This window comes from Rhamphochromis sp. 'chilingali' (genome assembly GCF_963969265.1).
Source record: "Rhamphochromis sp. 'chilingali' genome assembly, chromosome: 5".
NCBI lineage: Eukaryota > Metazoa > Chordata > Actinopteri > Cichliformes > Cichlidae > Rhamphochromis > Rhamphochromis sp. 'chilingali'.
The window spans coordinates 7,389,383-7,524,983 of record NC_137932.1 but is presented as its reverse complement, the minus strand read 5'-3'; the positions used below and the strand labels follow the sequence as shown (position 1 = coordinate 7,524,983).

General features: G+C 40.2%; 5 protein-coding genes across 5 annotated transcripts; 3 read left to right on the top strand and 2 right to left on the bottom strand.

Annotated features, from left to right (window-relative positions):
- The first annotated feature begins 59,343 nt into the window (after nt 1–59,343).
- On the top strand, nt 59,344–64,763 carry mrps18a (mitochondrial ribosomal protein S18A). Its single transcript, XM_080883686.1, has 6 exons — nt 59,344–59,552; nt 60,736–60,767; nt 61,050–61,154; nt 61,246–61,369; nt 64,040–64,112; nt 64,211–64,763. The coding sequence occupies exons 1-6, from the start codon at nt 59,405–59,407 to the stop codon at nt 64,353–64,355; spliced, it is 627 nt and encodes a 208-aa protein (XP_080739812.1). The 5' UTR covers nt 59,344–59,404; the 3' UTR covers nt 64,356–64,763.
- On the bottom strand, nt 64,601–68,364 carry rsph9 (radial spoke head component 9). The gene is made up of 5 exons (XM_080883685.1): nt 68,006–68,364; nt 67,722–67,890; nt 67,382–67,511; nt 66,820–66,963; nt 64,601–65,111 (listed from the first exon to the last, which is right to left on the bottom strand). Exons 1-5 carry the CDS (start codon nt 68,230–68,232, stop codon nt 64,951–64,953), a joined length of 831 nt encoding a protein of 276 aa, XP_080739811.1. The 5' UTR covers nt 68,233–68,364; the 3' UTR covers nt 64,601–64,950.
- Nucleotides 68,365–84,043: 15,679 nt separating this feature from the next.
- Nucleotides 84,044–101,383, bottom strand: tmem63a (transmembrane protein 63A). The gene is made up of 24 exons (XM_080882463.1): nt 101,079–101,383; nt 98,051–98,138; nt 96,433–96,609; nt 96,164–96,243; nt 95,961–96,039; nt 95,389–95,426; nt 95,115–95,257; nt 94,790–94,841; nt 94,570–94,678; nt 94,327–94,397; nt 94,137–94,217; nt 93,558–93,675; nt 91,552–91,685; nt 90,863–91,006; nt 89,916–90,069; nt 89,726–89,832; nt 89,540–89,626; nt 89,113–89,178; nt 88,564–88,726; nt 88,310–88,415; nt 88,025–88,192; nt 86,344–86,459; nt 86,204–86,254; nt 84,044–85,682 (listed from the first exon to the last, which is right to left on the bottom strand). Exons 3-24 carry the CDS (start codon nt 96,583–96,585, stop codon nt 85,521–85,523), a joined length of 2,382 nt encoding a protein of 793 aa, XP_080738589.1. The 5' UTR covers nt 96,586–96,609; nt 98,051–98,138; nt 101,079–101,383; the 3' UTR covers nt 84,044–85,520.
- A 4,176-nt stretch (nt 101,384–105,559) lies between these two features.
- On the top strand, nt 105,560–114,164 carry LOC308397023 (G-protein coupled receptor family C group 6 member A-like; the record flags this gene model as incomplete). The annotated part of the gene is made up of 7 exons (XM_080882747.1): nt 105,560–105,753; nt 105,840–106,006; nt 106,269–106,378; nt 106,693–107,430; nt 111,776–111,991; nt 112,709–112,835; nt 113,008–114,164. 7 exons carry the CDS (start codon nt 105,560–105,562, stop codon nt 114,162–114,164), a joined length of 2,709 nt encoding a protein of 902 aa, XP_080738873.1.
- Nucleotides 114,165–128,038: 13,874 nt separating this feature from the next.
- On the top strand, nt 128,039–134,711 carry LOC308397066 (G-protein coupled receptor family C group 6 member A-like; the record flags this gene model as incomplete). Its single annotated transcript, XM_080882785.1, has 6 exons — nt 128,039–128,186; nt 129,546–129,667; nt 129,940–130,689; nt 132,725–132,940; nt 133,285–133,411; nt 133,579–134,711. The coding sequence occupies exons 1-6, from the start codon at nt 128,054–128,056 to the stop codon at nt 134,709–134,711; spliced, it is 2,481 nt and encodes an 826-aa protein (XP_080738911.1). The 5' UTR covers nt 128,039–128,053.
- Between the last annotated feature and the right edge of the window lie 890 nt (nt 134,712–135,601).

The following is a 135,601-nucleotide window of genomic DNA, read 5'->3' as shown; positions in this document are numbered from 1 at the left end:
CAGGGCTGTTTTATGTCTGATGGCATAGATATCATACACACTACAGAGGTTTCTTGCAACCTGGAAGTATTTATAATAATCAGTAATCTCACTGATGAAATTACCCTACAATAACTGCACATTTCCAAGCTCCAGCTCAGTTATTATCAAAGACAGTTGACATAACAAAGCTCTGCTTGAATACACTCAGTTATACTGTGCAAAATTACAGGATGTATTTAGTCTTTCTTTAACACACAGTTGCAGAAAAAGAAACTTGTAGATAAAAAGGAGGGAGAGAAGTAGGTAAAATGGAATTGCGGGAAAAGATACAATTGGTTAAGGATTCCTGTAAAATGTGTAGAGGGCTCGGCTAACTGATAGTAAAACTGATACTTTACTTGTGACTGCTTGCTTGTCTCATCATGGTAAAATGTGGTACTGGTGATACCCCAGGTAGCCAGAACTACCATAAAGGCAGTTTTAAGTACTTATAAGTCTGTGGTTAAATTTTCTTCTATGCATACAGCCATTAACCTATCCAAGTAAAAACATTAAGACGGATTCAGTGACATTAACACTGATTTTATTAGAAAAAATATACCTTGTATCACATTTAGGTACAAGGTTAGAGCTGGGCACGTACACACTATGTTAAAGAAAGTATAAAATACAAATACATTTCCAAAATACAAGTATATTAACACAAGACCATATATGCAAATTCTAAAACCATGCATTCCTGCTGCACCAACAAAACCCAAACGTGTTGTGCATTTATGGGGTGGCTGTAGCTCAGGTGGCAGAGCAGGTCAGCCACTAATCAGAAGGCCGGTGGTTCGATCCCAGGCTGCATCCTGGCTGCATGCCAAATATCCTTGGGCAAGATACTAACCCCATGTTTGCCTACTGGTGGTGGTCAGAGGGCCCGGTGGCGCCAGTGTCCGGCAGCCTCGCCTCTGTCAGTGCGCTACAATGTAGCTTGCTATCGCCTGTGTGTGAATGACTGAATGTAGTGTAAAGCGCTTTGGGGTCCTATGGACTAGAAAAGCGCTATACAAATGCAGGCCATCTATGAATACACATATGTTCATCCTTTTTAAAAACAGGGACGAATACATATGTCGAATGAATGAACGAACGAATGAACGAACATTAATTTGATTAATTTGTTTTGATTAATGTTTGGATAATGCCCCAGTCCCACATTTGTTTCCCATTTAAATTTTTTGTAACTTGTGTAAATTATTTGTAACTTCCCATATTATACTGCAGTATATATACTAAGCTTCCTGTACTGCTGGTGTGTGTGTGTGTGTGAGAGAGAGATCATTGAAAATGTTGGTAGCAGCCACATTAGCAGGTCTAAAAGAAGATTTTTGTCAACTCAAAATGCCGCCACGAAACTTCACATATGTGTATTTTGACTTTAAAAGATGGGTGTTGTCTCAGCTGATGCGACTGTGAGCCCATCATAACATGATCTCCAGACTGAATTTGCTAATGTTGTGACTTAACTTCAAATTGGCTGTAACGCCATGACCATAGCAGAAGCGGCCCATGCGTAATTTAGTACTTGTCAAGCCAGCATAAATAAACACAATTTTTTAGAAGCAAAGTTCTCAGCAACAGCCTCAAAGGCTGTCAACAGAACAATGTGATCCCTCTCTGTCTTCCCACTAGTGAACAAACACTCAGTTCAATCTTTTTGGGCAACTGGATAAACCGAAAGCAGCTGCAACTGTTTTTACATCTGTCCAACGCTGCTCCCCACCAACTCTGTCACTGAAGAGCTACTCCAATGCATACTTTAGGTTAAAATTACCACTACTTTTCAGATATATATTGAATTACTTGGAGTTAAGGGGAAGCAAACAGTGCCAGCATATTTTGGGTTAGGAGGAGGTGGAGGTGGTAGGTGTGCATGTCGTGTGCTGCTCATGGCTGCTTCAGCAGAGCAGATGCCTGCTGAGAGAGGAGACTGAAGAAACATGATCAACACTCACACCTGCTCTGATGGCCAGACCCTGAGGATGAAATATTGCCAAGGTTTCAGTTTTTCCCGAGAAGACTAAAAAAAGGGCCAAAGTGAATATTTAGTTTTCCACTGTCTGTTCTTCGGCCTCAGTTAATTTAGGATGATCACTGCCTTAGGTGTTTCTGTCCAGACGTTTCCAAATAAACAGCAAAATTCTAAAGAACTTATTTAAAATTGGCCATTAGTCTCCGAGTGCCAGTAAGCCTGAACAGGCCTCTTCTTGGGAAACTTTGTAAATATGTGACCATCATTTCTGTGACCATGCTTTCCTAATTATGATCAAATCCATGCAAGTTTACCACGAAACTTGTTTCCTCTCAAACATCGTTGATCAGACTAAGAACAGTGCCGACTTTAATCTACAGAAAACATTCCTGGAGAGAATATATATCCATACAGTTTGGACAGAGTACCTGTGATTGAAAGCAGAGGAACTTTGCAGTGTGTGCAGGCACAAATGTGTGTGTGTGTGTGTATCCCCTTTAGTTGACTAAATTGCCTTGTGTCTGTTAGTTCTGCATGCCTCACTCTGACTGGATTCACAGACTGGTAGTGAAACCCAACACTCACACAGGGGAGAAAAGCCTTTCCCAAAAGTCTGGCTTGATTTCTTTACGAGGTGCAGTGTCACACTAGGTGGGCCAGCACACAGGGGAGTCTGCAAAAACCTGACACTGAACACGCCAAAACGAGCCCGCGCCACTTAAATTTACTCGAAGAAATTAAGATGCTATGTTTTCACAGAGCAGGATGTCCTGGTTTTAATACGGGGAGGATGTAAATCAAAGAGAGAGAAAAGAGCAGAGGGGGCAAAAGTGGAGTGGATCAGAAAAGCTGACCTCTGCTCATGAGCGAAGGTTATTTATGTGAGCAAGGTGAAAGACCAGGCCAGGGTTATAGCAAGGCTGATTTCTGGTGTTGACAAGAAACTTTGACATTTTGCGTAAAACTAGATTTTGCTAATGACTCAGAGACAGAGTATTTCAGAAGGCTGTTCCTCCCCAAGTGTATCATTAGCTGCTCCATTGACGTGCTGAACCTGAGTAATGACGCAGGATATGGAACTTCACTATTGCAACAGGAGAACCACTTTAACACAGCACTTTGTGAACATGACATCTTGTTAGTGACATATTTTCCTCAAATTTTAAATCCCTTTTTCACATATCTGTAGTTCATTTTCTCATTACTCATTTCTTTCTCTCCATCATTTTCCTGCCCCGCCTAGCTTTTCAGTTTCAATTACAGTCTTTACAACCAACATCGGCGCTGTCCACACTCCGTCTACACGCCCGTGTTTTCTTTTTATATCCTTTAAAATACCTAAATGTCCTCAGTTTGTTCATCTGGCTGCCAGACATGAAACAATATATGAACTCATTTTCTCTCTCAGCCCTCCTCTGCTTTGTCCTTGTGCTCCCGAGGCAGCGGCTATAAATCTCAACGGGCCACTAAGTGTCTTATCTGCTGTGCGTATTGGCTGTCTCTGGTTTGCCCAGGCAGAGTTTTAATGAGGACACCGACACCCTTGTTGCCTTTGTGTGGTCTGCTTGGAGTCTTAACAATATGACGCTGCATTCTATAAACCAAGGGAGGCCAGTGTGATCACATGCTACCATTTGCTTTTTCTCCGCCAAAATCTCCGGCGTCTGACGTCACCTACAACATCACTTCCGTCACTTACCGTTCCCCAGCCGCAGAGCAGCAAGGAAAAAGTAATTTCCTGTATATGAAGTCACTGAGCCTGTGATGCAAACTGTCTGGAACGTGGTTTAAAGAGAGGTGAATTCAGTGGTTTAGGTCAGCTGATGTAAATACCTTTTCCCCCCCCGTCACAGCTGACAGAGGGCCAACACCAATAGACAGAAGAGACGGCTTTCAGATGTAGAAGAAGCGTGGGCTCCAAACGCGTTTATGCAGAGAGGGTGAGAATTTATGACTCAAAATGTGGTTTTGTAAAAGCATATGATTTTGAATTACATCATCAGCTTTAGAAACAAACCAGTGTGAAATGTGTTCGTTCAAGTTTAGTCCCTGTGTGTTAGTGGAAGTGGTTGAATTCATTCACGTCGAGGAAAAACAAGTCCTCGGGTATGCAGGGTGGTGCAGTAATGCAAGAGGGTACAGCGTTTTACAGCAAATTAAATGCAATTTGTAGCACAGTCATTACATTCCTTGAAACCACTGATGCCAGAAGCCTTGATCTGTTATAAACTTTGTTATATTTTTCATTTTCACACTCTATTCAAAAAACTGTTTTTCCAACAGTAGTTCTTACCTTGGTCATGGATCTGCCAATTGACTAAGATGTTTCAGAAGCATTTTTGATTGAATCCTTTTATCAAGTTATATGCAAAAGCATCCTACATGGTTCACATTTCTGGAGGCTCAGCAGAGGAAAAAAGAGGACAGCAGTTGCATTGAATTTTTTAGTTACAAGTAGTTGCAATGACCATTTTCAACATCAAGGTGATTGCACAGATCACCTGGTAGGAGGCAACCTGTCTCCAAACAATCGTGGTACTCACAGAAATCGCTTTCAATTCAATTCAATTCAATTTTATTTATATAGCGCCAAATCACAACATAAGTCGCCTCAAGGCGCTTCATAGATACAGAGAAAAACCCAACAATCATATGACCCCCTATGAGCAAGCACTTTGGCAACAGTGGGAAGGAAAAACTCCCTTTTAACAGGAAGAAACCTCCGGCAGAACCAGGCTCAGGGAGGGGCGGCCATCTGCTGCGACCGGTTGGGGTGAGAGAAGGAAGACAGGATAAAAGACATGCTGTGAAAGAGAGACAGAGAATAATAACAGATATGGTTCAATGCAGAGAGGTCTGTTAATACATAGTGAGCGAGAAAGGTGACTGGAAAGGAAAAACTCAATGCGTCATGGGAATCCCCCGGCAGCCTATGTCTATTGCAGCATAACTAAGGGAGGATTCAGGGTCACCTGGTCCAGCCCTAACTATATGCTTTCAGACAGACCTGCGAAAATGTGAAAATAACTGGCAGCTAATTTATAAAAGTAGACAGATTGCCAACATGTTGCAATCCATCTCAGTAAGTCTGCACCAATGACTGCAGTTTGTCTACGATGTGTCTCTTTGCAGTAGGGGGACTTGATTCAACTGGTTGCATTTTGGGTGCATTCCTGTTAAATGTCCATCCTGCACTAATTATTTCATAATTTCTGGAGGTGTTTCTGAATTTTTAAGTGTGAGTGTAAGTTCATGTGAATTTCTGTGCATGTAGAGGCAAAACATTTGTGAGTTTTGTTGATTTATCACAGTTAATCACCAACTTTGACCTCATCCAAACCTCATACATACTGATAGCAGACTGATTCCATCTTATTACAGTTTTATCGCTTTCTTGATGCACCAACTTTGCCAAGTGCAAGTAGTTGCAGGCCTGGTCCCTGTTGTAGAAGCAACCATCCCATTTCTTGTGCTGCTTACTTTACAACGAGGAACTGGAAACACAGATGCTGTCAGTAGTGATATCTGCTCATAGTATCTTTTGCCAGCTCCGAGCACTGCTTCAGGTGTTTGTGATGCTTGAAGACACGTCTCAGAAAGAGGACGACTGAAGCATGACTGATTGGATTTGCACTAACCCACAGCTGCCCTGGTAATTGTAGTGATGCATGAGTTTGATGATGAGTAGATGCAAAGTAAACTTCAAACTGGCAGGAATGCTATGAATTGTAGGAGCTTGTTTTGGCCTTATGGTCAATACTGTCTTCTGTTTTTATGAGGGTACCTTTGTCATATGCGGAAATCCTGCTTAATTGCCCATTGATCTAGGCTGTATCTAGTACAAATGGAATTTCGTGTTCGCAGTGTTGTGTCAATAAGGTATGTGGAAAAATAAGAATAACTAAGACTCTCCCTGTGTCGAGTTCTGCTGGCGCCACTGACTTTGTGTGTGTGTGTGTGTGTGTGTGTGTGTGTGTGTGTGTGTGTGTGTGTGTGTGTGTGTGTGTGTGTGTGTGTGTGTGTGTGTGTGCATTTAATTAATGCATGCACTATTGATTTAAGTCCTGCCACTTGCTCATGTCTGTACTGGTCAATACTTTAAAACTTTCAGTGCTTATAAGATGTCTTTCTGATCAGGAGTTAGTTGTTAGAGTTAATAGAAATTTCTTGTCAGTGGAGTGATTTGAAACAGTTTTTCAGCACAGATGAAGAAACTGAAGGTAGATGACCAACACTGGCAAAAACATGGGGAACACACTTTCCTTCTGCTCCAGTGTTGAGTAATTACCTGTTTTGTTTGCGTGTTTTGTGTTCCAGCTTACGTACTTGCAGGGTACAGCTACATCTGGAAGGTGTTTGAAACCATAACATATATGTGTTTGCAGCACTATCCTCCATTGACGTAAGAATGCATATTCAATCTTGGCCGGGAGGTAAACACAAGCGCCTTAAGCTTCTCACAAATGTGGTCATCATGTGCTAAGAGGCAATTAAAATTCTTATTTACTAGCCTGTTAAATTCATTCATACATTCGGATGATGAGAAGCTGTATGCCGAAGAACCCACAGGTTGGAATAAGTGTCTTTTACTTAAAGGCTGTGAACACTAAATAGTGGTAACCTTGAAAGAAAACATGCAGGCATGAATTCATAGTCAAAACATAAGATCAGTGTTACGTAAAACAAAATAGGAAAAAAACCCATACACATAATTTTGTCTGCGTTACAGATTAGAAATGAACAAGTATTATTTTTTTGACTGCATTAACTGTTGAGACGTTATACACCTCAGCAGTTAATGCAGTACAATTATTCAGAGGTTTTGATGTAGTTAGGCAAATTGATGGAAACACAACAAAAAAAAAAGCTAATTTTTAATAATTTGTTGACAATCCCTTCAAGGGGAATGGCTGCGTGATGTCTCGAGCCCACAGACCAAACAATTCCTTTCAAACAAACAGCACACAACAATTCCTCCTTTGTGATGCTTTGTCAGGTCTGTGCCGCAGCTTCAGTTGTTGCTTGTCTGTGGTTCTTTGTGCTTTTAGCTTTGTTGACTTGATCGCTGCACAACATTTCACTTCAGTTGCGTAATTTCACATGAACTTTGCTGCGCTTAAATGAGCAGACAGTAGGACACGGGGATCTTCAAAAAGAGCTACCTCTGTCTCCAGCCATGTCACTTTTTAACATGAGTGATCAGATGCCAATGGAAAGCATGCACGCCCATGCATCACGCCGTCTCTGCTGTCCTTTCATTCTGTTACATGTTGATTATTACTTTGACCCGTCCAAAGTGTGCTTTTCCTGAGCTGGTCTGACTTTCTTGGATGTTCTTGGATGTCTAATGTGACCTTTTTGTGCTCAAGGCTGACAAATTGTTTGCACCTTGTGGTGAATCCTCTGTGCTTGCTCCTTTGAAGTCGTCTCTTTAAAGTAAACTTGGACAATTATATCCCTACCTCCTGGAAAGTGTTCTGCACTTGGCTGGATATTGCAAAGGGCCTTGTCTTTACCATGACAAATTATCCTATGATCATTCACCGCTGCTGTCTTCAGTGGATGTCTGAGTTCACAAAGGTTCTTTTTGTTTCTCAGAATGAAACAAACTCTTGACTGGGTGCTTCCTAATGTTCTCATTATCTCCGATTGCGATTTGTTGTTGTACATTTTAAGGTTTCACTTGTATAAAGAGCATGTTGTGGGTTCACAGCCACAGCTAAATGCAAAGGGCAGAGTAGGATCTTGGAAAGATTCCACCTTTTTACTTCTTTAATTGGACAAAGAGTTGTCTAATTACATTTCATTCATTTAAATACCCTCTAACTAAAGGTGAGAGTCTGGAAATTAAGTTCAACAACTAAAATAACCCAAATTATAGTACTACATGAGTCTAACTAGCCTCTTTTTTGTGAGATACAAATCCCTGATAAAATGTTGTAGTTGTACACCAACGATCCTTTTCAGTATCAACTTCCCAAGTTATTTCCAACTGAAACTGGAGCTCACTGTACCGTGGATGCTGCCGAGGCTTTTCGTTGAAAGCTAATACTTTAGCTTCTTTGAAAGGACAAGTATTCAACACATGGCTGAGGACACAGCAGGAGAAAGGACTGCTTTCTGACCCTGCGCTACTTTGACCTCACGATGACCTCCACTGAAGTAAGGAAGAGATCCCCTTCACTGATCTCTGTCAAATAAAACACTGACCACTAATATATCAGTCAGCATTCGTCAGCCGTAATGGCGGTCCATCCTCAAATGCTCTATTAAAGACAGGTAGGGCACATATTGTTAAGCTTTTTAAATGTTTACTAATTAGGGCCAGCAGGATGATCTGGTCCTCATTCAGACACTTTGTGGCTCAGTTTTATTAAAACAAAACACCCTGTGGCTTAGCAATTTCCACCCCCATTGGATTAAAAACACTTCCCTCTGTGATTAGATCTTCCTGCCACGGAAAAAGAAAACACATTTTGCCCAGGTAAACAATGCAGACAGAAATAGAGGTAATCTTGGCCTCAGACCTCAAATATTCAATCAAACCATCCATGGTTTAGGAAGTACTCATGCACAGCCTGATCAGCTTGGCGGATGCTCGTCCCTCTCCTGAGGAAGTTCACCACAGCAGGATGTTAACTCTACCACCTACTGCACATCCACACTTAGAAAAACACATGTTTGGCACCACTGTGGTAAACATCTAAGATAAGCAACAAAAGTTTCTCTCTTCTTGACCTCAAACATAACTACGCAAGTGTGTGCGAAATGCCAGGCGATCTTTTCACTCAATAAACAGCCAACCACAGTGAGAAAACCACTGGTTTACTGGTTATCTACGAGAAAACCAAAGCCAGTACAGATGATCCGGTAATTTCTAAATATACCCGATAAGCTACTCTGTCAGGATACCTGTGCTAATATGCTATATGCATTCACAGATTTCCAGACTAATAGACAGGCGTGCCTATACGATAGTGAAAGTGATAAATATCTGTTAGTGAGAAAGATGAGTCAGAGCTTGTAGTAACTGAGCGCTTCAGTGGTATATTGCAATGGTTACTTAGAAATTCACAGTAGAAACAGGGAATGGCACAGGAGTTTCCTTATAACTGTATGTAACTGATTTCCATTGCATGGTGAAGTTCTCAGGTTTGAGACCAAGATGAAAGGCAAACCCAATCTGTGAGACAAACTAGAGTGATCCTGGTCCAAAACCTGGATAAGTGGAAGGGTTACGTCACGAAGGGCATCCGGCGTAAAATCTTTGCCAAATCAACATGTGGATCCATCCACTGTGGTGACCCATTGGGAACATGGGAGCAGGCAAAAGCACATTCTGCAACACTTATATTGTAATGTAAAGACCCAATAATAAACCCTTGTATGCAAGCGTGTGGCAAAGGGGGGGGGGGGGGGACTTGCTCTTAATGGAAAGAGACCTCTGGCAGAACCAGGTCGGGAAAGGTAGCCATGTGCTGTTTTAAATGTTAAAGGGAGGTGGATTTTCTATGAAAGCATAACTCAGGACAAGAAATCCCCTCTTAACTCGGGTATGGCGATAATAATCAAACATGCCCAACGATTAAGTTTTATAGTGAAATTCTTGTTAACTGTATAACGATTTAGGTAGCATAAAGGATAAATTACATTAAAATGAGACATTTTTAAATGTTTTTTTGGTCAGAAGAGGCAAAAAAAAAAAAAAGGAAAGGGAAGGGAAAAACTTACAAGGCTGTTAGAGAGTGTGTGTGAATGTGTGGTTTTGCTTGCCTGCACCTCTAAACAGACTTGCTGGGGCCAGGTAAGGTAGTGAAGCACAGTTGTTGACACACAAGTCTGTGCTTTTTGTCACCTGGAGAAAGGCTGCATGCTAAAACTTGTATGCGATGCAGACAGATGACAGTCTTGACAACATTGCAAGAACATGGCCTGAGAATTTTTGCTCTGTGCTGCGGTGAAGTGGGCCTCAAGAGACAGATTTCTTGATTAGTTTTCTTTCTCAGGCTCTAACTCCTGCTATTTTTTCCCAGCAGTAAGACAACAACATTTATATTTTGAATTGTACAGTCAAATTCTTGAGGTCTGTCTCTCTCCCCCCTACTTTAAATGTCCTCTTGGCAGTCTGTGCCTTTTTAAATGCGCACAGCCCTGCAGAAAGAAAGGCGATTTGAAAGAAATATAGTGCAGTTAGAGTAAATTTTACTTATCGATGTGCAGCGTACCTGCAGCCTTGTTTCTGTACACAGACAAATAGCAGCAGTAGGGTCTTCTGAAGGGAGGAAATGTCTAATTATGTTGACTTTGACAACATGCCAGTTTCACTATCATAAAGGCGAGGTGCGCTCAAACAAAAAGGCCAGCAGAAAAGCTCCGAGAACAAACTAACATTGCTCTCTCGCTCTCTCTGGCTCTTTCTCTTGCTCTCCCACCTTGCTGCTTTTCCAGAAAGTCAATATTGACCTTCAGTCATAAAGCAGGGTCTCAGATCTTATGTAATTTACTGCGTACAGTAAAATCCAGAGATGTGAGGGAGAGAGCCCCCGAGAGCAAGCAGACACACAAGGGGGTTATGTAGAAAGATTGCTCTTGGTTGTATTATGTTTCAGAAGAAAAAAGACTTACAACATGGAAAAGATGTGAGGGGAGTGAAAAGGGAAGGCAATAGACGAGGATGATGAAACAACATAGAGGGGCCTGAAGGATGTGTTTAAGGCTGGTAGGTAAGGGGATTTAGTGGTGGGGATGGACAAAAGAAAGGCAAAAATCTTGGAAGTGGTGCTGGAGGGCAGTGAAGGGGAAGAAAGAGGCCAGACAGGAGGGGTGAGAAGAGGCTCAGGGTGGCAGTGAAGGCTACTGAAGCTCTGCAGGAGTTTGGGAACCAGTGAACCTTGCTCTACCCTCCCACCTCTTCTCTTCTCAGGCCCCTCTCCATCAATGTGAGGAAAGCCTCCTGTCGTGCTGGCAATATGTTTCCCATGAGCTTTAACATGTGGCCCATTAACCCTTCTCTGGAACATCTCATGCTGTTATTCTTACGTGTTTGGTGGAAGCTTTATGGAAAATAAAATAATATTTTGCTGAAAACACGATGACATCTCAGTGACCGCAAAGATGGAGATGAACCGGCAAGGGGTGGGGGGACAGGGGGATGATGAGGCAGTTTAATGACGATAATGGTGATATGATCACGAGGAACTCCAATGTCAGCAGTCTCTTTCACAAATTGTCATAGACACCATTATGTCACTTACTGCTCTGTGAAGATATGGGTCAGCATTTTGGCCTCTACCATGTTAATACTTAAAGTTTATACTTTAAGTTTATAGTTAATCCTCATTGGACCAACATATCTGTAGCTTGAAAACGAGTCAATAGATACTGCGAATTAGAAAATGTTGTTGATAATTAATTTGGATCCTCCTGTTTATCTGGAAGGAGATTCTCTGTTAAGACGAGCAAATTCTTCTTCTTTGCTTGTCTAACACGCTTGTCTAACTTGTGGGGTTCCACAAGGTTCAGTCTTGGGTCCTTTGTTATTTTCCTTTCATCCAACATCATTCAATGTTTTTCTAGCATTTCTTGTTATTCCTATGCTACAGCTGTATATGTATTTTAAGCCTCACTTCACCCCAGTTTACTGTTCTCCAATAATTACCTTGTTTTAAACTCCAACAAGACTGAGGCCTTACAGCATCTCTATACGTTCAAGAATCAGTCAAGCAAAGACCAGTGTTAGCAATCTTGATGTAATTTTTGAGTCTTCTCTGGACTTTCACTCACATGTAAAATCTATCTCATGTTTCTTTCTTTCAAGGAACATTTCTAAATTGCAAGCCTTAGTCTCCCCTCTGAACTAGAGGAAATTGTTCAGGCATTTGTGTCATCGTGCACAGATTATTGTAACACCCTGTTTACTGGCTTAGACAAATCATGTTTGTCACGCCTCCAAGCAATACAAAATGCTCCAGCCAGATGCCTCACTCATGCTTGCAAGCAATCTGACATTATCCTTTTTATTCTCTTTACACTGGCTCCAACTGATTTTAAAATTTCTTTTACAATTTCCAAACTTACATAAAGACCATAGAATAAAAAAACTCCAGACTATTTATCTGAACTTCTTGTTAAACCCATTGCTGCTCGCCGTTTTCACTCACAAACTCAAAATCTATTAGCTGTCCCTCATACGAGACTGAAGACTGGGGCCTTCAATTTAATCAGGCCTTCTGCTGATACTCTTTTTAAAAATTTTTTTTATTCTGTCTGCGTGGATGGATCTCTTTTGATGTATAATGTTTGAATTGTTGTACCTCTCTTTGGGACTTTTATGTCGTGAAAACTGCTAAATACATGAACTTACTCACATAATTAGGACTAAGCAGTGCTGAAATAAAATACTAGAGTTTCACTCACCAAAACTTGAGCACAGGCTTTTTGGACTTGCTTTCAGTGCAGTTAACCACACAGCAAGCCATATTATTTGCCAGATAAAAATACTCCAAAAAACACAGTCACAGACATGGTCACAAGGTTCACTTCAGTCAGCCCAGCAGACCAGCTTCTTGTGTTGGCATCCACCTGGCTACACTGGTAACTGTAAACTATGACGTTTTAAAATTAGAAAAAAGTTAGTTACAGCCCTGGAAGTCGCCACTCAGTCTCATCGCTCTGTCAGTGGCACGCTATTGTCACTTTTAACTCTTAGATTTAGTGCATCGTCCATCATCCAGCACTATCAAAATTTAAATTTGCTCAGAAGTGTTTTATGAGGAAATATAGGTTAGGTTAGCTATGGACACTCGCCACCTGTCAGTGGCCAGCAGGAATCAACTGAGAAAGTGAGAACAATAGAAAAGAAACGAGAGGTTAAAGGTGACAATCTGTAATCCTGGTATTTATTCTGTTATTGTCAAAATGTATTAATCTACATGCTCTCTTTGATCTTCTGTTTTTTTTTCTTTTCAATCAAGACCCAATTGGGATTCACATTTTAATAGGACAGCGAGTTTTAGCAGGTGGATAGTCGCAAGTCTGACATTTCATATCCTTAAACGACATGTCACCATGGTCCAAACTTATTATTAAAAATTCTTGAAATGTTTAAAAATGTCACATAGTTAATCAACCTCAGGGCTTCCCCATGTGTTTGTTTAAGTGTGTTTATGTGTGAATGTGTGTGTTCAGGCATAGGCAGTGATTAGATTGAACAGAAAAGCCCCTATATCACACACAGCCAATAAAGAAGACAGACAGCTTTGAGCTAATCCTGCAGAATTTCAAAGCCTCATGAGATAGATAAAGGGAGGGACCATGGAAAGAAAAGATAGAAGGAGAGATGTTAGGAAACAGGCAGGGAGTTCAAAGATGGAGAAAAAGAAAAGGAAAAAGGCAGGGTCCAGGAGAGTTCAGTTGAAAAATTGTGAGAATAAGACCCTTTTGTAACCGCTGGTTAGTGCAGTGCTTGCCAGATCTCTGAAATTAGTTACCACCACAGGAGCTGTTTTTAAGACTTCCACAGTGTCTTTGTAATATTAAAAGTTGTCAGTGACTCAACCATTTTCCAAATAATTCATGCTGCTGGGAAAAATGAGTATCCAGCAGCAGTTACAATCATGTGCATTGCCAAATTTGCAACTGGAAATATTTTGTTATGCCAAACATTAACCGTTTATTGCAATTTCACATTGACATTTCTTAAGTATACCGAGCACTACTCTTTAAGGAAGCCAATGCAGAGTGTGTTTTGTCTGAACTGGCTGCCTTATCAGCCTCCTCTTGTCCTGTTGCCCCTGGCGACACATCCCACCTGGAGCGAGGCCAGCACCCCATTAAAGAGATCAAAGCTGGGTAAAGTGGATGAAGCGCTCTCTGTCTTTGTGTGTGTGTGTCTGTCTCCTGTATTCACGTGTTTATACCTGGCATGCCTCCCCTCCTGCTCTGCATTTCAGGAAAAAAAAAGTCTGCAAGAGCTTTTAATGGAGGGAAATACAGTATTGGGAATAATATGGGATGCAATTGACTCAGGAAAATTTGAACATTCTGTGTAGACACTTAGAGCAGTTAAGGAATCATTATCAGTGACAGATTACAGATGTGGTTGGCTACGCTGCCAGTGAGGCCTCCCACGCCGTCAGCTTAATGTTTCCAGAGAGCTTTACAAAAAAAACCCTGAACCAGGCCTATTTTTCTCTTGTTTCCTCCTGGGGGCATAGGTTAATTACTCCTAACTGTCAGCACTTGCTTAGTGGGCAAAGATAAAGTCATGTTCCTATTCCAGAGAAGCAGACACCACCAACCCTTTATATTTAGCACTGTTTGTTTACACGGACCAAAAAGAATCCTGGTGCATGTTTATGTGAGTTTTAAATATGACACAAAAAATAAAGCATTGACAAAGTCATCTACTGGAGGCGATGACTTGGTAAAACAAACAGAGTCGACAGCAGTCTCTCTCCTTTCACTGTTTGCTGTGCTTTTAGCAGTGAAAATGTGAGGCTGGCTTGACACCCTCCTCTCCTTCTCACTCTGCAAGACAGAAAAAAGGAAGCTGACTGAAAGGAGGCCAACTTTAGGAAACAAGTGTGAAAATTTGTTTGTTTTTTTTCCTCTCTGAAGTAGCTCCATTACAACAAGTGGCATAGTGTGGTAAAATGAATAAAAATAGTGTGGTAAAATGAATAAAAATAGTGTGGTAAAATGAATAAAAAGTGACTTGTAATTCCAGCATTTGTTTTCATAGCTATGGGAGGACAACAGGGAGGGAAGTTGGCCTTTTATAAATTACATCATTGCTGCTTTCCATTTTCCTTAAAAAAAGAAAAGAAAAAAGAAGCAAATTAACATCACTTAAGTACGGTGGCCCTGGAAAGTCAAACGCACGTCAACTTATAAAAACACCAGCAAATAGCAAAATGCAGCAAAAGCACATAAAAAAACGTTGAATGAAATACAATGGAAATACATAAAACTATGCAAAAGCTCACAGAAGAACTGTGCTAACATGCTAACAGCAAACGACTAATGGCAAGCATATACCTATAGCAGTGGCATTCCATCGGGACAAGCAAGGCTAGCAGTGCTTGCTTTGTCAAATCTAAACATAGAGATAAATTAAAATGTGCCGAAGTAAAGTGAGCTCTCTCCTTTCATCTCAGACTGTGCTGTCATAAAGCTCCTCGCCTGTGAATTACTAAGTGCATCCAGCCTTAATGTTACTGCCAACTTGCTGTTGGCAATTGTCGCTGATTTCTACCTCATAGCGAAGTGTAGTCACGTCTGCCACTAAGGGTGTGTCCATCTCCTGTTAACAATGACTCAAACTGGGTAAGCTGAGATGCCAGCATCTTATTTCTAGTGTGCACTGGAGATAAACCACTGGTCTGTGACACTAAAATGATGGGAGACCAGAGTACGAGGCAAGCTGCCACTGGTCTGATACAATGCTGATATTACAGTATTATATTAATCATCAGTTCACGCACACCTGCATCTTTTTCTCACTCGGATCACATGCGCTACTTTTAAGCATGTCTTTTTCAAGCATGTCTCAATGCAACCCTTTACATGTTTTGGTTTCTGTCCCTTCTGCAGCTGTTCCATCATGTTATTGTCTCACTATGCAAAATTTTCTTTAATTCACTTTCTTTTGGTTTTTGTTCTGATTTTTCAGCATTTTTCTTTTTGCTGGTGATTGTTTAGGTTGCAGTGCATTTGACCTTTCAGGGCCACCGTACGTAAAAGCAACAATGCCTTGACATTTGATTCCAGCAGGCCGCAGCAATTGATGTTTTTGTGCTTGCGTAAAGACCATGGGTAATTCCTGCATGTCTCTGACAGCTCCGTCAAATAATAAAATGCTGACATCTGACCACCTGTTGTATGTATTAAACACTCAGAGACACGACACATGTGTTACATCTATAAATATTCTTGTTTTGATTCGGGCAATCGTCCAGCTGTTGTCCTTTAGAAAGGGTAACCACTGGACATAGCATGACCTTAGGAAATGTTTTAGTCAGTGTTGTATTTGTCTGCCACTTACTTTGTGTCCTTAAGCACACACTTTGGCAGCCTCCTCCAGGAGTGGAGCATAACTGAGAGGACCCACGAAGTCAAGCTCAGCCACAATCCCATCAGATCAGCTGATCTCAATGCCAGCCAACATCTACACTGTCCATTAGCACAGTCCATAGGTCACACTATTTAACTAGCTCTAGCCTTTCTACATTTGATGCAAATCTTCAAGCTGCTTTAAGGAATCTCTGTTCTGTGTAATTCCTAGGAGGTCCCAGAACTGAGCTATTCTGCCAAATATAAATTGATACAGATTGAAATCTCTTCTTTCGACTGTAGCACTCCTGAACAGCTTCAGATGTTCCTTAGAGTTCTGACTGGACCGGGCCACAAGTGCTCAAGGTCAAACCTTTGAAAAGGCATGGGAAAGACTGGTTGTCGTTATCAAATGACGTGCGTGAAACAATTTTACAAATGTATTCCAGTAAGCTGTATCACTGCAGCAACTTTCTTCCTAAAAAGACGTATCAATGCATCTTTGGAGTAAATCGACCTGTGAAGGAAATACTGGAGCTACACAAGTCACCTAAATGACTCATGGAGTACACAACAGTACTGTAAATGTTTGCATTTGTGTATTTGGTTTTAGTCTAAACACATGTAATGGAAGTGAAACAACATTTAATGTGTTAAGGTTTTTGGCTTCTAATATATACATTTTTAAAGATTTTTTTTGTGTTTACTTTAAAGACCAAAGAGCTTTTTGGTGTTCCTACATTAGCCTCCTGTAGCAGTTAGAAAAGCCCTTTAGAGGGGAAACATGCTAAAGCCAAAAATAACATAAACATTATAAAAGTGCCAGTGCTATGTAAAGACAGAAAAAATGAACCAGAAAAACAAAATTAAATGTAAATCCAGTATTTGTTACATGACTGAAAAAGACATCTCCCCCCCCAAAAAAACAAAGTCATGCAAGAAGAACTGTGGTTGTTCGTGCATGTAGCAAGCATACAAGCAGCTGTGCTCAAGTTACTGTTTATACCCATAATTCTTACACAAAATATGTTCCAGAAAATATAAAGATTGCAGTAAATAACCCAGTGATTAAATCTTTGCAATCTTTGCGACCATACTGTGGCCATATGAGCTTGGGTCATGCATTTTACACGGTTATAAATTTTGGGATATATGCTGATAGTGCACGTATGCAAATCCCAGTGGAACTTGACAGCATAGAAAATTTACATTACCCATTACCCAGCGGCCCTCTTGTGGGTGTGTTAATATTATCTGCTAAAATATATATTTACTGTAGAAACTGAACAGCTGTGTTGCAAGGTGAGCACTGGTGTGTGCACGTTTTCTGAAATGTCACCATGATAGCAATCATTTTATCCCCTTTCCTGAATTAGAGAATTGTAGCATGCACATGTTATCAGCCACTGCACTGCAGTCATTGTGACTGTGCTGATATGTAGGTCTGAACACGACTCAGGAATTTTGACTTTTTGCTAAATTTCTCCCTCCAAGAAGGGCCTTGGATGGTTTCCCATTTAAAAAAGGATAAGAATCACCAGCCCTCATCTTCATTCCATTCAGCGAGGTTTAATTTTATGGAATTCAAGAAACTTTCTCCAACTCTATGTAGAGGAAGGTTTCAGATAAGCTGCTTGTATACTTTAACCTGGATGAGGATCTGAGGAGAATAACTTGTAAAAACAGGTCAGCGGGAATCACTACAAACAGTTCAAAGAACCCCCCACAACCCCCGTAGGAGGCAGTAGAGATAATATTTCTAAACAGCAGTGCAGGGCATCCTGAACAGCCAGTGGAGCACGTCACTGCACGTATAAACACAGGGAAATGAATGAATGTGACTGTTTATTGTGGAATCTGCCTCTTCACCTTTCCTCTCAAATTGACATGGGAACTTCCTGTGTGGCTTCCCATCACCAGTCTTTAGACGGCACCATTACATAAGCACTAAAATCAAATAATGGGAGATATCAGTTTTGGGATATTTAATCAGTTTCCATGGTAAGCGTATAAATAGTGCTCCTGTAGAGGGAATGACTCTGTTGGCTGCAGTTACTGGCAGGTCCTCGGGAAACGCTAGCAAAAGCCATTTTCCAATTACAGTAAATCTTGTCATCGCTCTTCTCAAGTACCCATGTGGCACTGGCTACAAGCCACCGTGCTACTTGGATAGGAGGCAACCACAGGGGAACGGAAATAAAATTTCGATCTCTCTGGTCAGACAAAGTTGTTACAGTTTCAGACTGTGCGCTCACATTATTAACCTAGAATAGGATTCAGCCAAGAGAATTTATTTTGGGCATGAAATATTTAGTCTGGCTCATTTAAAAATTCATACTTTCAAGCAATTATCTAATTTTAAAGTGGTGGGAAAAGGCCTGTGAAATGGGTCAGCCTGACGGGGCGACCAAAGGATTTAATGCAGAGAATATGTAACATTATTCCTGGTTTAACTGAGGACATTTGCTCAGTCTGTCTGGAAAACATCACTAAAAAAATATGTTAAAACGAAACCAGGAATACAGAGTACACAGCCACATTTCTGACATGGGTGCCACTAAGTCTTGAGCTAAATGCTACTGTCAGCATCCCAGCTTGCTAAATTTGGACTAATGTGCCCGTGGTCATCATGGAAACATCCATTAATGCCATAAGCAGCAAACACAAAGAACAGCTGCCACTATAATTTGTGTTTTTTGGTGGGAAAAAAGATTGATGTATTTCATATTGTAATATTTGTTCATCTGCAAAGTGTTAAACACGTAGACCAGATGAAATCGGTGGTACATGTGGTACAAGTATAAACTAGTACAAGTTAAGGGCGGGGAAACATAAAAATACTGCACGTGATACAGGGGCGTAATTTCCAGAGGGGTTAGGGGGGTTATGACCCCCCCAATAATCAGACCCAATCAATATAACCCTCCCAATAAAATTATGAATTATCTTGCATAAATAGGCTGTTGATTTTTTTACTCATTTCAGGTATTACCAGCAAAATAGTTGCATGTGTAATCATCTACACCGATGATGTGATAACATGATAACAGTAGCATTACAATACAGCATTTCTACAATACACGATACAGTATGTAGCAGGACAATCATTTACAATATATCATAACTGTAAAAAAAGGTGTGGTGTAAGGACCTTTATGGAGGTATTTCTAGTGTTAGGTATTACATGAAGATTTTGACTATACATTTTATGGTACTCAATACTTTCAACATCATACTGTATTATGCTGAAACACATCACATTCATCTGTCACAGGCTCTCCCTAAGTTTCCTTATGGTTGGTGTTTAGACATGCTTGAGGAATCCTTTCCCGTTATACCTGAGCCTCACTGCCAGGTCCAAGAACAACCTCACTGCTCTGTGAAGACAGTCCATTTTCCATTCTGTATTTTCCACAGGCAAGAAGCCCACAGTGTGTCTGTGAGTTCTTTCTTTCTTACCTTCATTTACACAGGGAGGCTATGCTTACGTGTCCATTAGGGGAGAGTGGTTGCAATGAATACCTATGCTGTAAAAATGACTCTTCCTTCAAGGACAACTTACTACAAGCTTTTTTCTAACAAGCCTTGCCAACAACTCAGAGGGTTTGAAATAAATCTGTAAGAATCCTACAATCTTCTGATTCCTAATTACTGCAGTGTGTCTTTCAGAATATTAATCATCCTGTGGTTAGGAGGAACATCTCTGCACCACCTGCTTTCTGTCAGAATAGTCCAAATAACAGACCTGGCAGATTGTTTAAAGTCAGCTGATATGTTTAAATTGCTGATATGATATGAGTGAGAGTTTAACTAGGAGAATGGTGGAGATTATACAAGAGAAATAAGCTGAGTATAGACATAAATTGCAAAGAGCACTTAAGCCAGAATGGCGACAGCTGATAAGTTAAATCTGTTGTGAATATTTTGTACACTGTTAGGCTCTAGTCACACAAGCCTAAAGACCGATCGGCGACCACCTGGTAAGCTCCGGTAGCAAGTGAGGTTCACTGCATAAAAACTGCCTCAAAGAGAGTGCTGCACCAAAAATTGCTGGCTGCAGCAGCCACCCATAGTTTTCACAGAAGACAAACTGTCTGCAAACTTGAAAAACTCAGACTCAAACCGAATGTTAATAATGTTAGTCTTCAAAAGTTGTGGCTGGCTGGCTGATGAAACCAACACGTTTCAAGAGGTGATCATTCACCATTTGCTGTTTGTATTGCACTTTTTTACTGTTTTAAAACCACTTGGCAAGTAGTTGTAAAGTGTTTGCTGACACGTTGACGTCTTTCGTGGAAACTATAGATAACCTTGGCAGTCAAAGCAGTAAAAGCAACCACAAGCAGAGTTTCAGTGCTGCAGTAAAAACCAATTTCATCAACCAATCAAGTGATGCTCATTTTTCCCGAGAGACCTTTAGTTGCCAGATGTTTGCAGCTGTCTATAGGCTTGTGTGACTGGGAAATAAGAAAGAAAAGAAAACCAATTTGTTATTGGTCAAGTCTCAAATTATACTGCCCAGGGATATTTGGCATGCAGACTGGAGCAGCCAGGGATCAAACCACCAACCTTCTGATTGTCCTCTATCTCCTGAGCTACAGCCCCCCCCATATAAAAACATATCCAAAAATGGTGCATCTTGTTATTATTCATAGTTTGCCTTCATAGGCTGAGAGGCACATGGATATGCCAGTTTTAAAGTAAATATGACACAAAAATATGAGTCATAAATATCCCCATTATTCAAATGATATGTAGGACTCTGATACTGATAAGCCATGACAGTCATGTCATTAAACTTGCAATGTCAGCAAATAATAAAGAATAAAATCCTTAACCTGACATGAACAGATTTTGCTTCCACTTGAGAAACCGCAGGAACAAAACTGTGTACATAAAACATCATCACCTTGTAAGATGATATTACGAACTTGTTAGCATGCAGTTTTGTTTTTATATGTCCAGCGGACTGACCGGCATTCAGTCGGTGTCATGTTACGTGTCCACTTGATGAATGCTGGTTATAATCTCCACCACCTCCTTTGGGAAATATGTGGCTCTTTACCAGCTCAGTGTTCCACCATGCTCCACCATCAGCTAGTTGCTAAGTTGTCATTTGTCGCTTGGTAAGTAGTAAACGGTAGGTTTATTGCAGCTTTTTGCACTACTGCTGCTACTACTGCTGGAAGTGATGCTGACGAGAACAGTGTGTGTAAATCAAAACTCTAAAGCTATGAGCCATGAAATCCAAGCCGTTAGGTGAAAAGCTAAACCTTAGCCTTTAGCTAGTTTCCACCTGCTAAGCGTCCAGCAGCGTCAACTGTAACTGTACCCCCCAGGCCAAAGGAAGATCTAAAAAAAAAGAAGTAAATATGACCCTTTAACTATTCCTATTCAAAATGTTAATAGATAAACAGATAACCCTGGAATCCTAGAAATCCATCTGCTAGTCTGTTGGCTAAGCCTCTGGGGGCAAAGGCCAATTTTAATGTGTTGCCAGGATATCTTGGAATGCCAAGATACGACTGATATCAGGTTCAAGATATCGTCTTCCGGCTGTCTGTCAATGTTTAAAAATGTAGATACATTTTAATGAGACGCAAATAGGCTAAAATACCATTTGATTGTCAGAAAATGCAATCCCACTTTTGCTCGTCTACAGGTGAGGAGAAGCCAAAATCAGACACAACCTAAAAACCCCAATGGGATTTGTGTCCACCCCAGATTAATCCAGTGAATCTTTGCTTTTTTAGGTGAAAATGTAAACCACTTCACTATAGAGTCACTTTTTCTTTGTCAAATGGCCAGAAAAGTGCCTAGATTTCTGTCAAATTAGGTAACAGGTGCATTGATTTTAATTTTTAGAAGAGTGATCACCCTTTACATGTTATCATCCTCTAAGACATCTATTGTCAGCTAAGGAAAACTGTGTACAATCCTCACAATGATGAAGTCGACACTAATGTCTTTGAACCTGTTTTAAAACTTTTTAATACTTGCAGCACTAACAAATGTTATGCAACTGATATGTTGCTATCTGTTTAAGTTCTAATAGTCCTAGGATGAGATGAAGCTGTTGTAATGACTGACCTTGAGTGAAAAGCCACAAAGAATGGTGTCAGGGTCAGTGCAGTTAAGGCAAAGAGACGTGGAAAGAAATGTCAAGTGTCAAACTGGAATGGTGACAACAGTCAATCCGGAGGTTGAACAAGATCTGATCCTTGATATCCATCTACTTGAAGATCAAGCTCTGTGCCAGTGAAACCTGGAACTATCAGCTAGAGGCCTGATGGTTTTCAGCTTGATACAATGATCACATGACCAGCACAGGATTCTATAAAAAATGGCTTGTGCAAACAACATCATGCAGATGACTTCAACTGGTTGACCACATCCTTTAAATGGCAATGGCATGGTTACCGCCATACACCAAGCACCAACAGGATGGCTGTTGGGGCTTTCTGTAAAAAACATCAGCTGGGATAAATACAAGACCTTGATGCTTGCATAGCAGAGTGCTTGTAACATCAGAGTATCAAAGTCTCGTTTGTGAATGTGACACATTATGCAACGTTTGAGTATTGGAGCTTATATCCTTATAACAGACACAGCCTGGTTCAGATATGGGGTTTTACATCTCTGAAGAAGATAAAAAATGTAAGATTATGTGACTGCTCATTTCAGCAATGCTGCTTTGTTTCAAGCTGGCATCAGCTACTTTAGAGAACATGATGACATCAGAAGTAATAAAAAGTTGTGGCCAAAGAATGCTTTTGTGAGTTTAAGCTAACACGACCAAGATGAAACATTTAGTTTTGTTACAATCCAGTATTTCTGGTGAAGTAATTATTTTACCCCCAGGCCTTAAAGACATCAAAACCCCTCACACTGAGCAAATGAGCAACTTGTGCTAACTCTGATTGGAGGTTAAAAAATCCAAGAGAGGAGGAGAGCAATGTCAGACGGAGAAGGGGCAGTTCGGTAGTCATGCTTACTTTACTCAGTAGGTTAATTACCACACTGACAGACTGATTACTGAGAGTGACAGAGGAGGGGGATCTAGCAGAAGCTGCACTCCTTCAAAAATGTGTGTGTGTTTGTGTCAGTGTTTGTAAGAGACAGCGAGATTCCAAAAGATAACTAGAGATTTGTATCAATGGTAACTTTATTGTGTGTATAATAAAATGATTTAAAGATTAAGGACATAAATCTATTCAGAGCTTAGTGGGTGTAAATTATTAAAGAACTGCTTTTTCTCTGTGTGTGTGTGTGTGTGTGGGCATGCGTGCACTGGACACCTGGAGTTTGAATAAAATGTTACAGATGTTTGTGTCTGTATGCGCTTTAGTTCCAGGGTCATTGCAAAGGTCCTTCATGTCACTGGAGTTGGAAAACAAACATCAACAGACACACGATAATTTCCTTGTCAGCAGGTTCTGGCATTGGTCACATGATTGCGATAGTTATCAGAGCACTCTGTGTGTGCTGTGGCAGTTACAAACAAAAGTTAAGTGACTGTAAAGACTGTGCCCAGACAAAGGCAGAGTCTAAACAGTGATAACACACTTAAATTCAAATGTGCTTTCTCTGATATTTATCACAGCAAAGACAAATTAATTAAACAAGCTGCCTGATTTCTTTCACTGAGCCCGACGGTCATATGTAAGTACTTTCAACACAGCTGTTTCTTATTTAGTCTAAAGGCTAATTTAGTACACAGACTTTGGAAACACGTTGAGTGTCGGACTACTGCAGGGGGATTCTCTTGCTTGATGTTTATGCAGACATGCGTGCGTGTTCATTATTTTTAACAGTCTTAACAAATAAGATAAGTGCGGCTGTGTCGTGAAAAGTTTGTCAGATCGGTCGTTCACATCTGCAGCGTGCTATCTGTTGGGGCCTTGCCCTGCACAACCTCAGTGACCCCCTCCTCTGACACATGTTTGGGGGTAGTGAGGCGAGGGATGAGCCAAGAGATGAAGAAGGAAGTGAAAGAACAAGGAGGCTGTCTAAGTAGCTTAAGTGTTTTTTGTCTTCATCTGCTGGGGATCAAAGCTGGCTCCTGCTATAAGAGCTCTCTCTATCTCCCTCATAAGAAGGATTAGTACGAAACAAATGCAGCCCTGGCTTGGCCTTTGCTGTCCCTCACAGAAATGAGGAGGAGGGGTAGATTCCCATGCCAGCACAGGTGGGCCGCTTACAAGCACAAGGAGGTTAAATGACACCTCATTTGGACAATATCCTGAAAAGTATTTTGGAAAGCCCTCTGTAAAGGATTATGATATCCCCACACAAGAGCTCACATACAAACCTTTCTTTTGATGCAGGGATGAGTCAGCATGTTCGAGAGAAGCCCGTGTTCACATGAGTTCAGCAGCTGACTGTCAGGCCAATAAACCAGTAGGTGTAAGATGAAGGACTGGAGAGTTGAATGAGTACACCGTGGCCTGTATGTTTGTGTGTGCTACCTATCCTATTGGGTTGCTAAATATCAAAAAGCTATTCTTCATTGTGAGTCCTTGCAGAGAAGCCCATTCAGCTGAAGTAGCAGACCCTGTTTTCATGCCTTATTAGGTTGTTCTATTTAATATCAAACTGAAATAGATCCTGGCAGCTGTCTGCTCCACCTGGCCAGGACCCTCACCACGCAGGTGACTCTGTAGTCAACACCATAACACAAACTGTAACTGAGAACGGTTTTTGTACAGTGTTTCTGTGAGTGTGTGTATGTGTGTGCACCTGTGTGCATGATGTGTTCCTGTGAGGAATGAGAGACGGAGGTGACTGGCGGATGCCACAAGTACTTTTCACGAGTAGTGCTGTTAAGGCATTGTGACATTTCAGTGGACTGTGCGACATGTGTCTGCCAAAACCAGCAGGGTCGCACAGTTCTAACCTTGTCAGACCAAGACCAACACCACTGGGCCGATAATTATCACAACAAACGTCAGGGATGTGTGATCAAAAGATGTGTCATGGGACTGGCCCCTGCAAGGTGATAGGATGGTTCTGCTGGTGCTAAATGAGCTGCGTGTTTATGTATCCATGGTGCCGTGACATGGCTGGAACAGGTTGCTGGAAATGCAGCTGAATGGTCACCCAAGGACATCCAGCCAGACTGGGTCATTTGACTTTAACAACATGGGTCCAGGAGGGTGGTGTTTATAGGACAGTGACATATATCATGTTGTTAAACACAGAAAAATACACATGCTGACTTCAAACATACAAAAACATATGAAATCTGTTCAATTTTCTTCAGTTTCACATTTTCTACAAGTAAAAAAGAGAGCTGACCATGAAGGTGAAGTTGTCTATTCAATGGTCTAACAATATACATACACTTTTCTGTATGTGATGACCAAGAGATTGCACACAAAAACACCAGAAATTAGCGCTCTATGAAGAATATCGAGGCGACTTTAGAAATAAGTTAACCTTTGTCGTTCAGGAGGGACTCACAGTAGAGCTGATGCTCCTCCACACTGAAAATAGCCCGTTGAGGTGGTTTAGGCATTTGACCTGGATGCCTCCTGGATGCCTTACTTGGGGAGGTGTTTCAGGCATGTCCAACCAGCAGGAGACACTGGGGGAGACCGTAGACTGTATATAAGACAGATATAGCTAACATCTGACATCACCTGCTAGTTAGTGAAGTTCCACAGTTAAACCTCAAGGTGGGTGACTTTGCTGTCACCATATTGCTGTCAAACTGAATATAAAGAACGAGGGGGTTTCTTTGCTTGCTTGGAACATCTCAGTATCTTTCTGGATGAGGTCTGGGGAAGCTGCAGGTTTGTTATCCAGATATATGTGTTATTGGGTGTTTGTGCTGATTTACACATTCACCTAACAACTGAAAGATTCTCAGTTTGATCCAAGGAGTGAACATAAATCCCCAATTACAAACATGCAGAGATGCCCACTATGCTAACCTCTTTGTGAATAAGGGACAGGCTGATTTATATTTAACTCTTGGCCTCTGTGGCTGTTGATATATTATCTTTGTCCAAAATGAGAATAGCAAAAATGAAACTGTTATTAAGAGGCTAACACAATGCTAATAAATGATAAAGAACTGAAGACTGGACTTAAGATTAAGAAAAGATTTAAAAAGAGTTATTAAGTTATGGTACTTTCAATAGTAATAAAATTGAAATTACACATATTTAGTTTTTTAGAAATGTGTGTATGACTTATTGAATATTGTCAATGTTTTTTTTATTAGCATCAACACTGTAGTACAAAGATATACATGGAGCAAGGCCACAATGCTCCTTTTTATATATTTACCCCACCCCAAAAACATATTGGGCACCGATCCAGAGGGGAAAAAATTAAAATAAATAAATGAATAAAGTGAATTTAAATGAGGTACAAGGAAATTCACCATATTTGAAGATGTGCACTTAAAGGGCAATAGTTTGCACAAAGTTAATCACAATCACACAGAAAAAGGATGTACGGCAGCTGTCAAGCATCTATTAGGTGGGTATCGTTCTAATTTTCTCAAAGTGTTTTAGCAATGTATCCCAAACGGCAAAAAATCTCTCCTTCGACCCCTTTATTTTTTCCAACTGTATAAATTGTGTCAGGTCACTAAATCACAAAGACGCTTTGGGTGGCTTTTTTGACTTCCAGTGCAATAATATCCTTGCTGCGTGCAAGCAGTGTAGTAAAAGTAAAAATATTGTCATTGGTTTTAATTTCCTTATTTTATCAAGTCTTAACTCACTATACAGGCAGAAACTTGTGTGTTTATTTCCTGGTTTCTTTTGATAGTTAGTGTCTTGTTTGACTTCCTTCCTGTCTGATTGTCTTGATTTTCTGCACCTGTTTCTAGTTACCCTCCTTGTGTCTAATCCCCAATGAATTCCTTGTGTATAAATAGTCCAGTCCTTCTCTTTGTCTTTGATCTGTCACATTCTTTTGTCTGCTAAGTTCAGGATATGTTCTTGTTGTGTCCTTGTGCTAATGCTCTTTGAACTTTGTTTAATTGTGTTTCAGCATTAAAGTTCACTATTTATTTGTGAACTGTACCTCCTGTATTAATCTTCCCTTTACACCTCTACAATCCACACAACAGTAAGTTGTGACATTCATTTCCCTTTTAACGGTTTTAACTGTTGTAGTACTGTTTCAATGGTTGCATTTGGCCTTCAACTTTGTGACTCTTTCACTTGTAAAACAAGAAAAAGAAAGAAATATAAAAGTGTGTGCAACACTTTATTGCTCACAACCTAATCGTGATAAGTTGGTGATAAACCGGTACATGAACTGATGAAGATAACGATAAGGAGAAAGATGAAGGGGGATTCCAGTAGCTGGTGGGCCAAAACACTAGACATGAAGATAGCTGAAGCTGGGCTTATCAAAGCTCGAAGAAAAGGCCAAGGAAAGCCTGCAGAGGGGTGTACTACAAAGCAAATTCAACATATCTGAGCTGATTAGCTGGATTTAAAAAACTAAAAGCACAGCCAGAGTTAATCTTCTGCATAAATTGAACCAACCTCTACCAGCTATAGTTGCATCAGGTTATTCATAGAATATGAATGATGAGTATAAGAAAGAAAAATATTGAAAAATGGCTTCTTTTAAAATTTATATCTTCACATTACAGCTTTTAAACTTTGTTAAAATTTGTTTTATAATTAATTTTGCTTAAAACATAAACTATATTAAGACTGTTTGATGTCACACTGTTGTCAGGTGGTAAACTACAATGCTGTGAAAAACTTACTTTTCCCCTTCCTGACTTTTACATTTTTTTCCACGTGTCACACACTTTCATCAAACAAATATTAAACAAATATTAATAAACAAAGATAATGTAAATAGGATAAAGTAAATAAAAAATAATGTTTTAAAATGGTGATTTTACTTATTAAGGCAGTAAATTATCCACAAGTACCTGGGCCCTGTGTGTAAAAGTAACTGAATTCAGTTTTACTAGCCACACCCAGTCCTGATTACTGCTAGACCTGCTGAATCAAGAAATCACTTAGACAGAACCTGTCTGACAAAATGAAGAAAGCTAAAAGCTCTCAAAAAGCAACACATAATGCCACAATCTAAAGAGACAGATGAGAAACAAAGTCATTGATATCTATCACACTGTAAAGGGTTACAAATCAATGTCTAAGGCCCTTGGGAATCCAGCGAACCACAATGAGAGTTTGAGTTGAACCTTTGAAGACTGCGAAGACTTATTCAGGAGGTCATGAAAGAATCCAAAACAGCATCTAATGAATTCCAGGCCTCACATTTGCCAAAGAAATCTTGATGATCCCCAAGGCGTTTGGGAAAATAGTCTGCAGACCGAGGAGCGATAAGTTTAACTTTTTGGAAGGTTTGAGTCCTGTGACATCTTGTGTAAAACTAACACAGTAGTTCACAAAGAGGAAATCATACCAACAGTCAAACATGGTGGTAGTAGTGTGATGGTCTGAAACTGCTTTGCTGCTTCCTGGATGACTTGTTGTAATTGACGAAACCAGAAATTCTGCTCTTTACCGGAAAGTTAAAGTTCATGCCCTGAAGTGCACTCAGCTTATGCAGCAGGACAATAATCCTAAAGTCCATCTCTGAATGGCTCAGAAGCTTTGATAGAATTATTGCCAGTTATCGCAAATGCTTGTTTGCAGTTTTTGCTGCCAAGAGTTGCACAACCAGTTATTAGGTTTAGGGAGCAATATTTTTTTTCTACACTGAACAAGGCGAGTTTGGATAGTTTGCTTTTTCTTAAAAAAATCATCATTTAAAAACTAGTTTTTGTATTTATTCCAATTAATTTGTCTTCGTTTGATTTAAGTGTGAGAAAATGAAGAAAATGAAGAAATCAGGAAGGGGGCAAATACTTTTTGATGGCAAAGTGGGTTTCCAGAGGTTCTTTTATTTACTGCTATTTAAATAAACACAATATAAATGAAGTAAGACCTGGATTTAAGTACAAAAAACTAGCAACTGGTTAAAATTTGAAAGATTGTCGGTCGCTGTTTTTCTAGTTTGTGTATGTAATTTTAGACCTGAGAGACTCCAGGATCAAATTTAATTTGGAAACTGACTCTGTTTACCTGATTTTTTGTTATTTTTATTTAAAACAATGCATTCACGCAAACAAACCTTAGTCCGAGGAGACCAAATTACGTGAACACTCAAACCTCAGCACACTAGAACAGTGTTGTTTGGCGGTACCAGGCTTGTAGTTGTCTGTGCCGGGTCAATGCACATTTCTTTCTAAGGTGACAAGCAGAGGGGCTGACAAGTTCAGAGCTGTTTCACTTTGTTTCCTTTTTATACACAAACAACGTCCCACTGTCATCACTCCATCCTTCAAATGCCAAAGGGCCCCCTTTAGTGTGGTCCCAGAGCTGGCCTCTTGTCAGGCCCCATGATTTCTCTCCTGGAAAGCACGTCCCCAGAGAGGGAGCTTTTACTGAGTGCAAGTTCAGACCTTTTCTTCTCTGCCTCACATCCACAATAATAGAAATACTGGAAGACAGACAAAGATATTTGGTGAATGGAACTGAGCACATATTGCAAATCTTCCTGCCTTTGCTACATCTCACACAGACCATTTTTTTCTTCTTTTAAGGAAAATCTCCAGAGGGTCACTGCCCACTTTCCTCTTGTACCTAGTGACATAAGGATTGCCTTACTCTGACTGACACAGCATTGCCCCCTTCCTGATAGTGTTTTACAACTGGTAGTCAATCTCTCACCTTGTAAACCTGCCGGCCTGTGTTAGTATGTGTTATTGGGAGTTTTCTCACAGGTTCTCACTCTCACAGCTGCTTTTTCTTGTACTCTAGCTGTAATTTAAGCTACTCTGCAATGATAATGGATTTAACAGGTACTTTTTTTTATCACAGCTCTCACCAGATGTGCTCGGCAGCCTCAGGTTAGATCGCTAAGCATCGTGACTTTATTTCCTCTTAGGTGGTCCCCTGTTTTTACCCAGGTAAAGCTTACCTGGAGGTCCAGGATACACCTCTTAATTACCCATAACTTTCCAGTCCTGTACCTCACCTGACATACAGCCTCTTGCCTTTCCTCACAGCTTTTCCACCCTTAAAACTTGGAACCCAAAAGCACACAGATGTGCCGATAAGGTAATTTTTTGATGACTTAGATTTCACAGTTCTTTAAAGTGTAAACTAAAATCAGTGCTTCAAACCTCAGGTATCAAGTTTAGTTGTGGCAATATCTGCAGCCAAGGATTTATATATTTCCCATGAAATTCCGGGAATATAGTTTGACAAGTGGGGAATATGTGGTTATGTACTGCCTTCCAAGATTGAGGTGGCTTTTCTTGTCTTTAAATATTAGCATGCAGCCAAGGCATGCTTAGCTTAACTTGCACCCAAAACTAAAATTGGCAAACGGCTAAACTCATTAATCATTATATTAAATCAAAAACATGAACAGGCAACATGCCTTTAGACGTTTGTCTTGGCAGATCTTTCTCTTATCTTTGACCTACCTGTCCTCCCAGCTGTGATGGTGACTTATTGGCCAGAGCTCCATATTTAAAGAACAGACATAAGAATGACACCAATCTTCTCATGTGACTCTCGGAAAGAACGCAAATAGCCACTTTTCCCAACTTGCCAAACTATTTTTTTTAAGTTTCTGCAGGCTTCAAAATAAATCCTCAGATTTTTAAACAGTGCATGTAACTTGGAGGGCCTGCCCCTGACTACACAGAGTAATACTAAAAACACTATTGTCTTCAAACAAACAGTTCTGACTCACAAACTACAATCCAGCCTGGCCAAAACTTCAAAACTTGAGGCTCTAACTATATATTCTATTACTGCAGTGTGTCTCCAACAGCTTCCTTATAGTTCCTGACCTGATGGTCACGCTTCATTAAGCCTTTAAGAACTCACAAATGTGGCCATTTTTAACTGGTTAATGGTAAGGATTACAAGACAAATTGGCTTGACTTCTCCGCAAGACTCCTGTGATAAGTTAAGTTCTGGCTCCGGTGGAGCTGAAACAGACATTTTTCTGAGGCTAATGGATCCTCCTGTGTCTAGAAAAAAATTCTGGCATTGGCTTTACAAAGCATCGCAACCTAAATGGCAGCAAACACCAACATTTCTACATGCTTAACCTTTCCTAGATGTGTGAATTAGCAGAGGGAAAAGGGTGTGGATGAAGGAGGTGCGGCAAACACATGGGGGTTGTGGTGGGTGATGAAAAGAAGAGAAGGAGAATATAGTCGGGTGAGTAAGGAGGGGAAAGAGGCTGTCCCTGTCTCTGAGGTTGAGCAGGGGGGGGGGGGTAGAGGTGAAAGAAATGGTGGTCTATGCTGTCTGGGTGGTGGGACCCCAGGGAATGGCAGAATTATTAGGAGGCGCATCTGACAGGAGATAAATACAACGTGGGTAGTATCGCCACCAGGCAGGCAGGCAGACATAGTTGAAAACTACAATAAACTTTGCTATGTATGGGTTAAGAAAACTTTTCATGGAGTGCTGCACTGGAGGATTCATGACCTCTTCTGCTCAGACTTAAAGTAAATAATTTATCTTTTCCAGAAGGCATATACAAATATTCCCATCTTGAGATATCCTCATAGGTTTCTTCATTTCATTTATTTCTGTCCATATGACAAAACCTGTTAATTAGAGACCGTTCTCTTTGTAAATAACTCAATTATATCATTCTGGTCTTGTGTGTTGAGGTTCTTGGGATGTCACTATGTGGGTTATGCTCCATCTTGTTGGGTATGCATGTGCATGTGTTGATTAACAGATGGAGCACAGAAAACCACCGGGTACCCTCAGAAGCTCCAGTGGGTTTGGGTCATCTATCCGCTGTGTCATTTGTTAAAGGACATTTGAGATGACAAAGGGAAAAAAACATAGAGGCTGCGACGAGCCAAAATAAACAGGACAGCAGTGACTTTGATGAATCTTCCTTTTATGTGTCATTGTCAGGAGTTTTCAGCTTAAGTGTCCTTGGGATCCCTAAGCAACACAAACAAACAGCTGGAACGTGTCACAGCACTGCGCCTGACACAGTCGAAACATAACACGAAAGAGCATTTTTCTCATTCTGCTGGGGACGTGATGTTGGGGCGCTTTTTTGTCCACGCAGTTTTGGCTTTCCTGCCATTCTTCTGTGTAACACGTAACAGAAAGAAGGCCAAAATACAATTACAGAAAAATGTCTAATTAGCTTCAGACAGGGAAACCGAATCATTATCTGGCTGCCTTCACAATTTTACTGGCTTAAACGTCTGGACGTGAAATCTGCAATCTCTTTGTAGCTTCGTACTGAAGACGCATTGATGTGGTTTTGTCATTCAGTGACTCTTCCATAATGAGAGCAAATGACCGTGCTAATGCTTCCTGGCCTGCGGATCAAGGCATCAGTCATACAAATTGTAATGCTTCCTGTCCTGCTTCCAAACACACAGACAGCAGAGCTGTTTGTGAAAAGGAAATCAAGATAAATGGATAAATTGAGGGAAATTGTTTCATTTAATTCACAGTATGAGTAAGTTTTACACAAATGCAGCACATTTGTGTGTCGAAATGACGATAAAGATTAAGGTTTTAAGGAACCAGAATCTTCTTGCTTGCCTCCTTCCCAGAAGGTTTCACTGCAGCTGGTTTGATGTCTGGCAAATCCAAATCACGTGGTCGTTGTTTTGATTGAAGACCTTTCACTGTTTATCTAAATGCTTGTCTGGTTCCATCCATCCAAACCTCTACCCCATGCTTTTAACTTTTTTTCTGCATTTCAAACAGATCTGGTGTATTGCTCCCTGACAGAGATATAATGACAGGGGTTACAAGAGACATTATTGTCTCTTTGTCAGAGAGTTTATCTTCTGGAGACTGTGACTAATTATGTTTAACATCGCGCCAGTTATCAATATGTCAACCGCATAGAGACCTTAAGATTGTTATCATCAGTAACACCCAATCGTCAAAACTGACATTTCAAACAAAACCGAAACAGAACAGAAAACATCATCGATAGCTATTTTTATTTCATTTTATCTTTTACCCGGCAATTAGTGGATAAGTCTTGTTAATTCACTGTCTTTCACACAGAAGTGATCTCCTGTCGGTGCCTGAGGAGGGTCAGGTAATTGACTTTCAAATTTCAAGAAAATCCTATGCACGGTACTGTGCAAAAGTCACGAGTCACCACCCATTTCTTTGTCTTACTAAAAAAATTGGAAATAGGTGCTTTGATTTATTGAAATATACAACAATAAATAGAAATAGATTTGATAAGACAAAACAGTTTGTACAATTCTAATGATCACCTTTACTTTTCAACCCAGTCTGTACTCTCTTATACAACTTTCTTGTAATTTCAGTGGTCTTCAGAAATAGTTCTCCAGGCTTCTCGAAGGACATTCAAAGCTGTTCTTTGGATGTTGGCTGCCTTTTGTTTCATTCTCTGTCAAGATGATCCCACACTCATTCGTTGATGTTGAGCCCTCCAGTGAGGCCAATCCATGACCGTGTTTCATTGTGTGTTTATCTATCCAGACATCATTTTACCGCACTGGCAGTGTGCTTGGTATCATTATCATGATGAAAAATGAAGCCTTTGGCAATCAGATGTTTTTCAGATAGTATAGGATGTCATACTTCCAAACTTTTGATAAGATTCCCAACACCAGTGGCTGATATGCAGTCCAAACCACGACAGAGCCTCCACCGTGTTTTAACAATGGTTGTAGACGTTCTCTGTTGTGCCTTTCTTCTGACCTCCTCTGTAAATATTGATGACAGTTTGAGCCAGAAATATCGATTCATCACTCCCAGTGTTGGATGCAAATTTACTTTACAAATTTACTTGAGATATGGATATTATATGTATTTTTATTGTGCAAAAGAATCGATAAAGACAAGCTGCTAACATAAAATGAGCTAAGATCCTAGAATGATGTTAAAGCTGAGTGAACGATGCCCCAGCCCAGCAGCCAGAGTGTGAACTTCTTTTTTTTTTTTTTTTTTTTTTTCTCGCCTGTCCCATTTGGTTCTTTAGCCATCAGAATTGTTGTCTGAAGACCAACAAGGATACCCAATGGATTTACTTTGCCAAATGGATCATCGTGGCATTGCCGTATTGGTCCATTTGGTCGATCTTTGTTTTTATTATTTATTATATTTTATTTTCAGATGTTACAGACGGGACAGACATGATAGGATAGGAAAGGGAGAAAGAAAGAGGAAGGAAAGGAAAAACAGAAGGGGAGAGGGACAGTGAGAAAGGGGGGGAGAAAAAAAAAATCTCCTGGATCACCTGTTGAGAGAAGAATAGAAAACAAGCAAAAAAAGACAAAAAAAAAACAAAGCAACATACTAAACACAACACCATCGCATTAATCTAGCTAAGTGTAAACAGCAGTAAATACTAAATATTCAATGTTGTTGTGCAGCACGCAGGACAGATGTGCTTCGAAGTAGCAGCCAAGAAAGGTGTAATTTGGGTCTACGAGCAGTGAACACCCGTGTGCATACCTGTGTGGATCAGCGCGCTTGTATTCCAAAGGTTTCTCCATGTAACGATCTGCTAGGGAGTGTGGGGGGGGCCACAGCCCCGTCCTCCAGGGTGTGAAGCAGGTATGGAGGAGATCAAAGCTCCAGACATCCAGAGGCCCCCAGAACACAAGAGACCATGGAAGACCAACAGAGGGGCAGCCGCGCCACTGTTCCAGTAAGAGCTGAGGAGAGTCCCAGATGAGGGTTCACTCAGCAGCCGCGGAGCAGAAGTCAGGGGGAGTTGCAGTGACGCGCCCGTGAGCTCCGCCGGCCGCCAGCTGTGCCTGAGTGACCGAGCCCCAGGCCGAGAGGCCGGGGGCACCCCACCCCCGAAGGGGCCCGAGTGAGCCCCAGGCTCCAGGCCCCGATAAGCGGCCGCCAAGGAGTGAGCCGGTGTGTACCCGGACGCCCATCCCCAGACACAAAGAACCACCAACGCACCGACACCTGAGGGAGTCCGCCACCGGCAGGGGAAGTGGTGGTAGGGGGAGATAGGCCTCCAAACCTTGGAGGGCCTGAGGTGTCCCCAGAGAGGTGGCGTCTGATACCCAGCCTGACATATAGGCACAGACATACAGGCACACACAGACACAAACATCCATTCCCCCCCTCATGCTCTCATATGCACTCACTCCACACTCAACCAACGTGGAGACAGACATAAAGAGACGCTGTACACACGATCACACTCCCCAAGCGTACTCTACAAACCGGGTCTAGGTACCCTTGCCCCTGGAGGGGGGAACTGCACCCAGACCCAGGTGGTGTTACCCTTTTCCCTGCGGTGGGGAGAGGCAGACCACCCCGACTCCGTAGCAGCAGGGAGGCCCCACACCCCACACCCCAGACCAGAGTGTGAACTTCAACGGGCAAAGTGATGAGCTGTCAGCATTGTAGACTAGCCTCCCTTTCCACCTGTATATGTTTCTATAGTAGAATCACTGTGGGTGTGTTTTATATGTATAAACTAAAAGAAAGATTGCATGGATTATGCGTGGAGCCTAACGTTCATATTTTTAATCGGTTTTTATGAGACAATGTTTTTTTTGTTGTTGTTGAAGTTTTATTTTTAGATTTTCCAGGTAGAAAATAATGTAAAAATAGTGTAACGAGTTACTTTGTCCAGGAAGTCATTAAGTAACTTATTGCATTACTTATCAGAAAGGCAATGAATAATGCGTCGTACATTACTGTTTTGAGTATCCACTCCAACAGTGATCACTCCATGAGAACTGCTACCATTGATTTTGAGTCCAGTTCTTGTGTAATTTGGTATACCTCAGCCTTTTCTCCCTGTTTTCCTTCCTTAATAATGGCTTCTTGACAGCCATCCTTTAACTGAGACCATTTCTGATGCAGCTCCAATGAACAGTAGTTGAATCAACTGATGTGTCAGGTCCTATGTCAGGTCTTTGTGGTCATTTTTTCTTCATATTTCTTAAGAACATGACTTTTTGATTCTGTTCATCTGCTGTAGTTAGTTCTTTAGGCGTGCCTCATCTTGTCTTTTGGGGGTTTTTTTGTCCGTCACATGTCCAGTACTCTCCAGTTTTGTAAGGATACACTGCACACTATTGTGGGATAGTTTTCAGCTAATAACTTTTGATTCAGCTAAATGAATGGGATAAAATCATATGCTTTACATTTAAAGTTATAATTTAAAACTGGTTCTTTGGTAAGTTGTCTATTTTATTTTGTTATGTCTGGACACACACATTTTGACAGTTAATGATTCACAGGTCATTGTTAAGTTACTTAACAAGAAAAAACAAATTCCTCTGAAAACAGTTACATACGAGTCAACTTCCAAAGAAGAACGCTGAAGTGGTCTTGCTCAAGACCACTTTATCAGATTTACAAAAAAAGAGAGAGAGGTGGCTCAAAACTTTTGCACCGTGTTGTAATCTAATTGAAGATTGATGTTGTCACCATATTTAAAGTCTCATCCACACGGAGGAAAATTGATTATATGACAGGATTCATTAGGATCCACCACAAATGTTTGAACCAAATTTCTTGACAATCCATGATTGTTTGAAGTGTTTCAGCATGATCCAGAATGGTAGACTGACGGACTGAAGCGTATTCCTACTGTAGCTCAAAACACATAAATTATATCAAAGATTTTCCCAAGCAACAAAGCAGTGTTTTGGTTTCCAAACTGCCAAAATCAGCATTGACAATGCATGTTAAGACCCACATGCTACAAACTTGACGCATGACTGCACATTTATTATACAGTACATGTGTTCAAGGAAAAGACAGACTCCTGTGATTTAAAGGGGTCAAACGGGCACCGCTATGCAACAGGCACGAACTTATAGCAATAGCCGTGAAAATCTATGTTCTCTTCCATACCATGCAGACAAAATGTCCGCGTGATATGTTTCAGTAAGCATGTAACGTGAACTACGACAGCCACAGCGAGCATGTCTATTAATCAGCATTATCGCTGGCTTTCAGAAAAGTAATATTATTCTTACAGTTTTTTTTAAAGCAACCAACATGCCCCTCTCCAAAAGAGGTAATTTAATTTCCAGCAGGGCCCCAGTCCACAGAGGCGCACTCTGCTCGGAGCGAGGATCCCCCATCTGCATGAAAAGATCACAGACCTATGCAGGGTCCATGTTTAAAGGCTAATTGTGAAGGCTGAGCCCCTAGACACAGGCCCTGTGAGGTCCCTCTAAACTTTTACTACGTCCCAAACTGATTCAATGATACTGACTTAATACAACATAAACATTCTTGCATGCATGTCTTAATAAGTCAGTAGGGATAAGGGATATTGTGAGTTTCATTATCCCTTAGTTCACTGCTGGGAATCAGCCGTGGCTTGTGGATGAGGTAAGAAAATCATAACCCTGTGTGGGCCAAAAGATAACTGAGGTTGTACTGCTGCTAACAGGCTGTTGTATGCGGGATTCAGTATAAACATATTACAAGGATTTTTGGCTATTGTAAAGCTTTAGTATGATAAAGTAAGCAGTTCTGTTTAAAGTGTGTCTCTGAAGAAAATGTATTTAAAAACACAAAAATATCTAGCAAACAGTTCTCTCAAAGGACAGACTCCCAGGTTCTTGCATTTGACTGACAGTAAAGGTGATTGCAGTCTGGCTGAAATCCCAGGGCATTGTTCAGACCCCAGTTTTATATGCTTTATATAGTCTGGAGGCTGTCTGAGGTGTCTTCAGTGAACAAAAAAACCTCACTGACTGACAGTTTTCTGTTGAATTATCTGCAAAACTATTTGGAAACATTGAATGTAGCCTGTCAGATATCATAGCGGGACTAAATGTGACCTAAAACAGAGCACCCATACCAGATGTTTTATTTCTGAGCTCATTTTCATTAACACTTCTCACTGGAGGAGGACAGGTGGGCCATTTCAAGTGTTTATTGAACTGAACTGAATTTATTGACCAGCGGTGAACTGAACTGGATTTATAGACCAATATGTCTGCTTCACAAGCCAAGTCAAAAAAGGCAAAAGGGAAAACACACAAACAGAGACACATATACAGATTTTTGATTGGAGTTTTTTTTTTTTTTTAATTTTTGAAAGATACTGAAAAGATACAGAAGAGCCTTCATTTATTTGGTTGTGGCTCCAGAGCTTGATGGTTCATTCCCAACTCCTGTCCTTGGGTAAGGTACTGAAGCCTCAGTTTGGCCCTGATGGTTGTCCAGTGTCTGTTTGTAGATAAAATGCTTTAAGCACATAGAATAAACTGCCGTATATGCGTCAATAACCATACCCAGTATAACTATAAACATATTATATATTACATGTTAGTCTATATACCTGCAACTATTTTCACCAAATAAATTTTTGATGATGCTATTATTAATGGCATGGGAGGCCTATGGTAGCACATACATTGTTGCCTCAGGCAAAGCAGATATTACATTGGGGGAAAAAAATCTCCTTCGACTAGCAGGTAATACTCTCCCAGTGTCCTCGGAGACTAATGTCTGCTGTCCGGGTTTGAACAGCAGCATTCACAGCCCAGAGCACATAAGTTAAACATGATTTTCTAGTTGATGACAACGGTATGTCTTCCTTGTAAGTTACATTAGACATATAGTAGAGCTGTTTCACATTATGCTCTGCCTCCCGAGGTTTACACTCCAACTCATTTCGGGCCAATGATGAGAGCCACATTTCTGCTGCAGGGAGGCAGCGTTTTGGGAGTTCCTTTGGACTGGGATATATATGAGGTCCATGTAGTAATCATACTGTCAAACTGCAGTGGACAAATCCAAGTACATGCAATAACAAATACGCTTGACTTATAAAAGCTCTGTAGTTGTTCCAGCAAGAACAGATTGACATTTTGAAAGAATACACGTTGGCTGTGTTGCTGGGAAATGAGTAGCTCAAAGCCTCTCTAATGTCTGTAATAAGTAGCTGGAGACAGCTGGTTAGTCTGACTTAGCATAAAGATCAGTTCCTGTTCCTAGGCTATTTCTATCCAAACCTCCAAGTCTCACTAGAAACAACCTGTAAAAGTGACAGTTTGAAGGGTAAACTCGTTTTATTCAGGGTCTGCTAACTCAGATCTTAACTAAGAATGGAAATGTCCCAGAGAATCAATATACTTATATATAGTAAGCTTTAGATGGATGGGTGTAGATCACTTTTTTCAGGACATTCTGCTAAACTATTTTAACTTGCAATTAAAAGATGCATCACATTTACTCACTCTTCTTTTTATCATTGATGTATTTTAATTTTTTCGTAGTTTTGATATGGTAGTTTTCCTTCACATTGGTAATCATCTGCTTTAGTTTACTACATGTAAACTTACCTAAGGCTCCAAAAGGATTTTACATTTTTTTTAAAAAGCAAAAAACAAAAACAAAAACAAAAAAACTATGCTTGGGGTGCATTGTTGATTGGCAGGTATCTAGGATGGAGGCTCTGACAGTCTTATCCCTATCTGCGTATGGATTTGGGGACATGGAATTTCACCTCACTCATGAAGAAATCGCCCAAGCTAGGGAGCTTGCACGAGCTTGAGAAATGCTGGCTAGATATAGTTGGTCTCGCTTCAGTGCACATCATGGGCTCTTGAACCAGTCTCCTGGATAGGGGCTGAATTTTATTCCACTCTAGAGTTGTCCTCAGTGAGAGTTGTTGACAGAGCCAAAGGATGAGGAGGAGAACTGACGCAGCTCTGTGGCTGAGGTCACTGAGGTAGTCAAAACTCTTTGGTGGTCGGGTCCTGGGGGTGGATTCTTCCCTGAGTTCCTTTGACAAGCTGGGGTCATGGTCCCTCTTTTCAAGAAAAGGGGACCAGAGGGTGTGTTCCATCTTCAAAATTAGATTTCTCTCCCCAGCCTGCCCGGGAACATCTATGCCAGGGTGTTGGAGAAAAGAGTCTGCCCATTAGTCGAAGTTATTGAGGAAGAACAATGCTGTCTTCGTCTTGGCCGTGGAATGCTGGACCAGCTCTTTTACCCTCCTGAGGATACTCAAGGGGGCGTGGGAGTTTGGCTCGTATGTGCTTTGTGGACTCGGGGAAGGTATTCGACCGTGTCCCTCACATGTCCTGTGGGGGTGTCCTCTGGGGGTGTCCTGCAAGGTTGTGTCAGGGGTGTGGGGTATCAGGTGTACAACTGCAGCAGCAGCTTAGCAGCAATAAGTCAGATTTGTTCCCTTTGGGAATTGGACTTTTATGAACAGAATTTCTAGGTGAAGAAAAAGGAGCTGAGGGTGTCACCTTTGGTCTGCGTTTTGAGGATGATGTGGTTCTGTTCATGTCATCAAGTGGTGACCTCCAGCTCACACTAGAAGTTCTGCCCTAAGTGGAGGAGTTCAAATTTTTTAGGACTAAGTGAGGGGAGATGGAGGGATGGATTGTGGCAGCATCTGCAGTGATTTATGGTGATTGGAAAGTTGAGCAGTAAGCCAAAGCTCTCCATTTGCTGGTCGACCTGGTCCTACCCCCACCCATGACAAGTATAGAATAGTGACTGAAAGAAAAATATGGTGGATACAAGTGGTGAAAATGAGTTTTCTTCATTAAAGAGGATGAGGAATGTGGACATTCAGGAGTTACTCATAGTAAAAAGGAGAAAGTTGCCTGACCATGATGGCTCCTGGATGCTTACTTGGAGTTGTTTTGGGCATGTCAAACTTGGAGAAGATCTCAGACCTAAGACACACTGGAGAATCTCTCTGCTGGTCTGGGAACACTTTGGTACCCCCACAGAGGAAGTGACTGGGCAGAGCGAGGTCTGGGTATTTGTGCTTCGACTGCTGCAACCACTAACCTGGATATGGATAAGCAGCAGAAAATGGATGGAACGGATAATTTTTCTAATTATTGTACAAATAATTATAATCACAGGCCCACTGTCAAGGAAGTCCACATGGATGTAAATTTGATATAAATTAGTGACATGTTTTTTATGTGGCTTTCATTTGAAGCTTGGCTCTGTGTGGAGTAGTTCTTCTTGGTCTTTTAAAGAGATATTCCCCTGATCAAATATCTTTCAGATTTCCTGTGGTTCCGCAGCAGACGAACTCTGACACTTAAGCCAACAGATACATTTCCTTAACATGTAACAGGTAGAGTGATTGATGCAAAACTAACTCATCATGGTAAATGTGCAGCAGATATAGATATTATCCAGTGACAAGCTTTGTTATTTAGGGACTGTTCTAAACTTTAAAGTCTAAACTTATTTGAACTAATGTGAGGAGGTTCATTAAATAGAAATAATTATTTTGGGAACATGGAGTTAACATGGAGTGATTGTAATTTTTTAATGTGGACATTCAGATCAGAAAAAGCACGATTCATCCTCACTTCATTTCTGGTATCACCCTTGTTTTCATACGGTAATTGTGTTATTATCCATGGACACTCAGAACATATTATTACTGGACAGTGAAAAAGACCCCGCCGATTATCCTCACTTTAAAAAGCCCAACAGACTGTCTCCCATCTCTCCAACAGCTGTAGGGTCAAAGACATAAAAGAGCAGATGAAACACAAATGTTTGGTACATGTGGGTTCTGGTTCTTTGATGCTTGTGTGTTATTTTCTTTCTTATGTACGAGTATATGGGGAGAACCTGACAACAGGGTGTTCATCAGATATAAAGAGACTTAAATCAGCCGAGACTACTTTGTTTGTTCTTGCACTTTACTGTTTCTCTTTAATCCTTTTCTTTCAGTCCTCCATGTAGGTCCCTTGTGCGCTCCCGGTGCTTGGGAGAATGCTTACCACAACAAAGAGACAACATCCCGCATTTGAAAATGGGTTCCTGCCAGTTGGACGGGTTTTTTAAACAAGCATTTCAGTGGGGAAAAAAAAGTCCGCTGTTGTGAATGTCAGCAACATTAATTGAGGACAAAATGTGTGATCCAGTCAAATCTAATTAGATTTACACAACTCACACCTTCTTTTAAGCTCTGTGCTTATTTACCGATGTTGAAACATGTGCAAGATTAGGAAAAGTTCTTTCATCATCGCTGTGATTTTTGTAAGCTGTGGGGGATTTATTAATCATAACATTGACTTGTTCCTGTTCCAGGATCTTCCCTCGGACAGTAACGCGTTGTCTGCCTTTCCGTTGTGGGAATTATTGTGTTATTTCTAAGTCAGGCGGATGTTTAAGCCTATTTGAAGGGCCAAATAAATTCAAAAATGACCAAAAAAAAGTATAAAGAAACAGAAAATGTGCTAACGGCATCTAGAATTATAAGAGACTATGAAATACATAGAGCAGCTCTGCACTCCAGAGGTCACTGACACATTTGCTATTAGTCAAATGGATTATAAAGGAACTGAGGTGCTGCATGTGGAGGTGTTAGGGATGAAGAGCTGGTGTCTGCAAAAGAACCCATTCCAAAACTAACCATAAATATCATGCATGTGGTTAAATGTGGAGATTCATTTCATGTATTCGAACCATCTGGAGGACGCCTCGGAAACTTGTGATCCGAACTCATCTGGAGTACCTCATGATGTGGTTGTTATGACTAAAAGAGTGGGCAATGGAAAATGAGTGAGCTAAAAGAGGATGACAGAAAGAAATGTTCACCACCTCGGTGCAGTCCAAAGGGCACTCGGTTCTTCTGAAATCCTGTCTATTAGTTTGCAATATCGTGTAAAATGAAGAGCAAACTTGCGACACGTACACACACTGCAATGCTAAAACTGTTGTGTAACTGTGTTGTGTAACTGAGACCTAATGTCTCTTTGCTGCATCTCCTGTTGGTTTGTATGATTTAGGACTGAACAGATAAATAATTCAAGGGTTGTATCACAGGATCAAGACTCCGGCACTGTTGCTACAAAACATGTCATACTACAACAGAGCCTTCAGCATATATTATCATATTTCAAGGAAAACTATTCGTCCAACACCAGACCTCTGAGTGCCAAGAACATCAGCATAATGGCTCATCTTGCTAATGATCCATCAAAAATCAACAGGTTATTGTAATGTGTGAAGAAAGGGGGAGGAAGTGAGGTCACCTTGTCAGTGGCTGAGTGCATTGCTCAAACTGATCAGAATTAAAATTCAAAGAGAAGTCAAACATGCATGTCACCACAAACATTCGGGGGGCATTATGACTGGTTGGTTGGTTGGTTGGTTGGTTGTCAGAATGATGATGGTTGCAAGTGGCACACTGGTTACGGCTTTCTTTCAACATGATAAAAGTTATAAAAGTCCTGAGTCCAGTATTCTTACTGTAAATGACAAATGCGGAAAACCACATTGTCATCAAATGTGGTCTTACATATTTCTTTCTAACACTGCAGTGGTTAGAACTGTTCGCCTATTCAGCACCGCAAATTCCTCTTGTGTGTTTCTGACTAGTTTTTCACCAAAGATTTTGAATTAATCACTAAGAGAATAACAATCATTGCCTCATTATAAAGAGTAATAATCATAGCATCAAAATAAAGACTTCACAAATTCCAACAAATTCTTGGAAAGCATTGGAATGGATGTGAGGGAATGTACAAAGAAGTGGAAAAACTAGAGGCACAAATATGTTTCCACCCCCCCAAAATAAACTGGCCACAACAAAGGGTGAGGTTCCATAAGGGAAAAAACATTGGGACATGATCATGTGTTAATAATAACACGTAATACACCCAACACAGTGTAATAGCAGTCTGGTGAGGAAGGAGCGGCTACCAGGTCCAGTGGGCATGTGATGTGGAGGTTAGCCAGATAACTCTAGGCCAGTTACTTAAATCGAAACAGACCTTTTTTTGACGTTAGCAACATAAAACCATACAAGTCAGGTCTCCACAGCTTTACTCTGTCCGTACATACATGTGCATAGATGGGTAGGCGCCGGTGCCAGCCCTTTACAATGGTGAGGTCTCTCTCGGAACAGACATGAACAGCATGTAATGGCTGCCAGACTATACTCACACACCCACTAGGAGACTCCCTCAACTACAATAATATGGCAACCCCCTCTAGTGGTGCTATAAAACAATAAGGGGTTGTTACAACAGACCAACAAAGGTCGGCGACAATTTTGGACACTATGTCATCGGCTCTACATAGGTTCCCTGCAGATGTTTAAAACAGGCCACACTGGAGACATCCAGGATGTACCCTGAATGTGGCAGCTGGAGAAAGAAAGTGACTGGATAGGTCAGTTGTCATCAGGACCTTTAAAAGCATGTAAATATATGAACACATCAGTGTGCCGTAGTATTTGCCATATTACTGATGTTGGTACAATGGTGAGCTTTTGGTATAATTTTGAGCTATCAAATTACTAGGAATTAAATGAAGTTCTTTCTTTATCATTTTCTGCATGCAAGCTGTATTAGCACTGAGAATCTTGTGTTAACGACTCTGCTAAATGAGCTGAATTAAATAGTATTCAGCTGTTGGTGAAGGTTATGCTGTGTATGGAAAAGTGCCTGTAAAATAGAAAATAAGATGCTGAGCATAGTTTGGATGAAGATTCATGTGTTTTAGTGTTAGTAAAATCAGGGAAGATGGAAAACAGATGCCATGGCATCAGCTCATTGGGCCAGATGAGCTAAAAAAAAATGAATGTAAGAATCTCATCCAGATTCGTTCAGAGTCTATCTATAGATAAAGAAGAGAGCTGGGATGATGATCTTCTCTCTTACTAAGTCGTTAAGTCAGGTTGCTTTTTGTTTATGTTTTTAAATGAGCAGACTTTGTGAATTTGGGGTTAATAAAGGGTCTTTTGGTGTGTGGTTATCCTATTAATGACCACTTGTCAGCTCAAAGTGCACAAAAGTTACATACACTAACAAAATAAAAGCCAGTCAGTGATGAGGTATCCAATTATAGATGAGAACTGAACAAAAATGTATTAGAATGATACTTCCTGTGAAAAAAATGTGACTGTGAATCATACAGGAAAACACGCACACATTCAGTGCAATTCTCTCTTTAATCTTATCATTTGATATAAATGGAAATAATTAAACATGTGAGTGTCTTTCCGCTTGACGACAAAGCGGCACTCGGAAAGAAATAGCTCTTCCTCTGTGACTTTTCATAGTCCAGTGTTTACCAGTGATGGAATTTTACTGGAGAGTTTGCCTTGTGTTGGACAGCCCAGCCCTCATACATACTTGTGAATGGCAGATGGAAGGACTTCAGATTTGCCTTCTTTTCAACGTCCAGTCTTTTGTGGCATCATGTCTCTTTGTTTGACTGAATGTGCCCTCATTAAGCCCAGTCCATAAAGACTGGAGGAACCCTTGACTCTTTGCAGTTCACTGTATGACTTCTTGTCACTGTGGCAAGACAGACTGAGCGCGCGCACACACACACACACACACACACACACACACACACACACACACACACACACACACACACACACACACACACACACACACACACACACACACAAATGGTTTTGGCGTTCTCACAGGATAACATAGATTTGGAGATGGTGTTAAAATTGCAACAAAGAAGGGTGGCAGTAAAGACAGGGAAAAAAGGAAAAAAAGAAGTCAGTCTCAAGTTGTTTTTTTTTTTTGTTTGTTTTTTTTTAAATGACCCCCAACTGGGAAAGGACAAGAAAACAAAACAGCAGCCTTGGTCCTCATCAAGGAGCCCACGTAACCTTTCTCTTTGGTAGAAATGGGCTGAAAACATATTTGAAGGTAAATCATTATGACAGTTTATACATTTATACAGTTAACATCAACAACCCATTACTGTCTTCTCTTTTAAGAAATAGTTTGTTTAAAAAAAAAATAGTAGGTTGGCGAGTAGGTTTTGAAAACTGTGTCAATACCCCCATAACAACCACCACGTCTTTCATTTATTTATTTAGCCTCTTATTTAACCCTTGTGTGGTGTTCGTATTTTTGTTACTCAGCCAGTGTTCATGGGTCTGGTGGACCCGCTAGAGTTTTGGCTTTCCAAATTAACACTATCAAACAATTTTATGTTAAATTACTCAACAGATGTTTACTTCATCCCAATTACAAGACATATGAACAGCAAACATGGTTAATTTTTTCCCTTTACCTTTGTTAGATCACATTTATGAATTAATGTGCTTCTCGTTTTTCTTTTATATAAAATGTTATAAATAAATCAGTTATAATCAAGTGGAGTGAGTGGAAAGACACAACACATTTACACGTGAAAAAAAAATTAATTGTTTAATTTTTCTTTTGAAAAAAACTGAACACGGGTCTCACAGACCCGAACACCATACAAGGGTTAATCCTCAAGGTTTCTCTTACAGCTTCTCTGTACTGCTGAACATCAGGTGAGGATGCAGTCTCAGCAGTGCAAAGCTTTACCTGACAATCACCACTGCCCCCTGCTGGGGAATGGTGATAGTCAGGTGACTCCTGTCCACAATGAAGTCTGCTTTTTTTTTCTCCTTTTTTGTTCCATAGTATTAAACACATTCACTTACAGAAACTGCGACTGACTAATGAGGGATTTAAAGGAAGGCTGCACTGACCTTGTGTCACAGTCAGTTTATTTACAAGCCAGGTGTGGCTCACATAATGGAGGGCTACAGCCGGCACAGCTCCAGTAAAATGTATGCTTTTAAATGCTGCAAATCCCATTGTATTTTGCGGTTGAGAGGGAATGCAAGCAGTGCTGGTAAGCCAATTCATGCTTTGTTGAAATAAGATGTGATGTCAGGTTATGTGTTTGCTGATAAGTGCAGAGACGTTACATCAAAATGTCTGCTTTCACAATAGAGCTTGACCCGAATTTCCCACCTTTTACAAAGAGTGAAAGAAGGACACGTGTTGAAGGCACTCTGAAGTAACAACGTCTGTGATGAAATATGCAGTTTTGACACAAGTGCAAGACTTTGCAAAGTCTAATATAGGGCTGACAAAACCTTATTCTCTGGAGACCAACCTTGTCTGAAGAAGTCAGGGTCAACATCACCCAAGAAGTTTGTTTAAGCACAGGCAACCATAGCAACACACCTTAGAAATAGCAATGGTTTACGAAGGAGAGGGAAGCTACAGAGCCAAATCTGTCACAGGCGTGCAGATGCAGCTTTTTAAAGCCCACATTCATTGTTTTGGTTTTTGCAGCTACCTTCAGTTTTGAAGCAGCAAAAATCCCTTTGGCGGTGCCAAGAACTAGCTGGTGAACACAATTTAACCTTAAAGCATTTACAAAGCCACAATAGTACACCAGAGATGGTATTGTTTCCCCCTCTTGATTCTGTTGGTCTATATGTGTATATCATCATGACGAAATTTGGTCACAGCTATGCCGACTGTGCCAGGAACTACCACAAAGGCTGTTTTGATGACTTTGTCAGGTGTTTATAGGTCTGTGGACAGAGTTTTTAAAGCCATGCAATCACTGAAAATACAATCAAGCGCTTTACAGACAGACGAGTGTTTGATATCGAAATGAAGACCAACTTCTAAGATTGGCAACGCGGTTGGTATGTTACCATCACAGGAATGTCTCTGGCTCTTCTAAGCAGTGTTTCTTAGATTGTGAGGCATGACACTCTGCAAGCGACAGAGCCACTGTCGCAAGGAGGTGAATAACCAGGGGAAATATACAGGGTAGCTACACTACAAAAAACACTATGCACTCATAAATATGAACCAATAATAATGAGTAAAATGCAACTGAAATACATAAAATATCTAAATTTTATTTGTTGAAATACGTAATCATGAAGAAAAATATCCGCGGTATAAAGTAACTTTGACCATTTGACCAGATTCCATTGAATGCAATTGTTACACTGCTGAAATGATGGGCCAACTCATCTCCGTGCAACATATTTATTTTTACAGGAAACAGGAAAGTTCTATTTGGCGCGTGGGCTGTACGATGCCTCTTCACCACTGACACTGCTTCTTCTAGTGTAGCTAATATTACTTTATACAAGTAACTTATACAGTTTCATATTCACATACACCACTTTTATAAACTGCTTAAATCACAAAAATACATTTTACTATACACATGAATAACATAGTGAACTCTCATTACAGTTTTATCTTGTTTTTACTACCGTTTTAGTCTATTTATGAACCTGTCTTATTAACTGTATTTATTAAAGTAGATTTCTTCTAAATAAAAGGCTTTTCTTAACATATTTCTATAGCATTCACTCTTCATGAACTAAACATACAGCAGTTTACATTTTTTCTTATTGTGCAAACATATTAAGTGTGGCTTTAACCCAAAAAATACCTGCAATGAACTCACAGACTTTCGGTACAGCCTAACAACTGGATGAGCACGCATGGCTTTAACCCAAAAAATAACTGGAATGAACTCACAGACTTTCGGTACAGCCTAACAACTGGATGAGCACGTGTGGCTTTAACCCAAAAAATACCTGCAATGAACTCACAGACTTTCGGTACAGCCTAACAACTGGATGAGCAAAAATACCTGCAATGAACTCACAGACTTTTGGTACAGCCTAACAACTGGATGAGCACGTGTGGCTTTAACCCAAAAAATACCTGCAATGAACTCACAGACATTCGGTACAGTCACAACTGGACGAGCACAGGCTAACAACTGGACCAATCACTGTCTATCACTTTTATAACATCTGTTTTATATTATCAACCACCCAGCTTACCTGTAAAGACAGAAAAATACCACAATCAGTTCTTTTTGGCGCGAGGCCCATATGCTGCCTCTTCACCACTGACACTACTTCTTTTAGTGTAGCGTCAGCTACGAGACTGGGCGCCCTCTTCTAGTGAAACTTATACAACAGTAAAATTAACATTACAGTGGAATGAAAGTCTTTGAGTATAAAATAAAATGGGGGGGGCTACTATTTTCATGTCTCTATCCTTAACATAGTGGCACACAATGTTTTAAACTGTACAATGTAGTACATAGATAATTTACATTTGATTACCGTATTTCCCGGACTACAAAGCGCACGTGAATATTAGCCGCACAAGCTAAAATCAGGGTTAAATCCTGTTTTGTACATACATTAGCCGCACCTGACTAAAAGCCGCAGGTGTTTCAATGTTGACTTATCATATGTAAGAGAATATGCACAAAGGGAACTGTCAGGAAAAAGATGGCTGTTTGGAGACACATCACTTTTATTAATATTTTGAAAAACAAGTTATGGGTACATATTTGCATAACTTTTTAGGTATATGTACAAGTACTGGTAATTACAAGTACGAAACATGTACTGTGCTTCATAAACGAGTAACAAATGTAGTACATAACAATAACCTACAGCACACCAGAAAAATAGATTCAGCCTACCTTTTAGGCTCAGGTGCAGTGACACGGCTTTAACAAGAAGAAAAGTCAGTCATTCACCATCTTTCTGTTCTTCCTGCGCACTAAAACCACCAAAGTCCTCTTCTCCAGTGTCGGAAACGAACAGGCTCAGGGTGGCCTCGTCATCCACTCTCAGCTTCTTTCCTTCGTTGTCACTTTCAAAACCAAAGAAATCCTCGTTGTCAGTGCCAGAGTTGAACACCCTCAGAAGGGCCGTGGCGGTGTCCTCCTTTCCATCATGCAGCAGTCCAGCCCTTCGAAATCCGTCGGTGATCGTGGTGGTATTTCACACTTTTCCACGCTGTCAGATTCCACCTGTGGAGTTGAGCATAACTTGCTTTTCGCAAGTTTATTGCCGCTCGTCATTCACGCCTTCCGCTGAACGCGTAGCGCTACTTTGAAGTTTGTTTTTCGCGCTACTTGTACGGCACTATGTTGCCTGGCGGATGGACATGTGACCAACACACCACTCTTGAACCCCGATACTGTGTGTCTGATCACATGCCCTTCCGCCAGGCAACGTAGTGCCGTACAACAGCGGCACAAACAAAACAAATCGTCTTACGATATGACAAAAATCACGGACAATCCATAGAAAAGCTGCACCTGACAGGGTTCAAAGCTTGTGCAAAAAGTAACGGCTTATAGCCCGACAATTACGGTATATTACTTAAAATATTTTTATTTCAGGAACTAGAAGGTTTTCCATTTGGGTGTTCATTCTGGTGAAAATTCTATGAAAAGGGGTGTAACTTCACCAAAGTTATCACAGGTTTGGGATAACTTTGGCCCGAGGTTTAATGAGCTGGTCTAATGAGCTGCTACAGGCTAAAACGGCGTAAAAAGAACATTGAGTTTGATCTGTGTTCACAGTGTGGACACAAACATGGCTTCAAATGCAAATGCTCTTCCCTCCAAGTCTGATTGATGTGCAAATATGTCACTAAATGTTTGCTTCAAATGCCATACCAACTTTATGACAAAAAAAAGTATATAATGAAGGCAAAGCTAAATACTCCAGCAAACTAATGAAAGGAAATTTGGCTGCACATGTAATGGTACTGCTTACCTCATTTGTTACGTGACAACGTGTGGACAACCTTCTTAGCAAAAACCTCAGACGTTGATTGGAAACCATGCGAGAATGCCGCTGCAGGTGTCATAGCAACAGACACCAGTAGGAGGAAGTTAAAGGCAGTGACAGCCATGGTGGGAATCCAATTTGGGTAGTGCTGCACAAATCAGCACAGCATGAGATGACCCCGTATCACATTAGAACATCCTTCAGAGGTTCAATAAATCACTGGTTTACTTTTTTGTTGTTGTTCTTGCTCCTACAGGTGTAAAATCCTGCTTTTATTTAAAACAAATGGTGTAACAGGGATTCCAGGGCTGGGCTCTGTTTAATGTTGGGCATCGATCCTGATGGAAAACACGTTTATTGTTTCTTTATTCTACTAATCCTTCTCCCCATTCTCTTAACTGACTTTCTTATTAATAGCCACCATGGGCGAACCCTTTAAAAAGTCAAACGCATCTCATCCAGAGGAAACTTGGCTTCAGAAGGTGCAGGACCAGTTCTAAACTAAAACAAAAACTCTGCATCCCAGCAGGAAGATGAATGCAAAGGAGGAGAGTGCCGAAACTGTTTTTAAACAGTTCAAGAGGATCCCTAAGGAGTCGAGGAGCTGGGGTAACACCGGCATTGCAAAATGCATCAAAAGCCAAGAAGACCACAGGTTTTTCATAGAGTGTGTATGCTCGAATGAGAAAGACAGATGCACACTCAAGCGTGTGATTGTGTTTGAGCGTGCATGTGTATTTATGGATAGTTTGACTATGTGTGTGTGAGAGAGAGGGGGATAGAAGCCAGCTCTTGCATTTGGCCAAGTGTCAGAATGGGAAAAAGAGCCTCTCCAACGAGCGTGGAATTTGTTGAAGAATCTTGTGCTGTTTAGCACGTACACCCGGATAGACACGGGGGGTGGGGGTGGGGGTGGGGGGTGTTTCGATTTGAAGAGGTAACATTGCTGAGAGCGGGTTGTTGCTGCTTGGATGGGCAGAGATTCGTGTAACTTGCACGAAACCTTTACATAGCATCAGAAAGAAACCAATCCAATCTTTGATCTCCGCTCCCTAGTTGATAAAGCCTATATTTCTGTTTCCAGTTGCCTGCTCTAGTTGCTTTCTTTTCTCTTTACCTTATTTTAGAGCTGCAGAGACCTTACCAAACTCATTTCCTCGAAACGGTCTGATTGTGTTCAGTTGACTTCCTTGGATGCAACAGGCCTTACAAGTTAATCATCCAGGAAAGCCTCTTAGTGACAGCTATGCCTTAATTGCATACCAGACTGAGCCCATCAATTTGGACGCAGCAAATCCAAAATCCACAAATTCCATCTGCATGGGAATGAGTTATTCTGTCAAAACCCCTTGGTTCTCACTGAGAGAAATATACACAGAGCAGTATGAAACATGAGAAAGTCTTACTGGTCAGATTTGTATTAAAGGTGCCACCTCAAATTCTACTGTTCAGATCCCACGGTATCGCTAATACGACCCTCTTTGAGGTCTCCTTTTGTTTAGACTCTTCGGCAGAAGCTATCACCAGGGGCTTTCCAGCATTAAAAGCAAAACAAACAGTCCAGTGTGACAGTAAAAGGGGAAAGCATTGGACTGGGTTGGATTTATTTTTGCGAGAAGTGACCGTACCACTCTTCCTCATTCTGGTTTCATCTCGTTTGCTTATTCCATGCTGTGTTTTAGCAGTTTATCCAGGAAAGCTGGGCTGAAAACACTAACCTTTTCCACACAGCAATAACTTCCCACCATGACATCGAACCAACATTGCTTCAGGGTCCCTAAGCGCTTGCTGTGAAAATGTCAGACAAGCTCTTTTCATGTGAGGGAAATCCTATCTGATTTACTCCCCCTTCTTCCTCAGCTAAGGCGCCTATTTGTACAGGGCCATGTTTCATTTGAATATCAAAGCCGGTGAGGAGCTGGTCAGACACTTTAAATGACATTTTTTGGGCTTCTCTTGAGGAATGTGATTGCTTAAGTGCCCTCGACGGAGGGACCTGATCACAGACACAATGCATCCTTTGTGCCGTCAGTGTGACCGTAATCTCTATTTATCTACACTCTGAGCTCTGTGGATGAGATGAGCACAGAAGTCTATTTGCATCGCAGAGTGCGGCTTTTTTAAGCCTCACAGTTTAGATGGCATTTGAGAAATTGTTCACATTTTTGTCCATGAAACGGTGGCGCCACGATGGCGTACATGCTTCCGACATGACCTACTTGTCTTCACCATGCTTCATTCACCATTGATCACAAACCCAACTGTTGAGGAAATGCACAAGAGAGGCCCTGCTGAGATCTCTATTGCACTTTAAACTTGCTTATATTCAGCGCTAGATTCTCCCAAAGTCTAACAAACATGCTAAATTCATTAGCTTCTCATAAAACATTTACAGGGCTTACGTCTTCTGTGTCTCGTTGTGTGATTTGTGCGTGTGTGTGTATGGGTGACTGCACCTGCTTTGAATATGCGAAGAAAAAGGTAGACATTTTTGAAAGCTAACCTCATAACATTCACAAACACAATACTGGTAGAGTGAAACGCCTCCATATCTACTTTAAAGTGGTCCCAATGGTCCCAAATCACAATCCTCTACAAAAAAAAAAGTTAGTTTGCTACTCAGTTTTTTTGCAAACACATTAAAAACAAGCACGTAAGCTTGTTTTTAATGTGTTTGTTCTGAAAACAAACTACTAGACTCAATTCACTTAATTTTTTTGTATTGATATATGATGGTAAATCACAACAACAGTCACTTTACAGACAGAAAGACCCCAAATTACTAGACAGAAAACCCCCCAATAATTAGATGATGCCCAATGAACAAGTGCTTGTCGACAGTGGGAATGAAAGGGAAGAAACCTCTACCAGAACCAGGGTGAGGGAGGGGCAACCATCCGCCATGAGCAGTTGGGAGTGAAGGGAGCGAGACAAAACAAAAGACAAGTTGTGATAACTAATGATTAAATACAAGGTGGTGTGTAAGCACACAGGGAGTGAGAAAAGGTGAGTGAAGAAGAAACACTTATTGAATCAATGGATGCCCCCAGCAGCCTAGGCCTAATGCAGCACAATTAAGGAATGGTTCAGGGTCACCTGATCCAGACCTAACTATATGCTTTATCAAAAAGGAAAGTTTTAAAAGTCGAGAGGATGTCTGTCTCCTGAATCCAAACTGGGAGCTGGTTCCGTAGAAGAGACCCCTTAAAGGTGAATGCTCAGCCTCCCATTCTAATTTTAATAAGAACCACAAGCACTTGCGTTTCTGCTTGTCCTGCACGTCCAATGACATTGAAAGTTATGACAAAAAGTTCTTCATCTAATATCTTAAATATAAACTTAGCTGTCTTTTGCCTGCAGTATCCGATATTTCTCAAAAACTTGAGGCAACCTTGAGTTTCCATTGAGTGTTCCTGATCAAAATGCTGCAAGTATTTAGCCCCAAAGATGACTTTTTTAACCTTTACAAATATGCAACAGTGACATCCTGTTTAATTCACATCCTGTTTAATTTCAAAATGACCCAAATGTAGGACATACTATCATACAGGCATGCTGCATTAATAAATAAGGATTTTTAAATGTCTTGAATAGCAACACTGGAATGAGGCTAGAGAAGGCAACAAGAACAAAACAACACACAAATAAAGAAAGGAAGGAAGAAAACTGATACATAAGAAGAGTGATCTTTCAAAATAAATAATAGAAAAACTCAAAACCAAGATAGTGCCCCTAAGGGAGAACTCTAAGATGTCCCATGTAAGGAGTCCAAAGTCTTGGTGGATCATATGAAGGATGGCCCGAAGGATGTTCCAAATTGGCAGTGAATCAGTGACAGTGTAGACCCTTCAGGACCAAGGCAAGTGGAGGGTGGTGGGGACAGAAAACTTCTAGAGGCTGGATAGGAATCAAAAACCCTCATAAGGCAGAGACCCTCTGAGGGCAAAGCAAGCAGTTGGAAGGAAAGTTGTCAGAGGGGAGACAACTGGAGGTCAGGGCAGAATGCTAAATAAGCAGAAGGCTGGAAACCAGCCACCCTATAGTGCCTTGCAGACAGAGCAGACCTGCTCCTCAGGATCTGTCCTTGGCATGGGGTTGATGACAACAGGCAGACTTAGGGGTGTAGAGATTGGAAAACTGATTCAGATACAGGATGCAGGGTCGACGGAGGTGGACACCTCTGGGGAATATTTGGCAGGTCAGCCAAGTCTGAGGCACAGGAACTGTAGCCCAACTCAGAATGTGAGACATTAGTCGTCTCTGACCAAGGTACATCAAAGATGACCTACTCAAGGGGCAATGAGACATTGGCTGACTTTTTTGGCTGAATTAGACAGTCACTTCTGATTCATGATAGGTCAGAATGAGGACTCAATTGTGGTGGCGAGAGGCAATTACAAACTCAGTGGGAATAGTGGCTTGGCTTACTTACTGATGCAGATTTAGTTTCGGCTGACTCAAGAATAGTTTGGTGCTGGTTAACCCAAGAACAAGAGTTACTGACCAAAACAGGATGAGGTATTGCAAGACTGTGGAAGTGCCAGGCTTGGCATTTGCTGATCATGGCAGGAGCCTGTTAATGCACTTCACATGAAGTCAGACATCAAAATTTCCAAGTTCCCAGTCAGAATGACTCGAATGCCCCCTCAGATTTCCAAGTCTGGAAGTTGGAGCAGCTTCACCAGCCTTGGCAGAAGTGACCATAAAAAGTAATGCACTGAAAAAAGAGAGCTGTTGGAACAACTTGATTATATAATGTCAAATTGTAACACCTGATTTAATTAAGTTTAGAATTGGTACCTTAAGTTCACAAATCACATCAGTCAGACAAAAGTTACACACAGTGCACAATAAAGCCAACACGCACACTTACACTCACACTTTCACTGTCACTTACACTTCCAGTCAAATGTTTGGACACACCTTCTCATTCAATGTGTTTGCTTTGTTTTCATGACTATTTACATTGTAGATTCTCAGTGAAGGAATTACGGAATACAGAATTATGTAGTATACAAAAAAGTGTGAAATAAGTCAAAACATGTTTTATATTTTAGATTCTTTAAAATAGCCATCATTGGCTTTGATTACTGCTTTGCACACTCTTAGCATTCTTTCCATGAGCTCCATGAGGTCGTCACCTGAAATGGTTTGCCAACAGTCACCATCTCGTCTGGGTGTAGGTCAGGTGACCAGTTGGCCAGGCCATCTGGCTCAGCACATCATCACTCCCCTTCTTGGTCAAATAGCCCTTACACAGCCTGGAGGTGCGTTCGGGCTCATTGTCCTATTGAAAAATAACCCATATGGTTTGCATTTAGTTGCAAACCAGATGGGTGGGATGGTGTGTCGCTGCAGTGGCTATGGTAGCCATGCTGGTTCAGTGTGCCTTCAGTTTTGAATAAATTCCCAACAGTGTCACCAGCAAAGCACCCGCACCATCACACCTCCTCCTCCATGCTTCATGGTGGGAACCATGCATGTAGAGATGATCCATTTACCTTTTCTGCAATACACAAAAACACGACAGGTGGAACCAAAGATCTCAAATTTGGACTCGTCAGGCAAAAGCATGGCTACTTTGAGGAATCTAAAATATCTAATCTAAAATCTAAAATATAAGATATATTTAGAGTTATTTAGCATTTTTTTCTTTGCTACATTATTCCATATACACTCAACAAAAATATAAACGCAACACCTTTGTTACTGCTCCCATTCCCCATGGGATGGACGTAGAGACCTAAAATTCATTCCAGATACACATTATAACCATCCCTCCCAAACAGTGGTCACAAATCAGTCCAAATGTGTGGTAGTGGGCACATCTGCTATATTGAGATAATCCATCCCACCTCACAGGTGTGCCACATCAGGATGCTGATCTGACATCATGAGTAGTGCACAGGTGTACCTCAGACTGCCCACAACAAAAGGCCACCCTGGAATGTGCAGTTTTGTCTCACAGCAAAATGCCACAGATGCCACAAGCAATGAGGGAGCGTGCAATTGGCATGCTGACAGCAGGAATGTCAACCAGATCTGTCGCCCGTGCATTGAATGTTCATTTCTCAACCATAAGCCGTCTCCACAGGCGTTTCAGAGAATATGGCAGCACATCCAACCGGCCTCACAACCGCAGACCTCGTGTAACCACACCAGCCCAGGACCTCCACATCCAGCAGGTTCACCTCCAAGATCGTCTGAGACCAGCCACCCAGACAGCTGCTGGAACAATTGGTTTGCACAACCAAACAATTTCTGCACAAACTGTCAGAAACCGTCTCAGGGACGCTCAACTGCATGCCCGTCGTCCTCATCTGGGTCTTGACCTGACTCCAGCTCGTCTTCGTAACAGACTTGTGTGGGCAAATGCTCACATTCGATGGCGTCTGGCACGTTGGAGAGGTGTGCGCTTCACGGATGAATCATGGTTCACATTGTTCAGGGCAGATGGCAGCTGAGAATGTCCCAGTTCTTGCATGGCCAGCATACTCACCGGACATGTCACCCATTGAGCATGTTCGAGATGTGCTTGACCGGCGTATACGACAGCGTGTACCAGTTCCCACGAATATCCAACAACCTCGCACAGCCATTGAAGTGGAGTGGACCAACATTCCACAGGCCACAATTGACAATCTGATAGACTCCATGCGACGATGTGTTGCACTGCATGAGGCAAATGGTGGTCACACCAGATACTGACCGGTTCTGGGTCCCCAGACCCCCAATAGCGCAAAAAACTGCACATTCCAGGTTGGCCTTTTGTTGTGGGCAGTCTGAGGTACACCTGTGCACTACTCATGATGTCAGATCAGCATCCTGATGTGGCACACCTGTGAGGTGGGATGGATTATCTCAATATAGCAGATGTGCCCACTACCACACATTTGGACTGATTTGTGACCACTGTTTGGGAGGGATGGTTATATTGTGTATCTGGAATGAATTTTAGGTCTCTACGTCCATCCCATGGGGAATGGGAGCAGTAACAAAGGTGTTGCGTTTATATTTTTGTTGAGTGTATCTTGCTTCATATATTTGATGTCTTCAGTATGTACCTATAACATAGGAAGTAGTAAAAATAATAATAATAAAAAAAAAACATTAAATGAGGTGTGTTCAAACTTTTGACTGGTAGTGTACCTTTCACCAGTTGTTCTTTGCTTTTTTTAAATTTGCACACTCAACATCGTTCTTCTGAGTTATCAGAAAGGCGACATATGCTTGAATTGTTCAACCAAGGACTTGACTTCTAGTGGTCAGAACTAATACCAAAAGTACCTCATTAGCCACTCTAGCTAGTGTAGTTTGTCATTACGGGGTGATCGTGGCTCAAGAGTTGGCAGTTCGTCTTGTAATTGGAAGGTTTGCCGGTTTGAGCCCCGGCTCGGACAGTCTCGGTCGTTGTGTCCTTGGGCAAGACACTTCACCCGTTGCCTACTGGTGGTGGTCAGAGGGCCTAGTGACGCCAGTGTCCGGCAGCCTCGCCTCTGTCAGTGCGCCCCAGGGCAGCTGTGGCTACAACTTAGTTTGCCATCGCCAGTGTGTGAATGGGTGGATGACTGAATGTAGTGTAATGTGCTTCGGGGTCCTTTGGGACTAAGCGCTATACAAATACAGGCCATTTGTTGGGTTATTTTGACCTCTCTAAAAAAAACCAATAATTAAATAATAATGATAATAAAAAAAAACAAACCATTTTATTAGAGAAAACGTGCATTTAAGCAGCAGATTTTTTTTTATGTAACACTTATTACTAGCTTGGCTTGAAAGCTAGAACTTACCCTGAGGAAAGTTTTTTTTTTAACTTATCTCATGATGTAGGAGCAGTTAAGGGTTTCATCAAGGTCAAGGTTTTTTTAAACAGATAAAGCCTAGAGCAGAGAGTCTAAATGCTTAGAAAACAGCAAAGAAAGAAAGAAAGAAAGAAAGAAAGAAAGAAAGAAAGAAAGAAAGAAAGAAAGAAAGAAAGAAAGAAAGAAAGAAAGAAAGAAAGTGGACAATGGCATAGTGTTCAGATGCTAACGTTATCAAACATCAGATACTTTATCTTCCTCTTTATCTGTCCCCAAAGAGTCTACCTGTATCTTTTGCTTTCTGCTCAAAATGTTTGGCATGTTCTGTACAATACTTGTGTTGGTGTCTCTCATACTTCTACATCTGATGAGTACGGCTTGGATAGAGATGACCCTATCTCTAAAATCTAAAAAACAACATCAAAAGGATAAAAGCATTGAGAGGATCCAAAAACACATGCTGTGGTTTAGACTAGGCGTTATTTGTCCTTCCTCTAGGACATTGAGTTTAAATCTTCCTTGAAGGCAATTGACTTGTACTGTTATACTAGATCTCTCTCTGGGTTTAAAAAAAAATCTCTGAAGCACGCTGCCCCGTTTTGCTGGTTTTCTCCTGTGTATTAGATAAATTGCATACATATCAGCGTGGCATGTCTTTATTGATTTTTCTCTTGTGTTTAATTTTGCCTGATATTCTGCTGCTGTGTTGTTTGTGGGTTAATCTATTAGTTAGATTTCAATCTCAGATTGCGTTTTGTCATCCTTTGAGGCTATAGGCTTACATTTCATGAAGGTTCATAAATCTAGGAATTAATCTCATTGGACTTGAAAATTTATTTACTTTTGGATATAAAGCTCTTTTATAAAAGTCGCTTATTAAAAAAATAACAAGGTTATCCAAAAGTAACAACATATAAAGCTTTTTTAAAGTCAGTTATTAAAACAACTAAAACAAACAAATGTCATACACGAACATGGGAACAAAAATGTACAATGATATTTCTGTAGTTGTGTAACCTGTGGGATTCCCCCCCTTTTTTTTGTCCCTCTTAGATGTAATAAGCGGTTTTCGCCATCGGTGTCGCTCTTTTATTCTCGCGAGAATAACAGACAGGAAGGAACCGCCATTAAAATGTAGGAGAAGAAGAAGAAGAAGACAGGAAGGAACGAAGGAGAAAGTCAAGAATTAAACATGGCAGCCCGCAGTGTGTTCAGGTCTCTCTGGACCTCATTTGCGGGCTTAAAACTTGAATCCAGAAGCACCAACTTGAGTTCTTTAAGGACGATAAGTGTTCCTCAGCTTACTTCTTTAACTATCCAGAAAAGGGGGATTCGTCAAGGTGAGACATGTGTGCAAACGTTACAGCTTTAGCCTGTCGGTGGGATAACTAGCATGTTTTGCTAAATACACCGCATGTTTTTCATTTCCTATCACTTATAGGACACGCTATTCTCCTGTTGTGTTTTCCAATAAAGAGACAATACATTAGTTAAATGATGACGACCACATCTGCGTGAAACGTCAGTCGGCAGCGTCTGAAGGTGTTGACTTTTCAGTTAACTTTCCTGAGGCTTATGCCTTATGTACTGCAAGAACTTCTGAAACCTTTAAGGAGCTTCTTTTTTCAGCTTTCTAACAAAGTTATAGAACCCATTAAAATAATTTTAAAATGTCAGTAAGATTGCGTTGAAAAATCCACATTTTACCAAAATCAAAAACAAGCCTAACAGCATATTCTAATACAGGTACTACATTCATCAAAACAATCTCAACAATTCAGCACGTGCATAAATATTATATAATATGCATTAATATAAAGATTAGTTGTTCATCTTTAACAACTAACTTTATGATAGTTAAAATGAATGAACTTCTTTCATTTTCGGAATTAAAGGAAATTATAGATATCTAGTTTGAATTTGGTAGACCCAAGACGGATCAAACAGAGTAAAATATTACTTTGAAACTAGTAATGTAAAGATTTTAATATTGCATTGTAAGAAGTTGTAGTCATCTGTTCTCACATTAGAATCAAGAAATGCAGATTTCTGTAGCTTTAACCAGATGTGTTAAAGCTACAGGAATAGCTTTAACAGTTAATGAAAATAGTTTGAAAGATCAATTCTGTTGATAGTTTTGGAGTTAGTAGTTGAACGAGTAATATTGATTGTTGACTAAAATGAAAAAGCACTGTTTATATCTACAATTACAGACTAGTAAAACTTGAATCTAGGATTTTTATTGTCAATTACAATGTCAGTGTGGAAACCACTTTTGTTTCCACTATGCAGTAGTTGGCACTGTCACCTCACAATGATTGTGATTGGTGGTCTGTATCTTGGTGTTAGCCCTGCGACAGACTGTCCAGGGTGTACTAGGACCTCTCACCCCATGACTGCTGGGCTCCAGCCTCAGAGCATCCTACTTTGGAATAAAACAACATTTAATACATGAATTAGTGAAATTCAACTGCCAAATTAAAATTTAATGTAAAGTCTGATGTTTCATAATGTCTGTTGCAGTGGTGGAGAAGCAAGATGGTAAAACAACAAATGTAAGTAAAGCTCAGAACCATTCAAAATTTTATTGTTGTGAAGTTAAATAATTGCAAAACTTTTTTTGAATCATCGTTTTGGATAATTACACAAAACATTTTGATGTATTTTAATAAGGCCTAATATAAATACGTAATAAACTCTGTAACCAGCAGTGAGAGACCATGTTGGAGTTGAGGAGTATTATTCCGCACTTGTAAATAAATAGCAAATGCTATTAGTATAATAAAAATGCTTTGATTCTGATAAAGTAACTGTCATATCTCTTATTTTTATGTTAGATTGAAGGACACATTCTGGAAGTTCCAGTCGGAGCACAGCCTCCAAATCCCACAGCCAAGTGTCCAATCTACAGATGGAATCTGCAGAACAAATACAACTACACAGTAAATACTTTCACTGTTATTAGTGACATTATTATTAATATTACTGTATTAGCCTGATTTTCTCTTTCTTTTTTGTATTTTCCCTTCCCAGGATGTCTTGTTGCTCAGTCAGTTCATCAGGTCAGATGGAGGGATGTTGCCCAGGAGAGTCACTGGTCTCTGTCCAGAAGAGCACCGCAAGATTGCCATTTGTGTACAGATGGCTCACAGAGCAGGTCAGTGGAAGTCCTGCTGTTGCGCTTTAAGTTTTTAAGTTACCCATCAGTAGCACCTCCACAGCTCTAGACACGTGTCATATATCATGAAGCCTCCTTGTACTTTCTTTCCACCTGTAAGTGGGTTATTTAGTTTACTCAGATAAAATAAATACAAAGGTTAATAGCCACTTTGTCTGAGTCTATTTTTAATTAGCTTGGGTTCAGCGGAGTGACTTTTATGTGTCCTTTATTTAGCAAGGTAAAAATGTTTGACAATAAAAATGGTCTTTTTCAAAACAGATGTAGCCAAGAGGGCAGCAAATTGTAACAAATGTAACATAGCAGTTATATATAGACATTTTAAGAGGCCAGACAGGAATGAATTGATTATAATGTTGGTGCAGTAATGCAGCACTTGCAAAACAGGTCACAAGAAACAAAAGAATTTAGTGTTTGGCAGTCAGTCGTTTTTTAAGCACGGCAAGGGAACAAACTGTACACTGATCATGATTTTCATACTTTTCCTGAGCCTGTCAGAGTATTTCTGCTGCATTAAACACGCACGAGGGGTCAGAAGATCACAGCATAGTTAATTCTTGGCTTTTTCTCTTGCTTTGAGAGATTTCACCTGAGTACACAATTTTGAAACCCCTCTAAGTCTTTCTGCTAAAGATTTATGTGCATTTTGTTAATACCCAGTCATCATGCTGACTTGTTGCTAATGAATCTAATGAATTCCTAATGAGTGAGAAATTCCACCTGTTGGACCCTTCCAACATTTTTCCTGTTTTAATATAAAACATTGATATAGTCATTGTGATACAACCCACTATTTTTCAGGGCTATCAGTTATCTTATATGGATGAATACTAGCAACATGCATTACTATATAATATTTGTTGGTAATTCCATTAAAAGACGGCAGAGAGATGCAGTTCAGTGAGTCCTGTTATTGGAGGGAGAGCCTAGCAGACACTGATGGCTCTAGCTGCCTGTGTCAACAAATGCAACTGTGTCCTTAACTCCAGTATTCAGGTGGATGAGTTGTTTTAAAAACAAGTCTGGTCATGAAATTTCCTCTCTGCTAAATATTTCACAGTTAGTATTATTACAATAAAGTAGAAGTGATTTGGAACGACAGAAAATCAGATATGAACTGATAGGCCATGTAAAATTAGAGTGGGGTTATGGGATGCTAAGGCACTTACTGCACTGAGGTCAAATCAACTTTCTGCAGAGTACTCACTACAGACCTCCAAGCTTCATGTGGCCTTCAGATAAGCTCAAGAACAGTGTGTAGAGAGGTTCATGGAGTGCGTTTTCATGGCCGAGCAGCTGCATCCAAGCCTTAAATCACCATGCTGTCTGGCAATCCGATGGATGAGTCTGGGTTTGGTGTTTGTCATGAAACCAGTACTTGTGTGACTGCATTGTGCCAAGTGTAAAGTTTGGTGGAGGGAGGATTATGGTGTGGGAGTTGTTTTTTTTTTTAGGAGTTGGGCTTGCACCCTTAGTTCCAGTGAGAGAAACTCTTGATGTTTCAGCATCCCAAGACATTTTGGACAATTTCACTCCCCAACGGGGCAGGGATAGCTCAGTAGGTGGAGTGGTGGCCCCGTGATCGGAAGGTCGGGGGTTCGATTCCCCTGAACAGCTACCCTGAGGTACCCCTGAGCAAGGTACCATCCCTACACACTGCTCCCCGGGCGCCCAATTGCTGCCCACTGCTTCACTGAGTGAATGGGTTAAATGCAGAGAGGAATTTCCCCACGGGGATCAATAAAGTACACTTTCTTTCTTTCTTTGTGGGATCAGTTTGGGTTTGACCCCTTCTGGTCCAACATGACTACTCACCAGTGTACAAAGCAAGGTCCAAAAAGAAATGGATGAGTGAGTTTAGTGTGGAAGAACTTGACTGGCCTGCGCAGAGTCACCTCACCCGACAGAACACCTTTGGGATTAGAGTGGAGACTGTGAGTCAGGCCTGGTCGTGAAACATCAGTGTTTGACCTCACAAATGTGCTTCTGGAAGAAATGCCCAAAAATTCCCATAAACGCTCTTAAACCTTGTGGAAAGCCTTCCGAGAAGATTTGAAGCTGTTATAGCCGCAAAGGTTAGGCTGACGTCATATTAACGCCTATGGATTAAGAATCAGATATCCTTGAGTTCATATGCGTGTAAAAGCAAACAAGCGAATACTTTTGGCAGTACACTGCATTTTCTTTGTACTTTTCAAAATCAAGCACAAATAATTTTAACTTTTGAGTTCTGTTTATACCTTCATTTTACAAAGCATCACAGCTTGTTATGAAAGGTTTGAATTTGACACTGCCTAAAGGCAAATAATTGTGCAACCTGGACCAAGACATGATAGTAGGGTTGTAAACTTGTTCTTGCTTGTTCCTCAAGTCTTTTATTCATTTTAGAACAACCTGAATTTGTCTGCTTCACGTGTTTATCATCTACTACGCAGACGATAAACACTGTCAGCTGTAACATTACATTAAATGAAAACTGAGCAGTAATTTGGTGACTGTAATGACAGTGAGAAGTAAATCTTAATGTGTCATCAGTACATTGTCTTTTATAACTGTCTTTTGAGAGTTTGTAACAGTATTTATTTTTTTTAATACAAGTACTGAGAAATTTAAGTTAATAAATGCATCTTGTTATTTTGTGTGTTCAAGGTCTGCTTCCTGACCATAAACCCAAACTTCCAGAAGACCATGTCCCAAAGAGACCCAAGCCCAAACTTAACAGGTGACGCATGTATCTATGTCTGCGTATGCTTTTTTTTCAGCATTTGTATCCAGCGCAGTGCTGTTAATAATTCCCCTGCACCTCTGTTTGTTGTACAGATACCTGACTCGCTGGTCCATTGACTCAGTGAAACCCATCTATAAAACTGGACTGAAGTGGTGTAAGAAGCGTATGCCTGTTGGCCACCCAATACTAAAGAACAATGTGCGTTATGGTGTCAAGCCCTTGTACATAAAACACTGAAGGACCAAAAGCCTGAAAGATTGGTACAACTGGAGGAAAGTGGGTGGACCCATTTATTCAGGGATGAAACCACCAGATCCCTGACTGCTAACCTTGACCGTTGTCATACAGTTCTGAGAAGGGAGGAAACAATTCCTAAAAGCTTCATCCATCTGTGTTTATTCTAACTTTTGTTTATTAAGCTGAGTCACTCTTTTAATGAATCACACTCAGACCCACCCGACACCATCTATTCTGGCTGTTGCTTTTCAAAAAAAAGAAAGAAAAAAAAAAGAAACTCTTGAAGGAAACCTGCTGACAACTTAATGCAAGCAACAACCTGATCAGTGTTACAGTTTCAAAGTAGGTGGTATGGTGACTGTGTATACTCAATGCAACACAGATGTGAAAATAAAATATGTGTGTTTACTCTGCCTCTCAACATGTGTTTACTGTGTAGGCACGGCCTTTGTGAATTGGAAGTAAACACAACAAAAAGTCTGTAGACACTAAACTGACTGTACCAACCTAGTTTTATTTGTTTTATAATACAACAAGATCTTAGCAGATTTTGGTTTTGTGAATTACTGAGAGTATGCAGCTTGAAAAAAAGCTTTTATAGCATGAAAGGAAGGTCCAAATTCTTGGTCCCGTCACCTATATAGATGTATCCATGCTGTGGTGTCATTGGCACGTGGTAGAAGGTCAGGCCGAACCACAGCAGACTGCGAAGCACGCACACTTTTCTTGCGAACTCAAACTGAAGACTCCAAGATCCTAGACACAAACACACAAGACTTGTAAACAGTTAATAGGAAAAGCAGGACGCTGCTAAATTATGTTCTCCAACAGAACCGTGAAGCTGAGCTGAAATAAAGGCTAAACACTAATCTTTGGAAATCTTACACTATTCAGCCAGAGGATACACCAATGAATCACGCTTTTGTGCTTTTGATGTCTATAGTCTAACCCGTTTGCCAAGTATGTTCGGGGTGTGACCATGAACGCCAAGAACCTAGGGAATTAAAACAATGATTTAATTGGACCTGCTACTATGAAAACGTGATTACATAAAAGAGTTTAAAGGCCAATATTTAAAAAAAAAAAAAGTTGCAACTTTCCTGTTTCTGGATTTGATTTCAAAATATGATGCAACTAAAAGTAAAAAAACCCACGTCAACAGTATGTAATGTGCGTAGCAGAAGGCGAAACAAACTTAAATCAGGAGCTGGAAGCGGTTTGAGGGATGGTTAAGGAAAAGGGGGAGAGCCCAGCTTTGGGTCTCAGAGGAAAGCACCTGTCTTTTGGTGGAGATACATGATCCTGTTTTTCCCCTAGTGTCCCGTTAAGAAATGTTAACTCTTTATCCTTTCAGGCAGGAACATGCAATCCGCTGCAGTGAGCGTGGCACTGAAACAGCTGTGTGCTGTCTGCTTTAGACATGATGCAGCTGACATCCGCATCAACACAAAGAACACACACCGACTTGTACACATGTGGAAGCTCTCTGTCAGACATCTGCTGCATGTTTGGTTAAGGGTGCTAAACCTTTTTTTCTCTCTCTCCCTCACACACCCTGTTAAATCCAGACACTTACTCTTTACATTCACTCTGGTCTGGAGCATATCCAGTCGCTAACCTCGCAGACATGACTTTGCATGTCTGCTTTCACATTATTCTTTGCACAGTGTTCACTGTTGATGTTTTCCTGCTATGTGTGATAGTTTTTTTCCCCAATAATGTGCAGCCAGGATTATCATGTCATGCTTTCTGCTACATTGCCACATAATGATAGATGGTAGTAGTCTGTAGATGATATTATAGTTTGAGTTTGACTCCCATCCAAATGTGAGAAAATTCCATTAATCATGCAACATCAGTTTGGTTGGTGGTCCTATTTTACTGGTTTCTCTCCTGGTTCTCATTTTCCTCTCTCCCCTCAGGAATTGTTTATGGTAGAAGGCCAAAATCAAATTAATGTGCACCAAATCCTGTACTCAAAGCCCAGATATTCCAAATCCAAAAAGCCTGAGTGTCAGACCAAAGCATATAAACTCTGGGTAAGTAGACACAGGGAAATTCTTCTAAGCATATATTCCCAAAAATCCTTCCCATGTGGCTGGTATGTTAATGTCAGACGGTTTTAGAGGTTTGTGTTTATTGGTAGCCTCACTTGAACCACCGTTTTACTGGTAAAATTATGCAATTTGTTTCCACTTGGAAGAAGACCCTTATGGTTTTCAAACAGCTGAATCACCACAAGCGTTTTCTGTGAAAATCACCCCTTGTAATGTAGCACAGGAAATGGAACACATGTTAACGTCAAATCACCGCCCAATTCTGCTGAGATCAGTTATAAAATAAGAGCAATTAGCAGAAAATGAAATACTTGTTAAAAACAAATCTTAGGACCTGCACTGTTGAATTTATGCAATGAAAAAAATGTGACTGTGTGTTCAGGACAGATTAAGCTCTGTAGTGTCACCTTTCGGAATGTCATCACTGAGTGCATCCAGATAGTCCATTGCTGGGTTCCAATCACCCATGTCCAGGGCAGATTTCTTCTTATTTTTTGATTGTCTGAAGTGAAGGAAATTGTCAAGCTTCCTTGCTTCTGCCTCAGACAGACCTGAAGAAAAAAAAAAAATCACACAATCTTGCCCATGTTTTACAAAAGATACAACAAAATACTGTATTTGTTGTTGATAAATGCAATAACATGTCATTTTGTATGACATCAACGTTCACCATCATGTTGGCCCAAAGGTAACATGAAAAGGAATAACAGAAACAATGCACTTGTTTTAGTAGCCAAAAGTTTGTTGGCTGGCAAACTTAAGACAAGCCTTTCATGTGCCTTCTTGACTAGGGGAACATTATGGGTGCTGCAAGGTTTCAATCCATTACAGTGCGTTACCAATGCTGTTCTTGATGACCGTGGTCCTCCCAACTGCCTTCAGATCATTAAGAGACTGTTCATTTCTTTGTAAGTGAAGTGAAGCAAGGGGATCAAATTGTTATTTCCCCCACAGTATATACATATTTACCACAGAAGCTGCGGTTGAGCTGGACAAGACCACGTGGACTCTTGATGAAGGCACCACGAGGCACCACAGACACTTCTGCATCGATCTGATGAACGGACACTGCCAGTCTTTTTTCCTCAGTTACTGTTATCTGTAACCAATATAAGCCAGAAAAAGAAGAAGAAAACTAAATCAAACATTTGTCTTGTTTTTTTTACATTGTGTTCAGTTTGGTTGCATGTAGATTCTTGTTTGAATTCATTGCATCATCGAACACTGCAGTAACACTGAATGGAACAGGAAAACACTTCATCCTGTAATTCAATTCGCTGTCTTACTAAACAGCACTGATCACACTTACCACTGCCTTCTCATTTACAGGCTCATTTCCCTTTCCTTGCCTGTGGATCTCTTGATGTTCATACACAAATGACGGGTCTCCCATGAAGCGACCCTTTGTAGCTTTGGACACTTCCTCTATCATAGCGTCTGAGGCAGGGGGAAGTAGGAACCAGTCCATGCAGTTCAAGCTGGAGTTAACACCACAAAATAGCAGCCCAATGGTATATCTCACGATCTTAAATAAATGTACAGTGGCTAAAATTAAAAATAAAATAAAAAAGACACTTGAAGCGGATGTCTTACCTATACAGGTTCTTTTTGTCTTTCATCTCATCTTCTCCTCTCCCCTGAGCAATAAAATAAACCCCATTAATTCCTAATATTTTACCCCAAAACAACACTCGACTGAACTTGTAGTTTTTCTTCAGGAGCACTAAGGAAGACTCCAGGGCGGTTCTTTGCTCGAGGGTTAAAATATGTCCACTACCAGCAACGAGCTCCAAAGAATAATACAACGAATTTGAGTCCATTATGTAACAGCTACAAGCTTTTACAAAGTCGTTTTCAATTAAATTAACGTGTTTTTTCCGACTATTTGTTAGCTAAAATAACAGCTAAAAAGCCCTACAGGTCGTGTCTTTGCACTCTAATGGCAACAAACACAGTTGCCATGGTTACGCAGGGTTATTCGCTCATCGTGTTTATTTACTATTTATAACTCCCCCCCCCCCCCCCCCCCCCCCAAGTGTTTCGTGCCTCTACGGGACATAACGATTAAAACAGACACGAAACATAGTTCATGTCGGGCGTGTTTGCTTATGATGTTTCCATAAACCAGACCACGAGCGACTGACGTCATCAACTCAAGTGTGTGCGTGCTAGCAGCGGTTCGGGGTGAAGCAGGCGGATAAAGTGCATAAACTTATAAATGTCAACCTGTCTGAATATGGTCGAGTTTGTGCCGGAGGGAAGATTTAATGAAAGCTTTCCGTCTTAACTCTTGAGACAGGTATTAACACACAAAAACATGTCGGAAGAAGAGCCAAGTAGACTACTGTGTCCTGGCTGCTGGCGGATTGATTTATTTTCTGTACAAGCAGCAAGTAAAAGTGTCTTAACCGAAACTTTACACAGGGCGTCACAGAAGCCATTTTTACTCAGGTGTTACTAATAACATTAACTTGGCCTCTGTACCTAAATAGAAAAACATCCTGTCAGCGTGAATGCTTTCATTAAGATCTGGTCATGCTGCAGTACTGTAAAAAGTATTGTAATATGACTATTAACATGTAAAATGGGTACATTTGGTTGGGGAAAAGTGCAAAAGGTAACTTCTGCCCCCCCCCCCCCCCCCAAAAAAAAACAACAACAAAGCAAAACAAAACAAAACATGAAGCCAACATGGAAATGGGGCAAAAAACTGAAGTTTGACAAAGTGCCACTAGAACACTCACCCAGCAAAGAGTCCAATCTGGCCCACTGAAGAGTTGGAAAATGTGAAGAAGGGTATAGATTTTGGACTTTTTAACTTTATTTTGATAAATATTACAGCTTTATCTGCTGATAAAAAGCAAACTCATGGTCATTTTCTCTAAATTATCAAACTATTCTTTAATTACAACACAGACTGGGAAATATGCTGACAGAAATATTTTCTGTAATTTTACACATTTGTTTCTTACAGTTTAAGCCCAAAGATTTGTGCTGACAGATTTCTTACATTTACCATCTCAGTCTTGATGCATTCTCAATCATCCAGGAAAGTAAATCTCCAAAAAGTTGATTCTGTTCATCTGGACGTAACGTTTTGTGGGAGAAACGTTTCGTCACTCATCCAAGTGACTTCTTCAGTCTCAGCTGACTGCAGGTTTCTCCAGTCTTATAAACAGTATATTTGCATAATGACTGAAACCAGCCCACTGAAGGAACAATGGGCTGGGAGGTCAGTTCCTTAAACATAATTATGCAAATTCATGACACCTGGGTTAAAATAAAATCTCAGGATGTACCACAATTCACGGATCACATTAACTCGGTGGACCGGCACATCAAATTCACCAGGGAGGATATGAAAAGTGGCAGGTTAGCCTTCTTGGAATGTGAGATTTCCATCAATATGGGGGACATCTAAAAGCTGATGTGTACCGTAAACCTACACATACGGATCAGTATTTAAAGTTTGACTCTCATCATCCACTGGAGCACAAACTGGGTGTCATTAGGACGGTACAACACAGAGCGAACACCATCCCCACTGACACAGCGGCCAGGGAGGCAGAACAGCAGCACATCAAGAAGGCCCTGAGTAAATGTGGTTATCCCAGCTGGACGTTTGTCAAAGCTGGAAAGGCACCTAAAGAAAGCTCCAGCCAATCCAGGAGTCAAGTCAAGTCAAGTCAAGTTTATTTATAGAGCACATTTAAAAACAACCAAGGCTGACCAAAGTGCTGTACAGTAAATACAGATAAAATACAATAGAACACAATTTCGTAATAACACCTCGCTGATAAAAATAAAATAAAAATATATAAAACAAATAAATTAAACCTTTCTAAAAGCCAATGAAAAGAGGTGAGTTTTAAGAGCGGTTTTAAAAGTTTCTAGGCTTTTGGAGAGTCTGACGTGAGGAGGTAAACTGTTCCACAGTCTGGGTGCAGCCACAGCAAACGCCCTCTTTCCCTTTGTCTTTAATTTATACCTGGGAACATCTAAAAGCATCAGGTCGGCTGACCTCAAAGATCTCCTGGGGCGATAAGTACTAAGGAGTTCTGACAGGTAAGAAGGTGCAGTGCCATTTAAAACCTTAAAAGCCAGCAATAAGATTTTAAAATCAATCCTAAAGGCAACTGGGAGCCAGTGGAGAGAGCAGAGAACCGGAGTGATGTGGTCTCTTTTTTTTGAACCGGTCAACAGGCGAGCGGCAGCGTTCTGCACCAGTTGAAGGCGATGTAGACAGGAACGATCTAGGCCAGCATAGAGGGAATTGCAGTAGTCTAGCCGTGAAGTAATAAAAGCATGGACCACTCTTTCTAGATCGTTCCTGCAAAGGTAAGACTTGACTTTGGCTAAAATCCGCAAATGATAAAAAGATCCCTTAACTACAGAGCTGATTTGTTTATCAAGTTTAAAAGCATTGTCAAAAATAACACCAAGACTCTTAATGGAAGAAGTGCAATCGGAGGTTAGGGGTCCCAAAAAGTCAAGAGAGAAGTTGGGATCTTTAGGAAGCCCAAACACAATGACTTCAGTTTTGCTTTCATTAAGGTGTAAGAAGTTAAGAGTCATCCAAGTCTTAATGTCAGACAAGCAGGAGAGTAGCGGCTGCAAAGAAACATTGCAGTTCAACCTCAGAGGGAGGTAGATCTGAATATCATCGGCAAAGATGTGGAAGGACACATTATGTTTACGGAGCACATCGCCCAGAGGGAGCAAGTACAGAATAAACAACAGGGGGCCTAGTATGGACCCCTGAGGTACGCCACAGGTTAAAGGAGCTCTGGGAGATGACAGTTCACCAAGGTGAACAGAAAAACTCCTATTATTCAAATAGGACTGGAAAAACTTTAAGACAGTGCCCTTTAAACCGACACAATGTTGAAGGCGGGATAGCAGTATGTTGTGATCAACAGTGTCGAAGGCTGCTGTCAGGTCCAGGGTTACTAAGACAGCAGCACAACCAGAGTCAACAGTTAAAAGCAAATCATTAAAAACTCTCAGAAGGGCGGAACTTCTCATAGAGATTGTTATTGTCAAGAAATAGCTGGAGCTGCGTGAGGGCGGCTCGTTCCAGTACTTTAGACAGAAAAGGGAGGTTGGAAATGGGCCTATAGTTAGAGAGTAGGGATGGATCTAGATTAGGCTTTTTAAGGAGAGGTTGAACAACAGCGTGCTTGAAGGGTGTTGGAAAACAACCAGAACTGAGGCAGGCATTGATCAGGACCAGAAGGAAAGGTCCGACTGAGTCCAGAACCTGCTTCAGAAGCCGAGAGGGGATAGCATCGGTGGAACAGTTGGTAGTCTTAACCTTGCAGACTATTTCATGCAGCTGAGAGAGAGAGATTGGTTCGAACTGATTAAAGGCAGAATGGCACAAAGACAAAACACAGGGATTGGAAGGTGAAGATGGAATGACAGACTGCAGGGAGGAAATCTTGTTTACAAAGAACTTTAGAAAGTCATTACAGAGGGTGGCAGAAGGTGTGAGGCTGGTGGATGTGTAAGGATTTACAATGGAATTTAAAACACGAAACAGAGTCTGAGGTTTATGGACACTACTGCTAACCAGGTTTGATATGTAGGAGGACTTGGCCTCTTTAACGGCTTTCTGATAGGTTGAAAGAGAGTCTCTGAGGATATTAAAAGAAATGTGCAGCTTGTCCTTTTTCCATTTTCTCTCAGCACACCTACAGGTGCGCCTGAGAGCACGAACAGAGTCTGTAATCCAGGGTTCAGCGTGAGCTTTGGGACGGAGAAGGACAACCGCTGCCCAAGCGAAAACCTCTAGTGATCCCATATGTGTCAGGAGTATCAGAGCAGTTGAGATGCATTTTTTCTAAACACCGGGGCTCTGTGGCTTTTAAACCCCAAAACACGCTGCGCCAAAAACTGGTCTACCCCAAGGATCGGGTCCCCCGACACAAACAGAGTAACATAGTGTACGCTGTTAAGTGCCAGGAGGATTGCCAGGATTTATACATCGGGGAAACCAAACAACCTCTGGCGAAGCGGATGGCACAACACAGAACAGCTACCTCGTCAGGCCAGGACTCTGCAGTCTATTCACACCTACAGGCCAGTGGACACTCTTTCAATACACATCTTGGACAGGGAGGAACACTGGTTTGAGCGTGGAGTCAAGGAGGCCATTTACGTGAAAAGGGAAAGACCATCTCTGAATCGAGGAGGGGGCCTAAGGGTACATCTTTCGCCATCTTACAATGCTGTGATTGCAGCCATTCCCCAACTCTCTGTGAATGGTACTCATGGCCATTGATCAGTGGTCTTTGATCAGTGGGTTTTGGTCAGTGGTTGTTGATCAATGGTCATGAGAATTTGCATAATTACAGTTTTTTCTGAATGCTTAAACCCTAACTGTGATTCTTATAGCACAATTTCTAAAACTATTAATACTTATAGCAAAACCACTCACTGAGTTTGCAAAACTAAAAGCACAAACACTGCTTTGCACTCAGTTTGCCATTTTGTAACACACTTTGAAAACCTGTAGCTACAATCCACTGCACGGCACTCTTTTTGCAGAACTGTAAACACAACTCACTGCTTTACACTCAATTTCCAAATGATCAACGCACTTCTAGCAAAATTATACACATTTATGGCCATTATTTACACTATTTTGCCAACTGTCTGGCACACTGTCACATGTGAAAACTTTTTTAGATAATTAGTTCACTTTGCAATCAGCCTAAGCACTATAATACAGCTAAGCTCTGTGTGTGGAGTACAATGGAGGGAGCAGGAAGGGTGAGAAGTAGAGGAGGCCGAGGAAGAGGATGTGGAGGTGAAGAAATAGGACAAAGAGGACGACAAGGACAAGGAGGAGCAAGAGGAGGACGAGGAGGGGGGAGAGGAAGGGTAAGAAGAGTAAGAAATAGAATTGCTGATGACATCAGAGCTATAATAGTGGACCATGTAATCATCCATGGAGTGACCCTGAGGGAAGCTGGCCAACGGGTTCAACCTAACTTGAGCCGCTACACTGTAGCAAGCATCATAAGGACATTTTGAAATGAGAGTCGGTTAGTACAGTCACTTTGCACTAAGATTTGTAGCACTGCCATATGCCAATGAGAAACACAACAATACCATAGATGTAAAATTCCAGAAGATATTTTCCCCAGTGCTTGGACTAGAGGACATTGCATGTGATGTAGACAAAACTTTGTGACCGGACCCAGAGAGACGACACGATGTAGACTGATTTCTTTTTTTCCTCAGTGAAATTACTATTTTGTTTTGACTTGGAAATAAACACTTGTGTTTGTTTTGTTGTGTGTGAATAAACACCAGTACTTGAAGTTTGGATCCGTCTATGTTTATGGACCTATGACAACAGTATGAGCTCAATCTGACATGGCCTACCTTGTGCACAGAGAAAGCAAAAGCCAGATGTGTTTTTCATTCATACCATCAGTGTGTAGTTGGTGCAATGTGTGCTTATTAATGTGATGGCTTGTGTTAACTGTTGGATACCAAAATACCATTTTTACAAAGGTGTGGAGAGTTAAGCAAGGGTTATTCGCTTTTACAAGAAAACTACAATGTTTTGCTAATTGGGTGAAGAGTTTCCTTATTTGTGTGTAGAGTTTTGCAAAAATAGCCAATAGTTACAAAAAATGTGCTTAAGCCATCAGAAAAAACTGTAAGATTAAGGAACTGACCTCCCAGCCCATTGTTCCTTCAGTGGGCTGGGTTCAGTCATTATGCAAATGTACTGTTTATAAGACTGGGGAAACCTGCAGTCAGCTGAGACTGAAGAAGTCACTTGGATGACGCTACGCTACGTCCAGATGAACAGAATCAACTTTTTGGAGATTACCATCGCACTTTTTCAATAGCATGTAGAAAAACTGAGAGATGCTGGTAAAATGACACTTCTTTCTTGTTATTTTGAGATATCTAAAGGGATTAAATGTGTAGTGTTCTTTACACAGACAGAAAAGCCAGTTTGGTCCATTATGTAAAATCAGTTTGATGTCCTCTGCACTAAAGGCTGGCTCTAAAATGGATCAGATCCACAAAGTCTGATGTTAAAATGTTCAATTTAACAGTATTACAAAGCATATTTACAGTCTTAACCTCACATTTCCTCCACTGTTTAACATGGCAAATTGGGCAAGATTAAAACACACAATTTTTTGTTAGTTAAACAAAAAAAGAAAAAGGTTTTTACTATATTTTATTCTTTTACATATGCTGACAGCCTCTTGCAGCTTGCAGCACTATTCCTGGACACCTTGACCTTTCTGCACTCATTCCTGGCTGAGGAATTGTAAAATTTGTTGCTTCTATAGTTAAATAAATATTTGGTACGTTACTAAATATTTACTATCATATAAGTAGGGATGGGGAGTGTTTCTTTTAGAGCCGTGTCTTTAGTAAAAGAAGTAATAAAATGCTGAAAACAGCTCTTTACATATGAAACTGTATTATTGGCAAATTGTGTAAAAAAAAATCCCCATCAGTGTTATATTGATTAGTAGTACTGCTGTAGATGTTTAGAACCTAGCACTGTGTCATGTTAACTGTATGTACCTACAGCAGGATTAAAAATATTAATGAAAAATGAATCTATAAAAAAAACCCGGTCAAGTTGCTGGTTATATTATACTGGATGTGCAGCCTGAGAAGTGCAAGCTACAGCTTTGGTGAGTGAAATTCTAGTCATTTAGTAGTCCTACTCACATTGACTTACTCAATATGACTGCATTGCACCTGCACAGTCTTTGAATACAGATTGCTAACCAAGTTAGTTATCCTGATGAATTATCACTCAATCCTCTGATTCGTATAAATTAACCTCTAGCTGGAAAACGCAACATGGTGGCAGCGAAATGAATACACTGAAGCTTCAGAATGCTGAAGTGTCTAACGTTGGCGTCATGGACGGGTTTCAAGGTTCCAGACCAATCTCTCCCGTTTGTCTTCTGCTTTGCCTCTGCAATCTAAGAGAGAAAACTGTGACTACATTTCACTGCGAATGTACTGTGTGTGGATGGTTGTAAGCGTGCAGTGAAAATCCATTATTTATTTCTTTTTTGGAATAGCAAAGTGACTTGAGCCCTCCTGTCAAAGTTGGTTGCTAGTTCAGTTCAAATGGTCTGCTGCCAACCTGTTGATGTCATGGTGGCTATGTCCTTTATTTATACTGTCGATGGAAAAGACCAAGCACAATTCCAGGTTTTCTAAATGGTGTATCAAAGAGTTCAAGAATACAGTTAGATTTTCAGGCTCAAGTGCCCTCATACAGATGATTTTACATGAAAAGTGGCATGGCTTTGCAAAACTAGCCTTTTGACCTGTTACTATATTTTGGCTCGGGTTACATTCCTACTTAATTGTACAAAAGTATGCATTATACAGGGTGGGCCATTTATATGGATACACTGTAATAACACGGGAATGGTTGGTGATATTAAAGTCCTGTTTGTGACACATTAGTATACGTGAGGGGGCAAACTCCTCAAGATGGGTGGTGACCATGGTGGCCATTTAGAAGTCGGCCATCTTGGATACGACTTTTGTTTTTTCAATAGGAAGAGGGCCATGTGACACATCAAACTTATTGGTAATGTCACAAGAAAAACAATGGTGTGCTTGGTTTCAACATAACTTTATTCTTTCATGAGTTATTTACAAGTTTCTGACCACTTATAAAATGTGTTCAATGTGCTGCCCATTGTGTTGGATTGTCAGTGCAACCCTCTTCTCCCACTCTTCACCCTCTTCTGCCAGCACAGGCATCCAGTACCCGTAGTTTCAGGTGCTGCACATCTCGTAGCTTCACACCATAGACAATTGCCTTCAGATGACCCCAAAGATAAAAGTCTAAGGGGATCAGATCGGGAGACCTTGGGGGCCATTCAACTGGCCCACGACGACCAATCCACTTTCCAGGAAACTGTTCATCTAGGAATGCTCAGACCTGGCACCCATAATGTGGTGGTGCACCATCTTGCTGGAAAAACTCAGGGAACGTGCCAGCTTCAGTGCATAAAGAGGGAAACAAATCATCATGTAGCAATTTCAAATATCCAGTGGCCTTGAGGTTTCCATTGATGAAGAATGGACCCACTATCGTTGTACCCCATATACCACACCAAACCCTCACTTTTGTTGTTCCAACAGTCTTGGAGGGATCCATCCAATGTGGGTTAGTGTCGGACCAATAGCGGTGGTTTTGTTTGTTAACTTCACCATTCACATAAAAGTTTGCCTCATCACTGAACAAAATCTTCTGCGTGAACTGAGGGTCCTGTTCCAATTTTTGTTTTGCCTATTCTGCAAATTCTGTGCGCTGATCTGGGTCATCCTTGTTGAGATGCTGCAGTAGCTGGAGTTTGTAAGGGTGCCATTTGTGAGTAGCTAATATCTGCCGAAGGGATGTTCGACTAATGCCACTCTCCAGTGACATGTGGCGAGTGCTACGCTGTGGGCTCTTGCTGAATGAAGCTAGGACAGCCACTGATGTTTCTTCATTAGTGACAGTTTTCTTGCGTCCAAATTTTGGCAAATCCAACACTGAACCACTTTCACGAAACTTAGCAAGCAGTTTGCTAACTGTAGCATGGGAGATGGGTGGTCTCGTAGGGTGACCTGGTTACTGCGTTCACCAGATATCAACACAATTTCGATCTGCTCCTCACGTGTTAACCTCTTCGACATGTCAATGGCTGTGAACAAAGATAAGCTTGTAAATAACTCGTGAAAGAATAAAGTTATGTTGAAACCAAGCACACCATTGTTTTTCTTGTGACATTACCAATAAGTTTGATGTGCCACATGGCCCTCTTCCTATTGAAAAAACAAAAGTCGTATCCAAGATGGCCGACTTCTAAATGGCCACCATGGTAACCACCCATGTTGAGGAGTTTGCCCCCTCACATATACTAATGTGCCACAAACAGGACTTTAATATCACCAAACATTCCCATTTTATTACAGTGTATCCATATAAATGGCCCACCCTGTATTATTGGGTCATAATCTTTGTTTTATTAATGTGTAATGAAACAAAGACAGACATTATTAGTAAGGTGTATCATTTTGAAGTTCGACACAGGTATGATTCTAATGCAGGGCGTAATATAGGATATCATATTACTATATTTATATTTTAAAATCCATAAAATAACAAGTACTTGAAAAAAAGTATAAAATAAATCATAAGAAGTCCAATAAATTTAATAATAAATCGATTTAGTTTAGACTGTGCTCGCTTTAGGCACTGACTCTCTTTCACCCTTTAAGTTCAAAGAAAGGAAGACATACAGAGGACCCAAACCAGAGACTTTGGTTTGGCAATTTCGACCAAACTATGCATATAATTGGTTAAGCACTGTAAACATCTGGTAGGACGCAAGCTTAGATCTCTCTGACTCGATGAGTGATTTGCACATGGAGAAAATAGCAATGCTAGCAAACCAGCTTAGTGTGCTTTTCCTGGGCTCACAGTCATTTTCTGTGTATGACAGTTCACTAAATATGCATAATTAGTGATGAGATATCATCCTTTCACAGACAATATATCATCACAGTTTACTGGATTGTGAAAATATATTTGTATGGGTGTCAAGCAATTTAACAACCAGGATCTAAGGCCTTAAAAGTTAACAAACAGTCTCTTCATTTGTCTGTTTCAAGGTTAAGGCAGTCTTGGCATGACATAATCTAGTGTAGGAGAGGAGGGAAAGGGTGCTATGTGTCAGTGTGTGCTGTCTGATTTTTACCATCATATTGAATATTTGCAGTCAGTTGTGCTATCTGTATTTGACAGTCAAATCTGTTTGCTTTTGAAAGATGATGCAACAAAGGGTTTTTATTTTGATAGAGAGATGCCTCCCAATCAGCTAAGCTGCTGTGGCTTGGTTTAATCACTTTTTGTAAAACTGTGTATTTAAAGGTCAGAATTTTGTGAAGAGACCAAACTTTTTTCCTCTTTAGTTTCTACCGTTATTCTTTTTCCAGTTCAAAAATAACTTACTTTCTCTCTGTCTTCTATTTGTAATATAGAGCTTTTGGACATCTTTTGTAGATTACATGGAACAATTAAATCTGGTTTCTCTTTCTTATGCTGTCAACTCCTTTCATTTACCATGCTGATTCACATCTGATCAGTCATCTGTTTACCAGTTTGCTCATTAAATGTCTTTGTAAATACATGGGCAACCATCCACCATCCCTTTCACCATGACAATTACCCAGCCATCTTGTAACAATTAACAAAGAGTCTTCATCTTCCAACCAAAAGGGTTTGACTCTAAATGATGATCCCTTCCTGTCTTTCTGCCTCTGTCTGTTGCTTCTTTTATTTGTTGGTATTCATACCAGTTTATTTCTAACAATATACACACACTCACTGGTCACTTTATTAGATAAACCTTGCAAGCACTGGGTTGGACCCACCTTTGGCTTCAGAAGGACCATATTTCTTTGTGGTACAGATATTTGAGCTTTCTCACATGCTGTAGTATCTTTCGGAATAAGTCATCAGAGTTGTTATAAAGCAGGGGTGTCCAACTCCCGTCCCCGAGAGCTACTGTCCTGCAGCTTTTAGATGCATCCTTGTTCTGACACACCTGAATCAAATGAGTGGTTTTTTACCAGGCCTTTGCCAAACTTGATGACATGCTGAAGAGGTAATCCAATCATTTGATTCAGCTGTGTTGGAGTAGGGATGCATCTAAAAGCTGCAGGACAGTAGCTCTCGAGGACTGGAGTTGGATAGCCGTGTCATAAAGGACTGGATATAGTCAGGAACAATAGTTGAGATCGGCATATTAAAAGTGTAGTGGCAAGAAAACATCCTGCACACTGTTATATCACCATAGTGATTCAAGGAAGGGTACAGCCATAATTTCATGTTGTACAACCAATTCTGACCCTACCTTCTGAATGTCACAGCAGGAATCGAGGCTTATCAAATTGATGAGCAGCAATTTTCAGCCTTCTCCTTTTCACGTTTGGTGGGTCTGTGCGAACTGTAGCTTCAGGAGTGGTACTTAGTGTGGTCTTCTGCTGCTTGAGCGCATCTCCTTCAAGGTTGGATATGCTGTGCCTTCAGAGCTGCTCTTCTGCATACCTTTTTTGTAACCAATAGTTATTTGAGTTACTTTTACTACCTTCCCATCAGCGCAAAGTAGTATGGCCATTCTCCTTTGACCTCAAGGATTTACAAAAACATTTTCACCAAGAGAACAGGCCTCACTGGATATTTCTTTTTTTCAGACCATTCTCTGTAAACCCTAGAGATGGCTGTTTGGGGAAATTTCAGCACATCAGCAGTTTGTGAAATACCTGTTTCAAATCAACATGCTCAAAGTCACTTAAATCACCTCTCTTCCCCATACTGATGCTCAGTTTGAACTCCAGCAGATCGTCTTGAATATGTCTACATGTCTAAATGCATTGTTTTGCTGCCTTGTGATTGGTCGATTCCATTATTGTATTAATTTGAACAGCTGTTCCTAAAACATTGGCTGAGCATATATACTGTATTTACAGTATATAGAGAGACTCCGCAGTGTTGGCCTCCTTATTGAGTATTGTATGAAGCAAATCTTGTTTGAGAGACACTAAGCGAACATCGGTTGTTTGGTTTATCCTGGCTCACATCCAGCAGTCTTAGCCAGAACAAGCAGCATGAACTTGGCTTAAGTTACACAGAAAAACATGATTGGCTACTGTCCAATGAAAGATTCTGGACAGTCTGCTGGGCAAATCTTGGCCATGATGATCCCATTGTAGGCCTTTACATTGCCTGACAGCTGAGCTTTCCACTATGTAATTTGTGCCATATGACTCGTATGCCCTTGCAATCCAAGAATGTGAGGGTTTCTGAGTTAGAAACCTCAATTACATACATACACGAAAACAACACAGCAGAATACAGGGCATTGTTTTCACTTCTCACCTTTGCACATATTTTATTCTTACCCAGCTGTCATAACCAATGAGAAAATAAATCCATATTTTTGGTCACATTTATAATCATTTTTTTTAATGCACTAATCATTCAATTACCTCCTTCTCTACATGCAGTAGTTTTAATTTTAATTGCGGGGTCCAGTTCACTCACTCTACAGCAGATTTACTGTAATCAAGTCAGCATAAAGGTTTGCAACTGTATCTCACTTACACTAGCTTCAGCGCTCACACTTCACTCACTCTTCACAGCTGCGTAGAATTACTGCCAATTCAGCTAATTCAATATCAAATAGAAGCGGTTGGGTGTGTGTGCACCCTGTGAATACTGTGAAAGCATCGTGAATTCGTTTACTAACAATAAAAACAACTGCATGGAGGATTCATTCAAAAAATGTAAACGCCTTTGGATTTTCACCCCATTTCTGATCACATTTGTGGTCAACATCTTATTTGCCAAAGGGCTGTAACTCTCAGACCCTTGCAGATGTTTCCTCTCAGCAATCACAAAACGGATAATCAGGTTTTAATTATTACTGCCGTCCATTCATTCCCATGCTCGTCTATTCCCTTGTCACGCTGCATTTCCAGGACTGTGTGTTGGCTGTAACCATCCAAACAAAGGGGCCTCGGTCTGGAGTCACATGCTTCATCAGCAGCGGTGATTTCAGCTGCCTGGCCCTCCGCCCTTCTGGCTAATGTAGTCCAAGAGAATGAGAGTGGGGTGACTTTTCTACAGAGAGCTCCACAGAGAAGAGAACACACAAGGACAGCCCCTCATCAACCCACCTACTCACCCACACAGACAAAACACACTTTGAGCTTGTGGCTCAAATTGGCACCTCATTAGAGTTGGCAGTCTTGGTGGAAGTTTTGGACTTACAGAATGACACGCACGCACATACACACTGCTTCAGTCCAGCTTTCCATTTGGCCAGAGAGGAAGTTAAGACTTGGACTCAAGCGGCCTGCTTCTGTGCTTGTCCTGCTGCTCTGGGAAACTCACCTCCCAGGCGACCAGCGTTGCCATGGCACTAATCCTGACGGACAAAAGATAGGAGTGCCACAGAGCATGATGCTTCCAGGGGTTCTCATTGGTTGGCACCATCCCACGAGATGTTGTGATTGGCCAGAACTGTGTTTATATACAAATTGCAGCAGTCAGAGGTCACTTCCATCGATCTTGGTGGTGACATGAAGGAAATCTGACCCCAAACCCTCAAAACACTAAATGGGCTTAATTCTTATTTGATACACACACACATACATCCACACACCCGAACACACAGAGCGGCTCTTTCTTAACTTCAGTGTCCTGGGAGTGCACAATTAACTGAATACTGAGAGAGAGGGAGGGAAGTGACATAATAGCATCTGTGGTACACAAAAGCACAGACGTCAACAATACTAAGAATGCATTTAGGGCACTGAGTTCAACGCTTTACACACCTATACAAAACAGCCAGAGAGGGTTTGGATTAACAGTGGATAAATTGTATTGTGTATGCAAGTACTAGCTAAGTCTCTGCTCTTTCATTTGATGAGGGGCCCCAAGAATCTACTCAAACACAGTAATTACTATAATCAATAGGCTTACCCACTCTCCTTAAATTTGCTTATTCTTTTTCTTATATACTTGAGAGTGATATCAAAGTTCCTAAGTCTTGGCAAGACAGCTAAAATAATCTCATTTTAATGCCAGTTAAAATAAAATAGTATTTCTTGTCATCCAGATAATTTCTGAACGATCCTTATTAACTGCTTAAATGGTTCCACTAAGCCACCATCCCAGCTGGTACTAATAGAAGCTGTTTAGCTGTTTACTAGCAAACCTTGAGGGCTATTTAAAGCTGGTTGGCTAAACATAGAAAAAAAAAAAAAAAAAACAGTGTAAGGACAGACACACGGTAATGCGCAGACACAGCATAAGTTTCCAATAATAAGTGAAAAAAAGAGGAATATTTGCCCAGGTTTAAATGAAGCATTTCTCCTAAAGACATTATTATTTTCCCAGAAATTTGTACCAAATGACACAACTGGTTTCCAAGAAAAGTCTTGGTAACTGTTAGGAAATAAATTAGAAAATTACAGCCATATAAATAAAGCTTTAGCAAACAAATTTTTGTGATCAAAACTATATTTTTTCCACATTTCTCTTTATGCGCAGTGTATGAATTCAATACTCAAAGGAGAAAGAAAATGAGAATAAGAGAATATGTGACTATCCAAGTGAATTCCTTGCATGTGAAATGCCACAAACGACTCCCAAGATTGCATGTGACTGGATCAAACTTCAGACTTTCACACACCCATGACATAAAGTCGAGCACAATGTGGGCCAAAGCAAGAGCCAATGAGTTTGTGGCGTTTTTAACATCGGGTCAGAGTTTGGTGTGTGGTTTTGGAAACTTGTACTGTACACTGTAGTTCTGGCTGCAGCTCAGAGCTCCTTCCCAGGCTCCTGCAGCCTTTAACATCAACATTATTGCCGCTCCACTGAGCTAGCAGAAGGCAAGTTTCTCCAGCAGCGACCATGCATTACATGTTCAAAGCACAGAGGATATATCAGGTGTCTAATATCAAAATCTAATCTTATTTCACCAGCTCATCTTTGGAGCCACATGAGGATATGTGCAAGTTATTAGTTCCCCTGCATCCTGACCCTCTACAGCTTTTCTCATGTGACTTTCTCCAAGTTTTTCAGATCAGTTTCCAAATCTCTTTGCGTGAGACTCAGGCAGGTTTCCCCCTTTTCCTTCTCACTATTAGCTTTTCATTAAAAAGGTTACACTGAAAATTGTGTTATGACTTTAAGCATACTGGAGATCGAATAATACTAAGAACAGAACTTTATTGCTTAATCACTTTCACACAATACTAACACTTGAGAAAGGGTAAACATGTGAGAGGCTGTTTTGTAATACTTAATCTTTGTCAGACATTGGGGTAAAGCACAGTCAGTAACCTTTGTGCTCAGTGCTTACAAAATTTATATTGCTCAGGGGGAGTTTTTTAAAAAAATATTTCTTCATTTCTTTTTTTTATCATCTGGTACCTTCACTTAAGTAGCTGATGTATAAAGCTTCCAAGTAAATGCATGCACATTTATACTGGATTCTTGGGCCAGGATGTACGAGGACATAGTTGTCCCAAACCTCTTCAATAGTTACTCTTCCTGAACAGATTTTTTGTTCTTCAAGAGCTACTGCAAGGCTCCGTTAGTCTGCGCTGATATTCGTCTGGCAGGTCCGTACGTCTCCTTTCACCACAGCTACTAGATGCTTAGCACTTCATTACCCATATTTAACAACTACGGCACCCTAAAAGCCTTTTATTTGACAACAGTGGTCTTTCTCAGCTGAGGCAGGTACCCGTGGTGAGAAAGGGGAAAAGGTCAAGAAGAAGAGAAAGGGAACAGAAAAGGAGACAATAGCGAGGGATCAGGTGAGGAGGTGGAGCTGCTGGAATAGTTACCCAGTAAACTGGCTCATACCGATGTCAGAGTAAGTTAGAAATCCTTTATGTAGCATTGTGCATTACTGCTCTATGAATATTTCAGAGATCACACAAACCCACTGCAGCTCAACAGTGCCCCCCAATGACAAAACAGACTTATGAACGTTAATGTGTTGCCAATAACTGCATGATCTGAGAACATGTTATCTATTATAACTCCAAAGAATCAACACTCTGTTTACCCGCCACTGAACAAGTTTTCTTTAATAATTTGTTTCTTTGTTAAATGCTTAATTTAAGCTGCAAAAGATACATTTGACGCAGATAAACATTGACCTGTTTATAACATTCATTAAGTAATGCTTCAGAAATTTTACCTGACCTTAGACAACATTGTATATGACACCAACAATCAAAACATTGTTTTGGTTTCCACCTCCTGTAGAACTGATTGTATTACAAAAAGCAAAAACTGATTTTTTTTAGTAAACACAAGAAAGATACAAAAAAGTGCAATATTAAGGAGACCCTTGGCAGGTGCTCTGGCAATAATCAGCAATCAATCCCTTTGGCATTTGTAAATCAGTATGTGTGAGAAATTAATTCTGGTGTTCCTTTGCAAACATTATGACTCATATTCATTTGTTCATGTCTTCCCCCTTCCCCCCTCATTTTGTTCCTTAACATATCTACATCAATTAATGCCCATCTAGTAGATGGTTTGCCATGGTTTTAAACAAAGAATGAGCAGCTGCCTCAAATAAATCTAAATGCTCATTGCCCACCATCATATTCCAGCCAGAGCCAATAATGCTAACCGTCAGTCTAAAATGTCTCAGCTCTGAGTAAACCACGCCAAATATTCTGCTGCTGGCTGCAAGGGTGAACAAAGACCCTGAAGATTTCTTGCTTTTTTGGTAAAAAGGTTTGTACATTAGCACGTTTGCTACCCTTTTTCTTCGTGTACTCATACAGCAAAGATTTCCAGTAAAGTGTTCTCATTACAATATTTCCCGGTTTCTGTTTTCAAACAAACATGAAATAATGACTCAAAGGCAGCCTGGTGTAATGCAAACCAGCTGCCACTCCAAAGCCTTTTTAACCTGCTGCCCAGATGTTAATACAGCTGTGACGTCACCTGAGAATCAAACCAGTTAGAAAGGTGACAGCGATGTATAAAATGCTCCTTTTAAACTTTTTTTTCTTTAGTTGCCTCCCTCATGCCAGCTGACCGGGCTTTTCAGGAGGGGAGAATTAAAGAGAAAAGCTCAGGAGTGTTTGAGAAAGCTCCTGCAATTTACACTTGAGGTGTATTGAAACATTAAACCATATAAAGCTATCCCAGTGGACCCCATAAGCTTGTGAAATGAGCATAATAACAACTGACATGACATGGTGAGTTGGTCCTTATCAATTGGTTGTGCTTTATGACAGATAATATTAAAATCTTGTTTCCTATGTATACTGGTCAAACGTATTCTCTAGATATCCAATAAAAGTCCCACCCATAAATAGTAATTTTTAAAATGAACAACACATTTTCCCTGAAACCATAAACTTATCTCACAGAAGAAATTAAATAAGTTACCACTTTGTAACATCGTAGGTGCTGATCTATGAAGGTTTCTGGACTCAACGGGACTGTCTGTAAAACCTCGAAGAAGCAAATTTATGATCAAGACAAAGGATCATCTTGACTTCAAGGGTTCAAATCACTGTTGGATTCTTCCATGTTTTTGTCTACTGGTGTGAAGCTGCAGGCTGCAGTGTCATCAAGAGACCCATAAGATTGCGGAGCTTGATCATCATTTTGTGGGATGCTGGCAGGTGATTTAGGGTTGAGTACTCTGGGAAGGTAAACCTGTTAACGTACAGCCAAGACAAAATGGATGAGCAGTGAAAACAAAAGAAAAGCGTGTTTCTCTATACTGATTTTTGTAAATTCTTAACTCTATGTGATGTGATTCATGCAATGCTGAAAGTGGTGGCCAAAGTATGACCTTGTGAAGACAGAAAGGAAAGATACAGCTTCGAAAAAACAAAACTGGAGTCAGCTTTGAACATAAGTGCAGAAACTACTAATAAGGCTCAAAGTTCACGACTTGAACAACCCTCGGGATCCACTGGGTAGACTTCCATTTTAGCTCTCTCGGGTCTATAATCCTCCAATTTTTTGTGTTATTTAAGTGCAGTTGCATTTTCTGTGGCAGCTGAAGCCAAAGTAATTCATCATTATGTTAGTCATTGCTTATTAATGACTAACAGGACAAATGACAAATAGGGCAAATGAATGGACATGCAGGTTGACGTAAGTTCAGGTCCCTCTTAAATATGCCTGAGCTTTAGTTATAATGTGGACATTTTAAAGAACAAATACAGTACCGAAGTGCTTTCGTCCACGCCCTCTCCTGGATCCTCGTCCTCGTCCTTGACCTGAGAGAGAACGCAAACACATTGAGCACTGATTGTGCAGGACGACATAGAAACAACAGAGTACTGATCACGCACAAGAAAATACTCACCACATAGTTGAGTGGACTGAGGTACTTGAAAAAGCCAAAGCAGGTATAGCTGAGGGAGATGATGATGGTGATACACAGGACCACCAAAGTAAACAGAGATGTGGGTGCCCAGAAACCTGAAACATTGCATGCACACACAAACACAATTTCTACGGAGCCCCTCTGATGACATGGTCCAAAAAATAAATAAATTGTGGCCACAAAATACTACTTCGTGGGCACGAAATGAGTATAATGTGCCCACGAAATACTTATTTGTGCCCACGAAATACTTATTTGTGCCCACGAAATACTTATTTGTGCCCACGAAATACTTATTTGTGCCCACGAAATACTATTTCGAGGGCACGAAATGCTAATTTGTGGGCACGAAACACTTGACCAATACCCGTGATCCTTCCCAGGCCCTTACAGTTGGTTGACAATAAAATCTATCCCGGCGTCCAGGTCGTACTTATGTCTGTAAAGCAACTTGGCTCTCAATATCCTGTTTAAATGTCTTTCCGTAATAATGGTTCCTTGCATTGCAGGCTTTTCAAAATGCATTTGTAGCTCATTCCCAGCCTAAAATAAAACTCAATCATACTGTCTCTGTCCATGGTGTATAGGTGTAGCCTACTCTTATGCTTATGTCTCTACGCAGCTGTCCAGGAATTGTATCAATATGATGTTCGCATCTTATCTATTTCGTTGCCACAAATGTGTAATTCGTTGCCACGTTATACCCGATTCGTGCCCACAAATTAGCATTTCGTGGGCACGAAGTAGAATTTTGTGGCCACAATTTATTTATTTTTTGGACCATGTCATCAGAGGGGCTCTGTAGATTTCAGATACAGGTATGGAAAACTTTAATTCATAGCTGACAGGGGGGAGGGGGGTGCCTTTGGGTTGAAATAACCGTTCAATACTGAAGACGTGGACTCAAGTAAGCATTAAGTGTGAATGTATAATTTATCATTAAAAACAGATGAGGCAAATCAATTTGTGTAATTTTCATTTTATCTTCAAAATAAGCTTGTCCTGTATTTTTGGCTGCATTTGGCTTATCTTGAACTACAACTACGCAGAGCTAGTCTTCTGATGCTTGAAGTAGCAGTTTTTCCCCCAAAAATAACATTTTAAAAACTCAGTAGCAATGTCTCTCTGCAGAAATCATGACTCAGCTACTCAATAAAATATCCATAAACCTTTTTGTGAGCTCAAACTACTCAAAACAACTTAAAGAAGCGAACTAGCACCGTAGTGATAAAACTGTGACTCTCACAGCAAAACAATGTAGACAGGACATCAAAGGTCAGAGGAAAAGCGTGTACATTTGACTCTGAGATAAAATGTCCCTCAAGCATTATTGGCCATGTTTAGGGTTAAACACAATGGATAATTTGTGTTGCAGAATTTTAAAAGTGGCAGTCAGTGCCGCCTCACAGCAAGGAGGTTTTGAGTCATCTATGCCTGGCTAGCTAGCACGCCAGAGTCCAAAGACATGCACATCAGATAGCATGTTTATGAGGATTAAAAATTGGCAGTTTGTATGGATATGAATTAAAATGGTATGGTATTCTACTTCTCTGTATTCTATCATCTAGTGTCTGCTGGGACAGAGTCTGCCTCTCGTGACTCTTTGATAATTTGAGAAACCCTTATGAAAAAGGATGAAAAAGGATAGATTATTTCTCACCCATTCTGAGGGCAGAAAAGAAGTAAAGCCATATTAGGCAGATGATGGGTGCGCCCAGAGCTTGATTCACAGCCTCCAGGTGAACTTGGCGGTCTAGGCGAGCAGACAGGTAAACAAAGCACAGGTTGTATCTGTCCACCAGGTACTTCAGGACCATGTAGATGAGACCTGATACAGTCAGAAAAGAGGCGATTAAAAACTGAAAAGTCAACAGACTATTAGATAATAAAGAAAAAAACAACAACAACAAACATCTAGCGGAGCAACACTTGTGTAGTTACTCACCAAAAGGCACTATTACAGGACAAATGATGCTGTAAGCCAGGATAACCGTAAATAAACAAAGAATCCAGCCGTACATGGCTCCGTATTCAAACTCATATGCCTGATTCTGTAACACGATGTTGACAAGTTATTCACCTTCTAAATACGAAGGGGAGAATCAGAAAGATATTCACAAACAATATATTCTCTAACAGTTGTAGATTTATGACAGAATGAAATTAGAGCAAAGTATAACAGTTAAAGCCACTACAAACCTCTTTGACATATTTCCTTTCAGCAGCAGAGCGAGCAATCATCAAACGAATGACGTAAAGCAGTAACCCTGGCAACCGCAACAACTCCATCGCAGAGCCCACGAGGGCTGCTGCAATTACGTAGTTGACAAAAAATGCCCCTTGGTCAGGTAAAAACACACACCTGGTGTAATCAAACCAGAGACCACCAAAAGAGAAGAACAGGGCAAAACGTTAATTTCGGTAAATAAATAGTTTGTCCAGGATCATAAGAAGCTATATTTAAAAACATTTACCCATTTTGTATGATATTACACTATTACACTGTCTAAGCATGTCAGCTTCAATCAAACCATTATAATCTCAGAAAAGCATCTAGCTGTAAATAAAACAACCAACAATCATACTTTAAATGTAAAATTTATATTCTAAATCAATGTAAAGAACACAGTACAAAATAATCTTAAAAACAGGCAAGTTATTAATATGTTAGTAAAGCTTGTATTATATAATATCAAAGAAATGATGACTTAATCTCAACTCTATTAACTTTCAAGATAGCTCACTTACTCAAATCTCACTGTCCCATCGGAGAGAAATTTTTTGTCAAATAGCCATTGGAAGAACACAGCAAGACTAAACAAAAACACAGAAAGTTAGCCAAGCTTTCTTGGCTACATGTACCGACACCATTAAACATCTCTACACTTGGGGGAATTTTTATTTTACTGAGCAAACTACATATGAACATAAAAAGGATTTATTTCATGCAAAGCATTTACACTTGGCTGTGGCGACTGAGCTTGGATAGTTTTTGTCAGCGAGTCTTATGAAATGTAGGCCAACAGTGAGTTATGGCTTCTGATACATGGAAGTGTTTGAGTTCCTCCATTTCTTGCTGTATGCGACATACTGAGAAGTAGTTTCAGTGAATAGACAATAAACCTAGTTTTTTTGTAAACTGGTGCTTATTCAAACTGGCAGTAATAAAAATTACCTGGTGAGTCCTAGCGAGGGGAGGAGGAGTACCATGAAGAGCAGAAAAAAGTACAGCTTGCGCATCATGCTCAGCTGCTCGCTGGACCTGAGACACAGATGGCAGCGGAATAAAACAAATTACCTCTGAAACCAATCAGTACACTACTGCTCTGTGTGTGTGTGTGTTTGTTTGTGTCCTTTCTACCTGCTCCAGTGTGCCTCTCCTAGTGTAGAATAGTACACTATTGTAGGAAGCAGGGCAGAGAAGGCCCACAGCAGGAACGTGGGGAAGAACTGACTGATGATGGGGCTCTAGGGCAAAAAACAAACAAAACAACCTTTAGACTTGCTGCAAACCTGTGATGGTTAACTGTGTTTGCATGTGCAAGTCTCACATTAAGAGCGTTGATGGGCTTGGTCACGTTGAACTTATCCATGGTGTTGATAATGATAGTGGGGGTCGTGAATAAGGTCAGCAGGATGAAAAGGAATAAATTTAGCGCTACATAGCGCGCGTACCATGAAAAACCCTGCACTGAGAGATTTTCCCTATGGGTTAGGAAAAACGTGAAAAACAGAAATAACAGGAGAGTTACATACAAAGAGACACTGCAAAGAAAAGGCTGGTGTGCACCGTGAATACTTCCTCATAAATGTCTCCTGTTTCTGATGTGAACAGTATACATTAAGAATACAAATGTTGTGTGCTTGCTTTCTCAAAAAAGATTAAATTACTACGCCGATAAAATGTGACAGCAAACGCGCTCTAGTGTGAACCCTCAAAGCGGCCCACATGCGCAAAAGAAGACCATTCAAACAGCAGTCGCTTTCTAAAACATCAGATATGTATCGGATTCAGTACCACATACGAAAGTGACCCAGATCAGATTTGAAAATATCGCATTTGTGCTGTTCACACGGTCATACCATGATTGGATATGGGTCGCAAAGGGTCGAAAAAAGTCAGATTTGATGCACTTTCGCCTGCAGTGTGAACGTAGCCTATGTGCAGAGTATAGGTTTTGATGTTAGTACAGGCAGAACTTAGATGCTCAAATTGTAAAATTCTGGGCTGACACAAATAAAGGTACTTTTGACTGCTCCCTTTTTTCTAAATGTTGCCACAGTTTGGAGTGAAAGATAATAAACCAGATAACTTTGCTACATTCCACAAATACTAATGCTTACTAACAATTTTGCCAGAGTCAATGTATTTTTTTGTATTATTATTTTGTTATTGTTGCCACTTAGTCCATCTACATAGATAAATTAGTTTATGAGTAAAATTCTATGGAGTGCATGGGGAGCATACAGTGTGAAAGGTTAGTGTTTCAGATCTTACCAGTAAACATTCCTTGTATATGGTGCAAACCCGACGCGCCACTTGTTCACTTTCAGACTTTGGCTTTTGGATGACGGCTGGCGCTGCGCTCCACAACAGCTGCTCATGGTACCACACTTGACTGCATTGAAGTCTTTCAGAATTCTGCAGCAGGTAAATGATAACTTTTAACGATTAACGTTTGCATTAGCTTTCAGAAAAATTGCCACGAGGCATTTTCCCATTAAACGTCAACAGAATAAGAAATCTGATGACAACGCAATTAAGAGATCATGGTCCTCATCAGGGAAGAGGATAAACCACACAGAATATTGCTGCTTACAGAAAAACACTGACACACTTGGCATGCCAATGTTGGTTACACTGTCAAAGCATGTTGCTCTTACAAAAATAAAAATAATGGAAACAGCAGTCAGTCACCAAATGAGTTACAATGCAGTTGGACCCATTACATACAAAAGTAGCACATACTGTACAGCAAGTAATGATAGTACAGATAGTAAGAACACTTAAGTCACCGTCAGTGACAACCCCAACTGTAACACTAACCCTAGGCTATTAAAATATGTATGTAATTATGCATTTTTTGTAAATTTGTTAATTTGGAAATAATCTGACACAGGGCAGAGTTAAGGTTAGGGTTACCACTTATGACTATTTGGACCTCAAAAGGTTACACTAATACTCACAATTTGGCCATGGCCTCAGTCTGTAAGGTGACAAAAGCAATCCCTAGGGGGTAGTGTGGTGCTATTTCTGCCTCTTGTCTCACCTCTTCCAGCAGTAACCTTTCTTTAGCATGGTAATGCTCTATGGCGTCAACCTGAGAAGACACAAACACAGAAAATATTATTTTAATAGACAGTACACGTTTTCTGAATCAGTTTCATTTTCAGATTTAGCACTCTGCAGTGTAGATCTTTAATTATATTTCGAAGATTAAGCTAAAAGCTCACCAACTACTTTAAATGCTTTATGGATCTTGTTCTGCATAGCATTGAAACTGAACATTTAAACATATTCCCTTAAAAAAAATCCTCTTTTGTCTTATCATTTTCTAATAACATTTAATTTTACGATACTGGAATACAAAGCAGCAGATAATACATTTCTGAAAGCGCTGTAACTAGATTTAAGCAAGTGTTTCCTCCATTATTTCTTCAATATTATGTGCAAACACAATGCAAACCATCTAAACTCTACTCCTACAAAGGTTGATTGTCTTGTTAATAGTGTTAAAGCCTCACTGCAAACGACCCTGGAAACTGTGGCTTAAAAAGGAAGGCAACAAATCAAGGATATTTAACTCCCTGGTATAACTCACAAACAAGCACCATGAAGCAAATAACTCAAAAATGAGAGAGAATATTGAGTTGTACACACTTAAAACACAACAAAACAAACAAACAAACAAACAAACAAACAAACACACACAAAACCCCAACAACATTCTATGAACAAGTATGAACTGTTGCAACCAGACAGATGGCCAATGAGTGGTTAGAGCTCTGTTGAGCCAAACATTCCTTTAACCATTAGAACTTTAAAAAAATTCATCATTAAGGATAGCAACTCGAATAACTGCTGATATTTACTGTGACTTTCTCTCCCACTGATCTGAGTTAACTTGAATAAATGCTTCCTCTAAACCATTAAGGTCCCTTTTAGCCCACATTCTTACAAGACTGCTCAAAGTAGTTTCACCATTAATTAGTGATTCATTTTTAAATATGATTCATCTATCTTTATTAAGAGATTACATACCACAGGCTTTTAGGGTGGCAGTAATTAAATCTTTACTTAAAAAGTAGTCACTTGATCCAACTGTCCTAGCTGATTATAGATTTCTAATCTTCCTTTTATCTCAGGAATTCTTAAAAGAGCAGCTGTAAAACAGATAACTGATCACTTGCAAACAAATGTTTATTTGAACAGTTTCAGTCAGGACTGAGAACTCATAACAGTACAGAAAGTCTTAGTGAAGGTCTCACATGGTCTTCTTGCATCCACTGACTGTGTATTAATTTCTGTACAGTTCCAGCGAGACTTCAGTGAAGAGTTAAACACCGTTAACTATAATATTTTACTATAGAGATTAGAACCTGCCGGAGGTATTTAAGATACTATGCTGCAGTGATTTGAATCATATCTATGTGATAGCTAGTTAATCCAAGTTGTGCAGCTGTTTACATTAGTCAAAAGTCAAAGTCAACTTTATTGTCAATTCTGCCACATGTACAGGACATACAGAGAATAGAAACTTCGTTACTCTCAATCCCTAGATAAAATAGAAAATGAACATTTAAATATAAGAGTGATTAAAAATGCAAGTAAAATATTTTAAAGTAAAAAAAATTAAATAATATAATACAATTTTACATATAACAAGAAAGCTATACAATATACAATATAAGGGTAAATGACATTGAGTGCAAATTATATGTTTCCCTTGGGTAAATGATTAAAATATTATTTAAAAAATACTGCATACATTTTCAGTGCAATGCAGATGATACCCAGCTTTATTTCTTCATGATATAAATTAACTAGTTAAACTACTATGTCTTAAAGATATAAAGACCCAAATGTCCTCTAATTTCCTACTTTCGTACACAACTGTAATTGTGAGCTGGCGCTATATACATAATACTGAACTTAAAATGGTGCAGAACTCTGATCATCTGGCCTGGCTCACCTTCACACAGCTGACGCAGCAACATAAGTAGCCACACATACGGGGGGTGATGAACACACGTTGTCCTTTTTTCCGTAGGACATGCTCATAGTAGCACAGGTTTTTCCCAGCACGTATCCTGAGATGAAAAAAACCCACAACAACAAGAACAACAAAAAGACAAACTCAAAAACCAATAAAAAAAACAAACAAAAACAAAAACAAAAACAAAAAAAAAACACAGAAGTGATTGACACTACTTGACAACTATGTGTACATAAAAAAACCCGGTCACACTTCCTAATGCTTGAATTTGCATAAAAGTCGCCAATGCTCTGCTGACTGACTGCTGCTCTGCCTACTTTCTGTGAAATTAACATCAGCACAAAATCTGTGCACCATGAGCTTCATGACCTGGGTTGCTATGGCTGAGCAGCTCTTGTAGCTGTAATGTGTAGGCGGTCTGCTACTTTTGTAAAAAGTTGAATATGCTCTACAAGATAGTGTTTGAAAACATTTTGAGGTTAGAAAAACAAATGTGAAACTGTCACACATTTGAACTTACTGATAAAGTATAAAATACACACATGATTTTCTTACCTTTCCTTATCAAGGTACATGAGCTTGGTCACATTATACGCCAAGGTGACAGCACACACTTGACAGGAAGGGTATGCCTCTCTTTAAACAAACACAGTTGGTTACAATTACTTGTCTCCATGCTCAAGACAAAATGTGAACAAAACCAGAATTTCATTATAATTTTTATTATACAATTCTGTTTACTCACACAAAATGGGTCTTTACATCTTCTGCTGTTACTTCTTTGGGGAGGGAACACACAAACAACGTGTTTCTGGCCTAGGAAAAGAAAATCAGAAGGGGAACTTAACACTTCTCACAGAAAAATGCAATCCAATGTAAAAGGATAGTGGGAAACTAACATCCCAGCCATGTATTATCATAAATTTACATCAAATAGCATCCAGTCTAGTCTGAGTACTCTAGTCTACTCCGGTGCTCTGACACTCACTATCTCTCTGCGCGTGCCCTTCATTTGTGACACGTGACGCTGCAGCAGCAGAGCCGTCAGGATCAGGTAGATAACTGCAAATACTGTGTGTAGCCATAACAGGTTGTTTCTACAAGAAAATACCAGAAGGACAGTTATTCAAAGTAGACAATAAAGACAAGAAAATACCATCCTACGGTATCAGGGTTTGTTCAAACGTCATAATTTATAAAGCAGTTACCCCTTTTTCAGATTTCCAATAGTTGTCTCTCCAAACTTCTGTTTGTCAATATCTGAAAGAAATAAAACCTTTTTTTTTTAAATTAGCAAAAATATGAATAGACACATATCACAGAACAATGAATTTAACCTTTAAAAAAATGGCTTAAAAACATGCTTAATGGTCTGTGGGTACAAATCACTGATTATGAAGTGGACAGCTCAGCTCCTGAGTTCTTGTTGCTTGACTCACGCCTGACCTTTAATCAGTAAATTTTTTAACTTCAGCCGTTAAGCTGATTTTTTTTCTTGAAACACAAGAGTGAAGGGTATACTTTGAAACTTACTCAGAAGGCCTCCAGTCATGTTGACAGGTAGTATGACACCGATGGACAAGACGGTGAGAATCACCAGCAGGTAAATCAAATGTCGCTCGTATGACAGGTAGTGAACAGCATCCATGCCACACTTGGCTTTTATCTTTTCATCACTGCGACATAAGCATACAAATACAAAATCACACCTCACATATTCTGCCTCATTGTTGAAAGGATGACAAAGTAGGTTTTTGGAGTGAAACAATGATTAAAACAGGAAAAAAAAAAAAAGAAAAACACTCACTCTATTGTGAATAAATACCACAGCCAAGAGCAGAATCCCTGAACAAAAAGAGAGATCTGTTATTGCTCTAAAATACCCAAAGAAGACCTGCGTAAAGCCCTTTGTCACCTTTCAAAAACACGCTGAGACTAAAACCAACTTCCTACAATTGCAAGTCATGGTCACGGAATCAAAAAGGGCATAAGTGTTAGCAAAGCACATTATATTGATATCTTTGAGCAACCAACATTCCAGTGGATTAAAACTGTCTGCCTGCAATGCTATTAGGTATATGCAGTCAAATGTATTAAGTGAAGCCTGTGAACCAGTTTAGGTGAGGAACTTGAGCTCACTTCATATCCCAAACACACATCCTAATTTGATGGTTTGTTTATGTTTTAGTGGTTTTCATGCATTTTCAAAAGAAGGTAGTGTTTAAAAAAAACCAAACAAAAAAAATCTGTTTTTTGATCATTACTACATCGAGTATTAACTGAAGTCAGTTTAACTTAACGATACCATTTATCTTTATCAGTACAACCACCGTTTTATGCTTTATTAATTCTCATTTTTAGTGGCATTCTTTTACATACCGTGTCATAATCTGGTTCCTCCATGTTGGACTCAGTGGATGACTTACGTCCATAGCGGCGGCGTGATGAGCCAGTGAACCTGATATACAAAGCGGCTGTGTCAAAGACTAATGCAGATTCAGTTTACAATTTCAAAATCTAGATTCTGGGTAGTATGTGCACCACATGTCCTTCTGCTTAGATTATGCTCAAACTTAACTGACCCGTCATCGTCTGCGACCAAAGCTAAACGTCCGTAGTCCCAGAACTGTTTCCTGATAATCGTGAAGATGATCAGCAGAATCTGTGGATAGCAATACAACTGACCATTTATCACTATTATGTCTTAAATTGCTCTATTGGAAGAATTTACTTTTGCTTTTAAAACATTAAAAGGAAAGAATGTATTCACAAGACAAAGAACTGAGTTTTAAAGTATTTGTAATTATGTCTCCTTTTATCAGAAGCAGATCAGAAAGGGGCAGAAACAAACCACAAAGACAACGAAGTTGATTAGCAGGACAGCTGGCACTCCTCCAAATTTGAGTCCTTTTAGGACGGTGCTCTGTGTGGAGTTGAAGCAGACAGTGCCATCGCTACGGTTTGCAGGCAGGTGGGACTCTTGCTCCCACCACAGTGATTTCATTACTGGAGTGGACCAGCTGTCTCTCTGTAGAGAATAAAAGCACTGCACGATTAAAATGAGATCTCTCATAGTCACAGAAGTGGAAGACGTATTAACTCAACTACTGATGACTTGTGGGAGTACCACCATTAAGGCTTTAAACTGTGTGATCACAAACAAATCTCAAACCAATGGTCCCTGAGTGCTGACCTTTGAACAATGATTTCCCCGATTAGCAAACCTTTGAATAAGGGATGCAACATTTTCTTTGAAATTGCAACAATCAACCACCAATTACTGCTATTATTGAGAAACATGTTACAATAAAATAAATAAATAGTCATAATGTAATTAATTATTTAATTAAATTGTATTTTAACTTAATAATTAATTAAATTAATTATTTCATTATTTTTAATGACTGTATTTACTTTTTAGTAGTGGACATCAGGTCTTTTTAGATCACAAAAAAAAATGTAATTAATGTAATTCTACCGTTTTCATTTTTGTGTGGATTTCTGGCCAAACTTGAATGGTTAAATGAAGGAAACATATCTGAACACTGAAACACCAATAACTTCTCAGAGTCTAACTTTAAAAAAAAACAATTAAAATCCATTCTACACACCTAATAGTCACACAAAGCTGGGTTGTTAAGTCTTGTCACTCATGGCACAAACAATGATCGTGGATGAAAGGACAGAGGGCTGAGTGAGGCAGACAGGATTTTACTCAGAACTGTCAAAGTGGAGTCATACTTAGTGCTGTCAGGAGAGGAGCTGGAGGAGGGCCAGACAGTACTGCTGTACATACCATCTTTTGAGGAGCATTGGCAAACTGACAACACCTGAAGTCTATTATTGAGTAATGTGTAAGCAATGGCTCTGAGGTTGTAGGATTTGGTTTATGAACTGCCAAACAGGACACTAGGGGTGGGCGGTATAAACGGTATATAGTAGAAACCATATGAACGGTACTGCGATAGCGCATGTTAATGGTGTCATCATGGTAAATGGTAAGTGGACAGATTCTTATATAGCGTTTTTCTACTCTCCCGGAGTGCTCAAAGCGGCAACATGCCTCATTCACCCATTAGCCACCCACACAAGCACTTCTAAACACAAGTGCAAACTAAACTACATTCACACTCCAAAGAATGCATCAGTTAGTATCTTGCCCAAGGATACTTGGCATGCAGACTGGAGGAGCCAGGGATCGAACCACCAACCTTCCGATCAGTAGCTGATCTGCTCTACCACCTGAGCAACAGCCACCCACCATCAAGCCGGTCAAAAGGATTATGGTATGGTCAAAAACATTGCAGCGGCTGCAAGCAATATCATCTGCAAATTATGCTGAGCGACAGTAGTAGGGAGAAGATGAAGCACGTTTTGGAATATTAGGAAAGCCAAAAACTGTGCTTCTTCCATTTCCCTACCATTTATTCATTAATATTTAATGATGACACAGTATATTAATGACTAACCTCAGTATTGTGGATGGATTATCTCAGTTGTTCTCCTGACTGAAGTTTGGTCCATTTACAGCATCCTGCCATGTGATTGCATTTGTCCCTAAACATCAGGAACACTCTGGTTAACTTTTATCAAATGGAAAAAGGTTAGCGTTCATCATCCAGCTTCACTGTGTTTATGTTATGCTAACATAAATGTGTCGCTAGTGATCACATAACACATCATTATATACCAGCTAGCCCAACTTAGTAACCCTAAAAAAGACACTGCTGTTTAGTTTTCTGTCTTCATTTACTTTGGAAGTGATAGCAGAGCTGTACGTTTGAATTCTTTCAGAAATATCTCAGTCAGAACATGGTATATCACTTTTAGGTGGAAACTAGTGAGCTAACTTCCAGCTAACTTCTAAATTTAATAAATTCTGTTTTCATGGATGCCTGGATGTTAAACTTAATTGTTACACTGAACATTTTATTATAGATGAAATAATTTAGACAGTTTTTAACTCTCAGTGATGCCGCAGTGTTCGTTTGACTTTGGAACCTGAAGCCAACAGAGTTTTAAACCCAGAATACTTCGCGAGCTCCTGAGTATGGTAACTGTAATGCTCCGACAATCCATCAAGCGGTGCAGCTTGTTAGCCTAACAAAGTCATTCTAAAACATTTTTTGACAGATTTTTGACACTGTCGATTTTTGAGAATATTAAAGGATTTTAAGTGCGCCTTATAGTGCGGGAAATACGGTATACAGAAGAAAAGAATATATCGCAACATATATTGTTACCGCACATGCTTCAAATTATACCATGGATTTCAGGCCATATCACCCAGCCCTACAGGACACGTATGGTTTCAGCTGATTGAGGAAGGCTTGTGGCATTCTGTTTAAGGAAGTATCCTCTTAAGAGGGACATCAAGATCATGGTTTATCCTGACGGACTTCCTAATTTTGAATCTGTCTCGACTTATTGAACTGGCTATAATTAGGACCCATTACATTCAGATACTAGGTTGCCTAAGTCAAGCTGTGAACAGAGATATGCTGAAGAATTTTTTCAATTTTAATTCTACCTTCAGAGAGGACTCTTCCCCTCTCTGGTTTGCCTAGTTTCTGTTTGATTTAGATCAGAGGACTACCTGTCTTGTTGGTTGTGGGCAGAGTTGTCCTGTTTTCATGTTTCATGCTAAAAAACAATTTCAAATCAATTTCAGTACCATTTAAAATGAATTGATAAATACAGGAGATGTACAGTTTCATGCACTTTTAACATATATATAAATATTATAAAAATCAACAGGGTAAAAGAAGAAAATCTGTACCCTGCCTTCTGCTTCCTGAAGGATGGCCACAGGTTTAAGTCCTGCCGTCCACTTTTGTTTTGGAAGTAGTAAAATTACTGTACATTTCAGAAATCCTACTAAGTCAAAGATAAGACTCTAAAATTGAGGAAACTATTTAATATTTTTTAAGCAAAAGAGTCATAATATTAGCAAGAAAGGATCACTTAGCCTCCTTTGGGGCAATAAAATGTGGAAGCTGCAAATTCTCCGTCATTTTGAAATGAAAGTTAATGTTCTCTCTTAGCCCAACCCCCACAAAAGTGGCAGCACAATTAAAAACAATTTACAAGATGTCCTCTTGACAGTGCAGCAGGACTCAAACTGCATAAATGGTGTTTGATGTAAAAGTCTTAGAATTGTCCAGCCCGAGTAAAAGGAGGATATATGCTGGAAAAGCTGAAACCAGCAAATGTTTGCTAATAATCTAGCCATTTTCTTCTGCTCATCCAAATCAAGGTTTCAGTAGTATTTAAGCCTATGCCAGCTGTCACAGATACTGGTACGGGTCTGTCACATGGGTGAGACAGACAGCAATTTATGATCACATTCATGCCAAGAGCCAGCTCAGAAGCACCAACCTAAGAGGCATGTGTTTGGACTGTGGGAGAAAGCTGTAGTACCCAGTAAGAAGGAACCTTGCTATGGAGCACTACATTAGTTGCTATTTGACTTAATGACCTAATTAGTTAATTGATTATCAGAGTTTTAAGTGAGCAATAGCAAACAAATAGGCCGTAGCGTTTCACAACTCTGCAACTTTCAGCATTTCAAAAGCAAGTTTCAAGTCTTGCGGCTCTAGATTAAATCAGAGGATATTCCAGATTAAGACACTTGAACCGTGTTGCGATAATCAGTTTTTGCTGTCTGTGCATGCATTGGCAGCTGCTAGTTATAACTCCGAGAAAAGCACTACAGAGATCTTATAACAGAAGTAAAAGTAGTAAGAGTGTAGTGTAGTAAATGCATAACTTTTGTATATCCAGCAGGGTCGTCTTTGTAGCTGTTCATATTAGATACAGTTGAATCTATCAACTGCTGTTAGGTAGGTGGTATTTTATACAATTACTTGTTCGTACTATGTGACTTTTTAGACTGCGAAACTAAGTACATGTGCGTTCCCCTCTGCTTGATTAACACTTGACAGCTTCCTGTAGTGTACTGCAGTCTGCTTTCTGAAATGCGTGCAGAAACCTGATAAGGTCTGTGGCTTTTTTTTGTCGTGTGAAGTAATACTGGTGATGTGTCATTTAGCCACTTAGCTCCATGTTAACTAACATTCATCTCTAGTGATCCACCTTCACTGAAACAGATGCGCCACGCTGAGTCACGCGGATCAAAACTGCAATATAGGCCACGAGTTAAGAACTTTACTCAACGCTAGCACAAAATAAATTTACGAGTAACAACATTCACAGTACAAAAGCGGGACAACGTTGTTTAGTCTTAATCTGACTGAGACATTTCTACAAGTAACACAAGGTGAAACAAGTGTCTCTGAAACAGCTGTTTGACAGTTTGACTGAACGCACACAAAGAGGCTATTGTTAAAGTAAAATGCCCAAGCTCAAAATTAAACAAACGCGTAGTGTAAACTGGTTAACCGAAGCAATGGTTACACCGAAATGAAGCAATGGTTAAAATAGTTAAAGAACGAAAGAGTTAGCTAGTGCTAATAAGGTAAACAAAACTTTGCTTACCTACTCAAAGTCACGAAGCTACGTCAACATCCGCTAAACAACTTGATTAACTTGTTCAGACAGGGTGTAGGCGTGGTTTCCAGATTATCCGCAAAGATTTGTGCTGAGTAGCCTTACCGGTATGTCAATGGGTTTGGGTTTTTTTTTCGTTTTATTTTGCGTGGAACAAAACTTCAATCTACTTTAAATAACTGAAGTCTGGTAAAACTTCGCCCCTCTCCCGTCTCTGCCCTCCTTTAATGAACTGAGTATGCGCAGACGCAGCAGAAGCTTTCTTGCGCTCGGGGTCCTGTCATTCCTTCAAACTGCAGGGAAGCAAGTAGTAGACAGGAAGATCCGCTTACTGCAGACTTTCAAACCACATGCGTAAATATCTGGAGGGACTACATTTTTGAAAATATCTGAACTGGTGAAACATGACAGTAATGTGAGAAAGCAATGTCACAGAGAAAGTGAAAACACCCCCTAAAACTGGGAAGTATTTATACCACGTCTTTTAGTATTGACTAATGGTAACATTATTTTTTGAACCGTGATTCAGAAAACAGCATGCATAGGTAATGAGGTTTAAGTTGACAAAGTTTAAAGTTGTACAGAAGACACCTCTGCTGGGAGTACAAAAATGTTGTTTTTTGTTTCTTTTTCTTGATTATCTGTCACAAACTAACATGTCATTCCTATAAAGTTAATCTTTATTGTATTGTATTGTATCATTGGCATAACTAAAAATATCAATTTGTGAAAACATAATACACTCTAATCTAAAGCTGACAAAACTTGCATAAGTAAGGACTCTGCAACACTAGGTGTGTAGTGCGTTGTGCTTGAGAGTAGTGGCACTGTGTACACTGAGACTCCCTATCAATCAAAAGCTGGCAGCCTTGCCAATAAGTTTAAAAACTGGAATGAAGGAAACAACCTGCTGTAGTTATGTCTGTAAAAGCTGTACCTCCGTCTTACTGTTAAGTCTTATCTTTTTTTTCTTTTATGTGGAACAAACCTTCCTGCTATTTTTAATATCTGAAGAATGACAAAAGTCCTTTCACACCTTTAAAACCTGCAGAGAAGCAGGTAGGAGACTGGAAAATCCACCCTGTGCAGACTTTCAACTGACATGACTCTATTTAAGGCCTTACAGTTGTGTGAATGCTATTGTAAGCAAATGTGGGAAAGAAATGGCACAAAGAAAGTGATAAAAGTCTCAAAACCTGGGAAGTACATAGAGTGAGTTGGTTTGTATTAATGGTTATTAACATTAGTTTGTGAACAATATTGCTGATTGAAATACACAGCATGGCTACTTAGTTTGTGTAAAACGTAGCACAGCTCCAACATTACGACAAGTAAACAGATTTTAATTGTTATAATTCTGTTTCACTTTTAATTTAAGTATTTTCATTGTCATTGTTATGCAAACATGTGCTGCACTGTTTGAAATAACTAGTTTGCTTTGAACATGACGCCTCAGTGTGTTCGCGGGATATTGTACTGTAAGTCACTTTTGCAATTGTAATTATAATGTATCTAAAGCTCTACTTCAGGTTTTTCACACTAGAATTGAAACTGCTCTCAGGCCACAAACAACAAGCACTTCTTCAAACTCACATCATACACATCATATTTCTCTACAGACTGCATGCTTATCCTTTTATACAGTCTATGTTGCTAATACAAAGTTATTCACAAGAGAATAATGCTCAAGTTTGATATTCGACGAGTAACAAAAGCAGAGAACAACAGGACTGTGGCATCTTATAGCGAAGGAGATACTTTCCGCTCCTCATTTATTCACAAGCGGTCACCACAGCAAGTAGCTCCACGTGCGTGATTTGGCAGATTTTTTTTTTTTACATCAGATGACTTGTGACACGACTTCTGTCAGATGCTCCATGTTCCAGTTTTCATGTTGACATAGTGATTTAAATAAGTAAAGCAGTGCCTTTTAACAGTGAAATCATATGTAATAAAACTAATAAATCTGACTTTCCTTCTTCCATTTTGTACTTTGCACTTGGATTTAGTTATCAGAAAAAAACTTGTAATTGTTATATTGTCAGAATCAATCAAGAGACATGTAGTGAAACTGACATTCAGTGCACTGGATAGATGCAAGAATGTTACTGATAACCTGATACTTCTGTTTAACTTCCTCTTTCATATGTGTGACCGTAGCACAAGATTGCTCCTTAACCCATTTAAAAAAATGAACTTTGATCTTCGAGAATTTTATCTCTTCTTCATTAGGACCACTTGTTCAACTGCTTGTTAAGAGAAATATCTAATCAGCCAATCACATTGCAGCATCTCAGAGCATTTAGGCAAGTAGGCATGGTTAAGATGGCCGAGCAACAAAATGGGAATGAAATGGCATAATTGTTGGTGCCAGATGGGATGGTTTGGGTATTTCGAAACTACTGATTTACTGGGAATTTACCACACAACTATCTCTAGTGTTTATAGAGTATGGTCTGAAACAGAGAAAATATCCAGTGAGCAACAGTTCTCTGGCTTTTTGATGTAAGAGGAGAATGACTCTCTCCACTCATAGGAAGGGAACACGAACTCAAATAGCCACTTGTTACAATTGAGGTATGCAGAAGAGCATCTCTAAATGTTCAACACATTGAACCACTGAACAAAGAAGCTATATGAGCAGAAAACCACACCATGGCTCAGTTTTCTCCTTTTCGCTGTCAGCTAGGAGGAGAAAACTGAGGTTTCAATTCACACAGGCTCACCAAAACTGATGAAGATTGGGAAAACGTTGCCTGGTCTGACGAGTCTCTATTTCTACTGTAACATGCAAGTGATAGGATCACAATTTGGTGCGAACAACATGAAAAAACAGCTCCATCGGGCCGCTGCTCCTGCTGGTATTATAATGTGTAGATGATATTTTCTCTTGCACATTTTGGGCCCTTTGGTACCAATTGAGGATCATTAAAAACCACAGACTACTTGAGTATTATACCTGACCATGTCCATTAATTTATGATCATCTCTGACTACTTTCAGCAGGATAAAGCACCATATCAGAAACCTTAAACTTTGTCAGACTGGTTCACTGTACTTAACAAAGAGTGCTTTGTACTCAAATGGCATCCAAGGTCAAGAGATTTCAATCTAAAGTGGAACAGGAAATTCACATCATGATATTTTACAAACAAAGCTGCAGCAACTGTGTGATGATTACTCATTTTAATGGGGCGGCATGATGGTTAGCACCATTGGCTCACAGTAGAAAAGTCCACTGTTAAAATCCAGGCCGGGGACTTTCTGTGTGGAATCTGTGCTTGAGTTGTCCCTCGGTACTCATGCTTCCTCTCACAATCCAAACATGCATAGGGTGGTTAGGTTGATTCTAAATTGTCCATAGGTGTGAATGTGAGCATGAACATTTGTCTGCCTTTCTTTGTTAGCTCTCCAACAGATCGGCAGCCTGTACAGGTTTCACCCAACCTCTTCCCCCGTGGCATCTGGGACTGGCTCTGGCTCAAGTGTCCCTGAATTGTGTACATGGAAGAAAATGGATGGACAGCACTTTTATGTGTAAATACACACTTTTAAATCCTCAAAGAGACTGCTAACAGCAGCATTGATGTGAATGTAGTTAAGTAAAAGTATTAGATGTAGTGGAGTATCAAAAAGCACATAAATCTATAAATTAAGCTTAAATGAACTTAGATACTTTCTATGCTTGGATATTTGTAGCCTTATGTATTTTTAGTAGCACATTTTCACTTGTATTAATATGATGCTATTTTTTTTTTTTACATATTCTTCTTGTGTTCTTTTGTAACAGAACAATTTGGGGTTTTGTTGAGGCAATAAAATCAGAAAAGCAGCCATGGGAGACCAGGAAATGCATGCAGTGCAGAGGTGTGTGCAACAAATCTTGTTTAACCTGATTAAAGATCACAGTCAAAATCACAAACAAGTGTTACAGATAAGACATAAGTTAAGAATTTAGCACCAGAGCCCTCTTACTTCTTTTTCTTACTTTAGCATCTATAGAATTATTTTTAAGCCTATTGGGGAAATACCTAGCATTGTCTTGCCAAGTATAGTAGGATAGTATGTCAGTATTATATAACAGCACTGCCAACAGATTGGTTTACTGAACTGTAAGCCAAATTATCTTTATACACAGTGGATATGAGTAATGTCAATACAACACCTGTCCAAATACTTCTTATCTTTTTTTTTAAACCACACTGAAACTTATCAGAATAATTACCTGGAAGTAGCGATAACATTTTCACATTCCATGTCTTGAAGTGACATCAAACCCCATGTGACCATAAAAAGCCCCCCCCCCCCCCCCCCCAAAAAAAAAAAAAAAAAAAAAAGATAAGCAGTATTTCAAGTTAAAGAGGTTTATCCACAGCTCTGTCTTCTGCAAACACACTGAAGGGAAACACACAAGTGATTTTTCAGAGCACGTTTTCGGAGATTATTCGAAGAAGATTTCTACTAACAAGATGGACAGCTGGAGGAAGATGAAACATTCTTTCAGCTTCTGCATCTTTTTTGTAGTTTTATCACACCATGGTACCAAATCCTTCGAACAGGCCACAGCAGAAGGCGACATCATTATCGGAGGATTGTTTCCGATTCACGAAAGCGTTAATGTCACTGTGAATTATGATGGCAGTGAAAACCAGATATGTGACAGGTGCTGTTACTCTTTAGCAATGAGTGTCAAAGTGTGTATTAAATTAGGGTATATTTGTATATAACATATCTGATTGTGTCATGCAGGTTTAGCACGGCTAACCTGGTCCAGTCTCTGATAATGGTGCAGGCGCTGGAGGAGATAAATCAGAAGCAAGAGTTGGGGAACCTCACCTTGGGATATCTTATACTTGACTCCTGTGGTGACGTTACTACCTCCCTGAGAAAAATCCCGTCCTTTATGAGGGGAAACTGTGAGTACTCTGAGGGGGAAAAAAGTGAAAAATATGAGAATTTTCTGGCTAGTCGGTTTGATTAATTCCTTTGTCTTAATTGTAGTTTCATAAAAGTAATATTATGTACATGCTGAAAAGCTACACTTAGTCAAATTTATACCTAAATAAAGATTTTTGCCCACAGTTTAGGTAAATGTAAATGTAACTGTTTGTAATCCTACTGTCTTAATATAAGTTAATGTAAATGCCAGTAATTGTGTCACTGAATACATTTTTGCAGGTAACACTAGTGCACAGCAGTCTTCCCCTGTCCTTGCTGTCATTGGTGGTTACTACTCAGAGATAGCCATAGCAGTTACAAGGCTACTCAACCTGGAATATATACCCGAGGTATGACTGACTATTTGGGTCTATTATGATTATGATGATGATGATGATGATGATTAGTAGTAGTAGTTATCACTGAATGTAAAGTCTATTAATCAAACAGCAGCAGCTATTATTCAGAGAATGGATGAAATGACCTGATATACCTTTCCATTCTGTACTCAGCTAACAAGCTGTGATAATACAGTGCTTAATTTTTTCAAACTTGTTGTAAAACATAACCATAAATATCCTTGCACTGTAAAAGAATGAATGCAGGCAGAATATGAAAAGCATATTTCACTTGTCCAAACAATGTTTTGTGATTATTTCCACAGATAAGTTATGGTGCAACCTCTGGCCTTCTAAGTGATAAAACCCGTTTTCCAAGCTTTATGAGGACTGTACCACAAGATAATCACCAAGCTCGTGCCATCTCCGAGATTCTTGATAATAATGGATGGACTTGGGTCGGTGTGCTGACAACCGATGGTGAATATGCTCGCTATATAACTGAGCGGCTCTGGTACTATACAAACCAAAAAGGCATCTGCTTCGCCTTCAACTCTGTTCTTCGAGATAATTTAAATGATTATTTGCTGGGAAAGAGCATTGAGTCTACAGTCAAAACCATCATAGATAATGAAAACGTCAGTGTCATTGTGTCCTTCGCGAAACCTGACCATATGATGTATATTTTTCAAAAACTTCTCAATGATCCTCAAGGAACAAGGAGAATTTGGTTGGCCAGTGATATTTGGTCACAATCACCTGAAATACTGAATACAAAAAAACATACTTTGAGTGACATAGGAACAATCATTGGGATCACTTTTAAATCTGGAAACACAACCAAGTTGAAGCGATATCTCGATGACCTTGATGAAAATCCAAGCCACCACAACAACAACCCATTTTTAAAGCAGCATGGGTCAACTTCATCGGAGAAGTTAAAGACTATGATATATCCATCTGCTGTGTTCAGTATAGAACTGGCGGTTAAAGCAATAGCTCAGGCTGTTGAAGACCTCTGCACTGAGAGAGACTGCAAGACAAAACGCCCATCCCCATTGGAGGTAAATGCTCTCTCTCTCTCTCTCTCTCTCTCTCTCTCTCTATATATATATATATATATATATATATATATATATATATATATATATATATATATAAGGGGCAGTACCCTCCATGGAGAAGGAGGCTAGAGGGCAAGATCAAAGTAGCACGGAGGGAGGTTAGCCAACTAACAGAGTTGCAGAAAGGTGCGACAAATAAGGTGCCTAAGAAATACAGCAAGCTGTCCATACCTGAGGCCTTGGAAACTGCCAAGCAAAGACTCACAGCCTTGGCCAGCCGCTTGAGGAGGTACACCAGAGAGATAGAAGGCAGGAGAATAAACCAGCTGTTCTCCACAGAACCAGCAAAGGTGTACTCTCAGTGGCAAGGGAACAATAAGAGAACAGCACCACCAAGGCTGGAGACGGAGCAATACTGGAAGAGCATATGGGAGAAGGATGCAACCCATAACGGCAATGCTCAGTGGCTAGTGGATCTGAGGGCAGACCACAGCGACCTCCCTGAACAGGGTCCAGTAACCATCACAGTGGCAGATATCCAAGAAAGGGTCTCCAGTATGAAGAGTTGGACAGCACCAGGGCCCGACATGGTTCACGCCTACTGGCTGAAGAAGCTGACTGCACTCCACGAGCGTCTGGCAGCACAAATGAACCAGCTGCTAGTTAACGAGAGACACCCGGAATGGCTAACTGAAGGCCGGACGGTCCTGATCCCCAAGGACCCCAAGAAGGGACCGGTCCCCTCCAACTACCGACCAATAACCTGCCTCAGTACTACATGGAAGCTCCTGTCAGGCATCATATCGGCTAAGATGAACAGGCACATGGGTCAATACATGAGCGGGACACAGAAAGGAATTGGCAAGAATACCAGAGGCGCAAAACACCAGCTACTGGTAGACAGAACAATCAGCCGAGACTGCAAGACCAGACTGACCAACCTGTGCACTGCCTGGATTGATTACAAGAAGGCCTATGACTCAATGCCCCACAGCTGGATACTGGAATGCCTAGAATTGTACAAGATCAATGGGACCCTAAGAGCCTTCATCAGGAACTCAATGGGGATGTGGCGTACAACACTAGAGGCCAACTCCAAGCCCATAGCACAAGTCACCATCAAGTGCGGGATCTACCAAGGAGATGCTCTGTCCCCACTGCTGTTCTGCATAGGCCTGAACCCCCTCAGTGAGATCATTAACAAGACTGGCTACGGATACCGACTATGGAACGGAGCAGTTGTCAGCCACCTCCTGTACATGGATGACATCAAGCTGTATGCCAAGAGTGAACGAGACATCGATTCACTGATCCACACTACCAGGCTATACAGCAATGACATTGGAATGTCGTTCGGACTGGAGAAGTGTAGTCGGATGGTAACAAAGAGAGGGAAGGTAGTCAGAACTGAGGGGATTGAACTACCAGAAGGCAACATTGCAGACATAGAGGACAGTTACAAGTACCTGGGGATCCCGCAGGCAAATGGGAACCATGAAGAGGCCGCTAGAAAGGCTGCAACCACCAAGTACCTGCAGAGGGTCAGGCAAGTCCTGAGGAGTCAGCTGAATGGTAAGAACAAGATCCGGGCCATCAACACATACGCCCTGCCCGTGATCAGGTACCCTGCTGGGGTAATAGGCTGGCCAAAGGAGGAGATAGAAGCCACTGACATAAAGACAAGAAAGCTCCTGACCATGCATGGAGGGTTTCACCCCAAGTCCAGCACCCTGAGGCTGTACGCTAAGCGGAAGGAAGGGGGCCGGGGACTGGTGAGTGTCAGCACCACAGTCCAGGATGAGACAAGGAACATCCAAGAATACATTGGGAAGATGGCCCCAACTGACCGAGTGCTCAGTGAATACCTCAGGCAGCAGAAACCCAAGAAAGAGGAGGGAGACGAGGAACCATCATGGAAGGACAGGCCCCTGCACGGTATGTACCACCGGCAGATAGAGGAGGTGGCTGATATCCAGAAATCCTACCAGTGGCTGGACAAAGCTGGACTGAAAGACAGCACAGAGGCACTAATCATGGCAGCACAAGAACAAGCTCTGAGTACAAGATCCATAGAGGCTGGGGTCTATCACACCAGGCAAGACCCCAGGTGCAGGCTGTGTAAAGATGCCCCAGAGACAATCCAGCACATAACAGCAGGGTGCAAGATGCTAGCAGGCAAGGCATACATGGAACGCCATAACCAAGTGGCCGGCATAGTGTACAGGAACATCTGTGCCGAGTATAACCTGGAAGTCCCGAGGTCAAAATGGGAGATGCCCCCAAGGGTGGTGGAGAATGACCGAGCTAAGATCCTGTGGGACTTCCAGATACAGACGGACAAAATGGTGGTGGCTAACCAACCGGACATAGTGGTGGTAGACAAACAGAAGAAGACGGCCGTAGTGATCGATGTAGCGGTTCCGAATGACAGCAACATCAGGAAGAAGGAACACGAGAAGCTGGAGAAATACCAAGGGCTCAGAGAAGAGCTCGAGAGGATGTGGAGGGTGAAGGTAACGGTGGTCCCCGTGGTAATCGGAGCACTAGGTGCGGTGACTCCCAAGCTAGGCGAGTGGCTCCAGCAGATCCCGGGAATAACATCGGAGATCTCTGTCCAGAAGAGCGCAGTCCTGGGAACAGCTAAGATACTGCGCAGGACCCTCAAGCTCCCAGGCCTCTGGTAGAGGACCCGAGCTTGAAGGATAAACCGCCCGCAGGGGCGTGCTGGGTGTTTTTTTTTTTTTTTTTTATATATACACATACATACATACATACATACATATGACAGAGATCTCAGATCTCAAAACCAACCAGCTTATCTACACCATGGCAGCAGTGACCACTGAGATGCTTGGTACAAGATGGGTGGAAGATGAACAGCACAAGGAGCAGTACCCTCCATGGAGAAGGAGGCTAGAGGCCAAGATGCAGGACTGCAGAAAGGTGATAATGAAGAAAGGGGTGCCTAAAATTGCAGCAAGCTGTGCAGACCTGAGGCCTTAAAAACTTAAAGGCGAAGACTCACAGCCTTGTCAATAAAGCAAATGGAAGGCCACAACCCAAAAAAGGCTCAGTGGCTAGTTGATTTAAGAGCAAACCACATCTCCCTGAACAGGATCCAGTGACCATCACAGATGCAGACATCTAAAAAAAAGGGTCCCTAGTATGAAGAGTTGAACAGCACCAGGGCCTGACATAATTCATGCCTACTGGCTAAAGAAGCTGACTGCACTTCACGAGCATCTGGCAGCATAAATGAACCAGCTGCCAATGGACGAGAGACACCTGGAATGGCTAAACAAAGGCTTGGACAGTAGAAGGGACCTGTCCCATGCAACTACCAGCCAATAAGACAAGACCATACTCACCAAGCTGTGCACTGCCTGGATGCCATGCCATGGATCCTGAAAAGTCTGGATTAAGAACTGATGAAGTAAGACCTTCATCAGGAATACAATGTGGCTGGGGGAAACAACTGATTCTGATTCTGATTCTGAACACTAGAGACCAACTTCAAGCCAATAGCACAAGTTTTCATCAAGTCTCCACTGCTGTTCTGCATGGGCTGAACCCCCTCAGTGAGATCATTAAAAAGACTGGCTATGGATTCCGACTATGGAATGGAGTAGTCAATAGCCACCTCTTCTACATGGATAACATCAAGCTGTATGCCAGTAGTGAACGAGACATCAGTTCACTGATCCACACCACTTGATCTACAGCAATAATATCAACGAAGCTTTAGGCGATATAGCTCCTCTCTCAGCTGGGCCAGTGACCTCCACACTGGGTGAGTGGCTTTGGCAGATTCCAGGAACAACATCTGAGATCTCTGTCCAGAGAAATGCAGTCCTAGAAACAGCAAAGATATTGCACAGAAACCTCAAGAACCCTAAAGCTCCCTCCACAGAACTCTCAAGCTGGAGCTTCAAGAAAAAAAAAAAAGATTGCAGGAGAAATGGGGTATATATAGTAGTTCTACCAGCCTTCACTCCCCATGTGTATCAGTCAGCCTTGGCCACTCATGATCATGTCACTGGTTCTATTGTTGGACTACTTTTGATAGATACTGACTACTGCAGACCACGAAAAACCCACAAGAGCTGACGTTTTGGAGATTTTCTGACCCAGTCGGTTAGCCAATTTTTCTTGCTTTTAATACATCAACTTTGAGGACAAAATATTCACATGCTCCCTAATACATCCCACCCACTAATAGGTCCTATGATGAAAAGACATGTCTCTGGTCATAATGTTGTACCTAATCTGTGTGTATGATGTTTTGTCCTGTCCACTTTAGATACATTATTTTTAATCAATATTTTCACACACACTGCAATTTCAGTTACGAGGAGCCCTATGGAAGGCAAAGTTCCACATGGATGGGAAAAACTATTCATTTGATCCCCATGGTGACCTCAACACTGAATACGATATCGTCCTATGGAAGCAGACTTCAGAGTCTCTAGACGTAAATGACATTGTAGCTCGCTACAGTATATTGCAAAATAGCCTGACGTTCATCTCGCAGGAAACAAAACATGCTTTCTACATTTACATTGTAAGTAATAACTTGCCCTCCACTGTCAAATTGTTTTATTCTTCTTCCATTCATTCATTGTTTTTATTTTTAGATATTCACATTATCTACAGTCAGTGTTGGCAGGATTAATATATTGTTGGACTCATTGGTGGTTCATTCATAAGCCATGTTGAATTGATATTTAAAAAAATATTTAAGATGTGTAGAAGATGAATCTTACCAATTCTGGTGATTCACTAAATATTACTCTAATGCTATGCTGATATTGATATTTCATATTTAAAGAAATCACTGTTGATTACTATGTTATTTGATACAGACTTTGGGTTAAATTATTAACTCTTGCACTGTCAAAGGTCATAATTTGTCTCTCTACTGATTTTGTGAATGAAATTAAAGGCAATCTGATCATACTTAGTTGTGTTAATATTGGCATACTAAAATGATAACCTAAGTATTTGAAAATTACCATTATCATCAGCAAGAACATAGGTTTATTTTATTTGTCATATATTTATCAATGTCAATACTCAATTTAAGGAGATTTTCTTGAAAACTGAATGACTGTGTGTACTGGATTAGCTCCTCAGTTTCTTTTTTACTTTCCTTCCTTGTTTTTTTCTTGTTCTTGTGTTGTTTAAGAAGCAGTTAGCATATAAAAACTTGTGTGTTAGAATAAAGAGAGTACACTATACAGACTGTAAAAAAAAAAATCATGATTCTTTCTTCTCTCAGGGAAACGTGACTTCCAGGTGCACAGACAGCTGTCAGCCTGGCTACAGTAAGACTTCAGTTTCGGGCCAGCCTCGTTGCTGCTATCAGTGTGAACCCTGTGCTGAGAACACCTTTTCCAATACCACTGGTATGTATTATAAAAGAAACAGTAAACTCCATTTGTATCAGTTAACTGTAAAACTACATAAAAGCCAAAATAAGTGTTTTAAAATGCTTATATTGCAGTCTATTGCATTGACAGTTCAAGGAGTTTGAATCCAACTTACATATTCTAATGATCTTGTTTTCTTTCTTTTCAGATTCGGAGAAGTGCAATCCTTGTGAAAAAAACTATTACTCCCTAAAAGGCAGTTCAAAGTGTTTGCCAAGAAAAACTGATTTTCTGAAATGGGGTGATGTATATCTTATTGTGCTGCTGTCTTTTACTTCTTTAGGAGCAGTGCTTACCATTGTTGTTGGGATCATCTTCCTTGCACATTGGAATACCCCTGTTGTGCGCTCATCTGTTGGCCCAATCAGCATCATTCTCCTCCTCTCCCTTATGATCACATTTACTAGTGTTATATTATTTGGTGGTCCACCCAATAGCTATCAGTGTCAAGCACGGCAGGTGGTGTTTGGCTTGAGTTTTACCTTGTGTGTCTCCTGCATCATGGTCAAGTCCTTTAAGATCGTCTTAGCCTTTGAGTTTGACCCGGTCATTCAAAGTGTGCTGAAGAAGCTCTACAAGCCTTACCTCATTATTGCAGTCTGCATGGCAGGTCAAGTGGTTATTGTTACAACGTGGCTTATACACAGTCCTCCAACTGCTGACTCAGAGATCACACAGAACAACATGAAACTGATGTTTTGTAATGAGAAATTAATTCCTGCATTTGGAGCCATGCTAGTCTATATTGGCCTTTTGGCTCTAATCTGCTTTGGTGTTGCTTTTAAGGGACGAAAGTTGCCTGACTGTTACAATGATGCAAAGTTCATCACTTTTGCAATGCTCATTTACTTCATCTCCTGGATCATGTTTGGTCCAGTCTATGCCAATGTCACAGGCAAGTACATTCCAGCAGTGGAGATGGTTGTTATCCTCATCTCAGCCTACGGCATCTTGTTTTGTCAGTTCTTCACAAAGTGCTACATTATTCTGTGTAAGAAGGAAGCAAACACAGAGAAATCATTCCGCCGGGATATTAGGAATTATTCCAGGGATCACAAAGGCAGTGAGGATGAGCTGTCATCTAAGGGAATTCAAAACCCTACTTTATCTTTATCTTTGGAGTCATTCCCAAATTCCCAATTTTCAGACTCAATCACTGATTGGAGTTCCACCAGGCAGCCTAGTGATTCCTCAAACTCTCTCTCCCCAGTCTCGAACCCACAGCAAAACATACTTCAGAACAACCTAAATTCCTTTAACACCCTAAAGAGAATTTCAAGCTTGCCAACATCACTAATAAAATAATTCACAATTATTAAGAAGGCAACATAATGTTTCGAATTGCAGCACAAAGTGGAATAAATATGAAAGTCTGTGCATTTTTAGGACTGCCACTAACATTTTAAGTAATGGATAATAAGCACATTATTTTCTGATTCATTCAATTAGTTTGTGTCTTAAAATTTGTAATTTCCAACAAATTGTAATGTGTTTGGTCCACACTGTTGATGTAAAAATCCCCAAAACTGATAATATTTAGTTGATTTCAACAATTTTAGGAATTGACAGCATTCTGCATCTTTAAGTAGATGGATTGACTGGTTCGCAGGAGGATGCTTGCAAAGCCACTACAGACTGTTTATCCATTCATCCATTCTCTTCTGCTTATCCTCATCAGGGCCGTGGGGTGTGCTACTACAGGGTACACCCCGTACAGGTCACCACCCAGATGCAGTGCTAACACATAGAAACAACCACTCACATTCACACCTGCGGACAATTTAGATTCACCAGTCGGGCTTGCTCAGAGTGGTAGGGCTGTAAGCTTGCAGACTGTTTGGTATTCTTCAAATCATCATTATCTTGCAGATTTATTGTTCTATTATTCTGGAATCACTGACTCGTTGAGTCAGGGTTAAAGGTGAAAAGAATACAACACAATAAATATAAAGAAAACTTTTTAAAATGTAAAACATTTGAAAACTTGTAAGCATCTTTCTGCAATTCTGTAGGGCATATTTGTTGGTGGTGCCTTTTAACATTATGTTGATGATTTACTGACACAGATTTGTTACATATTTGAATTTGATCATGTATTCTGTTATATTTTTGTATCTAAAGGCTTAGTGACTATATATAAGAAATACACATATACACTCACCAGCCATTTCATTAGTTCATCAGTTAACTCTTTTCCGGACAGTGTTGGGAACCCTTTTGGCTAACCATAGAGATGGTTGAGTGGGAAACCTGTTGGATTAGCAGTTTTTGAAATACTCAGATAAACAACCATGTCATGTTCAACGTAATTTAAATAATCTTTCTACCCCATTCTGATACTTGCTTTGAACTTCAGCAGGTCATCTTGACCATGTTTACATGCCTAAATGCCTAGAGTTGGTGAAAAATGATTGGCTGATCAGATGTTTGCATTAACAAGTAGTTGAACAGGTGTACCTTATAAAATGGCCTGTGGGTATATATGTAAGAGAATAACTTTTAGAATTTTTTTTTATCATCTGCTTGTATTCAGTGTATTCGGTTCTTAAAGAGTACTTCAATTCCTTATAATTGTTCATTCTTTCAGTGTTTCAGCCAAATCCTGAACTTCAACAGGTAACAAACTGATGAGCAGGCAGCATCCATTTCTGTGTTCATGTTGCTACAGTAGAATCACTGTGGTGATTGGTTTAAAATGTCTCTTTGTGCTGGTTTTCATTTTCGCTCTGTGTTTTCAACTTGTGTTCATACCTAAATCCTTACTACTAATCCTCATTAGGATCAGGATTTGTGTTGGTGTGTGGGACTTTAGTCTCAGGTGTATATTGTTAAATGGTAACTATGAGACAATGCATTGCAGATAATGACCAATGGAGACCGGGAACACCCCACAAGAGCTTCAGTTCTGGAGATGCTCTTACCCAGTCGTCAAACTATCATAATTTGGTCCTTCTCAAACAAGCTCAAATCTTAGGCTTGACAAAATGTTCACTTGCTCCATAATATATCCAACCCACTAACAGATGCTGTAATGAAGAAACAATCCAATGTTATTGACTTCACCTATCAGTGGTCATAATGTTATACCTGATATGTGTATGTTTGTTCTTTCTTGAATCAATTAAAAGGAGAGTTTGCCAGACGTAGAGTTTATATTCCTAAAACCCTGCCCCTACTATCTGCCGCGGGAATTCTCAGTTGTGTTTTTGGCTATTGTTTACATTCAGCCACAAGCTAGCTCCGCAGCAGCGCTCGGCAAACTCCATGACGTCATCAGCGCATTAGAGACAACTCATTTAGACGCTGTTTTTATCGTCACTGGTGACTTTAATAAGTGCAACTTATGGACTGTACACCCAAAACATCACCAACATGTGGCCATTCCTACCCATGACAAGAACACCCTGGGTCATGTCTACAGTACAACCCCACATAGCAAAATTGGTATGGCCCGGATCTGGCCCACACAATGTGCTTACTCATGGCCCACATACCGCAAAGAATGACGGCCCTTTGGTGGCCCAGATCTGGTTTGCCAGAGGTGGCCCATACATGCTTCAAGACCACAACCCTCAATCCGTCTCCCCAAGAAAAGCCCAGCCACCTGCCTAAATGACTACAAACCAGTTGAACTCACTCCAATCATTGCAAAATGCTTTGAGAGAGTGGTGCTGGCCTACATCCAGAGAAACATCCCAGACACTCTGGATCCCCTGCAGTATGCCTACCGGGCCAAAGGGTCCACGCCAGATGCCATCGCTGCTGCCCTTCACTATTCCCTCTCCCATCTGGAAAACAAAGACTCATCCATCAGGGTACTTTTTGTTGATTACAGCTCCAATTTCAATACATTCATCCCTAACAAACTCACTCACAAGCTGGCAACAATCGACCCACACCCCACCCTCTGTGACTGGCTACAGGACTTTTTGACTGGCAGGCCCCAGTCCGCCAGGATCGGCACCAGGACTTCAGCCAGCATTATTACAAACACAGGCGTTCCACAGGGTTGCGTCTTCAGTCCCATTCTCTACACCCTGTACACCCATGACTGTGTCACATCCAACAAGGACAACACCATATTGAAGTTCGCAGAAGCAGCTTTAGATACCTGGGTGTCTACATCACTGAGGACCTCACCTGGTCACTGAACACCACACAGCTGGTCAAGAAGGCTCAACAGCGGCTGTACTTCCTGAGGAAGCTGAGGAAATTTGGTTCGTCGGGCAAGATCCTCAGCAGGTTCTACAGCTGCATTGTGGACAGCACATTGACCAGCTGCATCACTGCATGGTACGGCAGCACTACTGCTGTGGACCGCAAATGCCTGCAGAGAGTGATAACAACTGTGGAGAAGATCATCGGGACCCCGCTGCCCTCTCTGCAAAGCATCTACCATCACAGAGTCCAAAGGAGAGCTGCCTCCATTCTCAAAGACTTCACACACCCCCAACATAGACTGTTCACTCTTCTGCCCTTGAGACAAAGGTTTAGAAGTGTGAAATCCAGAACATTCCGACTCAACAATTCCTTCTTCCCCACTGCTATCAGACTCTTGGACAGCTGACCTATTTTTAACTATAATAATAATTTGTGCACATCAGGCACATTAAGCCAGCACATTAAGCTCATAGATATTTTGAACACACATCCATTTCAAGCTTAAATTTGTGTCTTTATTTATTTATACTGTTTTTATTTATCATTTCTATTTCCCTATATTAACCGGCATTTTTGTGTGGACAGCAAAGAAAGAATTCCATTGCACAGAGAAATGCTTTCTTAGCACATATGACAATAAATGCTTTGAATCCTTTAATGTGGTATAAATTAAATGTTTATCTTCAAACAAGCTTCAGCGTCAGCATCATCCACGCCTGCAGCTTCAGCTTCAGCATCAGTCTTGCCTGGTCCAGCCTCTGCGTCTTCATCCTCGCCATTGCCAGCAGTGCCAACACCTGCTCCAATGCCTGCAGCTTTCACACCATCACCGATAGCGTCACCATCCGCAGCTGTCACGCCGCCGTCTAGTCCAGCCTCTGCTGTCTCTACAACGCTGTCCGATCCAGATCGGCTTGAACCACCTCGCCTTTGCCGGCCACTTTCCAGGCCTTTAGCTGGATGTCATCGCCATCCGGGGGGGGGCCCTAAACAAGGTCGTCGCCACCACTGCCTTCCGCGTAGCCGGCCTCCAGTTCTTTCTAGTGTGACAGATATATGTTTTACTGCCCTACTTAAAAAAAAAAAACCTAATACAAAAATATTTGAATTATTCTTTACTTGAGTAAAAGTACTAATAGTATACCAAAACTAAAAAAAATTTAAGTGAAAAACTCATGGAGAGGATTATAAAGAAAGCCTCTTTTGCACTCACCACTTCATTAGGTACACCTGTTCAGCTGCTTAAGTTAAATATCTATTCAGCAAATCATAATGCAGCAAATCAAAGCATTTAGGTACACATGGTCAAGACACCGGCTAAAGTTCAAACCAAGCATTGGAATGGGGAAGAAAGGAAATATAAGTGACTTGAACATGCCACAGTTGTCGGTGCTAGATGGGCTGGTCTGGGTGTTTCAGGAACTACTGAATTACTGGGGTTTTTCCCACACAATTATCTCTACGGTTAACTGACTTTACAGCTGAAAAAGAGGAGATATTCAGTGAGCAGAAGTTCAAATAACCTCACAGGCTCGTCTGTTTAGTGATCAGACAGAATGGCTGACTCCATTAAGAGCAAAGGAAAAGGAGTGCGCATATATTTTAATGATGACCAGTGTACATCTACAGACATTATCACCATGCACTGAACTCCTGATATTGGATATCTGGTACTGAAATGCTGACCATTCTACCCACCAAGAGAGTTTCGTGCGGTCTTAATCACAGCTCTCCTTGGGCCGCAGCTCATCGCAGCTAATGGCTTTCCCATTGTAACATTCAGGAAAAGGTTGGTGACTGTTTGTTTTCATGCTGGGACGACGATTGTCTTTGTGCCCATGGACTGCTGGTCGATGTCTCTAACAGATGCTTAATCGATGCCCTGTGCTTCTCTTCAATACCCTGTTTCACTTGGGCCATTGAGCCCCTGAATCAGGCTAATTTAGTGACTTTGGGGAATGTTTTTCAGCGTTTGTTTTTTGAGTTTCCTTCACTGACTGTTCCGAATTTCTCGAACGTGGCAATGGTGTTTGCGCATGCACACTGCCTCGACCCTGCGAAACTGTCCGTCGCTCGGGAGGAGTTTGCGGCCATGGAGCGCCTCGGCATTGTACAGTCCTCGAATAGTGCCTGGGCCTCTCCGCTACACATGGTGCCCAAATCAGATGGTTGGTGGTGGTTGTGCGGGGATTTTTGCCATTTGAATAATGTCACGGAGAACGACCGTTACCCCATTCCCCATATCCAAGAATTTTCCACACACCTTGCCAGCACCTCGATTTTTTTCTAAAATTGACTTGGTGCAGGGGTATCACCAGGTTCCTGTGCCGAAGACGTTCCCAAAACTGCTGTAATTACCCCTTTCGACCTGTTTGAGTTTTAGCGCATGGCGTTCGGCCCGAAAGGCGCTGCCTAGACTTTTCAGCGGTTGATGGACTCTGTGTTGTGCGGCCTGCCTTTTGACTTCATGTACCTTAACGAAATATTGGTGGCCAGCTGTTCTGAGAGTCAGCACACGTCCCATCTGCGTCAGGATTTTCAGTGCTTGGCGGCACACGGCCTGATTGTAAACCTTCCAAGTGCCAGTTCAGGTTGCCCGTTCTGGATTTCCTGGGGTGCCACATTTCCGCTGAAAGTGTGGTTTCGTGTCCCATGTCGGTGAAAACGGTGCAGGAGTTCTTGGGGATGATCAGTTTCTACAACTGCTATTTTGTAATACAGCACTGTTGGGGTTTTTTTTTTTTTTTTTTTTGAGCAGACAGCTAGGAAATTAGACAATGGGGATCAAAAGAATATCTAAAGGAGAAACCCATGCAACAAATCTGGTTTTACCTGGTTAAATATAGCCTCGGAGAGACATTGCAGATAAAACAGCTCTTAAAACATTTTAGTCAAAAGCCTCTTAGGCTTACCTACCTCATACCTGACTCCTGTGGTGAAGTTACTACTGCCCTGATACAAACCAAGGCCTTCACAAGGAATTACTGTGAGTACTCAAGATGAGAAATGTCTCTTGTTATATACAGTAGACCTTATTAATTACATTTTTGGGATCACTCGGGAACATAGCATATTAATTGTAAGATATGTAATGGATACAAAAATGGGCACTTGTGCAAAAGTGTGAAAATAAAACACATTTACTTTGGGTAGTTAGCTAGCTTAAACACAATTCACATTTTAACAAATTATATAAAATATAAAATAAAGGGAAAAATCATTATGAAACAAGCTGCTGTGGCTCTGCTTAAGAACTGTGACATATAATAGTACTATTGGGTATTCAAAAGGCAACTGGAAATATGTCTTTACACTGACACACTGAATAGGAACTTATATTATTTAGTATAATCCAAATAATATAAGTCTCTGTCAGTGCGCCCCAGGGCAGCTGTGGCTACAATGTAGCTTGCCATCACCAGTGTGTGAATGTGTGTGTGAATGGGTGGATGACTGGATGTGTAAGGCGCGTTGGGGTCCTTAGGGACTAGTAAAGCGCTATACAAGTACAGGCCATTTACCATAATCTAGAAGAACAAAAAAAACATGTTACATGTCTGAGTCATGACCCGTGAGCTGGTGGCCTGAAAGAAATGCTTCATCTGGTTTTGCAAGATATTAATGCACATTATCCATGCTTGGGTAAATGGTTCAGAACAAAGCTTCAGCAGGAAAGAAAATGAAACTCAAAGTACATTTGAAAAAGTAATGAAAGGCTAAAGACATTACAAACACACCAAGGCGTATCGGCTTAAATCTTTTGGCATGTTGAAAAACAAAGACACAAACAGTAATTATAGAGTAATTATAACTTCACTCACCACAGGTGTGCAGCTCTGATTACAGGCACCATTGTCTGTCACTTGCAGAAGCAATGACGAGTTATGCATTTGCCCAGTCTTTAAGGCCAGTAGGAATAGAACTGAGTACATTTATACCCAGAAAATTGTGCCATTTAGAATTTAATGACATCAACATGACTCAGAAAAGATAGGACAAAGCCATGTTTGCCCCTGTGTAGCACTATTCTATGAAACAACATCCTGTAAATGTCTGGGAGTTATAGAGACCAGACATTTTACCAGACAGAGACCTGGAATGTTGGAAGAGGAATGTTACCTCATTCCTAGAAGGCAGAAACTGAACTCAAAGAGAACCACATAAACCAGAGACAATAAATTTAAAAAGTAATGAGGTAAGTGGAAACTGGTGCAGAACACAGGTAATCTAAAAACTAATCACAGAGGACATGACAATGGAAACAGAACTAAAGCTTCAGTGAAAAAGACTATCAAGGCAAAACAGGGAGTAAATTAACACAATGAACTTGACACAGATGGGAAAGGCTAACAAGAATAAGATACTAAACCAGATAACCTAAAGCAGAATGCTAACTGAAATCAGCATGAACTGAAACAGTTTCTTGAAAAAAGTTTCTTAGTAAAGTCTCGATTAAATAACCATGAACAATCAAACTAAGAACTAGAAATGGCACGATACCACTTTTTTATGTCCGATACCGATACCGATATCATAAATTTGGATATCGGCTGATACTGATATGAATCCGATATAGTGTGTTTTTTAATCAATAAAACTGTTTTTTTAATATCTTGCTGCATTTTGTATAAGTTCATACTCAAATTTAAAAAACAAACAAACACTAAAGCTATTCTGTTATACCTGTATGCAAAAAATACACTGCACCCAAAATATTTCATAGTTCAGCAATACTGATCAATCTAATAAACTTAAACCTACTCCATCTTCCCTATTCTGGTATTTTAAAGAGTAAGCAACCTAACTAATAGGGTTGGAAACTCCCAGCAAAAAAAATAGGGAACCACCCCCCACCGCATGATGCTGCTGTTGTTCAGCCGCTGGTTTCCTTTTTCTGGCGCGAAGTGGGCGATAAACAAACAACAGAGACGGACTCGTGACAGAAAAGCCGATCAGCTGATCATTGATCAGTTTCATGATTGAAGTAGCAGCAGGAGAGAGAGAGAGGCAGTCGCTCCATATATCGGTTGTTAAGCTTAACGCTGGAATGCTTTACAAACATTCAGAGATGAACTTACACACTTGCTTTACTTCTCTCTGGGATAACCTTCTCGGAGATGAAATGCCAGTTTGGTAGCGAGGCTACAAATACTCAACCAGACCGCTGACAGGTCTCACACGCCACAGCCGCCTATGGTTATGAACCGAGTTATGCCATGTGGCAAGTTTTGTGAGGTGCTTTTTTGATATTTAATGGATCGGATTACATTTTTTTATTTCTCTCCGATATCCGATCCAGTAATTTAGGTCAGTATCGGACCGATACCGATACGTAATATCAGATTGGTCCATCTCTACTAAGAACCAAAGGGAATATTAAATAATAAAGAAGAATTTCAAATGTCAACAAAATGAAAGAGTCCAGGATCATGACACTGGATAGAGGCATACAGTATATTTCTTTAAAATCCTTGAGAATTGATAGTGCCTTTCAGATATCTAAGCTCCTCATACTATCCAATCTTTAGGTCTGACATCACTGGCTCCAAAGTCAAACAAACACTACAACATTACTGAGAGTTAAAAACTGTCTAAATTCTTTTATCTTTAATAGAATTATCAGTGTGGAGGTTCTACCAGGTGTAACAATTAAGTTTAGCATCCAGGCATCCATGAAAATAGAATTTATCAAGTTAAACAGAGTTAGAAGTTAGCAGGGAGTTACCTTGCTAATTTCCACCTTAACATAATATACCATGTTCTGACTGAGGAATTCCTGAAAAAAAATTATGATATTCCCATATGCAATGTTCAGTATTGAGCTGGCAGTTTAAGTAATAGATCAAGCTGTTAAAGTCCTCTGTACTAACCGGAACTGTTGGAGGTAAAAGCACACAAAAGCAAACATAAATACACAAAATAGCTTGACAGAAAATCCTTTAACACTATCTAATTATGTTTCCTATTAATAATGAAGCATATAAATGCTAAGACTTGGCAGAAACCCAGAAAAGAGCTAAAAGTAGAGTAGATGTTGTTCTTCTATTCATCAAATGGCCAGAAACACATCCTATATTCAAAATCTTATTTGCTAAAACGCTTCTCATGCCTGCTTTATGTATATTATTTTAATATTTTTTTTCCACATTGTGCAATTTCAGCTATGACAAGCCTTATGGAAGGCAACATTCCATATGAATGGAAAAGACTATTCATTTGATCAGCATGGCGACCTCAACTCTGGATATGATATCATCCTATGGAGGCAGATACAAGATTTTTTGGATGTGCGCGACATCGTAGCTCATTACAGTATAGAGCAAGAGAGCCTGTCTTTTACCTCACAGGAAACAAGACATGCTCTCAGCAGTCAGATAGTAAGTATTTCCCTCCACTGGCAAGTTATTTGATTTTTCCAGTATTCATTCATGGTTATTATTTTCAGGTTATCTATAGTCCATGTTAGCAGGATTTGTCATCAATATTGGACTGACTTGGAAAAAAAAGGGGGCTGAATTTCACCAACTCTGGTGATTTGCTGCATGCTACTCTATTGTTTTGCTGAGACTGTAATATGCCATCCTTAGTTAAATCTCTTGACAGCTGCTCTGATCATCGCCATTTTGTGAATGGTCCAGCCCACTTAAAATTAAAGGTAGTACCATTAGACTTAGGCTACGTTCACACTGCAGGCGAAAGTGCATCAAATCCGACTTTTTTGACCCTATGCGACCCATATCCGATCATGGTTTGACAGTGTGAAAAGCACAAATCCGATCTGGGTCACTTTCGTACGTGGTACTGAATCCGATACATATCTGATGTTTTAGAAAGCGGCTGCTGTTTGAATGGTCATGTCGCATTAAATCCGTCTTCTACGTCACTGACACAAGACAGACGCCAATTATCAGCACTGGAGAAGACATTGCGAACGCTTGCTGGCCATCCAGTGAAACTGTTTGGAAGACAACGTTGGAGAAACGTGAACATTTCATTTGTACTGTATAATCTGCAGATTCTGACAGAAATCTGCGACTATCCTTTGAAGCACCGCTCCTCTCTAAAACAGCAATAAAGATAATTATTAGGCCATATCTAAATGACAAAGTAACTTAGAGCAAAATTGGGAAACGTAAAGTCCGAAACAAGTCTTTATATTAATGTCAATCAGTCAAACAATACTGTTTGGTCTGGGTCTAAACAGAGCGCGTTGTGTGTGACGTCTCCTTTTGCGTCTTCTTCTTTTGGGGGCCGCTTTGAGCATTCACACTAGAGCACGTTTGCTGTCACATTTTATTTGTAGTGTGAACAAGCGCACAAAAAAATCAGATTTGATCAAAAATTCGGAATTGAGCATTAAAACCTGCAGTGTGAACGTAGCCATTGTTGCACGCTATATTCAGGGCTACTTGTTGGCTACCTTTTAGCATGCTAACATTTTGTTTGTGTAAGACGTAGCACAACTCCAACATTACGACAAGCAAACAGATTTAAATTGACAGTCTGTTATAATTCTGTTTTATTTTTAATACAGGGGTATCAGCTGGGTGTACATCAAGTGCTTTGATTGTCAGCGTTGTGCAAACATGTGTTGCACTGTTTTCATTTTGATGTGGTGAGACGAAATACCTAATGGGAAAGTAAATCAATTTGCAAATAAGTACAGCAATCCCTTTTAGAGATGATGTCATGTTGAAATACATATAATAAATCTGAGTATATGTTATGGTTAAATGGTGCAGAGGTAATGTAATTACCAGATCAACAACAGATTGTCAGTTTATGAAGACCAAGGCTGCCCACGTTAGTAAAATAAATTAATAACATATGGTTTATTAGAATAAACACATTGATAGATCTGAATATTAATCTAAAACTGAGCTTTACTTAAGAATTATCTACTCCTGAATCTGGTCTCTGCATAGTACAGTGCATCATCTCTTAGTTGAAAGAAACCAATAAAGACTTTGCATCTGGTTGCATTATTTTTTTTCCAAGTTTCCTCAATTTCCTTCTTTACTTGTGTAATTGGCACCGAGATATTTGGTTATATGAAAATAATTGTGATTTTGTTCTAGAGTCATGATATTGTCATAATTATCCAGGCTTTCTAAGAAATGTGTAGTGAAACTAGTGTTCAGTCCACTGAATAGATCTATGAATGTGACTGATAGCGTCATGCTTCTGTTTAACTTCCACTTTACTGTGTGTCGGTTGCGTAATGTGGTTTCTTGTCTCATTAAAAAAATTACTTTGATTTCACAATTTTGAAAAGCAAATTATGACTTTTATCATTTCAAACAATATTATGATTTTCCATAATTCCCTGTGGCCACCTTGCCTCAGTTTTTTTTCTTTAAACCAAAGTTATTCTCGCTGTTGTACAATTCCACTCCAAGTCTTTCCCACTGAACGTCTTATACAATGTGAACCTTTACTTAAATGCGTTCAGTTTTATGTATGGTGAGATTGTGTATAGGCTACTTAATAAAGAAAAAAGTCTTGGATTATGTAGTATAAGTTCTACCATCAGAATCTTTATTTCCTATACAGTATCAAACATGTGCATTCAATGACTTCGTGATATTGCCCAAATTCTTCCTCTTTTTTTTTTTTTTTACTACAGATGTATTTTTGTTGTATTTAATGAAGTAGTTCTGTGTTTCTAAGAAATTTAGCATTTTTTAAAAAAGCATTGCCCTCTAAAATATACAATAGCGCAGTAGCATTGTGAAGTAATAAAAATTTCAAATGTAGCACAAGTACCTCAGAACTACAGTTGAAGACAGAAGTAGAAGTCAACAAAGAGCAGTAAACTGAGGCTACAGTGACTAATCGTAAATGCAAGTGGGTGACACCTTTTTGCCATTTAGGAGTGTTAAGATATATTTGTACATATATGTGTACAAATATGACATAATAATGCTGAGGAATTATTGTGTGAAACTTTTTAATGGGGTGGCATGGTGGAACAGTGGTTGGCATTGCTGTCTAACATCAAGAAAGTCCAGGGTTTGAATCCAGGCTGGGGCCTTTCTGTGTAAAATTTGCATGTCATCCATGTGTTTGCATGGCTTCAATCCAGTGGTATGTATGGGGGAAGATTAATTGGTGATTCTGAATTGGGCAAAGGTGTAATTGATAGGTTTGTAGCATAAACCTATTCGCTGGAACGTTAAGACAATATAATTACACTGCTAAGCAAGACACAAATAGGCAAAGTTCTTCATGTTACTCGTGCACGGGAGAGAACCGGACAACCGCTTGACTCCAGTTGGTCTCGTCCGTTCTCCCATACACTGTCCTTTTATTGAGGTTACATGAATATGCATAGGTTCATTAACATACGACGTCTACATACAAACAAAGAGTACCTTGCCTGTGTGTGTGTGTGTGTGTGTGTGTGTGTGTGTGTGTGTGTGTGTGTGTGTGTGTGTGTGTGTGTGTGTGTGTGTGTGTGTGTGTGTGTGTGTGTGTGGACTGCTGATCAAAGGGTCAAACATCCTTGGTCAGGAAGAGGGTAGCCTCCCCCTCACCCTAGATGGTTCATCCTAGATAACACGGTGAGGAAGTCCTGCAGTTCATCTAAACAAAGAGCACTTAGACTAGAACAGACGCAACTACGTTAATCCTACCATAAAATAATAAGACACGGTATGACCTCTCATGCTCCCAAAGTGCTGTCTAATACACACAAAGTTTGCAGACTATCAAGGATCAAAACCTCTACCAATCTACAACTAATTACAAAACTCTAAGCATATATAAGTAAATATTTCTAAGCATAAATGACAATCAACAATACAAATCTAACAGTAATTGTGAGCATGAACAGCTGTCCACCTTTCTGGGTTAGAACTACAACAGCCTGGTGACCTGTACAGGTTCTACCCTGCCTCTTGCTCCATGTCAGCTGGGATGGGCTCTCGCTCAGGTGTCCCTGAAGAAAAGTGGAAGGCAATTGATGTGTAAGCACAAAATTATACATTCTCTAATTCAAACCAACAACAGCTGTCAAATCAATGTAGTTAAGTACAGAAATATAAAAACCTATATGAATTTGACACTACTTTATATAACAAAGTTTTACTTGTAATAATATAATAAAAATCTCAAATGTTTTGTGGGGACAACAAAGTCAGAAAAGCAGCCAACAGACACCAGGCAGGGCATGTAAACAAGTAAGAAAACTTTTGATTTGCAGACATACATGGCGGCTAATATATCAGAGCCTTTTTGCTTCCTTTGACTGCTATAGAATTATTTTTAATCCTCCTGGGAAAATACCTGGTATTGTCTTGCTAAGTATCAGATGCATAATATGTCAGTATTACATAACAGTACAACCACTGATAATACTTCGACTCAATTGTAACCAGAGTTGTCAAAGTGGATATATGTTGTGTAACAAAACTACAGCTGCTATAGTCCGAATAATTCATAAATCACTTGTTTTTTATAGCTCACAACTGTGAAACCTGTCAAAAATAATTACCAGGAAAAGTAAGTAAAGTAAATGGAAAGTAAAAGGACATCCCATTTCTCAGTGACATCGAACCCCATGTGACCAAAAAAAGAAAAGAAAAGAAAAAAAATGAAAGAACTGATAGTATTTCAAGTTCAAGAACTTTAACCACACCTCTGTCTTTTGCAGGAATGCTGAAGAGATACACACAAATTATTTTTCAGAGCAAGTTTTTGAAGATTCACTCATTTACACTCATAAGAAGCACACGGGGAAGATGAAAAATTCTTTCAGCATCTTTCTTGCAGTTTTATCACATCACTTTTCTGGTACAAAATGCTCCAATGAAGCCACAGCAGACGGTGACATCATTATCGGAGGATTGTTCCCGATTCATGAAAGCGTTACTATTACTGTGAATGATGATGGCCGTGAAAACCGGACATGTGACAGGTAATACACATACACAACTGATCATTGTACACATTTTATTAGGGTATATTTATATATAATATATCTGATTGTGTTGTACAGATTTAGCACAGCTCGTCTGGTCCACTCTCTGATAATGGTGCACGCACTGGAGGAGATAAATCAGGAGCGAGAGTTGGGAAACCTCACCTTGGGATACCTCATACTTGACTCCTGTGGGGACGTTACTACTGCCCTGATACAAACCCAGGCCTTCATGATGAGAAACAGTGAGTTCTCTCGGGGATAGAAATCTGCCTTGTTATTTGAGAATCATTTTTGACACGCAATAGTTCTTACTAATTGAATTTTCTTTGGAGATCATCATGGGAACATAGCACATCAACTAAGAGAGATAATGGATACTAAATTAGGCATTTGTGAACATTTTCTTAAAAGTTGTATATTTATATTTATATTGGTAACTGGTAATTATGGGACCGTGCATTTCAGGTAATTTTACAGAATCAGCAGGAAGTAATGTAGTAGTGTAACGAATAGTGTAGCAAATTACTTTCTCTGGCTTGTAATTAAGTGTTGTTCTAAATTACTTTTAACAAAAGTAAAGATTTATACATTCTTTGTCTGTGTATTCTCTTAAGTTACTCAATGTGAATAATGTATTTGGAATACTTTGGATTACTTGATATATTGTCATGCTTTTTAGCTTGTTAGCTGGCGTTAGCTGAGGTTAGTTCAGAGACCGCAGACTATTAGACTTGATGGATAGTATTAACAACCTGCTAGCTGCAAATAATCATGTGCAGTTCTGAAAGGAATACCAACTAGATTTTGAAATCTTAATATAAAATTAGTAACAGTAGGGTGGACATTAGGTAAGACAGCACTTCTTGCAGTGATCTGATATAGAAAACAATGTCTGTATCAGTAAAATGTTTTCTTTCTGCAGGTTGTCATGCAGTCTGTAATCCAGCCTTCAGTAATAGTAATAAATCACACAGCAATAGTACATCGAAGATACTGAAGTGGCACATAACCCAGGTAGCTACCACAACTATGACAAGGTAGTTGCAGTAGGGTAATGTTAGTTTTTAAAAAAGAACTTACTTCCAGGTGTTTCTTTAGGTTGGAGTATTTTCATGCTGAGAGCAGCTTGGTTGCTGGCAGACAGAGTTTGCATTGCACTCTCAGATTACATCCATTCCTTTCTTTGTGAAGTGGTGTTGGAATTTCCAAGTAAGAAATCCATCCCTGCCTGTGCACTGCTGGCTCTGTTGTGTTGGCTCTGGGTTCATTGTGTAACTGACGCCACCAAAATTAACAAGGCGCTTACATTAGAGCCTCTTGTTGCGTGTTTTGTTTGGATTTCCGGCAATATGTGGAATTACCAAAATTAGAGAAGGGATAGCCTAACATATGAAACAGAAAAGACCGCCGTGCAATCATGTATTTCAACAAAGTAGCTGTATTTTAATTATGACTTATTTGAGCAGTAACTGTAACTGAATACAGTTACTCATATTTTGTATTTTAAATATGTAACACCAGTACATGTATTCCGTTAGTCCTCAACACTGTGTGTGTATCAGTTTAAATGAAGGTAATAGTATCAGTTAATTCATTTGTAGGTAATAATCGCCAAGCTTGTGCACAGCAATCCTCTCCACCTGTCCTAGTTGTCATTGGTGATTACTACTCAGAGATATCCATAAGCGTTACAGGTCAGCTCCATCTGGAGTACATCCCTGAGGTATGACCGACTTCTGAGGTTATGTTACCTAACCCTAAATGTAAAATCAATTGTACAAACATTAGCAGCTAATATTTGGATGATACATTTTGCATTCATGGATATGATGAACAGCAAAAAAAGACAACAAAAACGCAAATAGTATAGCTTAGCAACAAGAATTGAAAATAGGTGAAACAGACACACTTAGTCTAAAAATGAATGATATATGTGTACAGACAGAATATGAAATGTTTGTTTCACTTCATAATGTTTTGTGATATTTTCCACAGATAAGTTACGGTGCAACTTCTGGTTTCCTGAGTGATAAAACCCGTTTTCCAAGCTTTATGAGGACCGTACCACAAGATGATCACCAAGCTTGTGCCATTGCCCAGATTCTTGATCATTACGGTTGGACTTGGGTCGGTGTGGTAGCAACTGATAGTGAATACGGTCGCTATATAACTGAACGCCTCTGGCATCATGCAACCAAAAAAGGCATCTGCTTCGCCTTTGTCTCTGTTCTTCCAGATGCTTTAAATGATGAATTGCTTGAAGAGAAAATTAACTCTACAATCAAAAGCATCATAGATAATAGAAATGTTAGTGTTATTATTTCCTTTGTCAAAGCTTACTGTATGATAGATATTTTTGGGAAACTTCTCAAATATCCTCAAGCCAGAGGGAAAGTTTGGTTGGCCAGTGATATTTGGTCACAGTCACCTGAAGTACTGAGTTCTCAGAACTACAAATTGAGTGACATAGGAACAATCTTTGGGATCACTCTTAAATCTGGAAACACAACCAAGTTTGAGCGATATCTCGATGACCTTGATGAAAATCCCAACCACCACGAGAACAACACATTTTTGTCTAATTTTTTAAATGAGCATGGGACGAATTCATCAGAAGAGTTAAAGAAGTTGATATATCCATATGCTGTGTTCAGTATTGAGCTGGCAGTTAAAGCAATAGCTCAAGCTGTTAAAGACCTCTGTACTAACCGGAACTGTAAAAGACAGCCCTTACAGCCATTGGAGGTAAAAGCACAGAAACACATAAACACATACAGCACAGCATATTAGAAAATCTTTCAATACTAAGAAACTATATTCATTATTTTCTATTAATACTGAAGCACATAAATGATCCACAGAGGCGTGTCAGGTCTCACAGAGGACCTGACTTACCCATTAGTATTGAAACATCACCAATCTTCTAACTATATTCTAAATATATAATTCTATAGGTGCTATAGACATGAAATTCTTTCCATAATTCATAATCCAATTCCATGAATTAACTTATGTGTAATAATGAGAAATGACACAGGAATAAAATATTGAACACGCTTACTGAGATTTCTTTAATACTTCGTACAAAAGCCTTCATCGGTGATGACAGTTTGTATGGAGTCTAGTCGCATGCATTGCTCAGGTGAGATTTTGGCCCATTCTTCCACACCAGTTAAATCCTGGAGGTTCAGTGAACTCTGAGCTTTAGTTCTTTCCATTGATTTTCAACTGGATTCAGGTCAGGTCATTTTAGCACCTTTTTTTTCTGAAACCTCTGTAATTATTTTCTCCAAGCCATCAACTTGTCCCCATTTCAAGAGTGCCCAAAGAAGTACTACTGTTAATGTTTATTCTTAAACATGATCAATTATTAATCGGCTATGTACCACAGGCCTTCAAATTGTTACTTAAAAAGTCATCATGTGACCCAGCTGTCTTAGCTAATTATAGGTCAATCTCCAGCCGTCCTTTTATTTCTATAAAGAGTATTTGTAAAACAGCCGAAAGATCTTCTGCAGAGAATTGGTTTGTTTGAAGAGTTTCAGACAGGTTTCAGAGCTCATCATAGTACAGAAACAGCTTTAGTGAAGGTTACAAATGATCTTCTTATGGCCTCTGACAGTGGAGCCATTTCTGTGATTGTTTTGCTACACCTCAGTGCAGCATCTCACACTGCTGTCCATAATATTTTATTGCAGCAATTGAAGCGTGCTGTAGATATTGAAGATGCTGTGCTGCAGTGGTTTGAATCATATCTTTCTAATCTAATAGAGTCCATTATGTTCATCTAAATGGAAAGTCCTCTTCACACACTAAGCTTAATTATGGAGTTCCACAGGGCTCCATGCTAAGACCAATTTTGTTTACATTATACATGCTTCTCTTAGACAGTATCATTAGAAGGCATAGCATACATTTTCAATGCTATGCAGATGACACCCAACTTTATCTATCCATGAAGCCAGATAACACACACCTATTAGTTAAACTGCAGGAATGCCAGGAAAGACCTAAATGAGCTCTCATTTTCTGCTTCTAAATTCAGATAAAACTTAGGTTATTGTACTCAGCCATAAAAAAAGAAATGGCATTGAAATATTGTACCTAACCAGATGCTTACTCTGGATGGCATTACCTTGGCCACCAGCAACACTGTGAGGATTCTTTGAGTCATTTTTGACCATGATATTACCTTCAATGTGAATATTAAACAAATATGTAGGACTGCTTTCTTCCATTTGTACAATATCGCTAAAATTAGAAATATCCTGTTTCAGACTGAAGCTGAAAAACTAGTTTATGCATTTATTGCTTCTAGGCAGGATTTCCAAACAAACTACCTGAAAAGTCTTTAGTTGATCCAAAATGCCAAAGCAAGAGTACTAACAGGAACAGAAAGAGAGACCATATTTCTGTCTTTCTATATATATGTTAAATCCAGAACTGAATTCACATTCTTGAATAATCAGGTCGCATCTTCTCGTAATGACTTTATAGTACTGTAGCCCCCGATTAGAGCACTAGATTTCATTTCTTTGCACGTGTTGATTGGATGAGTTGTTACATCTGGTGAGAATTCCATGTAAATAGCACCTTTAGAAATATATTTAATTTGTAAACTAGTTGCATGTTCAATACTTATTTTACCCACTGTATATTTTTGTGTATATGTATTGTACTAGATATTGAACAAGTGGCCAGAAACACAATCCTCGATAAATGTTAATTTTTCTAACCGCTACAGGTAAATTATTTTTAATTTGTGTTTTCAAAACTTCAGCTACGAAGAGCTTTACGGAAGGCAACGTTCTACATGGAGGAAAAAAGTTATTCATTTGATCACCATGGTGACCTCAACTCTGGATATGATATCATCCTGTGGAAGCAGACTCAAGATTCTCTAGATGTGAACAACATTTTAGCCTATTACAGTATAGAACACCAGAATCTGACTTTCACCTCACAGGAAACACAACAGGCTCTTCAGAGACACATAGTAAGTGTTTACCTTTCACAGGTTATTTTACTCTTTAACTCTTTTATTACACTATTCTTTTATCATTGGTACTGGGTTCCATTATAAGAGCAAATATTGATATGCTAACATGCTAACTTAAGAGTTTGCACATGGCAAAAACTGCCATCATTGAGACTTTAGTCTCTTTTTCTGTTGATAATGTATATGTTAGTGTGTAAAAACGTGCAAACCCTTGTGTCTAAGAACAGATGGTATATGCCACACTGATTTAAAAATAAAAGGGTGGGGGTGGGGTGGGGTATGATTTCATATGGTCAGTAAATAAAATTGACGGCCATGATGGTGATTCTTTCCTCTCTAAGGGAAATGTGACTTCCAGGTGCACAGACAGCTGTAGGCCTGGCTACAGGAAGACTTCAGTTACAGGCCAGCCTGGTTGCTGCTATCAGTGTGAACCCTGTGCTGAGAACCAATATTCCAACTCCAATGGTGTGTATTACAAAAACAACTCCTAACTCCATTTGTGTTGCAAACTGCAAAATATTATGAAAACAAGTGTTTTGAAATGCTTATATTACACAGTCTGTTGCATTGACAGCTCAAGGAATTTGAATCCAAGTTAAATATTCTCATGACCTTTTGTCCTCTGTTTCCAGATTCGGAGACATGCCATCCTTGCAAAGAAAACTATTACTCCAAAAACACCAGTTCAGTGTGTTTACCCAGAAAAACTGATTTTCTGAAATGGGGTGATGTATATCTTATTGTGCTGCTGTCTTTTACTTCTTTAGGAGCAGTGCTTACCATTGTTGTTGGGATCATCTTCCTTGCACACTGGAATACCCCTGTTGTGCGCTCATCTGTTGGCCCAATCAGCATCATTCTCCTCCTCTCCCTTATGATCACATTTACTAGTGTTATATTATTTGGTGGTCCACCCAATAGCTATCAGTGTCAAGCACGGCAGGTGGTGTTTGGCTTGAGTTTTACCTTGTGTGTCTCCTGCATCATGGTCAAGTCCTTTAAGATCGTCTTAGCCTTTGAGTTTGACCCGGTCATTCAAAGTGTGCTGAAGAAGCTCTACAAGCCTTACCTCATTATTGCAGTCTGCATGGCAGGTCAAGTGGTTATTGTCACCATGTGGCTTGTACACGGTCCTCCATACATTGACTCAGAGATCACACAGGACAACATGAAACTGATGTTTTGTAATGAGAAACTAATTCCTGCATTTGGAGCCATGCTAGTCTATATTGGCCTGTTGGCTCTCATCTGCTTTGGTGTTGCTTTTAAGGGACGAAAGTTGCCTGACAGTTACAATGATGCAAAGTTCATCACTTTTGCAATGCTCATTTACTTCATCTCCTGGATCATGTTTGGCCCAGTCTATGTCAATGTCACAGGCAAATATCTTCCAGCAGTGGAGATGATCGTTATCCTCATCTCATGCTACGGCATCTTGTTTTGTCAATTTTTCACAAAGTGCTACATAATTTTGTGTAAGAAGGAAGCAAACACAGAGAAAGCGTTCCGTTGCAATATTAGGAATTATTCCATGGATCACAAAGGCAGTGAGGATGAGCTGTCATCCAACAGAGTTGAAAACCCTACTTTATCTGCATCAGTTGAGTCACAGGATAACTGGAATTCAGTCACACCGCCCTGTGTTTCCTCAAACTCTCTCTTTCCAGTCTCAAACTCATGGAATAATGTCCTTGAAAACAACCTGAAATCCACTAAGAAGACCCTACAGAGATACAATAGCTTACCACCATCACTAATCAAATGATTCACAATAGTTAAAAAGGTATTCAAACAATTGGAGTGTAAAGGGGACTAAATATTAGAGTCTATGCATTTTTAAGTCTTTAAAGTTGTTTATCAAGTTGTTGAACATCTTTATCGCCATCTTGTGCCAGTAAAAAATGTGACATCATCCAGGTTGGTTGGTTGGTTGCAGCTAATAGACTTACATTAATTTATGTTAGCTAACTAGTGACAGAACCAATAGTTTGGTGAAAATTAAGGAGACTAAAACTAAAACACAGTCTAAGGGGATCACTTTTGTTCTGCCCCTGGCTGCAGCAGGCAGTTTTATGTAAAAAAAAAAAAAAAAAAAAATAGAAAGAAAGAAAATCCACCTGTTAGCTGTAATGTTCAGGTTTTTAAAACACTTTATAATTGAAAACATCCATCAGCATCTCCATAGGAAAAAAAATCCTTCTTCTTCACTTACATTTGATTTTCCTGACTTCTAATATGAAACAATCCACTTAGTGAGATGATGTGAGAGAAAAAAAGATCTCCAAAACTAACTGCATCTCTTCCTCAGAGACTCCTTTTTTCTTTTCTTTTTCTTTTTTCTTTTGTTGCAAGGATTCCCGACCATGTTTCAGTAAGAAATTGAGTCATGTTTGTTTTGTGATGCACATATAGTAAACTGTTTGAATGTCCTTGTGTAAGAGACCATTATTATAATATGTAACAATGCCTCATCAATTGATTCTGCTGCTCGTATACCTGGCCCAAGGAGGAATACTCTGTGTCTGTCTCCAGCTTGTCGTTCTCTTGAATTACCAGGAAATCTGACTCAAACAGGCTCTCCTGCACACTGTCCTCATTTATAAAGTGCTTTACAAGCCTGAACATGGTGGCTAACAGGTGGATTTTACCGTTTCA

What these genes read in the sequence shown, in the direction of transcription:
- mrps18a (XM_080883686.1), top strand. Translation starts at nt 59,405, where the DNA reads ATGGCAGCCCGCAGTGTGTTCAGGTCTCTCTGGACCTCATTTGCGGGC. An exon ending in GAAAAGGGGGATTCGTCAAG is followed by an intron (nt 59,553 to 60,735) that starts GTGAGACATGTG and finishes TGTCTGTTGCAG; the next exon opens with TGGTGGAGAAGCAAGATGGT. An exon ending in CCCAAGCCCAAACTTAACAG is followed by an intron (nt 64,113 to 64,210) that starts GTGACGCATGTA and finishes TTTGTTGTACAG; the next exon opens with ATACCTGACTCGCTGGTCCA.
- rsph9 (XM_080883685.1), bottom strand. Translation starts at nt 68,232, where the DNA reads ATGGACTCAAATTCGTTGTATTATTCTTTGGAGCTCGTTGCTGGTAGT. An exon ending in GACAAAAAGAACCTGTATAG is followed by an intron (nt 67,891 to 68,005) that starts GTAAGACATCCG and finishes TGTTAACTCCAG; the next exon opens with CTTGAACTGCATGGACTGGT. An exon ending in CTGTAAATGAGAAGGCAGTG is followed by an intron (nt 67,512 to 67,721) that starts GTAAGTGTGATC and finishes TATTGGTTACAG; the next exon opens with ATAACAGTAACTGAGGAAAA.
- tmem63a (XM_080882463.1), bottom strand. Translation starts at nt 96,585, where the DNA reads ATGAAATCACTGTGGTGGGAGCAAGAGTCCCACCTGCCTGCAAACCGT. An exon ending in ATTGGAAATCTGAAAAAGGG is followed by an intron (nt 94,679 to 94,789) that starts GTAACTGCTTTA and finishes ATTTTCTTGTAG; the next exon opens with AAACAACCTGTTATGGCTAC. An exon ending in GCGTGGACGAAAGCACTTCG is followed by an intron (nt 85,683 to 86,203) that starts GTACTGTATTTG and finishes GTACGTTAACAG; the next exon opens with GTTTACCTTCCCAGAGTACT.